At 41.0% G+C, this 136,093-nt stretch overlaps 1 protein-coding gene across 2 annotated transcripts; it reads left to right on the forward strand.

Annotated features, from left to right (window-relative positions):
* The first annotated feature begins 40,959 nt into the window (after positions 1-40,959).
* ERCC6 (ERCC excision repair 6, chromatin remodeling factor) lies at positions 40,960-121,601 on the forward strand. Of its 2 annotated transcripts, XM_025397858.1 has the most exons (21): positions 40,960-41,141; positions 46,927-47,362; positions 48,937-49,057; positions 51,292-51,400; positions 54,976-55,723; positions 74,014-74,142; positions 79,335-79,493; positions 86,795-86,930; positions 96,519-96,689; positions 97,167-97,343; positions 101,855-101,971; positions 104,010-104,105; positions 106,076-106,291; positions 106,732-106,842; positions 107,285-107,404; positions 107,836-107,930; positions 109,160-109,305; positions 109,389-110,096; positions 118,700-118,904; positions 119,802-119,880; positions 121,030-121,601. In XM_025397858.1, exons 2-21 carry the CDS (start codon positions 46,941-46,943, stop codon positions 121,447-121,449), a joined length of 4,485 nt encoding a protein of 1,494 aa, XP_025253643.1. In that variant the 5' UTR covers positions 40,960-41,141; positions 46,927-46,940; the 3' UTR covers positions 121,450-121,601. The 2 variants fall into 2 exon arrangements, with proteins under 2 accessions (XP_025253643.1, XP_025253644.1); XM_025397859.1 differs by lacking the exons at positions 74,014-74,142; positions 79,335-79,493; positions 86,795-86,930; ... (11 more) ...; positions 119,802-119,880; positions 121,030-121,601 and adding an exon at positions 62,647-64,653.
* Positions 121,602-136,093: the final 14,492 nt, after the last annotated feature.

The following is a 136,093-nucleotide window of genomic DNA, read 5'->3' on the forward strand; positions in this document are numbered from 1 at the left end:
TTTTCTAATTCTCAATTTTGTTTTATCTGTTGGCCTATTATCTCTTTATTTCACTATTTTAGTGCTTGCTTTATAATTTACAATGTATATTTTTAACTTATCTCCATCTATTGTCAAGTGATATTAAACCTTTCCACATATAGCACTGATTTTCAGCTGGGAACAGAGGAATGTTGATGATATGCAGAGTCTAGGGGCCTTTAGTGGGTAGAAGCCAGGGATCCTGCTAAAATCTTACAATGCGCAGGATAGTTTTTCACAGTGGAAAATTATCTGGCCCAACATGCCAATGGTGCTGTGTTTCAGAAACTCTGACATATAGTCTAAGAATCTTCTATGGTACTCTCTCCCTCTGGCCTTTATGCTGTTGCCACATTTTACACAATACATTGCCATTATTTTGTTTAAACAATTTATATTTTAAAGCAAATTAAATAATAAAAAAGTCTTATACATTTACCCATGTAGTCACTATTTCTGGTGCTCTTCAGTTCTTTGTGTAGATCCAGATTTCTCTTCGGTATAATTTTACTTCTGCTTGAAGAATTTCCATTACTGTTTCTTGTAGTTTGTGTCTACTCATGATGAATTCTTTCAGCTTTCATATGTTGGAAAAGTCTTTATTTCATTTTTCTTTTGGAAAGATTTGGGGGGGCGTTTAGAAATCAAAATTATTATTATTTTTTCTATCAGTGCTTAAAGATATCTCCACTGTGTTTCTGCTTGCACTGTTTCCAAAGAGAAAACTACAGTTGTCCTTATCTTTGTCCTCTGTACATACCATGTCTTTTTCTTCTGGTTGCTTTTAAGATCTTCTCTTTATCACTGTTTTTTGTTGTTGTTGTTGTTGTTGCTGAGATGGAGTCTCGCTCTGTCACTCAGGCTGGAGTGCGGTGGCGCAATCATGGCTCACTGCAATCGATTCAATTACAAAATGCCTTGGTGTAGTTTTCTTCATGTTTCTTAAGCTTGGGGTTTGGCGAGCTTCATGAATCTGTGCGTTCATAGTTTTCGTCAACTTTGGAATTTTTTCAGCCATTATTTCTCAAATATTTTCTGCCTGACCCTGCCCTTTCAGAGACTCCAGTTACACATTTATTAGGATGCTTCAAGTTGCCCTAAAACTCACTGATACTCTTTTTATTTTTAAAATTTATTTTTCTCTTCATTTTTGGTAGTTTCAATTGCAATGTTTTTAAGTTCAATAATCTTTTCTTCTGCAGTGCCTATTCTGCCATTAATCCCACCCATTAATCCCATGAAAGTAGTTTTCATCTCAGGAATCTGACTTCGGTCTTTTTAAAAAATAACTTCCTTATTCTAATTATGGGTCATGTTTTCCTGCCTCTGTGAATGCCTGGTAATCCTTTCTTTTCTTTTCTTTTTTGGATGTCAAAAAAAGAGAGAGTTTGCCTTACTGGATGCTGAATATTTTCCATTCCTATAAATCTTCTAGAGCTTTGTTCTGGAATGCAGTTAATTTCTTCAGAGACAGCTTGATCTTTTAAGTCTTGATTTATGATTTGTTTGGTGGGTGTGGATCAGTGCCTAGTCTCTGATCTTTTTGCACTACTGATTATTTTGCACTAATTTTGCACTACTCAGGCAAGACATTCCTGAGTCTCCTACTGCGAAATTATGAGGTTTTCCAGTCAGCCTGGTAGGAAAAGGCACTATTGCTGTCTTTGTGTGAGCGGGGCATATTGCTCCTTCTAATCATTTTGGAGAGTTCCTTCCCCATAGCTGGGTAATTTCCTTACACACACATGCCCATCAGTACTCTGCTAAATGCTCTAAACCTCTCTCTTTACTCTCTTCAGTGCTCTCTTCTTTGGCTCCCGGTCCTCTGAACTCTAGCTTAGTTGTTTCAGGCTCTCAGCTCCATGTTCTCAAGCCAGTTTTCCAGTTCTATTTGGCACCACCCCCCACCCCGCCCCACCCCTGGCAGGCTAGAAACTCTCTCAAGGTGCTGAGCTGAGGAACCTAGTGCTCATCTCATTTTCCCGCCTCTCAGGAATTCCCGTCCTTCATTGCCTGATGTCCAAAGTGTTGAAGTCCATGGTTTCATATATTTTGACTGGATCTTTTATGGTTCCAAGGGGGAGAGTAAATATGTTCCTTGTTACTTCATTTCAAAATCTGGTTTTGACTACTATGCACCTACTAGGATGGCAAATCTTCAGAACATGGCAACACCAAATGCTGGTGAGGAGGTGGATCAACAGGAACTCTCATTCATTGCTGGTGGGGGTGCAACATGGAACAAGCACTTTGTTTTTCTTTTTTTTTTTCTTTTTGAGAAGGAGTCTTGCTTTGTCTGCCAGGCTGGAGTGTAGTGGCACGATCTCGGCTCACTGCAACCTCTACCACCCGGGTTCAAGCAATTCTCCTGCCTCAGCCTCCTGAGTAGCTGGGATCACTGGCTTGTGCCACCATGCCAGGATAATTTTTGTATTTTCAGTACAGACAGGATTTCACCGTGTTGGCCAGGCTGGTCTAGAACTGACCTCAAGTTATCCGCCCGCCTCGGCCTCCCCAAGTGCTGGGATTACAGGCGTAAACCACCATTCCCAGCCAGAACAGGCACTTTGGAAGGCAGTTTGTTTGTAATATAGTTTGGATATATGTCCTACCTACCCTAATCTCATGTTGAATTGTAACCCCCAGTGTTGGAGGTGGGGCCTGCTGGGAGGTATTTGGACCATGAGGGTGAATCCCTTTTGGCTCGGTGGTGTCCTCGTGATAGTAAGTGAGCACTCATGAGATCTGGTTGTTTAAAAGTATGTGGCACCTCCCCCACCTGCTCTCGCTCTTACCCCTGCTCTGGCTATGTGAAGCGCCTGCTCCAGCTTTGCTTTCGACCATGAGTAAAAGCTACCTGAGGCCTCCCCAGAAACTGAGAAAATGCTAGTGCCAGTAGATGGTGCTTCCTGTATAACCTGCAGAACTGTGAGTCAATTAAAACCTCTTTTCTTTATAAATTACCCAACCTCAGGCATTTCTTTACAGCAATACAAGAATGGTTTAATACAGGTGGTTTCCTTTTTGAAAAAAAAAAATTGATTTCAGGCTGCTCTCAAACTCCTGACCTCGAGCCTTCCCCTCACCTAAGCCTCCCCGAATGCTGGGGTTACAGGCATGAGTCACTGTGCCAGGCCCAGCTTGGTGGTGTCTCACAAAGCTAAACATACCAGACAACCCAGTAACTGTGCTCCTCAGTATTCTATTCACCCAGAGGAGTTGAAAAAGCATTACCACACGGATGTTCATAGCAGTTTTATTTATAATTCTCAACAATTGGAAGCAATCAAGATGTCCTTCAGTAGGTGGATGGATTAACTGTGGTACATCCAGAAAACGGAATATTATTTAGCAGTAAGAAGAAATGAGCTATCAAGTCACGAAAAGACATAGAGAAACCTCAAATGCATATTACTAAGAGAAAGAAGCCACTCTGAAAAGGCTACATACCGTATGATTCCAGTCATATGATGCTCAGAAAAAGGCAAAACTGTGGAGACAGTAAAAAGATTGGTGGTTGCTAGGGGTTGGTGGCAGGGAAGGATGAACAGGCAGAGTGCAGAGGATTTTCAGGGTAGTGATATGACTCTGTGTCACTGTGTGACACTGTAGTGATGGGTACATGCCATTATACACTTACAAAAACCCACAGAATATGTAACACCAAGAGTGAACCCTGATGTAAACTGTGGACTTTGGGTGACAATGATGTGTCACTGCCATTCATCAATTACAACAAATGGCGGGGGGGAATGTTGACAAGGGAGAGGCTGTACATGTGTGGGGGAAAGGGTTATATGGGAATCTCTGTACCTCTCTCTCTGTCTCTCTCTCTCTCTCTGTCACACACACACACACACACACACACCATGCAGAGTCAAGCACCAGAGAAGTTCATCATTGTCATGCAGCTCTGTTTAATTGTGGCTTGTTCAAGACGTGGAGAAGCATAGAGATGTTTAGAAATGACTGGGTTGTTTTACCTTTTGAAACAATGATTTCATACTGCCTGCTGCTTTATAAATAACCCCAAAGTTACTCAGTCCTTTCTGCTGAACCACTACTTTATAAGATAATCTCTTTTATCAACCAATTTGTAGCCAGGACTAACTAGGTGATGTTGGGGTCTGATGTCCTCATGAGGTTGGGACGATCCTCTGCTCTTCCTCTGGCAATTGGTTTTCTGCATCCTTAGGGAAAATTCTGGCCCTCAGGCATGATGTTTGTAAACTCTTTGTTCTTTTTCTTCATTTTCTTCTCCCATTTGATCCTTCTGGGTCCACTTCATTAGAAGTTTCTTGGTATTCAATGGCCACTGCAATTCCAATTAGATTTCATGAGAGAGATGATGCCATATTGCTCTTTCTTTTGTTGAAAGTCACCGGCAGTTTGAGCATGGTCACTCATACCTGCAATCCCAGTGCTTTCAGAGGCCGAGGCGGGAGCATTGCTTGAGGCCTCAAGTTCTAGACCAGCTTGGGCAACACAGTGAGACTCCATCTCTACAAAAAATTGAAATAAAATTAGCCAAGTATGGTGGTGTGTGCCTGTAGACACAGCTACTTGGGAGGCTGAGACAGGATGATCACTTGAACCCAGGAGCCCAAGGCTGCAGTGAGAGGTGATAGTGCTTACTGCACTCCAGCCTGGGTGACAGAGAAAGATGCTGTCTCTAAAAAAAGAAAGAAAGGAAAAAAAAAGTCGCCAGCAATTTGGAACAGAAAGGCCCACAGTGGAACATAGCTTCATGAGAACAGTTGGCCCTGGAGGCTCACTGTTTTATTTGTTTGTTTGTTTTGTTTTGTTTTTTTGAGACGGAGTCTTGCTCTGTCACTCAGACTGGAATGCAGTGGCATAATTTCGGCTCACTGCAACCTCTGCCTCCTGGGTTCAAGCGATTCTTGTGCCTCAGCCTCCCAAGTAGCTGGGATTACAGGCACACACCACCATGACTGGCTAAGTTTTGTATTTTTAGTAAAATTTAATACAAAAATTTTTTTTTTGTATTTTGTATTAAATTTTGTATTTTTGTATTTTGTATTTTTAGTAGCAGGGTTTTGCCATGTTGGCCAGGCTGGTCTTGAACTCCTGACCTCAGGTGATCCTCCTGCCTTGGCCTCCCAAAATGCTGGGATTATAGGTGTGAGCCACCACACCCTGCCATGACCTTTGAATAATAATAATGGTGGTGCACATGGCGTGCCCCATCATGCCCCATAGGAGCTCTCACTTTGTTTAGTTTTTGAAGTGGTCCTAGGCAGTGTGTGGCATAAACACATCAAACCACTCACTGCTTCTTGACATATCTCCTTTCTTGGTTTTCGTGCATTCTCTCGTTCCCAGTTTTCCTCCTACCCCAGTGGCCTGTTCTTTCTCAATCTCCTTTGGTGGTTGCTTGTGCTTGTCCTCTCCATGGTAGAGGTACCAGAGCTTGGCCTGTCTTCTCCCTTTACATGTTGCCTCAAGGTACTCTCATCTGGTCTCGTGATTCACGTGCCATCCACATACAGTCACGTGCCACATGATGATGTCTTGGTCCATGAGGGGCTACACAGATGATGGTGGTCCCATAAGATTATAATGGAGCTGAAAAATTCCTGTTGCCTACTGACATCATAGCTGTCATAACTTCATAGCACAACGTATTGCTTGCATGTTTATGGTGATGCTGGTGTAAACAAACCTGCTGTGCTGCCAGTCATATAAAAGTATTGAAAAGGGCCAGATGCAGTGGCTCATGCCTGTAATGCCAATGTTTTGGGAGGCTGAGGTGGGAGGATTGCTTAAGGCTGGGAGTTCGAGACCAGCCTGGGCAACATAGTGAGACCCCATTTTTATAAAAGGAAAAAAAATTAGCCAGGCATGGTGGTACTTGCTTATAATCCCAGCTACTCAGGAGGCTGATGTGGGAGGATTGCTTGAACTCAGGAATTGGAGAGTGCAGTGAGCTGTGATTATACCATTGCATTCCCCAGCAAGACCCCATCTCAAAAAAAAAAAAAAGAAGGATTACAGAATTATGTACAGTACCTAATACTTGATAATGATAATAAACAACTGTGTTACTGGTTTATGTATTTATTATACTATAATCATTATTTTAGAGTGTACTCCTTCTTCTTTAAAAAACAAAAACCAAAACAGTTCAATGTAAAATGGCCTCAGCAGGGCCTTCCAGAGGTACTCTAGAAGAAGGCCTTGTCATCATAGGAGACGACAGCTCCAGGCATGTTATTGACTCAGAAGACTGTCTGGTAGGACATGATGTGGAGGTGGAAGACAGAGATATTGATGATTCTGACCCCGCGTAGGCTTGGGCTGCTGTTTGTGTTTGTTTCTTCACTTTTAACAAAACATTTAAAAAATAAAAAAAAAAATTAAAAATAGATAAATGCTCATAGAATAAAAATATAAAGAAAGAAAATATTTTTGTACAGGTATACAAAGTGGTTTGGTTTTTTGTTGTTGTTGTTGTTTTGTTTTGTTTTTTTTGAGACAGGGTCTTGCTCTGTTGCCCACGCTGGTACTATCAGGGCTCACAGCAGCCTCAACCTCCCAGGCTCAAGCCATCCCAAGTAGCTGGGACTATATGCATTTGCCACCATGCCCAGCTAATTGTGTATATTTTGTAGAGACCGAGTTTCACTGTGTTGGTCAGGGTGATCTCAAACTCCTGGGCTCAAGCCATCCACTTTAACCTCCCAAAGTGCTGGGATTACAAGCAAGATCAAATACAAAGGCCACCGCGCCTGGCTGTGTTTGTGTTTTAAGCTAAGTGTTATTACAAAAGTCAAAGTTTCTTAAAAATTAAAAATTTACAAAGCAAAAAAGTGACATAAACTAAGGTTAATTTATTATTGAAGCAAAAAAAATGTTAAGGAAATCCAGTCTAGTTTAAGTGTACAGTGTTTATAAAGTTTACGGTATACAATAATGTCTAGGCCTTCACATTCACTCACTACTCACTAACCCATCCAGACCAACTTCCAGTCTTGCAAGCTCCATTCACCGTAAGTGTCTTATACAGGTGTGCCATTTTGTATCTTTTTACTGTATTTTTACTGTATCTTTTCATGTTTAGATACACAGATACCATGTGCTACAGTTGCTTACAGTATTAAGTACAGTAACATGCTACAGGGGTTTACAGTATAGGTTTTCTTATGGAAAATCATCCAGTGGTTTTGTAGTAAGACTAGAATGCAGTTTAAACAGGGGCCTTGCAGGCCCTGGCCCTGTGCAATCCAGCCTAACTCACACCTCAGCCTCCAATTGGCCTCAGATCGTTCCCACCCGCTCTGTCCATTCACCCTCTTCTAGTCCTTGAACCCAAGTCCCTCTGACCTCTGCTTCTCGCTCCTCGCACCTCACTCTAGGTCTTCCCACTCTGGCTTCCTCTTAGTGACAGGCCTCACCTCAAAGACCCCTCCTCAGAGCCGCCTTCCCTGGCCACTCTAACCAAGTCCCCCTCATCTGACCAGCCACAGTCCCTCTGTCACAGAACTTTCCTCTTTTGCTCAAGGCATTTGTCACTCTCTGATTATATTGCATTTATTTATTTGCTTACTCATTTATCATTTTTCTTTCTCTACTAAAATGTATATGTGCCAAGAAAACAGAGATTGCATCTTTGTTCTTTGCTGCTATATCCTCAGTGGCTAGAACAGTGCAGGCCCATGGTAGGCACAGTGAATGCTCATTGAATGAATGAAGGATGTGGAAACAAGGCTCAGCTAGATTAACTGGCTCATTGGGATGCACAGGACTCTGGGACTGAGCCAGCAAGGCAGAAGAATAGGGTCTGGAGGCAGGGAACCTAAGGCCAATTCATGCTGACTTCCTAGAACTAAATAAAAAGGAAAACCACAACTTTCCACGCCTAAGTAACAAAAGGACTAGAGGCTACTCCCTTTGCCACCCGCCCCCCCACCACCCTGCTCTTTTTCTGCGTGGGAAATGGACAATTGAAAGTATGTCTGATCGGTTGCTCTCTGCAGGACTCACTGCAGTCTCAACCTCCCAGGCTCGAGCCATCCCGAGTAGCTGGGACTATAGGCATTTGCTTTCTTCAACTGATCAGACATTTGCATAGGAGTGTAACTTTGTAACTTCATTTCAGCCTCTGATTGGTTGCTTTTCACAGCCAATTATACTGATTGCAGGCCACTATTTCATTTACATAGGGTGTACACCAAGTAACCAATGGAAAACCTCTAGAGGGTATTTAAATCCCAGAAAATTCTGTAAAGGTGCTCTTGACTCCCTGTGCTCAGGACCACTCCCGCCCTGTGGAGTGTACTTTCATTTTCAATAAACTCTGCTTTTGTTCCTTCATTCTTTCCTTGCTTTGTGCATTTTGTCCAATTCTTTGTTCAAAACACCAAGAACCTGGGCACCCTCCACCGGTAACACCAGGGCACCCGTCCAAGTGTGTTGCCAGATGGGATGCTGCCACTGAGTCCTGTGGAATAAGCCAGGCAGCCAGCTGCATGAGGCTGGTGTGTTCTGGGTGCAGGCTGCGGGCCAGCAGTGGTGCCAAGTGGTATGGTCACTGCAGGGAGGACGCTACTCCCATGGAATTTGGCTGTGCACAGCGGAGGGGCCCGGATGTATTTTCAGGAGGCTCTAACCACGGAGGAACTGTTTAAGGCTCTTGGGGCCTTCTGTAGCCCATCTGGATGGAGTCAGTCAATCAGGGGAAGGTGGGTTTCAGCATCCCAAATGTTTGAAGAAAGTTTTCAAAACTGGGAAGTTCCAGGGGAGTGTATGGTCAGGCAGCCACGATTTGCTTGTAACCATCTGATTCCCCAGGATTAGAGATTTGCATTTTGATGGCTAGGATGGCAGAAACCTAGGTCTCTTCAGGGACATGAAGAGATGTTCAGGTTCAAGGGAAGTAAAAGAGGTGTGTAAGCAGATTTGGGTAGATGGCAGAGAAGCAGAGCTGATTCCAGGTGGGGGCTGGCTCGCAAGACCTGATAACAGATGGGGGCAGAGAACTGGCAGCATGGGTGGATGGAAAGCCACTCCAACATGCTTCTGAGGGCCCAGAAACTTCTAAAGGTCTCACCCCATGGAGGTTCTGCTAAGAGTCAACACCTGAGCACAGAATCTCAGCTTCACATAGCGTCTGCTGCATGACTTGGAACCTCAGCTTGTCCATCTGAAAAGTGGGAATAATATGAAGAATGCAGAACTACCAAGGCAGAAGATGGAAACGTGATGTGCAAGGATGCAGAGGAGGCTCTGGACTGAGCAGGCCCTGAACATACCAGTGCTAGACCTGCATCTAAAGGTGGAGCAGCCTGGTGTGTGTAGGATGCTCTGCACCCCTCCTGCTCCTGGCCTCCTAGAAGCTGGAGCTGTGTTCCAGAAAAACCCCGAGGGATGGTTTGTTCAGATGGAAACACGGTCCCCCTGGGGGATTCTTTGGGATAGAAAGAAGGAGGTTTCCTGAAGGGTGAAGGTGCATGAGCTCTATACTTTCATTTTTCTCTACCTCAGCACTCCATCCCGTCTCCTCACACATCAAGTCAATAAAACCCAGAACGCAGTCATTTTTCTATCATTTCCTCTCTGCTGAGCCCAATGTGCTCAAGAGCCACCCCCAGCTGTGCACCAGGACAGGACTATTTTGCTTTTGCTGAGAGTACAGAGATCTGACAGGCCACAACCTTGTATTTTTCAAGTTTTATGATGTCAAAGATGACTCATTAGGTGGACGCTAGCTTTACTGATTAATCTTACTTATGCACATGTCTCGTTTCTCCCTGAAGGTTTGCTGGGAGCATTTATTTTTGCTGCACTAGGAACAAACTCACTGGCAGGTCCCTGGAGCATTGCATATTACGGACTCCATCTCTTTGGCCTTCCACATTAATTTCCTTGAAATGACACCAAGGGGCCAATATCTTGCACACACACCTTTGCTTTGATGAAATGTTTGCTTTCATTTCTAATCATTTGTGTAAAAAGCCCTGGTTTGGGTTTGTTTAGACCTTTTGGGTAGGGAATTCATCTCCTCCAAACCACTTCCAAATTGCTTCCACTGTGGAAACTCGCTGAGCCCGGCATTTTCTCTGCTGGACCGAAGGCCTCAGATTTCTTTATCAATCAGAAAACAACACAGACCACACTGGCTGCGATTCCCAACCCTCATCCCCAATAAAGATTTAACATTTTTTGATTAGAGCCACGATCCCAAGGTGTTAAATGTTTGAGAAGGTTTTGCATTCTTTTCTTGAATATTGTTCTGTTCTCCTGGGATTTTTCCTGGGATACTTGCTGATTTCTGCACCCTGGCTCCTGCTTTCTACCTGCACCCCTCTGTGTTGACCCCTAGGCTAGAACAGTCAACCACAAATAAAATATCACATTTCTCAAGTGGATAATGTGAAACTGTGACTTTTGGAAAAAAACATTACCATTGGACGCCATGACAGTTATTCTGGTGAGCAAGACAGGCCAAGCCGATAGCAGGGAAATAACCAGGGGGTGAAGGGACATGTAAGGAGAAGCAACATCAGCCACAGTGAGGGAGCATGCTGAGGATGAGCAGCAGAGGCTGAGAGGTGCTTCCCCAGGAAGGCGGAGTTATTAGACATGTGCCACCTGGTCTGGATCCTAGAGGCCACGTCTCCGTGGGCACCAAAGCCCCAAGGAGCTGGAGAGACAGCCTCCTTCCTGACTCACCCCGAGGATTCTGGTTCCAGTGATCTGAAGTGGGCCTGGGAATCTGTGTTTAACAGCAACAACAACAATAATAAGAGCCAACACTTGACAACAGCTATGTTCCAGCCATTGTCCTAAGAGTTTCTTATACAGCAACTTATTTAGTCCTTACAACAACTCCATGGGGTAAGGTGCTGGTGGTAGGCTGAATTCTGAGATAATCACCAGTGACTCTCGCCCTTGTGTGATCACCTGCTTTTGAATATGGGCAGAATTTCTAAACATAATCTCACTCTCGTGAATATGTTAAATTATATGGCAAAGGGTGTTGTAGATGTTATTAAGATCCTGAAGAGGCCGGGCGCGGTGGCTCAAGCCTGTAATCCCAGCACTTTGGGAGGCCGAGACGGGCGGATCACGAGGTCAGGAGATCGAGACCATCCTGGCTGACACAGTGAAACCCCGTCTCTACTAAAAAATACAAAAAAACTAGCCGGGCGAGGTGGCGGGCGCCTGTAGTCCCAGCTACTCGGGAGGCTGAGGCAGGAGAATGGCATGAACCCGGGAGGCGGAGCTTGGAGTGAGCCAAGATCACGCCACTGCACTCCAGCCTGGGCGGCAGAGCGAGACTCTGTCTCAAAAAAAAAAAAAAGATCCTGAAGAAATTGACCTAAGGAGAGGGAGATGATTTGGCGCAGGCCGGACCTAATCAGGTGGGTCCTTAAAAGGGACTGGGCTCTTCTTGATGAAAGAGATTTGAAGTATGAGAAGGATTTGACATGAGCGAGATTCTACATTACTGGCTTTAAAGATGGGGAGAAGGGGATGTGGCAAGGAACAAAAGTGACCTCTAGGACTTAGAGTATCTCCCAGCTGACAGCCAGCAAAGAAAGGGGACCTCCATCCCACAGCTGCAAGGAACTGAGTTCTGCCACCACCACATGACCTTAGAAAGGGGCCCTGGGCTCAGATGAGGATGCAGTACTGGCCAATGCCTTGATTTTAACTTTGTGAGACCCTGAGCAGAAAGCCCAGTCATGCTGTGCCTGGACTTCTGACTTACAAAGCCGTGAACTGATAAATGGTGATGTTAAGTGGCTAAATTTGTGACACTTTGTTGTGCAGCAATGGAAACCTAAGACAGATTTTGGTACTATAGAGTGGGGCACTGCTGAAGCCACCTTTGCAAAAATTATGACAGTGAGCGAAATCTTACATAGCCTACTCCATCTTGCTTCTAACCTTACAAACTATCTTTGCTCATTCCTGGGCATAAATCAAACTAACTATGGGAGGCATTTAGTGAAAAAGATGATAACAGTTCTTTCCAGAAACTAACAGTTCTTTCCAGAAATGAACCCCCTCCTTGCTCAGGGACCAAAACTGTCTTTGTAGGATTATGACTTAGGAGTCATATAGCCAGAGGATTTGTAAAGTCTCCAATTGCTCCTGTAGATAACATCAATATTATCAAAACCTAAGGTTGATCTTTGAGGTATTTTTCAGATTTTTGCATTCTGGTGACTCCACCTGGACTTGTGACTCATACCATGGAACGAATTCAACCTCTTCTGTGATGTGCCCAGCCCCCAATCCAGGAGCTGTGTCAGTGCAATAAGACAGGTTTGACCCCCGCCCATGATTTCATCCCTGACCCAACCAATCATCGTTTCCCATTCCCCAGCTCCCTTCCTGCCAAACTATCCTAGAGAAGCCCTGGCCTCTGAGCTTTGTGGGAGGCTGATTTGAGTAATAACTCCCGTCTTCTGCTTGGTTAGCCCTGTGTTTATTAAACTCTTCCTCTGTTGCAATACTTCTGTCTCAGTGAATCAGCTCTATATGTGCAGTGGGCAAGAAGAACCTGTCAGGCAATTACTCTGACAATGTGGGAGTGATTCTGGAACTCAGAGTGGGCAGAGGCTGAAGAGAATTTGAGGAGAATTTTGAAGATCGTGATGGAGAAAACTTAAGTCACTTTGAAGAAACCTAGTAGAAATCTGGTCTTTAAGGATGCTGCCAGTGAGAGCCACAAGAAAGTGAGGAACACTTTACTGGAAATTGGAAGGAAAGGAATCCTAGTTATGGAGTGGAAGAAAGCTTAGCAGAGTTGTCTACTCCAGTTCTTTGGAAAGTGGAACTTGTAAGTGATAAACTTGGATATTTAGCTGAGGAGATGTCCATGGAAACTGTTGAAATGCAGTCTAGTTCTTTCTTGCTGCTTATAGTAAAATGCCAGAAAAGAGAGAGAAATTGAGGGAAGAAGAGTGAAACAAAAAACTTTGTTCTTGATGATTTGGGAAGTTCTCACTTTATCCAGTTGGCAAAAATGCTAAAGAGAAAAGATTGCTTGTGAAAAATCTGGCATAGAGAAAAAGCCAAGGGTGTGACTGCACAAACTTTTGCTAAAACCTCAGAGAGACCAAAAGGTCAGAATATTTAGTCATGCAAGGGGGTTTTTCAAGTTGAGGTTAAGGGTGTGCCTTACAGATCTTCTGGGCCAAACTGGAGGGCTTCTAGGCTTGAGGGTGTTGTCTTTAGTCATCTCAGCAGAAGACAAGAACAGAGACGGGATTATCTTCAAACAATGTGTGGGTGTGGGTTTTGTCTAATGGAAGGAACCCTAATGTAATACACAAGACCATGAAATTCTTAAGAAAATTATTTTGGCAGAAACTCTACCAGCTTGGACTAAAAGAGTCCTGAAAGACAGAGAGTGCAAAATGAAAGATGCCTGCTGAACCCCTGAGACTCTCCTGGCAGGAAACAGGGTGAGAAAACTGCAGCTGATCCTTGAACAATGTTGGATTAAATTGTGTGGGTCCACTTACACCTAGATTTTTTTCAATAAAAGTTACATTGAGTGTACCTGCCTCTCCTGCTCCCCCTTCTACCTCCTCCACTTCTTCCACTTCTGCCACCTCCGAGACAAGACCAACCCTTCCTCTTTCTCCTCCACTTCCCCCTACTTAATCAATGTGAAGACAGTGAGGATGGAGACCTTTATAATGATCCACTTCTGCTTAGTGAATAGTAAATGTATTTTCTCTTTCTTATGCTTTTCTTAATAATATTTTCTTTTCTATAGCTTACTTTATTGTAAGAATATAGTATATAATACATATAACATACAAAACAGTTGTGTTAATCAACTGTTTACATGACCAGTAAGCCTTCCAGCCAATAAGCTACTAGTTGTTAAGTTTGGAAGGAGCCAAAATTATCCATGGATTTTCGGATTTTCAACTGGGTAAGAGGCCTGTGCCCCATCCCCAAAATTGCTCAGGGGTCAACTGCTCTCAGCTGTGCTACCTTTCACAACAAAGGATGAATGATGAAGACCGAATCAAGAGCCCAGAGGGTCAAACCGACAGCAAATAAGTTTTGGCCAACGGCCACTCCCAATGGGAGATAACATGAAGGAAAGAGCCAGCTCAGGGTCTTTTTAAAAAAATTTATTTTAAGTTCAGGGGTACATTTGCAGGTTTGTTATATAGGTAAACTTGTGTCACAGGGATTTGTTGTGCAATTATTCATCACCCAGGTATTAAGCTTAGTACCCATTAGTTATTTTTCCTTATCCTCTCCCTCCTCCCACCCTCCACCTTCTAATAGACTCCAGTGTCTGTTGTTCCCCTCTATGTGTCCATGTGTTCTCATCATCTAGTTCCCACTTGTAAGTGAGAACATGTGGTATTTGGTTTTCTGTTCTTGTGTTAGTTTGCTAAGGATAATGGCCTCCAGCTTCATCCATGTTTCTGCAAAGGACATGATCTGGTTGCTTTTAATGGCTGCATAGTATTCCATGGTGTATATGTACCACATTGTCTTTATCCAGTCTATCACTGATGGGCATTTAGGTTGATTCAGTGTCTTTGCTCTTGTCAATATTGCTGCAATGAACATGTGTGTGCATGTGCCTTTATAATAGAATGATTTATATTCCTTTGGGTATATACCCAGTAATGGGTCAAATGGTATTTCTGTTTTCAGGTCTTTGAGGAGTTGCCACACTCTTCTGCAATGGTTGAAGTAATATACACTCCCACCAACTGTACGTAAGTGTTCCTTTTTCTCCTCAACCTCACCAGCATCTGTTATTTTTTGCCTTTTTAATAATAGCCATTCTGACTCACGTGATATTGTCTCTCATTGTGGTTTTGATTTGAGTTTCTTTAATGATAAGTGATGTTGAGCTTTTTTCATATGTTTGTTGGCCGCATGTATGTCTTCTTTTGAAAAGTGTCTGTTTGTATCCTTTGCCCACTTTTTAATAGGATTGCTTGAGGTTTTTTTTTTTTTTTTTTGTAAATTTGTTTAAGTTCCTTATAGATGTGGATATTAGACCTTCGCCAGACGCATAGTTTACCAAAATTTTCTCCTATCCTGTAGGTTGTCTGTTCACTCTGTTGATAGTTTCTTTTGCTGTATAGAAGCTCTTAAGTTTAATTAGATCCCATTTGTTAATTTTTGCTTTTTGTTGCAATTGCTTTTGGTGTCTTTGTTATAAAATCTTTGCCCATTTCTATGTCCTAAATGGTACTGCCTAGATTGCCTTTGAGGGTTTTTATAGTTTTGGGTTTAACATTTAAGTGTTCAATCATCTTGAGTTGATTTTTATATATGGTGTAAAGAAGGGGTCCGGTTTCAATCTTCTTCATATGGCTAGCCAGTTATCCCAGTACCATTTATTGAATATGGAATCCTTTTCCCATTGTTTGTTTTTGTCAGCTTTGTCAAAGATCAGATGGTTGTAGGTGTGCAGCCTTATTTCTGGGTTCTCTATTCTGTTCCATTGGCCTATGTATCTGTTTTTGTACCAGTAACATGCTGTTTTGGTTACTGTATCCCTGTAGTATAGTTTGAAGTCGGGTAATATGATGGCTCCAGCTTTATTCCTTTTGTTTAGAATTGCCTTGGATATTTGGGGTCTTTAGGTGTTCCATATGAATTTTAAAATAGTTTTTTCTAGTTCTGTGAAGAATATCAATGGTAGTTTAATAGGAATAGCATTGAATCTATAAATTGCTTTCAGCAGTATGACCTTTTTTACCATATTGATTCTTCCTATTCATTAGCATGGAATGTTTTTCCATTTGTTTGTGTCATCTCTGATTTCTTTGAGCAGCGTTTTGTAGTTCTCCCTGTAGAGGTCTTTCACCTCCCTGGTTAGCTGTATTCCTAGGTTTTTTTTCTTTGTGTGTTTGTGTGTGTGTGTGTGTATGTGTGTGTGTGTGGTGGTTGTCAATGGGATTGCATTTCTGGTGTGGCTCTGGGCTTGACTGTTGTTGTCGTGTAGGAATGTTAGTGATTTTTGTACATTAATTTTGTAACCTGAGACTTGCTGAAGTTGTTTTATCAGCTTAAAAAGCTTTTGGGCCAAGACTATGGGGTTTTCTAGATGTAGAATCATGTTGTCTGGAAGCAGGGATAGCTTGGATTCATCTCTTTCGGTTAGGATGCCCTTTATTTTTTTCTCTTACCCGACTGCCCCAGCCAGGACTTCCAATACTATGTTGAATAGGAGACTAGAGAGAGAGCATCCTCGTTTTGTACTGGTTTTCAAGGGGAAGGCTTCCAGCTTTTGCCCATTCAGTATGATGTTGGCTGTTGGTTTGTCATAAATGGCTCATTATTTTGAGGTATGTTCCTTCAGTGAGGCCAGGGTCTTTACTCTCTGGGCAGGTTTGCCTCATGTTGCATCTCCTATCAGGAAGTCCTCTCCATGAGGCTCTTCTTCCTAGCTGCAGCCCCACTGTGACTTCTCTGTCATTCAGTGACCCTTGGCCACGCCCTCTCCTACAAGGTCTGCATCTCAGCCTGAGGGACCTCTTCTCTGGCAACCTCATCTCAGCCCTAGGGGTGGTGGCTGCTCTTTCTAGCTGCCATTCTGATGTTATTTCAAGTTCTCTTGACTTTTTACCAGAGAATCCTTCATCATGCTCATCCTCTGATATATTAATAATTTTTTTATGTTGAATTTTTTCCCGATAAAATTACTGTCTGGTTTTGTTCTTCTGACTGGGTTCTCACTGGTACAGAATGGATATCAGGAGTTATCCCAGGAGAGAGGCCACACAGGCAGAAATCAGCATTGCTTTGGTCAGACCCTTGGGCTTAAGTGCAGTTCTGAGCTCCTTGCCAATGGGCAGTGGAATGTTAGAAACTCATGGCATGTGGCGGTGCCACATTGAATCAAGCTGTGACCCATGGCTGATTGTGATGAAGAACCAGCAGCAAGAGTCCTGGAAACCCAAGTGCCACTGCACTGAACTGCGGTGGCAGTCATGATGACTATGAGGACTGCGATGTGAGGCGGATTTTCTTTTTAAGCACACGTGGGCACTTACAAACAGGAAATGGGAAGTACAGTTCTGTTCACTCTCAGCTTGAGTCACAGTCTGAAAACTGGAGAGCCCTAAAAAAATATCTTATTTTTTGTAACTGGACTGATAATGCTGAAAATAAAACACCAACTTAATTTTTTGCCGAATTGCACTTGAAATTTAGAACGTTGATTGGTAAAGAATGGGATTCTGAAACTTGGAACGGGAGCTTCTGGTTGAATCCAGAAGAAACTGACAATCTTAGATCTCCAAGTCACTCTGATATTCCTTTACCCATGGAAGAAGCCTGCCCCCGGTGTCTGAGAATAATAGCCTTTCTTTTCTTTGAGAATCTTGTGATAAGCTCACCTGAGGCAGATGCTTTAAAAGGGGATGCCCTTTATCCTCAAGACCCACTCAAACCATATGCACATAGACCCATAACTAGTGTCAAATCTCAGCATGCTCCAGAGAACAGGTATACACAGTGACACAAAAAGACATAGCTTACACACAGAAAGAATGATAAGGTTTTGTTAATGTATATTGTCAGAAGCCTAGGGTACATGTGTGGAAGTACATTCTAAGGGTATTAGACCAAGGCGGGTGGAATCTAACACTAGATCAGCCCTGATTGTGAATATGGACGCACTTATTGGAGATTATGGATTTAAGGTGTTTGCTCATGCAGCTGAAGGTGATTCTAATGGCTTACCTGGTTGGTTGACTAAAACTTGGACAAAATAGTGGCCTATATTTGATGAGGTTGAGGTACTAGAGCTTCCCTGGTATGATTTGATAAATGGACTCCAAAGGCTATGGAGATAGGAGTGTTGGGCTGGATTTATCATGCACAAATGTGCATCTACCCTCAACCTATGTTCCAGGAGGAGGCCCAGAAGACACTCCCTTGGCTAAGGCATTGAGAAACGCATTAGTGAGCAAAGCATCTGCACCCTTGGTCAACTCTGCAGTAGCTTTCTTCTGCAGGGCAGATATGACTGCAGGGGATGTTGCATTGAGATGGGCTCTGGTTTCAATAGGGTTGAAATCCCAGAGGATCACAGGCCAAGAGGCAGCACCTAACTGCCAAAGGCACATTCACTGTAAAGGGCAGCAGGGCTGTGCAGGCAGTCAGAATGCCTTGACCCACAGAGATATTTGGCAGTGGTCAATTGATATGGCATTCCCAGGAATCAAATAGATGGACAGCTTACTACATTGTTTGATCTGTATAACAGGAAGAACTTTAGGTCTGGTAGCCAAAAGTCTGACTTGAGTCACAGCCTCTCACCCCATTTCTAGACCTAAGGCAATGTATGTACTTAGCATGTTCCTTGAATAAAGAAGACCCTTGAGGAAGGACCCTACATCACTATTGCAAATTTCCACTGTAAATCTTACTTCAAGCCTTCTCCAAAGCGACCTGTGGCTCTTCATTAGAGTGACTGCATTTGGGAGAAGAGAACTCCCAGACCTTTCCAAGATTATGACACTGGCTGTGAGTTGATACTGATTATTGAGGACCCAAAATACCACAGTGGCTCACCAGTCAGAGTGGGGGTTTATGGTGTCAGGTGGTGTAATCTTAGCCCAGGTCTGACTCACAGTGGGCCCTGTGGTCTACAGACCAACTCTGTAGTTATTTCCTCAGTTCATGTTTTGGTTTGGTTTGTTCTTGAGACAGGGTCTTGCTCTGTTACTCAGGCTGGAGTGTAGTGGTGGGATTGATCACAGCTCACTGCAGCCTTGACCTCCCTGGGCTCAAGTGATCCTTCCATCTCAGCCTCCTGAGTGGCTGGGACCATAGGCATGTGCCACTCTGCCCAGCTAAAGTTTTGTATTTTTTTGTAGAGATGGGGTTTCACTATGTTGCCCAGGCTGGTCTCAAACTCCTGGGCTGAAGCAGGTTCAGCCTCCCAAAATGCTGGGATTACAGGCACGAGCCACTACATACAGCCCTCAGTTCTTGAATGTATAATGGTAATAGACACACTTGGTAACTATGTGGCCTCTCTGATCTATGAGATGAAGATAATTATGATTGGAATGCCTAAGAACTAACTTCTAGTAAACCAAAAGCCATATTATATCCCTGGGAGAATTGCAGAGATTGATGTCACTATAAAAGACTTAAGAAGAGTAGGGGTAATGACAGGTGTCACATCCCTATGTAATACATCAGTGCCGCCTGTGTAAAAGTCAGAAGAATCTGGAGAATGACTGTGGATTGCTGTAAACTTAAATGATGACTCCAATTTCAGCTGCTGTCCCAAATGTATAGCTTTATCAGAAAAAAAGTAAAGTGTTCCTGGTACGTGGTATGCAGCTGTTGACCTAGCTGATACCTTTTTCTTCATACTTACTTATGAGGACCACCAGCAAATCAGTTTGCTTTTCACCTGTCAGGCTCAACTATGCTCCTTCACACTCTTGCCTCAGAGCTAGTCAATTCTGCTGCTGTCTGCCACATTACAGTCCACAGAGGTCTGGATAATCTTGACATCTGATGAAATATCACAGTAGCCCACTGCATTGATAACATTGTGCTGAGATCTGAGGAGCAGGAAGTAGCAAGTTCTTTTGATGCCTTAGTTACATATATGCAAGTTAGAGGGTGGGAGATAAAACCATTCAGGGTACCAATTCAGCATCAGGCAAGGCTCAATCAGGAGAGAGAAATCACATAATAATTAGAATGCAGGGAGTTTAACGTAAATAATTACTAACTATAACAGAGGAATGGAGAGACTGGGTAGTAAAAACTAAAGAGAATGCTAAAGAACACAGTGGTAACAGATACAAGGAACAGCCTCTACTTCTGGGGCTGACATAGAATGCTTGAGATAACAGTTCCTTAAAGCTGGGAGATCATGAATGATTGCAGGGGGAGCTTCTTTCTGAGGACCTGGCCTCTCTTTCAGTCAAAGGGTTTCAGGTCCCAAAAGTGTCTCAGTGCCGAAAACTGGGCAAAAGTTTATGTTAGAGCTTAACGTTTGTGTCTACTACCCGCAAAGCCATATGTTGAAACCCTAACCGCAAATGTGATGATATTTGGAAATGGGATCTTTGGAAGGTAATTAACATTAGATGGGGTCATGAGGGTGGAGCTATCATGATGAAATTACTGCCCTTATAATAAGAAATAAGAAATACCATAGAGCTTTCTTACTTTCTCCCCGACTCATGCAAAAAGAAGGGTTCATGTGAACACATGGTGAGAGGTGGCAGCCTGCAAGCCAAGATAAGAGACCTCAGAATGAAACCCACCTTGCTAGCACCATGATCTTGGACTTCCAAGCCTCCAGAACTGTGAGAAATACATTTCTGTTGTTTAATCTACCTGGTCTACAGTATTCCGTCATAGCAGACCACACTGACTAAAACAAATTTTGACTTTTATTGAAGTGGCTATCCTCAGCCTTCTGCCCATCATCCTAGCTTTCTTTTGATTGTATAGTTGAGCAATGCCTTCACTGACTGGCTTTTTCTCTTGTTCTTAGGACTTCAGTATTCTATTGCCTCATGTCCATATCTTTCAGCAAGTCAGGCCACCTGTCCACACTATCAGCTTCTGTTGGTATATAGTGGCTAGGTCTTAAATTTCTTTTTCTTCCTGCATACCACGTACCAGGAACACTTTACTTTTTTTCTGATAAAGCTATACATTTGGGTCAACTCAGCACTCATAGCCAGGATATATGTTGTGCTTTCACCCTAGTTCTTGGTCTGGTGATTAGGAGAGAGGGTAGGGAGAGATTCTGAGGAGGTCTATGTTCTTTAGTAAGGCAGATACCTCCCCCTACTTTTAAGCAGAGGAGAGTTCTAGACTTTAAGAAGGAGGAATGGGCCACTTCTGAAGACCCAGAGAGTTCAGGGGGACATGGAGTTTCAAGTTCTTAAATGCATCAACCCAGATGTCCCTGTCCCTCAAAGTCTTACTTACTCTTTCCCATCTCAGTCTTTGATCTTGGAACTGCAGACTTGCTGGGGGTGAGAATTCAACTTCCTTAGCATTCTACTACTTTTAGAGTGAATCAACTCCCAGGCCTGATCTCAGCTTTTTTCTGTAAAAGATGAAAATCTCTTTATGTTGCCAAGAAGGCTCTCTGACTTTCACACTATGCCTTTAATTGATAATCAATCACTCTGAGGTCTTTCTTTGATGTATCAATGGTACTCAGTAAGGGTCAACCACTTTGGCTTAATAATTACTTCATGGTGCCAGAATCATTGTGCCTGCATTATCCCTTCACTGCTGTTCACGGCCCATTTCATGCTGTTCAAGTTCATGGCACGTGTGTTAATAGTTGCCCTGCTTCTACATGCTCAGGACTCTCGACTCCACCTGTCCCGGTTATGGGATCCTCAGTGTCAACCGGTGGGTGATGCAACTCTGAAATCCCATTTTACAGTCTACTTCCTTGAACTACTCCTGGCCTTATTTCTCTTAGGTCATGTTTCCTGGGAAGCAGACTCTCAGGCAGAGGAAGTTCATTGGGAAGTGCTTTTGGTAACACTACAGTGTGGAAGGGAGGTAAACTGGACCAGGCAGAGGGAGAAAGTTCCATTGGAATGCAGTTACAAGAAAGGCAGAGGCAGGGCCTGGGAAATCCTGCAGGTCATCTTGTGTGAAAAGAAAATAAAAAGTTCAGGACCCCAAACTCACTATGTCAAAGGGAAAAGTTAGGCTTGGGAACTGAGTCATGCAAAACTGCCTCCCATTTCCTAAATGGGTAGCTGCAAAGATAGAAGCCACACACCTCCCCAGGGGCCTCCTCACAGTTCGCTTACAAGGAAATTCCTGTGGGCCCAAGATCTTTACCCTAAAACCAACTTCTGTTGAATTTCACTCGGACAATTTAATCAACAGCCTATCTTCACAGGTATAGGACAGACAGAACTTGTGCTCATCCCTCTGCCCACCTGAGACAAATGCATATTTTACTGCATCTTTTACTCTATATTTCCTTTATTTTATGTAAAAAATGCAGATTCACTGAGCACAAGACCAGTGCATAGTTGACTGTTCCTCTACTCCCTCTTTTCACATGTGCAATGTGGATTCTATGAAGGCTGATCAAAGCCTGGCAAGAATGTAATCATTTGCCTCTTTCATCTACCCTCTCCTTTTTCTCTTTCCTCTTTCCTCTACTGCCTGCTCATTTCTCTATTGAAGCCTCCAAACCATCTTTGTAAAAAACATGGATCGCAGATGTTCCTGTGATTTTTGTTCTTTTTCCCAGGCACATCCTCGACCTTGGTAAAATAAACTTCTGAATTGATTGAGACTGACTTCAGTCATTTTCTTTGATTTACATGAGGAATCCTGCCTACCATGCTACCTCTCTGTTCAGGTCAGGCCTGGACCCCTACCTTCATGGCCCCCAAGCCCAGACATAACAGCAGGTGGGAGAGTCAGGAAACCCTGGTAAGGAACACTCTTGGGCTTCCTTGAGAGGGTGCAGGGGCACAGAACGGGGGATAGGGGCAGGCAGCCAGCTGGGTGGAGGATTTAGACCTGTGCCCATGTGCCCAGACTGACAAGCTACTCCAGGGGCCCTGACATGGCTTCTCGATGCCTCCTAGGACTTGAACCAGAAGTGAGGGGTTGATGGGGACTGGGAACAGGAGCAGTAGTGGAAGAATACATTCTCCAAAATCCTCTCAGCAGTTTTCCCGGCCATATGTGGACATGAACAGGGGTCCTCTCAAACTCATCTGCCCAGTGCACCCATTTCTGTAACAAATATCTCTTAATACTTCCTAAACACGCATACACACACACACACACACAGTTTTTCCAAAGTCAGTATAATGCCTTCACTGAATAAAACGAAAGTGATTTATAATAAAAGAATATTGGCCAGGTGCGGTGGCTCACACCTGTAATCCTAGCACTTTGGGAGGCCGAGGCCGGTAGATCATGAGGTCAGGTGTTCAAGAACCAGCCTGACCAACATGGTGAAACCCCATCTCTACTACAAATACAAAAATGAACTGGGTGTGGTGGTGGGCGCCTGTAATCCCAGCTACTCAGCAGGCTGAGGCAGGAGAACTGCTTGAACCCAGGAGGCAGAGGTTGCAGTGAGCTGAGATCATGCCACTGCACTCCAGCCTGGGCCACAGAGCAAGCCTCCGTCTCAAAAAAAAAAAAAAAAAAAAAAAAAATTCATTTCAACATGTAAATGTTCGGGTAGGCCTGGCCTTAAAGACAAAGTTAATAGTAAGATGTTTGTACCTGTGTGTAGGGTCAACATGAGTGCGGCCATGTCTGGTATAACACATTGCGTCAGTCTCGGATGCAGACTGTCACAGTATGCCATACTAGAGACGTGAACACTAAGAGGGGTGTTTCCATCTGGGATGTGGTTTTAAAAGTGCTGCCAGTCCCAGTTTACCTCATTCCACACAGTAGTTGCATTTCTAGAAAAATGCCTTGCATAGAAAACTGTGCAAAAAGCACTTTATGTTACATGGAGTTCAGGTTTAGGCCCAAATAATCATACAAACATCTCTCTCTTGCATGAATGTCTGGGAAAGCATTTGAAAGTCCTGTGGGATATAAGACAACTCTTTCTGCATCTTGCACATGGAGAAAGTTAGAATTTCTCACCCCATCCACTAAATGACTATGGTGCTGTCTCATCCATATGTCCACTGTTCCCCTTCACAAGGACCATGACATTAAGGGGTACCCAGAGAATGGGCATCCTGTGTGTGGCCCTCTCCTCACTTTTTCTGGAAGGCCTAGAAAACAGAAACAGTTCCTGCAGAATTTATTAAAAAGATACACCCAAATGGAGATTCCACCAACTTGCAAATTGCTACAGGTGGAGGAGCTTTCTACGGCCTCCTTTCTGCTGTCCTCACACTTCTGCTAAAGCACATCACTTGCTGGTGACATGTTCATTATTTACTCATCTCAGGCTCAAGAGCAAAGCAGCCAGGCTGGTCTCCACTCACTCATTCATTTTAATTAAACCCTCTAATTTTATTTATGCTGCCACAAACTGATTAACAATTTGCCAGCAGAGAGCAGGAAGTCTTAAAAAGCACCTTGAAGAATCTGTGGATCTCAAAACACAAACCTCACAGAAATGAGGTGGACTGTGGGTGGGGGCTCCTGCAGGCTGGAGTAGGCAAGTTGTTGAAACTTCACCACTTCCTACAACCTTGGAACAGCTTCTGGGTCTGAGATCTGGGGTCACCAGGAGCTGATGGATGGAGAGATTATCTCTTTGTCTGACATCCCTGAAGCTGTGGGAGAAGGGATGGGGCTGGCATGGCATCCTGTGTCCCTGGAGGACTGAGATTGTGGGTAGGGGCAGCAGAGATCTCAATTTCCCCAATCAGTGGGAGAAATGGACATTGATCCAGCCAATTACAAAACAGTTTGGTTGAGTATTGAGGCAGAGTTGAGCCTTGGGTGTTGGGAAAGATTAGAAAAGGGCTGGAATTTGAGTTAAATCATGGAGGACTCCTAGAATATCACCAGACTGACTAGCTGGAGAGGATATGAGCAAAGACTCAGACATTCATCCTTCCATTCTCCAAAGGCCGGGCATGTCACTAGTTCCAAATATTAGGGAGAGAAAAAGGAATGAGAGACTGTAACAGGCTGAATTGGGGAATTTTAATCCAGTAATGTGCAAAGGTGATTTCCTCCCCTCCATGCCCCCACAATAACCACTACTATCAATTTTGCCTTTTCAGATTCTTTTTCTGATCCTGAAAGTGGGACGGAAAGAAAACTTGGTCTCTTGCCCAATAAGTTTGGCTAGTATTCTGATACATGGTTAAAACCTTTGACCCCTTTCAGTCAAATACTTAGTTTACTTGGATGTGATGATCCTCCGCCCTGGTCTTCAGCAGTGAGCTGCTGGCAGAGGAGATCATGTGGCTTGCTCTTCCACAAGTCTCTCTCTCCTCCTTCTCCTCTGTTCCCTGCCCCAGCCATACAGAATTCAGGGATGCATGAGGAGAGTCTCATGTAGGGAGCACTGGCTGGTAGAGGAAGCTGCCATTGCTGACTCATTCCTGTATCTCCTCTGGATGCTGGTGATCTGTGCGGTCTTTAAAGTCTTGAGCATCTGCTTGCTCCCTGGTGATTGTGCAGTAACCCGCTGGCTGCCCCAGTGCTTTTGTGCACTTGGACATCAGAACTCCAGCCTTTGGACTCCAGGACTTATGGCAGTGGCCTCCTGAGTTTTCAGGCCTTTGGACTCAGACTGAGAGTTAAACCATTGGCTTCCCAGGTTCTCAGGCTTTAGGATTTAGATCTATCCCAGGGTCTTCAGCTTGCAGATGGTCTGTTGCGTGACTTCTTAGCCTCCATAATCACATGAACCCATTCCCCTAGTAAATCCCTTCTCATACATCTCTATCTCTATCCCTAGCTCTGTCTCTATCATGTCTATCACTATGTCTATCTCTATGTCTCTATCTCTATTTCTATCTCTATCTCAGCTATCTCTATCTCTATCCCTGCCCATATCCCTCCCCTTATCCCTAACTTTATTTCTATCTATCTCTACCTATCTCTATCATCTCTGTCTCTATCTCATCTCTATCTATCTCTATCTCCATCTTTCTCTCTCTATCTCTATCCTATTGGTTCCATCTTTCTAGAGAACCCTGACTAATACAGATTATATGATTACATTTTCTTTCTGCAGATTTTATCTGGAATTAGATATCCTGAAAACATGTCCATGCCCTCAGGTTATTCTTTACTGTTGCTACATTCTTATTTATGTTCACACTTGCAGCCAGATTCCTCTGATATGAATAATAGATCAGCAATAACTTTTCCTCTTGTGTTCAGAATCATTACCATTTCCTTCAAAATCTCTTTCATGTATAACTGCACATATTAATCACAATGCTGGTTATTAATGATAAAATTACATTGAAACAGTGGAGCTGCTGAAATTAAGGCACTCTGAGATCAGCCCATGTCTTCTTCTAAAGTTTGAGCAGAGCTTTGCTCATCTATCTTTTAGGTCAGCTTTGAAGAGTAAGACGATTGTTGGAGATTATCAAAATGACTCTAAAAGATTACCAAAAAAACAATGCCCAAATTAAGCAGGGAGGATCTTGACAAAAAGTCAGGGCAGAGACAAAGTTGGACAGAATATATGAAATAATGAGAAAAAGAGTAAAAAAGGCACAGAACACCATGGTAGATGTGGGACTAAAAAGTTAATGAACTGTTCCTCATTCCTACCTTTCACCCTCCCACTATACGCATGCACACACACACACACACACACACGATTCAATGGAATCATGTATATATTTTTTACTAATGAAAAACTGTATTTACTTAGAAGCATTCAGAATGTCAACAAAACTGAAACCACCTTTGCAAAATTATGACAGTAAGAGAAATCTGATATAGCTGACTCCATCTTGCTTCTAAGATATCATTGTTCATTCCTAGGTGTAAGACAAGCTAACTTTGGGAGGAATTTAGTTTATGGTTTAGCTGATAAGAGCCCTTCCCAAAACTAAACTGTCTTTGTAAAACTAACAAAAGGCCACAAGATTAGTACTGTGAGAGTGGCCTGAATCTTGCTAAGATGTAGGCATAGTTAAACAATTACCGCCATTGTTCTGGAGGTCACAAGATTTGTAACTTCCTCAATTACTCCTGTAAATAACATCACTATTTTAGAATCTAAGATTGGCTTTTTGAGATGTCTTTTCAGACTTTTGCATTTCTCATGACCAGATGGCTCCATCCAGACCTGCCACTCAAGACAACTAGTCCTGCCGCCCCCGCCAGAAGCAGACTCAGCACATGAGGACCATTTTCCCACATCCGTATGATTACATTCCCAACCAATCAGCAGGACCTAGTCTCTAGTCCCCCACCTGCCAAACTATCTTTAAAAAACTCTAGCCTCCAAATTTTGAGGGAGGTTGATTTGAGTAATAATAAAACTCTGGTCTCCTGTTTAGCTGGGTCTACATGTATTAAACTCTTTCTCTATTGCAATTCCCCTGTCTTGTTAAACCGGCTTCGTCTGGACAGCAGGCAAGAAGAACCCATTGGCAGTTATAAATTAGCAGCAACTTCTCCTTCTTTTTTCTTTTTTTGCTATTACAGAGTGTTATTCAGTTAACAAACAATTATTTCATACAAGCCACATTAGAGTAAACTGAAGATGAAGAAACCATCATTCCTATATGTAACTGATTTGTGCTGTGCACCAACAAGAACCTGCTTTAAATTTTCATGCCAATTTACAACCTCCATACTGTACCAGGCAAGGTTAGAGTCTATTGAAAATACCATCAAGGCTCTCTAAAGACAAATTTGGTAGTGTGTCGGCTATACAAACAAAAGGCACTGTATAGTTTAAATACAAATCTTATGCATTTCAATTGTTTTCCTTAAAATAAGTGAGTTGTATACAGAGGGGTTAAATGCTTTATAGACAAGAAAAAAAACCGGGCTAGAACCAATTTATTCATCATCATCATTTTCATCTTCTATATTCCTCCTCCTCTTCATCTCCTTCTATTTTCTTACTTTCTTCAGCCTTGATGACTCCCTTTTTGACAGGCTTTCCTTTAGCTTGGTATGCAGTAATTTCCTTTTTGTATTTTTCCTTCAGCTTCTCAGCCTTCTTTTCCTAAGGCTGCTTGTTATCTGCAGCAGTATCATTATTTCTGAGAAAAGAAAAATAGCTTAGAGCATTCTGAGCTATGTGAAGTATGCAAAATTTATTCATTCCACAGAGACATAAGTATGGGACTTCAGTCATGTCCTCTACACCCATGCCCGAGGGCAATTGTTTAGAGACACCTTGTTCCTGACTATATGCCTCACCCGTTATCTTCCTGTTCCTGGAATTTGAATTATCTTCATGTTCCTACACACAGAACAATATCTAGACAATCAATAGCTTATGTCATTTTAATGCAAATTCTTGGTAAACAACTTAAGAAGCTCCTCTCCTTTTCCCTTAAAAACCTACTTTTAACAGAATGTATATCCAAGGCAACTTGAATCTGTGCTCCCAGGTTGCAGTCCTCAAGGCTGGCCCAAATAAACTCTCTACTTATATTAATTTTGCCTCAGCCACTTCCTTTCAAGCCAACTCCACTTCTCTCCAAGCTTCTTTGCAACATCCCCAAAGGATAGTCCAGGTGTTTTCCTTTGACTCTGGGGTGATGGAATAGAATAAGAAAAATTCCTGAGGATTCCTCTTGTGCACACTGAAATTCCTGAAGTTGTTATTTGTTTCTCCTTTAGGAGGAAGATAGGTTTTCATTTCTCTCTTTTTTCTTTCTTTCTTTCTTTTTTTTTTTTTTTTGAGATGGAGTCTCACTCTGTCACCCAGGCTGGAGTGCAGTGGTGTGATCTCGGCTCACTGCAACCTCTGCCCTCTGAGTTCAAGTGATTCTCCTGCCTCAGCCTCCAAAGTAGCTGGGATTACAGGCGCCTGCCACTGCGCCTGGCTAATTTTTTGTATTTTTAGTAGAGACGGAGTTTCACCATCTTGGCCAGGCTGGTCTTGAACTCCTGAACTCGTGATCCACCCGCCTTGGCCTCCCAACATGCTGGCATTACAGGCGTAAGCCACCGCGCGTAGCCTTCATTTCTCTTTTATAATAGGCCTTGTCTGCTTTTTGCATGTCTTCAGATTTTTCCTTTCCCTTTTAGCAGATATGGACTTCTGCATCTCTGATCACTTCTTAGTAAACTCCGAGAATCTGACTGGAGCATCTGGGTGCTTCTTCTGCTCCTCCAGGCAAGCTTGCACAAAGAATGCATATGATAACAAATTTGCTGCTCAACTTCTTAGGGTCTCCTTTGTCCATGTTTAGTTATTTTTCCTCCCAGTGCCCATCTGGCTCTCACTTGTCCTGGCTTAGTCTCTATGGAGCTCCATGTATTGCAATCAAAACTGCCTCTGCAAAAATCGTAACTGAGACAATTACTACGAGAAAGAGATCTGACCTAACTGATTCCATCTTGCTTCTGACATCCAAGAGGTCCTTGTTCATTCCTGAGTGTAGGCTAAACTAATTTTGGGAGAAACTTAGTTTATGGTTTAGCTTTGAAACAAAGATGATAATAGCCCTTTCCCAAAACAAACCCCCTTCCTGCCTGCGGACTAGAGTGCCTTTGCAGGACTAACAAATTAGCTGCAAGATTAGAAATTATGGTTTAGGAGACATCCAGCTAGAGGCTGCAAGATTCTAAACCTCCCCAAATTGCTCCTGGGGATAACATCACTATTGTAAAACCTGAGATCAGTTCTTGAGATATTTTGCTGTACTCAATGAATAAGCTGGAACCACCCAGATTGATAAACTGGCTAATCTGGTTTTGTGGCCCACACTCAGGAACTGACTCAGCACAAGAGGACAGCTTCAACTCACTGTGATTTCATCTCTGACCTGCCCAATCAGAACTCATGACTCATTGGGCCCCTACCCACCAAATTATCCTTAAAAACTCCCATCCCCAGCCAGGCACAGTGGCTCATGCCTATAATCCCAGCACTTTGGGAGGACCAGGTGGGCAGATCACTGGAGCCCAGGAGTTCAAGACCAGCCTGGCCAATGTGGTGGAACCCTGTCTCTCCTAAAGATACAAAAATTAGCTGGGCTTGGTGGTGCTCACCTGTAATCCCAGCTACTTAGGAGGCTGAGGCACCAGAATTGCTTGAACCTGGGAGACGGAGGTTGCAGTGAACTGAAATCACAACACCGCACTCCAGCCTGGGCAACAGAGAGAGACTGTGTCTCAAAAAAACAAACAAAACAAAGGAAAACAAAACAAAACTCTGATCTCCAAATTCTTAGGGAGACTGATTTGAGTAATAATAAAATTCCAGTCTCCTGCACAGCCAGCTCTGCGTGAATTACCCTTTCTCTATTGCAGCTCCTCTGTCTTTATAAATTGGCTCTTTATAATAGGCAGCAGGCAAGATGAATCCGTTGGGTGGTTATGTCAGAGGTGTTTAAACCAGAGCAACTCCATCTTGTATAGGGTCTGGGTAAAATAAGGCTAAGACCTACTGGGCTGCATTCCTAGGAGGTTAGGCATTTGTAATTACAGGATGAAACAGGAGGTCGGCATGAGACACAGGTCACAAAGACCTTGGTGATAAAAGGATGCAGTAAAGAAGCCAGCCAAAACCCACCGAAACCAAAATGGCAGTGAAGTGACCTCTGGTCATCCTCATTGCTCATTATATACTAATTATAATGCATTAGCATGCTAAGAGACACTCCCACAAGCACTATGACAGTTTATAAATGCCATGGCAACATCAGGAAGTTACCCTATATAGTCTAAAAAGGGGAGGAACCCTCAGTTCTGAGAACTGCCCACCCCTTTCCCAGAAAACTCATGAATAATCCACTCCTTTTTAAGCATATCATCAAGAAATAACCATAAAAATGGGAAACCCCTGGGGCTGCACTGCTTATGGAGTAACTGTTCTTTATTCCTTTACTTTTTTAATAAACTTGCTTATACTTTACTCTATGGATTTGCCTCAAATTTTTTATTGCACAAGATCCAGGAACCCTCTCTTGAGGTCTGGATTGACATCCCTTTCTGGCAACATCTTCCTGGTGAACCGCAAAGGGACTACACTGAGGAGACCCTGACCCAAAGGAAATAGACTGCAGCACCAATTGGCTAACTTTGGGTACATGGTGGGGTACATTTTACTCAGGTAAAGGATGAGATTGGGTTAAAGGCCTCTTTTAAGAAAAGGCAAGGATGCTTGACTGAACTTGGGTTTGAAGCTCAACTTAGGAAGGTTAGAGTCCTTCCTAAGATTTAGGGGGTTAGAGTCCCCTGTCAGTAAAGTCCTTCTTGGTTAAAAATGGATTTGGTACTGCAGGATATTAACTATTATTCTCTCTGGATTAATATGTCTTGCACTCTTTGCTGATGGCTGTGGGTGACAGAATTAAGCATGTACAGGACCATGGGACATAGGGAGCTTTTTCTTCCCCAAAGGGGGACAACTGAGAGCTGATGGGCATGCTGGAAAAGATCCGCTTCTGACTGACAGGCGGCCATCTGAACTTCTGGTTCAGTGTCACTGCAATGGGTGGGTCTTTCTCTGTGGATCTTTCTCCATGAGTTCTTAGCCTTCCCTACTCTACTGCAGGCAATGCTTTTCTCCCTTCCCTTTCCTCTCTTTCTGTGCAAACTGGTTGTAGGAATGGTAAAAAGGATCACCATCTCTTGCATTATCTCTTGCAATTTTACTTAATGAGAAAAAGGATTTCTGAGGCTAGTCTTAAGCTGTAGTGAATCTGATGTATTTTGTGCTATAAATTTGTCTTTCTGTATCATTCTGTCATAAAGAAGAGTACCTTAGGAGAGAACATGGGCTTAGGATCCCATGAAACCACTGTTCAAGACACTCCAGCAAACTGGTCAGTAACAAGCTTTGCTGCAGGTCCCCGAAACAATGAAACTGGATGAGGTTTCCCTCTTATCTTGTTCTACATTCTTGGGAGCTTGATCTTGTAACCGTGGGGAAGTAGTTTCTCTTTTTCCACCATCCAGAGAATAGGAATTTTGGAATTCACGTCATAGCCCTAAAAATTGTCTTGAGCAGTTAAAAGTTTTTGCAAGCTAAAAACTGGCTGCTTCCAGGCTCCTTCTGGGAAGAGTAATGGAAACTGCCCAGTGTTGTAGCTTAGTGGCTAAGGCTTTGTCTTTTCACAATGGGGGCCTGGGTTCAGGGTTCAATTCTTGGCCCAGGGAATGAGTACTTTTTGGTTCCTATCTATGTGAATGTTGCCATTTGTTGATTCTCTGCCCCTCCATGAACAACTTCTGACTTTCTTCTTGAATATTCCTTTCTCTGAGCTACATTTGGAGATTTTAGATTTTGTAAAAACTGCTAACCATCTCTTTGAAAAAAACCTGTTGACTTGTGGTTAAGTTATAACCTTAGTTAAGGCTTACTGGTTTTGCCTGTGAGGTTACTGTTGGTAAAATTCAAAAGCCAGAAATATTGGCCATTTGGCCTGGGTGAGATCAGTAACAAGAAATTTAAAAGGACATTTTAAAAAGAGTGCTATGGTTAAACGTTAGCTTAATTAAAAGTAGATAGCCAAGCTCTACATATATTTAAAAAGGCTTTTGTTTCGTCTCTTCTTGGAATATGTTTTTCTGGAAAAAAAGCTTTTTTTTTCTTCTCAGTTTTACTCCATTTTGTCTTCTTGCCACTCTTGATGCACACATGAGAGGACCTAAGAATTTCTAGCAGCATGGGACTCCTTGGGAAAAACAGAGGAGGTGCCACAGACCTCATTGTGGGAAAAATCTCTGTTTTCCTCATAAAACCCCAGGAATTGAAAGTGGATAGATCCCTCTCAAAATCTAAGACTCTGTTCTCTTTTGCATTGCATTATCTGATGTTTTTGACTGTTGGGGGTATGAGAAATTTACACTATGAGAGAAATTTAGTGTACAATAACTAGGGAGGAAATGTACTTTTAGGGATGGCTAATGACAGTTATGGGGGGGATACTCAACTCTTTGCACGTTTGGATCAGAGAAGCATGCTCTTGGCCCCCTGGAAGGTATGGAAATATCCCCACTCACCACTCAGAGATAAGACTCCCATGGGAAATGGGCTGATTTCCTCTTTTTGGGATCCAGGATCTGGTATAAAAATGGGACCCTCAATTTTGGGGAATCTGTTTCGCTTTCCAGCTGTGCCTGCTTATTAGGCCCTAGAAATTGCATACTTTAAAGAGAAACTTAAAAGCTGGCAAATGAAAAATCTTACAACTACTAGATCTGTCTGTCTATTTAAATGTGTTGTATGTGTGATGTGTATAATGAAAGAGCTTTGATTAATTGGCTTAAAAATAATAAGAACTTAAATCAATCAAGCCATCAAGCAATCTTTATTTCCCAAAGATTATTTGATTACTTGGTTTAATCTTTGGGAAATAAAGACAGTTTTACAGATTATTGGTAAAATTAAGACATTTCATCTAAATTACACTAGTTGCTGAATGCTTTAAGGTCAACTGCTTCTTTTACTTTTAAAAATTGTTCTAGTACCTGCTTTGGAGCCATTAGATTCTAAGTAAGGCCTGAGGGCATGTAGAATTAGCCATGCCTCCTGGTTATGCTAGAAAGAGTCAGACCTTATCTACACTTTTGTCTGGTGTCTTAAGCTCCAAAGCTGGTACAAAATTAGAATCACTTACTTACCAGGTTTTTCACCAAAAGTAAAAGTTGCTAAGAGTTAATATTGTAACACGTAATTAAGACGACCAGAAATATACCAGCCATGGTGGCTTATGCCTGTAATCCCAGCACTTTGAGAAGCTGAGGTGGAAAGATCACTTGAGCTCATGAGTTCCAGATTAGCCTGGGCAACATGGCTAAACCCTGTCTTTATAAAAAGTACAAAAAGTACTGGGCACGGTGGTGATGTCTGTAGCCCCAGCTACTCAGGATGCTGAGGTGGGAGCACAGCTTGAACCCAGGAGGTGGAGGTTGCATTGAGCTGAAATTGTGTCGCTGCACTCCAGCCTGGGTAATAGAACCAGACCTTGCCTCAAAAAGAAAAAAAAAAAAAAAAAAAAGGACTACTAGGGAAATAGTTTTACAAGCAAGGTAGGTAAGGAAAGTGAAATGTATTTTTGGTAAAATATTATAAGAAGGCATGGGAATGTGGACTTTTTCTTTTGGCCTAGTTCACAGGGTTAAAGGATTGGTTTAAGTTAGATAGGATAAAGTTGAAGGTTTGAGCAAGTGGTGGAAGGTTTGTGAAAAATGCATATTGTAAAAGAAATTCTGTGATGAACATATTGGCTAAAGTTGAAGGGGTATTATTCAGTTTTTTCATAAATTGAACATTGGAATAAAAACACAACAGGTTTATCTTAGAGCACTTATCTACTCTTTAACAAAAATTTGTAAAGGGTTATAAAAGATTATGAGAATCTTACCTTATGGTCAGACATTAAAATTGGATAGATTCGTCTTTAAGGTTTTATTAAGAATTTGGTTTAACATCAATAATGCACTAATCCCATGGTGAAATTTGGCTTATTTGGTATAAAAATCATACAGAAAGCACTGTCAAATATGAAATGGTGTTTGGCTTTCTTTGGGCTGTATTTTTATAAATATTTATTTGTATCTGTTCCGAAATTATGAGAAGCTCCTATAATTTTTTTCTTTTTCTTTCTTTCTTTTTTTTTTTTTTTGACAGTCTTGCTCTGTCACCCAAGCTGGAGTATAGTGGCGTAATTTCGGCTCACTGCAACCTCCACTTCCTGGGTTCATGCCATTCTCCTGCCTCAGCTTCCCAAGTAGCTGGAACTACAGGCACCCACCACCATGCCTGGCTAATTTGTTTTTTTTTGGTTTTTTTTTGTATTTTTAGTAGAGATGGGGGTTTCATTGTGTTAGCCAGGATGGTCTTGATCTCCTGACTTTGTGATCTGCCTGCCTCGGCCTCCCAAAGTGTTGGGATTACAGGTGTGAGCCACTGCGCCCAGCCGAGAAACTCCTATAATTCTTATATGACTTAGTGTATATTGTTAATAATTATAATTATGAAAAGTCTTTGTATGCACCGAAGTAACCAAAATTCCTGGTCAATTGTGACTTTAATAGTGGCTGTCCTAAGACTTTTTGTCATCCACAGATAAGTGTTATCTTGTATTGATTCTCTTCAAAAGGTGATTTATAATCAACTACAGGACTTTGACAGGTGCTCTTAAATGCAGGTTTCTGATAACTTAGGAGATTGTGACATTAGAATAGAGGAAAAAACATTCAGGACTCTCATGGAGAGCTGAAATATTCATGACTATCAAGCAGAACAGGAGTCAACTGCATGGAGTAAACTAATAGAAGCCTAAAGTAATCTTTTTGCCTTTTTTTCTCAAAGTGTTGCTGATCCTTTGTTTTGTTTTTCACAGTCAAGAAAACTTTTATTTACAACTTGTAGCAGCTGAGTACACCTATAAACAAAATTTGAAGCATATTTCTCTCTACCCGATTTCTCCAGAATTTGGAAACTATTTGTGAGTATTCTTATGGCAATATGGTTATTTGCATAAGTGCAATAAGAATCTGTTTTCTTTTACAACAGGACACAATTGGAGGAACTGGTTATTTTACCAAGCCTTTGACTGGAATGGCATGCTTTCAAATATAAACAAACTGCTTTAAGGAGTCAAACTTGACTTACAGAGACAATAAAAACCCCTTGGGAAAACTGGCCTCATACCTTATCTACATAGTCCTTATACAGGGTTCTTGGCCTGTGATAAGTAAAGAATGCAACTTTCTCATAGGCCCAGGAACCCCAATGTCTTGGGACCTCAGGAGGAGAGGAATTTACCTAACTTATAGGTATTTGATGGCAGCAACCCATGGCTGGGCTCAGTTTTTAAAAAAGGCTTATTTAAAATTCCTTATAGAAGAAATATCCATCAAATCCAATTACAAACACACACATACACACACACACACACACACACACACACACAAACCCTATGTGAAAAATAATTATTCTTGCTGCACTCTTTACAAAGAATCAGGCCAAGTATAAAACTAAATTTATTTAGTCAGAAGCAAATCAGTCTTACCATGATTTGTGTTTAATAAAAGTGGGAACCTGAAGAGAGAAAAAAGTTATGTTCCAACTATGGTACACCTGTTATTAGATTCTAGTCTCATCAGTTATTTTTAAGTTTTTTTTTTTTTTCCTTGCAATTTAGACTAACCCTACTTATTCCTGCCAACTAACCAGTGATCTCTGGCTGCTGCTCAGAAAAAAATAACAGAAATGGGTAATGTAAAAATCTGGATCAATATTCTAATTCCGATCATGTATTGGAACATATAGCATGTACAGCAACTTCATATCAGCTTGACCAGTTCCAACCATTGCCAAGTTCATGGAAAGCCTTCTAATTTAGTTTACTTGGGATAGTTTTACTTATTTTGCTTTACCATTGTGGAATATATTGCTGTTGTACTCTGTGTGGGAGTGCAGGATAAGCTTACTCAATGTTTTATTAAATTGAATACTTTTTAATCTTCCGGATATCACCTTTTGCCCTCAAGAGTTATGAATGGCCCTCACCATAGTGATGACTTCTGACTGTGCTCCTCTCTACCCTGAATACAAGAGACCACAATAGTTAGGTAGGAATAGCATAGCCGTGATTCAGCCTGAAGAAGTTACAGCAGATGGATCGTCATCCCTCTACTACCCTTTGGATTAGGGGTTCCCTTGTAAAAGGGAAGGGAGAAATATGTCAGAGGCATTTGAACCAGAGCAACTCCATCTTGAATTGGGGCTGGGTGAAATAAGGCTGAGACCTACTGAGCTGTATTCCCAAGAGGGCAGGCATTCTAAGTCACAGGATGAGATAGGAGGTTGGCACAAAATACAGGTGACAAAGACCTTGCTGATTAAACAGTTTGCAGTAAAGAAGTTGGCCAAAACCCACCAAAACCAAGATGGCAATGAAAGTGAATCTGGTCATCTTCACCGTTCCTTATATGCTAATTATAATGCATTAGCATGCTAAGAGACATTCCTATCAGCACATGACAGTTTACAAATGCCATGGCAATGTCAGGAAGTTACCCTATGTGGTTTAAAAAACGGGAAGAACCCTCAGTTCTGGGAATTATCCACCTCTTTCCTAGAAAACTCATGAATAATCTACCCCTTGTTTAGCATATAATCAAGAAATAACTATAAGTATTCTCAGTCAAGCAGCCCAAGTTGCTGTTCTGCCTATGGAGTAGCCATTCTTTATTCCTTTACTCTCCTAATAAACTTGCTTTCACTTTACTGTATGGACTTGCCCGGAATTCTTTCTTGCTCAAGGGTTAAGAACTGTCTCTTGGCATCTGGATCAGGAACCCCTTCTGGTAACAGTTCACAATGGATGCTTTTTATACATTCATTGCTTTTAAGATTGCATGTTCATTTATTCAACATACATTTAACATGTTTTTCTAGCGGTTGCCAACACAATTCTAAATAATATGCTTTTACTTCTTTTTTGATGTATAATTTTTACAAAGTATTTATTGTACTTCCGGTACATCTAATTTTTTTTCATGAGTTTTTCCCCATTTATGAGGATCAGAGAACCAAACTGGTTTTGTTGCACTGCCATTATCCAGAAGTTTTGAAAAGTGAGAGTCAACTCAAACCTCTGTTCTGTAGGGTCGGTGGTTCCTTACACTGAACACTAAATGTGAATAAAGGCACAAGGATGAATATGGTCATAGTTAAACAAGTTAACATTAGTAAAGCACTCAAGACAATGAAACCACCTTTGCAAAAATTATATCAGTTAGAAAATTATGACAGTGAAAGAGGTCTGAGCTAACACCTCACCCCAAACCCCCATCTTGCCTTTCCCTTAATTATTTCTAAGCTACTGGGGCCAGCTAAGTTTGAGAAACATTTAGGCTGTAGTTTACATGATAACAGACCTTGTCTGAAACTCAACTGTTTTTGTAAAGCTAATGGGAAGCCATCAGGCTGTGGGGGAGGAGAGGAGCCTGAGTCCTGCTTAAGTCGCAGATATGAACGATTGTCAGTCGTTATTCTGGAGGTTATAAGATGCTCAACTTTCCCAATTACTCCTGCAAATAACACCACTGATATGGTTTGGCTGTGTCCCCACCCAAATCTCATTCTGAATTGTGGTTTCCATAATCCCTATGTGTTGTGGGAGGAACCTGGTGGGAGGTAACTGAATCGTGGGGGTGATTACCTCCATGCTGTTCTAATAGTGAGTGAGTTCTCACGATATCTGATGGTTTTATAAGGGGCTTTCCCCTCCTTCACTCTACACATCTCTTTGCTGCCACCATGTGAAGTAGGACATGTTTGCTTCCCCTGCCACCATGATTGTAAGTTTCCTGAGGCCTCCCCAGCCATGCTTAACTGTGAGTCAATTAAAACTCTTTCCTTTATAAATCACCCAGTCTTGGGTATGTCTTTATTAGTAGCATGAGAGTGGACTAATACAACCACTATTTGTAGCTTTTTGAGATATCTTTCCAGGTTTTTTGCATGTCTGACAACCATAGCTCCACCTGGACTGCCAACCCCACTCCCACAGCCCCACCCAGAAGTGATTCAGCCTGCAGGAGGACAGCTTTGACTCCCCCTATGATTTCATCTCAGCCTCAACCAATCAGCAGCAAGCAACTGTTACCTGGCCACCCCCACCCCTTCCTCCAAGCTGCATTTGAAAAACTCCCAGCCTATGAGCTTCAGACTTTGGATCAGACGATCTGAGTATGCCCTTCATCTCCCACTTGGCATGGTGGGCCTTGTGTCTATTAAGCTCCTTTTCTACCACAATGCTATGGTCTTTCTTTATGCAGTGGGCAGCAAAAACCCCTTGGGTGGGGTGTTTAAAATAATGCCTAGCTTAGAGTAAGGGCTAGAAAATGGTAGGGAAAATGGATTAAAATCCAAATCAATAACTACTATAATGACATTAGAAATATTGGTTTGGGAGTACACAGGAGATGCAAGAGCCAGTTGCTGTCAGAAGGTAGGGGAAAGCTTCAGAAAAGATAAACTTTTTCTGAGTTTGGAATGGGTAAGAGAATTCTAAGCAGAAGGACCTGCTTGTAAGATCATGTAAGATCACAGAAGTGACAGAATAACAAGTAGGGGTATGTGGGAAAAGATTAATAATTGCCCCTCCTTCAAAGTTCCAGTTTATAGTTTGTCCATTTCTGTGGTATAAATACTCCTACCATGGCTGATTTCAAGCTATTAATGTGAAGTCAACAAAGCAGAGTTGGTGCTACGGGCTAAACTGGGTGCCCCCCAAATTCATATGTTGAATCCCTAACCTTCAATGTGACTATTTGGAGACAGGGTCTTCAGGCAGTAACTCCGGTTAAATGAGATCATAAGGGTGAGTCCCTAATCCAATAGGGCTGATACTTTAGAAGAAAGGGAAGAGAGAGAGCCCTCTCTCTCCCCCATGTAAGGACACAGTGAGAAGGTAACCATCTGCAAGCCATGAGGAGAGCTTTCCCTAAATGAGCTGAATCTGCCTGCATTTGATCTTGGACTTCCCAGTCTCTAGAACTATGAGAAATAAATGCCTGTTGTTTAAGCTGCCCAGTCTATGGCATTTGTTATGGCAGCCTGAGAGAAGACAGCTGGAAAGAGGTGAACAGTATGCTTACTAGGCCATAGGAGCCAATTGCAGCACATCCTTCCTGGGAGAAGAGTAAGTCGTTCCCTAAATCCTGAGCATAGGCACCCAGGGAGTGACGGACACAAATGATGCAGAAAAATTAGATGGGGCAGGAGAATAAAAGGGGTTGGACGACTTGCTAAATAACTTGGGACCTCGTTTAACTAAATTCCTCATTTAAGACCCTATCTTCAAATACAGCCACATTCTGAGGTCCTGGGGGGTGGGGGGTGGGGGGTTAGGACTTCAGCATGAGTTTTGGGGAGGGGACACAATTCGGCCCTTAATAGCTCCAGTTGTATCACCCTGAGTTGTTTTCCTGAACCTTGCCCACGTCTTTGTAAATAATAACTCTCAACTTCCCCTATTGAGTGGATCATCTTTTTCCTGTCCAAATTCTGATATAGGAAGGGTCTCCAAAATAGTACACTGCAAAGGGAACCTCAGTCTCAAAAGTTGGGAACCACTATATATCTGCTTTTACTTTCAAGCATTGAAACTAATGTCAATCAACTGCCCTTCTATTCTTAATATTTTATCCAAGAAATCACCAAATTCTTTCTTCTTTAAAAAAAACAAGTTACAGGCTGGGTGTGTTGGCTCACGCCTGTAATCCCAGCACTGTGGGAGGCCGAGGTGGGTGGAGTTTGAGGACAGCTTGGTTAACATGGCGAAGCCCTGTCTCTACTAAAAATACAAAAATTAGCTGGGCATGGTGGCGGGCGCGTGTAGTCTCAGCTACTCAAGAGGCTGAGGCAGGAGAATCACTTGAACCTGGGAGGCAGAGGTTGCAGTGAGCCAAGATCGCGCCATTGTACTCCATCCTGGGCGACAAGAGCAAAACTCCGTCTCAAAAACAAAAACAAAAAACAAACAAAAAAACCCACTACCACCAACAAAAACAAGTTACATTGTGGGTTGGGGCCGCTTTCCGACCCCACTTCCCTATTGTCCGACTTCAGGCTTCCAAGTGAGGACGGCACTTCCCAGGTAGTGACCCGCAGTCACTGCGCTCCCAGAGGACATCCTGCCTCGGGGCCCTGGAACGTCCACCTTCTCCTAGCGCCGATCCTGAGCTGAGAAGCTCTGTCTGGTACAGCCACCATGCATCGTGGGCTGCTTCTTTCCCCAGGCGAAGCTCAACTTCTTCCCTTTGTTCTGAACCTCTGTGTGGACATCTTTTTTCAAACGCTCCACGGTAAAATCCTTGCCTACCTCGAAACCCTGCCTACCTCTGAGATCTGAGGACGGATACTAAACGCTGGATGTAATGCAATGTACACATGTAAGCAGGCTCTGTAGGCACTCACTGCGCCCAGGCGCGCGCGTGGCGGAGGGGGAAGAGAGAAGCAGACCGCTTTCTATCCTTCCCGTGTTAAGCTGTGCCAGATGACAGGAGAGGTCACAGCCTGGGGCTAACTCCCCTGCCCAAGCGGACTTTCTCCGCAGGGTCCAAGGTTAATTATGAGGATTTACATTCGCATGGCACACCCGCATCCCCCTCTACGTGGAAATATGTCTTAACTTTCATAACTGCCTTACTAGCAGGGTATTTTTCGCTAGGGGCGAAGCGTCCTCCGCAAGCCGCCCAGCTGACATGCAGCAGAGACAGCGTTCTGGCCCTGCTCGCACGCAAGGACAAAGGCGCGGCTGAGCGCGTCCCTCCAAACCACGTGGTCTTGCCCGTGCTTAAAAACAAGCGCTGAGCCAGGCGCATGCGCCGCGAGCCACCTCGCGCCAGCAGGAGTCGGAGTCCCTGTTGGGGGCGGTGTCTACGGTTGAGCTGAGGGCGCAGCGCCACGGCCCGTCTAGCCGGGTTCCCGGGCGGCTGGCGGCGGCAGCAGCGCCAGTGGCAGCGGCAGAGTCTTCGTTTCCGTGTGGGCGGCCACGCAGCCCTGGGTGAGTGTTCGGGGGGCCCGGCCCAATGTCGGGCAGTGGATGTCGGGGCCCGGCTCAGGCTCCTCGGGCGGCCGCGGCCCCGCACCTTGGCCTCGCGGTGGTGATTGAGCCTGTCAGCTAGGGCTGTTTGTAGCGGTCTTAGGGCCAGGCGCCCGCTTCCGGCCGCCTAGCCTGAGACCGGAAGTAGCGCCGCGGAGCTTTCACCTGAGGCGGCCCGAGTCCCTGGCTGACCAGAAACTCAGCTACTTCTCCGACTTTGTGTAAGGCCCCTGCGCGCTGGGTCAGCTGGGTCCTTTTTGATCTCGATTAAAATGCTGGAGCTGTTATTTTAAAGAGAGTCGGGCTAGAGGTACGTCCGAGGTTTTGGGCGTTGATAGAGTCAAGTTAGTAGAGTGTGGGCGGATGGGGCAGGCCGCCTGTAAATGCTGCTGTTACGTGACTTCCACGCAGCGTCTTCACTGCTGTCATCCTGTGACAGGCTGCCCTTGCTTTTCTCCTCCACTTTTCCCATCATATTCTTGTTGCTCTGTCTCCTCCAATCCGTTATCCGCACAGTTGTGCAAGTGGTCTCTGGCATAAAGTAGGTCATGCCATCATCACCCTACTTAACAATTTTCAGAGTCATTCCATTGCACTGGGAGTGGAATCCATGCTCGTGTTTTCCCAGGCCTTGTGTGATCTGGCCCTTGCCTGTCCCCTCTCAGAACTGTGCCTGTGTCCGACCAACTCTCCAAACCAGACCCAGCTCTCCCCTGGCTGCGGGAGCCCCAGTGCTGGGGGAAGGACGATGAAGATACTAGCGTCCCAGATGATTAAGCCTTAGAAGATACTCTGCAAGACTTAGGCCATGAATGGAGCCCTTCTTGGCTCTTCTTAACTCAAAGTCAAAAATAAAGTAAAAAATTCGGTGTTCTAGCCTTCTTCCTTTTTCACAAATGCATCAGCTCTTTCTAGTGATAAAAGTTACACACGTTGTTGGGAGGCCGAGGTAGGTGGATCACCTGAGGTCAGGAGTTCGAGACCAGCCTGACCAACATGGTGAAACCCTGTGTTTACTAAATACAAAAAATTAGCCAGGCGTGGTGGCACATGCCTGTAATCCCAGCTCTCGGGAGGCTGAGGCAGGAGAATCGTTTGAACCCGGGAGGCAGAGGTTGCAGTGAGCCTGGTGGAGCCTGGCAGAGGTTGCCCTCCAGCCTGGGCAACAGGAGCGAAATTCTGTCTCAAAAAAAAAAAAAAAAAAAAAATTATACTCGTTGTTTCCTTGCAAGACGTTCACTTTACTTTCGATCTGACTGAGTCCTCAGATGTCACTTTATCAGAGAGGCCTCCTCCCACATCTACCTCCATAATTTCAGTTTGGTTTCTCTCATTTTGTCAGAAAGCCTTGTACTTTCCTAACAGCAGTCACCACAATTATACTTGTATGTGTCTCAAAAGTTGGGAACCACTGTGTATCTGCTTTTATTTTCAAGCGTTGAAACTAGTATCAGTCAACTGCCCTTCTATTTTTAATATTGTGTCCAAGAAATCGCTATTGTGTACGTGTGTGTATATATATATATATGGATTTTAAATATCTGTTTTTTTCATGAGATTCTAAGCTCTATGAGGACAGGAATTAGTTAACCTAGTACATTGCCTGGTGTAATTGACTGTCAGTAACTATTTGTTAAATGTATGATTTATTTCACTTCTGAAATTCTTTAACGTGATAAGAGCCTTCTGGTTTCCAACTCTCACTCCCAGAAGACTTGGTTTTCTGGCCATTGCCAGACACTAAATGGCTTCTTGACATCTTTCTCCCATTTCCAGGCCCCTTCTGTTTTTGTTTTTGTTTTTTTTTTTAAACCTACTCAGCTTGGACCCTGAAGTCAGTTACTTCAGCCACTCTTCTCAGCATCTTCAACCCCATGACCCTTTTGCTGTACCATTTCTGCTCTGAAAATCCTCAATAGTGACATTTCCCCCAGGACTGCTAATTGCTGAAGGAGGAGATTGTACAGCCCTGGAGATTGTTAGCAGTCCATGGCTCTGCGGGGCTGGGGGCGGGGATCCTCAGGTAGGTCCTCCACAGCAATCATCAGTGTTTGTTCCCTGTCAACTCCCTGTTCTCTTGTACAGGACATTTATTCCAGACTCAGTCTTCAGCCCCTGTGCCAACTTTGTCTCCTGACCCAGGAACTGCCCAACTTGCTACTTTGTGGGATATTTTGTCTATGATCCACTTCAGCTTCCCTCCTCTCCACCTGCAAATTTAGATCCATCAGGATTCCTCCTTCTGCCAGAGTCCGAGAAAGATGTGTTGTGCCTCCTGTTCCTTTCTGCTCAGGACCTTCCACTTTTGCTGTCTCTTTTGGTACACCTTTCTGTGTGAGTTATCTCCTCTGTCTCCCTCCAGTCATTACATGCTCTAGTTTTTCTTGCCCTAGTTCTTTCCCCACCCCCAACAAATCCATTATTTATCACTCTAGCTGTCTCCTTGCCACAGGCAAGCTCCTTAAAGGACAGGCCACTCCCTTGTGGCCTCCATTTTCTCATCTGCTCCTTTCACACCAACTACATTTCAACCACTACAGTCTGGTTTTTGACCCCATCCTCCACTGAAACTTTTTTTTTGGAGACAGTTTTGCTCTTGTTGCCCAGGCTGTAGTGCAATGGTGCGCTCTCAGCTCACTGCAACCTCTGCCTCCCGGGTTCAAGGGATTCTCGTGCCTCAGCCTCCTGAGTAGCAGGGATTACAGGCATGCACCACCACGCCCGGCTAAGTTTTGTATTTTTAGTAGAGGTGGGGCTTCACCGTGTTGGGTCAGGCTGGTCATGAACTCCTGACCTCAGGTGATCCACCCACCTCGGCCTCCCAAAGTGCTGGGATTACAGGTGTGAGCCGCTGAGCCTGGCCTGAAACTTCTTTTACCAGGGTAAATGGTGACCTCTTAGTATCCAAATTCACTCAGCCCTTTCCAATTCACTGGACTCTCTTCCTCCTTTTTTATTATTAGAAGTTTTCCCCAAACTTTATTATTTTTAACCTTGTCTTTGCACTACAATACTAGTACTTTTTGATATTATTTATTTTACAAAAATAAAAAAAGGTTACTTAATATTTTTGGTTGAATTGGCATTCTTTTTCTCTTAAAAAGAAATCCTCATGTGTGTACCAATAAGAAAAATGAAAACAGAATTGTTAACTGCCAGCTAGTACAGAGACTCTGAGCTGGAATCCTGTTCCCTCTGTTGGAAAGTGAGGTGAGCTGAGCCTTCCTCTTGAAAATAATCAGCAGGCCCCAAAAGGAGGAACTTTCTCACTGTGTTGTTCACTTTTTAACCTTTCTGATGTTAGCCTCCTCGGACCCTCCAAAATGACCTTCGGTACCTGTCAGAGCCTTAAGAACCCTGAAACTGCTCACTCTGCTGATGTGTCCACGTATCACCCAGACTTTCCCTTGAGCTCAGCTGTGCATTTCTGACTGCATGCTGCACATGGTACTGATTACATGTAAGCTGCTTGCCAGTCCTGCTTCCCATCTGCTTCCTCTTTGAGAGTCTCATTTTTGTGACTGAATTTATGACTCATTTGTCCAGACCAAACTTTTTATTAGACTTAGCTCTGAACCTCACTTCCTTTCAGCAGATATTGAGCACCTCCTATTTATCAGACCATGCACGGTGCATGTGTTCAAATCTCAGTTCCTCCGTGATATTTCTTGGGCTCCAGACACCATATATAGGTCCCTCAATGCTCATGTGACCTCTTGTCCGTGTCCTGGGCTAGCTGACCTGCCCTGCTCTGTTGTTACTGACATGCTGCTTCTCCAGTGGATAGCCACTCGGGTGTAGATGGTGCTAAAATCTTTGTATGCCAGTGCTTTATTGCTGGGCTTATTTTATTTAATAAGGAATGAGTGGGACCCATTGGGGGAACTTGTCATTTAACAGAAAAGTGACAGTGCTCAAAGAAGTCTTAGTATATTCACAGATAAACAAAAAGCAAGACTGGTTTTTGGTTATTGTGTTGCTTTTTAATATATTTATTAGGTGTGATAGTTGTATGGGTAATATAGTGAATATATTCTCCTTAAAGCAGCAGGTCCTGAGTATGTGGAGTACAATGTGAAAGTTCCCCCTTATTTTTCCCTGTGCTTTCTCTTCCCCCCTCCTGACTTGCAGGCTTAGTTTGTATCCTGCCAGATCATTCTGTGTGCAGGATACATACTTCTTTCAACATAAGTGCATTCATACCATGAATTTTTTCACTTAACATGGCTTTTGTATCAGTACTACAGAATATACTTAGTAGCTACATTAAACTATTAAAAATGTGCTCCAGTAAACATCCTTGCATCTGTGTTTGACTAGTTCTCTGGAATAATTCTCTGGAATAAATATCTAGAATTGCTTGACAAAGGTCATGTGCGTTTAAAATTTTAATAGCTATTGCTAAGTTGTCCCCCCAAAGGGCTTTACTAATTTATATTCTCAGCAGCTGCGTGTGAGGGGGAGGGGATCATTCTCCTTGTCTGTATTGGATGTATCAGGCTTTACATTCTTGCCAGCCTGATGGGTGAGAAATTATACTATGTATTAAAATGGAGTTATTTTTGAGGTTTTTTTGTTTTTTTTTTTTTGAGATTGAGTCTCACTCTTGCCTATGCTGGAATGCAGTGGCTAGATCTCAGCTCACTGCAACTTCCGCCTCCTGGGTTTAAGTGATTCTCCTGCTTCAGCGTCCCAAGTAGCTGGGATTACAGGTGCCCGCCACCATGCCCAGCCAATTATTGTATTTTTAGTAGAGATGGGGTTTCACCATATTGGCCAGGCTGGTCTCAAACTCCTGACCTCAAGTGATCTGCCCGCCTCAGCCTCCCAAAGTGTTGGGATCATAGATGTGACCCACTGTGCCCAGCCTATTTTCGAGAATATTTTAATTAATCTTTTAAAAAAACTTCTGATTTATTTTACATAGTCTTGCTCTTTTGCCCAGGCTAGAGTGCAGTTGTGCAATCATGGCTCACTGCAGCCTCCGTCTGCCAGGCTCAAGTGATCCTCCTGCCTCAGCCCCTTGAGTAGCTGGGACTATAGGTGCACACCACCAGGCCTGGCTAATTTTTTAAATTTTTAGTAGAGACAAGGCCTCATTATCTTTCCCAGGCTGATCTCGAAGTCCTGAGCTTGCTGTTTCCCTGGCTGGTCTCTGTCCTCCTGCTTTGGCTTCCCAAAGTGCTGGGATTATAGGAGTGAGCCATGTGCCTTGCCTAATTAATCTGCTGAGCTTCTGATTTGTTCAGAGCTCCTACTTACTGGATAGGTGTTCAGCCTAGGAGTTTCTAGTCTCAGATTCACACAGAAGCTCTTTCCTAACATCACTGTTTCCTATGCATTACAGTTGATCTTGCCACTATAATATAAATCATTTGTGTCATAATGAAATGAAGATGCTAACTTGGAAAACAGCAGCCAAATGACTTCAACTGTTTTGAAGAATATTCCATGGCCATCACCCCAGGATTTTGGTGGCCAGCTTTCTTAGCTGGCTGCCTAAATGTTCTTTGTTGATGACACTGCTTTTCTATTTCTGGTTAATTTTTTTTATGTATTATCAGAACTCAAGAAGATATATTGTTTGTCCCTTTTTAGTGAATTAATACTTGGACACTTGAATTTATATAGTTGGAAGATTATTACTTGATCTTTTTAGAAATTGGTCTGCTTTAATTATAAAATATTTAAGAACTACAATGAATCCTACATAACGAAAAGGCTTATAAATTTTTTTTCCTTTTAGATAGTCTGTAGAGAATGCCAAATGAGGGAATCCCCCACTCAAGTCAAACTCAGCAGCAAGACTATTTACAGAGTCAACCTGTCAGTAATAATGAAGAAATGGCAATCAAGCAAGAAAGTGGTGGTGATGGGGAGGTGGAAGAATACCTGCCCTTTAGTTCCGTGGGTGACGGACTGTCCACCTCTGCCGAGGGGTGCGCATCAGCAGCTCCGAGGAGAGGGCCAGCCCTGCTGCATATCAACCGACATCAGATCCAGGCGGTGGAGCCTAGCGCCCAGGCCCTTGAGCTGCAGGGTTTGGGTGTGGACGTCTATGACCAGGATGTGCTGGAACAGGGTGTGCTTCGGCAGGTGGACAATGCCATCCATGAGGCCAGCCGTACCTCCCAGCTCGCTGACGTAGAGAAGGAGTATCGGTCGGTCCTGGATGACCTCACGTGAGTGCAGCCCGTCTTCTTCCTTTAAAAGTTGTGGTTAAACATGACGGGGATATTCAGGTAATGGAGAGCTCTAGTATTCCAGAAGTTTAGGAGATGTGTAGAGTCTTTTATTTGGAGAACAGAGTCAGTAAGGGCAATCCTCAGCCTCATCTTTGAGCCCTAGCCCTTCCCCTCAGGTGTGGCATTGTACATGGTAGTTAGAGTCTCCGTCCAGCTCATGAAAGCCAGTTGCATGCATAATGTCCAGAAGAGAAGGGCTGTTCACCAGCATGTACACAAAGTGATCTCAGGAGAAGTGCACCTAAAATTCGGGTGTTTCCTATTCGAGATGCCAGGAATACATTCCGCCACCTTCACATTTTTCTCTGTGCAGTAGTTTCTTTCTAGCTTGCTGTCCCCAAACTTAGTGTTCAGTCCTTGGGCAATTTTTCAGATTTGCATTCTAGAAATAGGGGAAACTGTAGACCTGAGCCAGGGTAGGAGGTGAGGACAGGAGAGGGGAAGTGGGAGGTGTTGAGCTCACTTATCATTGCTGCTTGGCCCCCTGTTGGGCAGTGTTCTGGGCAGTGTCAGGTAAGCAAGAAAGAAGGCAAGGGCTGAACTGGATGGAGGATGGAGCAGTGTCGCAGAGGATAGCTGGGGAGGGTGGAGTGTGGAGCTGTCATAAATGTGGCTGTTGGTACTGCAAAGACATGTTTTCTGCTAACCATTCCCTGGTGTGTTCTTTTGGTCTCCTCAGGAGCAGGTGCACATTCATGGTTATAGTCTGAGTGTTGAGGACCTCAACTCTTTATAATGATACTTTTACATTTGATCTTGGAAATGTGTCCTCTTTCTACAGAGGTGACAGAGGAAAGTTGTGGGGTCTCCATGCAGAGTGATGCTAGATGGCTGGTGGCATGTGGTATCTCAGCCAGTAATATGCATTGTTTATCCTGTAATCCACAGAGGATGCAAACAGCAAATTACACAAGCATCAAGAAGATTGAATTTGTGTTTTGAAAATTGGAAGCTACAATTCTATGGTGTCTATTTTAGGAGTAATTTATTTTAAATTGATTTGTTTTCTTTGCACCACAAAGTTTAATGCTATAGTAAGTGAATCTTCCGTTTATGTAGAAGAAAAATATTGTCGCAGATATGTGATTTATATAAGAAAATGTTTAAGCATTTTTAGGATGCTTCCAAACTTTGGCTTCCGCAACAGGGTTAAAAAGCCCATGTATGCATTTTTTCATGTAAAAGAACAACTTATTGCACATTATTCTAGCATAGTGTCTTGAATAAAGTAGGCACTTAAATAATGCTTGTAGAATGAATGAAGCAGCTTACAAATGGGAATGAGCTGATCTAAATCCGCTAGATAAAAGAAAACACTAGCAGTCATCTTAAACCTCTAATGATCCTACAAGTTTTATTTGTGGCAAATAAGGGTATGTATTCTGGTTTAGTTTCTTTTATCTTTTAGTTAATAAGAAGTAAAAGGGATGTGTTTTTAGCATTTTTCTCTTTATATTATGCTATAAAAATGTTATCAGAGTGGAAAATAGACAATTTATCTTATTTTTCAGGTCATGTACGACATCACTAAGGCAAATCAATAAAATTATTGAACAGCTTAGCCCTCAAGCTGCCACCAGCAGAGACATCAACAGGAAACTAGATTCTGTAAAACGACAGAAGTATAATAAGGTGATTCAGAATAACATATTCAGTATTGCATTTTTGAAAAAGTCATCATTTAGGCCCACTTAATTTAGGAAGTATTTTAAAAAGCACTTATAAGATGTGAAGCAAATACTTATAATTACAGTAGAGAAATTTTGGGTTTCTTTTTTATGTTTAATCTTTCTGCTGTTTCCCTTTGACATCCCATTCTATTGCATTTAAAAAAACACAGATACATATACACACACATCCATCCATACACACATCCATACATACACAGTTGCTCCTTGATTTACGGCAGGGTTACATCCCGACAAACTCATCGTAAATTGGAAATATTGTTAGTCAAAAATGCATTTAATACACTGAAAAACCTATCTTAAAGTCAAAATATTGTAAGTCAAACCGTAGTTAAGTCCAGAGCCTCCTCAGTTTATAATGGGGTTATGCCCTGATAAACCCATCACAAAGTTGAAAAATTGCAAGTCAGAACTTGGTAAGTTGGAGACCATCTGTGTATTTGAGAAAAGTTCCTTTTTGGTGTTGCTTGCCTCACTTGGGTGCACTTCCCTAGTCTTCCTGCATCACCATTTCTTTGGCCCGGCTTAGGGTCACACTGACCTCAGTGTCCTGGTCTTGTGTGAATTCTTTTCTACTTCAGCCTTGCTTCCTCTGATTGTCTCCACTCTGTTTCCTGGCAGTGCAGCCGTTGACCCTCACACACCTTTGCTCACTGTTGCGAGAGCCTGGCCCTTCTTCCCACCTTGGGTGGTACAGTCAGCATCCAGCCACACTGGAGCTGTACTTAGCTTTGGAAAACTTAAGGGTAGGGAATATTTGTTACTTCGGATATTATTTTTATGAAGTTTGAAACTTTTTTTAAGGATTTATGTACAGCTTTGTGAGGTTTGAAACATTTTTTAGGATTTATGTACCCCTTTGTGAAAATATATTGCAATAGATGGGAATGACTAGTTGTAACCTTTTCAGTTCTGCCATCCCAGATGACTAACAGATGTCCTTGTGCTTACAGTTGATTCGCTGCAGTGAGTAGAGTCCTTGCATCTTTTCTTTAAACTCTCCAGGGGCAGGGCTGTGCATAGACTCAGTTCACGTGGCCCTCCTTTTATTATACTTTCCACTCACCAGTCTGTTATCTGCACCACCCCATCTTCTCTCACTTGCTTCCAGAATACAAGCCCAAAGGTCAAAGCTAGCAGTTGCCCAAGGCAGGTGGCTCCTCCCAAATCAGAGAGGGGATATCTGGTCTCTCGTGGGAGCATGTGAAATTGATGTGCACAGATATCTTCTTGGGCTTCTGGTGGGCTGGGATTTCAAGGGTATAGAGCATCAAACTTGAGACCACTTCAGGTCCTAGTCTAACTTAATTATGCATTCTTGTCTTTAACAGCTCTTTGATGGTTAGGTAGACTATTCAGAGGGAAAGTGCTTTAAACAGGATGTTGCTGAGAGAAAGACTGAGAAAAAACAAATTGCAAGTCATTGCAATGTGGCATTTATGTTCAGGATTTCCCCTAGTCCCATACTCATATTTGAAGTTGAAACTTCTTAACTTTGGGAAGATGAACCAGGTACCACAGGCCCAGTTCATTGGGCCTTCCCAGTGAAGCCCAAGGGCACATATCTGAGTTCTAGTGATGTGGAAGGAAACAAGACAGAGGAGTCTGGAGTGGCCAGGGTGAAGAGGCATGGCAAAATATATTTTTTTCTTAAGGCTTTTTGATTAGATAGAATACTAAAAGGACAGTCATAAATATGGTAGGTTATCAAAGGGGACTAACTTTTTCAACTGAACATTTGCGTTTTTATTTCTTATCTTATGGCCTATTGACTTCCATAGCCCATTGGCTCCGAAGATCGGAAACACAGAGTAGTTTAGGGTTTTGCCCAGTGTGTAAGGGGGAAACCAAGTAGAACAAGTCCACCTTTCAGGTCAGTGTCCATGTATTTAAGGGCTCGGGCACATAGAAGGCTGTCTGCCGCCCTTAGGAGAGCATGGTGGTGCAGGCATGCCTATCTGCTGGGAATATTCATGGCCCCTTTACTCCTAGAAAAGTGGTAGTTGCTCACATGGGGCTCTCTAGTAATAGTAATGTATGGAATTTTTATATAATGTAATGTATATTTTATTTTTATTTTACTTTGGATTAAAGTTTAAAATTTCATAATGCTATCTTTTGTATTTAACAATAAATCACTTCATTGCTATTTTCTGTCTTCGATATTTACCATTCAAGGAACAACAGCTAAAAAAGATCACTGCGAAACAAAAGCATCTCCAGGCCATCCTTGGAGGAGCAGAGGTGAAAATTGAACTAGATCACGCCAGTCTAGAGGAAGATGCAGGTGAGAATGCTGGGAGCAGTTTCTCTGTGTTCTTGAATTGATGCCTGATGCCTGTAGTCAGTGGAGGGTGTCTCTTTAGTCTTTGCCTGGGTTTTGAGAAAAATCCATTTCTTTGCTTTAGTGTCAAAACAGATTTAGGAAAATTTTATTCTTTACACTTGCAGAACCAAATCCTTCTCAAAGAGAATTAAAGTAAACTTTTTACTCAGTTCATTGGAGGCTGCTGATACACATTTATTATTACATTTAATACATTGGAAATCTTAAACATTCTTAGATTGTTAATTTGATAAAGACAACTAGCATCGTGATTAAATTACATGTTGGAAGCCCAACATCATCAATCGCCATTTGTAGAATGGCTCTCACATGTCTTTAAGGAGCGTATTTGGCAGGCTTTCCAAGCGTCAGTTTAAGAAAAGACATCTTCATTCAGGTTATACTGTGGCCAGTATTTCATTTACATTACTGTCTTGGATAGTTGTCTTTTGGAAAACCTTTTGGGAAAATTCATAAGCTCTGAAACTAAATTATCTTTGCAGTCATTGTGTGTGTGCGTGTGTGTACAAATTGTTGGTGGCTGCTTAGGCATTGACTATTTGAAATACAGATTAAAGCTGCTTAACATTAAATTCTCTAAGCAACTATTTTCTACTAGCTTTACAAGTTTATTCAGTAAGATGAGAATTGTTATGAAGAATTAATTGAGGCAATAGAAAAATGTAAATACATATATATATTTTTGAGACAAAGTTTTGCTCTGGTTGCCCAAGTTGGAGTGCAGTGGCACCATCTCAGCTCACTGCAACCTCTCCCTCCTGGGTTCAAGTGATTCTCCTGCCTCAGCCTCCCAAGTAGCTGGGATTTCAGGTGCGCACCACCACGCCTGGCTAATTTTTTGTATTTTTAGTAGAAACAGGGTTTCACCACGTTAACCAGGCTGGTCTCGAACTCCTGATGTCAGGTGATCTGCCCACCTTGGCCTCCCAAAGTGCTGGGATTACAGGTGTGAGCCACTGCACCCAGCCCAAAAATACGTGGTTTTAAAGTTCAGTCTCTCAGAATTCATTAGGCCTATGACCAGTGCTTTTAACTGCTTGGTACTGTGTTTCTCATTGGTAACAGATGTTTGTACCTGTCTGGCTGTCTCAGATCTGCTGTTGTCTTTCACCTCCTACTGTAACTTTGGTAGTAGGGTTAATAGCTACCTCTCAGGGTTAACAGCTACTACTTTGGTAGTAGGGTTAATAGCTACATTGTCTAGAGTTATTAGCTACCTCCTCAAATCCAAGAGCCCCTTTTTATCCTTGTTCCACTTTGCCTGTCTACAGCAGCTGACACTTCTATTCCTTCTGGGATCCCTACTTCTCTACTGGTTTTCTTTTTGGCCCTCTGACTACTTCTGCATAGTTATTTCTGGCATTATCTTAAATGTTGATGTTTCTCAGGATTTCTCTGAGCCCTCTTCTTGTTCTACTGCCTCTCCCTGGTCATCTATTCCCCATGGCTTTTGCAGCCACCTAGGTTCTACTAGTACCTTATACAGATCTGTAGACATCTGGCTTTGCTCTTTTTTTGAGCTCCTGGTTCCATCTCTCCGTCTGGACAGCAGCCAACACTTGAGACTTGAGGCAAAATACTCAGTGTAAAGGAAAAGATTTGTTAAATGAACTGTATATAAAACCAAGAACTTCTGTTCATCAGAAGATAACATTAAGAGAGTGTAAAGGCAAGATACTGAGCTGGAGAAGATAATTTGCAATACATGTGTGAATCAAAGGACTCAAATCTAGGATGTATAAAGAACTAGCAGTCGTTTAAAAAAAATAGACAAAGAAAAATGGGAAAAAGACTGGAACACTTTCTATACAAAAAAGACTGTCCAAAAGATAAATTCATGAAAGGCATCTATTTTGTTAGTCATCAGGGAAATGTAAATTATAGCCATAATGTGGTACCACTACACATCTACCAAAATAGCTAACATGGAATGGCAAGAATATGCACCAGCTGGAACTTTCTGACGCAGTTGATGGGACTTTGGAAGGTAATACTTTGGAAAACTGACAGTGTCTACTAAAGCTTAGTATACTCAGATAATTATATACACACATACATGTACATGTGTATATATATGTATATATGTATATATACACACACATATACATATATACTTATATATATACGTACATACGTATATACACGTGTGTGTATATACACGTGTGTGTGTGTATATATATATATGTTACCGAAAGATGTACATCAGAATATTCATAACATTATTTCTAGTAGCCAAAACCTGGAAGCCACTCAAATGTGCATTAACAGTGACAGTTAACAAACTACAGCTTCATTCAACAGTAAGGATGCAGCTCAAAAGCATAATGTTGCACGAAAGAAGGTGGACACAGGACAGACATTTCTACTTATGTAGCATTCAGAGACAGGCACAACTTGTCTGTACATTAGGAGTCCAGGTCCATCATTATCTTGAGGGGTATAGAGGCTGGGAGGTAGCCTGAAGGGCTCATCTGGTGGTGCTAGTAATTTCTGTTATATGATATGGGTGCTAGTTTATGAGTACGTATTTTCTGAATATTCACTGAGTTCTACACTTAATGATTTGTGCACTTTCAGATGTGTGTTTTGTTTCAGTGCAAGTTTAATGAAAAACTGGGTATCATTGGCCTGCAAGAGTCATAGATTTTAGAATATGGATTCCTTCCTGTTAAGCCTTATGTCTTTTGGTGTTTTGATTATGTGGTAATTTTGCCAGAAATGAATTTCAATTAATGAAAGAGGGATACTTTCTGGGTGACTTTACGCTTATGGTGTAACTTCCAATTTTAGTTCATGTCTTCACGTCAGTTAACTTCACATATCTAACACAGTGCTGCTCTCCAATAGACCTTTTTGCAGTGATGAAAATGTTCTCTGTGTTGCCCATTATAGTAGCTATTAGTCATGTGTAGCTCTTGAGCACTTGAAAAAGGGCAAGTGCAGCTGTGGAACTGAGTTTTTAACTTAATGTAATTTAAATTTAAATAGCTACAGGTGACTGGTAACTGCCATGCTGGGCAGCGTAGAGCTGACATTTATGTTTTTCCTATTTAGATATGTGGTGATCCCTGAGATGCCTGTTTTCGGTTTTACTGTCTCTTTAATTTAAGTCCATCTGAATGCTGGTTTTAGCAATGATGTGAGAACTTCAGAGCTTGCTTCCTCATGGACTATTCCTTGGCTGATAAGGAAACACAGCTAAATATGACTATTTATAACTATTTATAGAGTAATCAGCCTATTTTTGGATGGCAGAGAGTATATTTATAGTGAAATATTGTGGAGAAAAGTTACTGAGAAGTCATCTTTTTGAACAGGAATATATTAAATATAGTGTGATGCTATAATAAATTTTATTCTGTCCTTCGTATGTAACATGCTTTAGTACATGGATGATTCTTTTTTTTATATGAGTTACTTGTAGCTGCCTGATATTTCTTGAAAGAGTGAGCATTTCTTTTGTACCCTTGAAAAGTTTCATGCTAGTGCAAAACGCGTTGCCATTGTTCTTTCAGAGCCGGGGCCATCCAGTCTTGGCAGCATGCTCATGCCTGTCCAGGAGACTGCCTGGGAAGAGCTCATTCGCACTGGCCAGATGACACCTTTTGGTACCCAGATCCCTCAGAAACAGGAGAAAAAGCCCAGAAAAATCATGCTCAATGAAGCATCAGGCTTCGAAAAGTATTTGGCAGATCAAGCAAAACTGTCTTTTGAAAGGAAGAAGCAAGCTACTTGTAATAAAAGACCAGCTAGAAAAGCTCCAGCCTCAGTCACGCCTCCGGCCCCAACACAAAGTAAAAACAAACCAAACAAGAAAGCCAAAGTTCTGTCCAAAAAAGAGGAGCGTTTGAAAAAGCACATCAAGAAACTCCAGAAGAGGGCTTTGCAGTTCCAGGGGAAAGTGGGATTGCCAAAGGCAAGGAGACCCTGGGAGTCAGACATGAGGCCAGAGGCAGAGGGAGACTCTGAGGGTGAAGAGTCTGAGTATTTCCCCACAGAGGAGGAGGAGGAGGAGGAAGATGACGAGGTGGAGGGGGTGGAGGCAGACCTGTCTGGAGACGGTACTGACTATGAGCTGAAGCCTCTGCCCAAGGGCCGGAAACGGCAGAAGAAAGTCCCAGTGCAGGAGATTGATGATGACTTTTTCCCAAGTTCTGGGGAAGAAGCTGAAGCTTCTCCTATAGGAGAAGGAGGAGGAGGAGGTCGGAAAGTAGGAAGATACCGAGATGATGGAGATGAAGATTATTATAAGCAGCGGTTAAGGTTGGTCTGTGGGGATTATAAATATATTGTACTGTTTGCTTTATCTTAGGTGACAGGTTTATTAATATGTAAACATTCTAGATCCAGCTTAATATATTAGACCTCCGATTATGCAGAGGTTGGATTTCTGCAGCCTTAACCTGCTAGAAGCAGTGGGGCCCCTGAGTCCTTAATGGTGTTGGCCCCAAATGCATGTACTTCTAGGTCTTTATTTGGATTTGGAGGCAAGTCGAAGATGAAAAACTTAAGGGAAGCCTGGGGCAAGAGGCATACAGAGGGCTGAGTGTGAGCTGTGTCGCCTTGATATCTACAGTCATCCTAGAATAAGTATCAGGAAAAAGAAAAGGGTGAATTATGTCATGCATACTGGATAGGGGTTTCTGTTTTCCCTTTTGAAGCAGGAAAGTAATTTTAGAGAACTTTTCTTCAAAAACAAGCTGAAACAAGCTTTGGCATAGAAAGAATAAGCTTGTTTTTGTAAATCCTTCATTTGTCTTGAGAAGATGGTCATCTGCATAATTATAAACTACCATCGTGCAAAAAGTATACTTTGTATGCACAGCATACCTTTCTTTTCACTGTTGTTTTTTATGTTAGAGACTGACTTTGGCTTTTAGCTCCATGACATTGTCTCTGTATAAAGCAAGCACCATAAAAGGGAAGGTGAACATGTGAAACACGAAGTCTGAATTGCATATTGCCACACGTTTTCTGTGAGCCAGGAAAAATAATCGGCATTGCAGGCCTCCCCATGGTGGCCCACTGAGCACTGTGCTACTGCTGCACATTTCAAGTCTCCTTGACTTAGAGCTCACTTAGCTGTAAGGAATTCAAAGGGAACAAGGAACTTTATTACTTTTAAAATACTTGATAGTGGGATGGCTTTTTCCCAATCCTCAACAGTTTTTTCTTATTTCTCAAGGTGAAGAGACCTAGTTTGTTATATTTATTGGCCTATGTGAGTGAAGGTTGACCTGGTGTTTTTTCTTGTTACTTAGAACTGCTCATTAACCCCTGTCCAGACACTACAGACACCATAATCTTTCCAAAATAGATGCGTCAGAATTCTTTTAAACAGTAATTTGAGGACCTGTGACTTAAATCCTGTTCTTTAGAGTTGTGGCACTCACATTCTAGTAGCACCTTCTGTAATAATGCACAGATGAGGGGTGGCATATATTCGTCATCCCTCAGTGCAGCTTTCGTTTCTGTGCATGTTTATTACCTGTAAAGTTGTTTGAGGAATGTTGCCCAGTACTCTTGAACAGTGAGCAGTGTCAGGCTTTTTCTTAACTACTGCAAGGAATTAATAAAAGTGTTAATCTCAACATATTGATTATAAATGGAGCAATATATATTTTTCCAATTAAATTGGGTCAATATTAAATATGTTTAAAATATATCAGTATTTTGATCAAGAGCAATTTATTTTGACTGAATTTTAAATGTGGGTTTAGTTTAATTTTATGGCAGTAAGTTTTTCTTAATAATGTTAAGATTGTAAAACAATGTATTATTTCCAGAGCCAATATTTTGCTAAAGCTACAGTAAAATCTCAAATGAATTTCAGAAATATCAATAACTCTTAATTGCCACCAAAATACGTTAGCTCTTAACATTTTATAGCTACAGTTATTAAGGCTGTTAAACTGCAGATATCCACATTGAAATATTTGTATTACGTCTCCTTTGGTGCTATCTGGATTGGGGGATGTTAAAGGAAAATAAAATGCTCAGGATTGAGAAGCATATTAGAACTGCCAGTCTCTCTATATTTTGTTACTCATTGCTGATCTTTGTAGACTGATTGAAATGGTAATGCTATTCCCTTGAGAAACAAAAAGACCTTTAGGGTTGCTTGTCTTAGCAATGGTTTGATGATGGATGATTACAATAAGTCATACAGTTTACAACATAGAAAATTAGTTTTTTTGGGGGCGTTAGAATTTAGAAATAGTTCTCAGGGTAGGCACCCTTAGCTGAACTTAACACCTTTTACTGAGGGTATAGCCTGTTAATTATAATGCTCTTTTCAACTCTAGGAAGTGAGAGTGGGTAACTTCTGGATATCTCATCCTCTTTATTCTCTCAGCGTGAGAGCCATTGGCCTTTCACTGGCACTAGGTTCACCCTAACTAGGTACCTTTGTTTTAGCTGGTACTAGGAATTTCCCGTCAAGCCCTTTCCATAGCTTCTTTATGGAACTGGGCAGTCGCACCTTGGATCCTGCTTTCCTTCATTTGGCTCAGACTCTCAGCTCAGTCTTTGAAGTTTTAACCATTTTTCAAACCGTGTATTCCCCCTTCCCACGTATTTCTCCTGCCTCCTCCTCTGCACTGAACTGTATCTCGAGGCCAGCTCCTCAGTGGGTTCCCTGGTTTTCATACCATTTCATATCATACAGGATGGATGAGCCATTGCTTAGAAGTAAATGTTCTGTCGGTTCTATGGTCAATGATATACAGGTCTTATAAAACATACATTATTTTTTCATTTTAATTTTGTGCTACCACAGTTTCCATTTGCTATTGGCTGTTGATTGTGAGGTCTACTGCTTTCTTAAAATATACTACTGCTTTGCACATTGTGGGCCTGGGAGCTCCAGGTGCCAAATAAAGATTTAATAGGACTAACACACCTTCAGTGTTTGAGTGATGTGGGTTCCTGGTGAGCATCTACATGCTACTTACCTAGTCCAGGCTGTGCAGCCAAGACAGCCCTGGGTGGCCCAGAAGACCAAACATTTCGTATGAACCTTTCCCCTTCAGGGTGATAAAGATCAGGGCGCTTGTCCCCAGTCCTTGTTACCTCTGTGTTGTTGATTCACTTCCCAGTTGACATATTCGAGGTCAGCCCACATAGGTTTATCTTTGCTTTCATGTCAGGAATGCATGTCTGCATCCTTGGACTGGCTTCAAGGGTTTCTGGCAAAAAATTTGCAGTCCGTTGATGGACTTGGGCACAAATAGGACCTAACCAAGTGTGAAGGGAATAATGAATTCAGATTGAGATATTTGGGAGAGACTGTGGAGGAAGTTCATCCAGTGTAGGGCCTCGTCTTGTTGGGTAGCTCAGATATATTAATATGGCCCTTATCCCAATTAACAGCATTACACATTTGCCCCTAAGCTCCAGGTACATCATTGAGAAGGGAAGGAATTTGCTTTGCTTTGGAGGCACATTATTTCCTCAGGGTTCTCATTTGGATTGCCTTGGAGGTTGGTGTGATGCCACAATATGCAGAGAAGCTGAGGACAGGGAGGGCAGGTGGGCTTCACTCTCCAGCCAGCTCTGATTTCTGGGTAGTGGTAGTCTATTCAGGGGGCTCCGAGGCCCTTTTTGGGTGGGCTGGGAAAGAGTCTGCAGTTCCTTAGTGATGTCTATCATATGCACAGTGGGGAACTAGCAACATTCATGCTAGGTAGTTGCCAACCTTGCCATAGGAAACAAATGTCACTGACTCCTGCCTCTTTGTCCAGCAGTGGTCAGCGCTGCTTGGTCAGGCTGTGGGCATAGATGGGTTGCATCCTGAGTGAGAAGATGCACTTCCAGATATGTTTTTGTCTGTTCTTGCTGCCAGGACCAGGGTTAGCTTTTATCATTTGACTTAAACTCATTCCCCCAAGCTCTTACTCTGTTTTCATCTGCCAGCGGTTATTATTTAAGTTGTTGCCCTCACAGACTACTTCCTTGGCAACAAGCACAGACAACAGCAAAGCTTCCCCACCCACAGACTGAATATGCAGTGTCACTGGGAGCCCCCAACACTGGAGATGCTGACTCAGGAAGTCTAGCATGGGGTCACCGGGCAGGACTTTTAAAATATGTTCCCAGGTGGCTCTGATCACTATCAGGTTTGGGAGCTAGGGATGGAAATAAGTCAATCTTACATATTTCTTCTTTTTGGGGCTGCAGCTTTTGGCTAATGCAGTTTGTATATCAGTTTCTCAAAAATCTTCTTTTATGTGCCCTGCACAGTTGTATGTACACAGGGGAGGGCCTGGCAGGGAGCCTTAGCTAAATGCTGTATGTCATAGATCATCTAGTTCTTGTGGGGTGTGTGTGTCAGAATCACATGGGGAACACTTTCAGTGGGTAGGGGCCTAAGCTCAACCTGGGGAGTCTGAGGCGGCAGGTGCGGGGCAGGAGGAGCTGGGCATTGCACTTGTGCTTTGGCTGAGCTCCTGCTGACTCTGGGGGGAGCTTGGTGACATTCTTCATGGTCCACAGGCCCTTGTTCAGAAATAACTGTATTCTCATTTAGGAGAGCTTTGAGGCAGTTGGAAAGCATTGTTGGTAAGGATGTTGAGGCTTGAGAATATAATGCTTTTTTCTCTACTTTGGGCCACACTCAGCAAATAATTGCCTCTGGGATAAATCCCCAACCTGTGCCCACCCCGATCAGGGAAACACAGTGGGGAGTTCAGAAATGAACTCTTCAGTAGGCGGTGCCTGAGTCTCCTCAGATGACCTGGTGCATTGGGCTAAGCTGCTCAACACACAGCCTGAAGTGGATTTGAGTTGGTTCCTCTGAATGGTTTGAAGGCTCCCTCGCCACCTTTCAGCACTTTTGATGAGTCCCTGTTTTTTATTGTAAAAGTATGATAATATTAAGATGAAAAAATGACCTCTATTTTTTATGTTTTTATTTTCTACATGTCATTCCAGTCTTTGGTTCTGTGAATACACATCTTTACATGGTTATACTCATGGCCCCTCCAGTTAATTGGCTTGCCCACAATCTTACTGTGAAGTGGAGCTGAGATTTTAAGTTGGCTGGGCCCTCTACATACTTGTGTTTCCTTCCCTTTGGGGGATTGAGTAGAAGGTGCAATATTTAGGTATGACCACAGGGTGGTGCCAAGAATCAACACATAGCTGCCCCCACCTCCGTTGGACTGGAAACCAAACCAAAAACCTAAGCCTGTGGTCTGGGAATTGGATGAGGATATAGGGAGATGGCTCAGGAGTATGGAAGACCTGGCAAGTATGGTGTGGATGGGGATCGAATTTACTTCATGATCTGGTGTAACCTGAATCTGTAGTCTTGATGTCTGTTGGTATAATTGGTTTTTAATACATTTTTGATCCTAAAGGTTTTTCTTGTGCCCTATTTTTTACCTTTTTTATATGAGTAACTTTGAGATGTAAAGGGCTGATAAAGATTCTATTCATTGTGTAAGTCTTACAGCATGTCTTCTAATAGTCTGTGAGACGTAATCTCCTGTGGAGATAATACTCTTCATTGTCCTTCCCCTGAGCACTGGGCCTCTGTGGCCAGGGCCCCATTGGATCCTGGCTTGGGAGGGTTGGGTTGTGCACATCCACTGTTCTGAGGAGGTAGCTCTCAGCATTTCAGATGCTGAGGGGTCAAGCCAAGTAGGATGACTGTTATGAAGAGAGTCTTGTGGATTTGGAACGTTGAGGCCTTGAGGGCCTGAGCACGGGTGGCATTAAGTGGGGGTGGGGGCAGGGGTAGGGGTGGTGCACAAGAACAATGATGGCTGACATGTTTGAATGTGTACCTCTTAGTGGTTCCTGTGGTTCTTCTTGTTATATAGGTTAATTTGTTTAATCCTTACAGCTACCCAGGAGATAGGACTTTGAGCCCAGAGAGATGAAGTCATTTGCTCAAGGTAGCAGTCAGTGGAAGGGCTTGGAGAAGGAGAAGGGGTCTGAAGGTGGTTTGGGACACATGAGAGTGATCTCACAGCTTGCTTTGCTGCAGCAGACTCGGACAAGCATTGCTTCAGTGCCTGGTTTCTCCCTTCACTTGATGGGGGCCAACTCCACCCCATTGTCCCATTCCTATCTTGAAATGCTTCTGAAGGCAGTGCCCTGAGAACCACCACCCTCCCAGCCTGTTTCCATTTTATCGTCTTCCGGGAACCTCTTCCTTCTGTCTAGCACCTGTTTGCACTGGGATTGTCCTGTCTGTCCTTAATTTGGATCCTGGTTTGTACCCGATGAGGATTTAGCAATTTTAGGCTGTGCTTCAGCAAAGGCCAGCTGACAATATGGAGGTTGATTTGAACGTGCCTTTTTTTTTTTAAAACTCAAAGAGAAAAAACTCTCCCAAAATCTGAATTTAGTAAAAGTTTGAGATTTTACCCAGAAACCTAAATATAATGATTTTAAGAATGTTCTTAACTTCTCTGAGAGTTCATTTTTCTCAAGAAATAAGCCTGGCCGGGCACAATGGCTCATACCAGTAAACCCATGACTTTTGGAGGCCAAGGCAGGAGGATTGCTTGAGCTCAAGAGTTCGAGACCAGCCTGGGCAACATGGTGAAACCCCACCTCTACAAAAAGTAGAAAAAGTTACCTGGGTGTGGTGGTGTGCGCCTGTAGTCCCAGCTACCCGTGAGACTGAGGCGGGTGGATCACTTGAGCCTGGGAGGAAAAAAAAAAAGAAAGAACGATGCCCATGTTTTTTTTTTTTTAGGAATCTATAAGTTGAAAGAAAAAGTTACACTCTTAAAACCTATTTATGCCTAGTGTTCCATTATTGGAACGCTAAGCATGTGGGAGTTATTTATACCCTACTGCTCAATGTCATTGCCAAGGTCTGATTTTTCACACGTCTGCCTCCTGAGGGTGCATGTTATCACGTGGTGCACAGAGTTAGTTACTGCTACAGATACTGGCATGCTGGGAGCTTGTCAAAAGTGATGTGAGTTTTCAGAAACATTTTTGAGGAAGTATCCAAAGACAGGTACATATAACTTTATTGCACTACATTCTATACTAGTAATTTTAAAAGAGTAACTTCTCTATTAGTTATGCTATTGTGCAGTAAAAAGAAAATACAGAAAGTATTATTGTTGCATTAGTTATGGGTTTGACATTTTTCATGTTCCATTTTTGGAACACTAGGCAAAACCACTACCACTAGGACTAATAATACCTTTTTTCCGTTTTAGTCCCAAGATGCCTCGAACACTAAGTTTACATGAAATAACTGACCTTTTAGAGACAGATGACAGCATAGAAGCAAGTGCTATAGTGATACAACCACCTGAAAATGCTACAGCACCTGTTTCTGATGAGGAATCAGGAGATGAAGAAGGTGGAACAATAAAAAATCTGCCAGGTTCTTTGTTGCACACAGCTGCGTATCTTATTCAAGATGGCTCTGATACTGAGTCTGACTCAGATGATCCCTCATACGCACCTAAAGATGACTCTCCTGACGAAGTTCCATCTACGTCTACTGTGCAGCAACCTCCACCATCAAGGAGGAGGAAAATGACAAAAATTGTTTGCAAATGGAAAAAAGCCGACCTAACTGTACAACCCGTAGCAGGTAGAGTTACAGCATCACCAAACCATTTCTTCACCGAAATGAGAACTCCCACAGAAATTCTTGAACTTTTTCTTGATGACGAGGTCATTGAACTCATTGTCAAGTACTCCAACTTATATGCTGACAGTAAAGGTGTACATCTTGGCTTGACTAGCTCTGAATTCAAATGTTTTCTGGGAATTATTTTTCTGAGTGGTTATGTTTCAGTTCCTAGAAGGCGTATGTTTTGGGAACAAAGAACGGATGTGCATAATGTACTGGTTAGTGCTGCCATGAGACGTGACCGATTTGAAACTATATTTTCTAATTTGCATGTTGCTGACAATGCAGATTTGGATCCAGTGGACAAATTTTCCAAATTGCGACCTCTCATAAGCAAACTCAATGAGAGATGCATGAAATTTGTTCCAAATGAAACATATTTCAGCTTTGATGAATTCATGGTTCCTTATTTTGGTCGTCATGGGTGCAAACAGTTTATTCGGGGAAAGCCCATTCGGTTTGGCTATAAGTTTTGGTGTGGTGCCACCTGTCTGGGCTACATTTGCTGGTTTCAGCCGTATCAGGGTAAAAACCCAAATACTAAACATGAGGAGTATGGTGTTGGTGCGTCACTTGTCCTTCAGTTTAGTGAGGCACTTACAGAGGCACACCCTGGACAATACCATTTTGTATTCAATAACTTTTTCACCAGTATTGCACTTCTTGATAAGCTCAGTTCAATGGGACATCAGGCAACAGGTACAGTGAGAAAGGATCACATTGACAAAGTTCCATTGGAATCAGATGTAGCTTTAAAGAAAAAAGAAAGAGGCACATTTGATTATCGAATTGATGGCAAAGGCAATATTGTCTGCAGATGGAATGATAACAGTGTTGTCACTGTTGCCTCATCTGGTGCTGGTATCCATCCCCTGTGTCTTGTCAGTCGTTATTCCCAGAAATTGAAAAAGAAGATCCAAGTTCAGCAGCCAAACATGATCAAAGTGTATAACCAATTCATGGGAGGCGTAGACAGAGCTGATGAAAACATTGATAAGTATCGGGCCTCAATCCGTGGAAAGAAATGGTATTCAAGCCCTCTTTTGTTCTGTTTCGAATTGGTCTTACAAAATGCTTGGCAATTGCATAAAACATATGATGAGAAACCAGTGGATTTTCTGGAGTTTCGTCGACGTGTGGTATGCCATTATCTGGAGACCCATGGTCATCCTCCAGAACCTGGCCAAAAAGGAAGACCTCAGAAGCGTAACATTGACTCCCGTTATGATGGCATAAATCATGTGATAGTCAAACAGGGAAAGCAAACGCGGTGCGCTGAATGTCATAAGAACACCACTTTTCGATGTGAAAAATGTGATGTTGCCTTACATGTGAAGTGTTCCGTTGAATATCACACTGAATAGCAGGTGTCACCACCTCCTGAGACAAGAAACATAATTTTATACATTATATACAGTGGTTTTGCCTAGTGTTCCAATTTTGGAACGTCACATAACAATGGAACATAATAAATTTTTTTTATCTTCAGATTTTTGTTCCTTGAATTTTTCTAGGTAACATATATGAATTTAAGCAAAAATTCAAAAAATTGTAACCTTAGACATAAATGGGTTAAAGATGTTTTCTTAGAGAGCATATTGGCTTCTTTTAAATAACAAAGCTGAGACACAAATGAAGACTAATTTTGCTTCCTGCTCTACATACCTTTCATTTTTGGCTCTGGGCATAATTGTCTGCATCAGTCTTAATTTACTCCATGAGATCTGCACTCCTAACTGAGGGTATTTCATTTGCTCAGATGTGCCAATTAAGTTTACCCAGATAGACCATAAAAAGGCAGATAAGAAAAGTAAAACACCAAGTATCTCAATTTAGCAAATTAGACTAATCTGTAAGGGATTCTTAGCTGTCTGAAATAGAAAGCCTATCATACTACAGAATGCAAACTATATTAAATACCCAGCTTGGTGCCTGAATATATTTTTAAAAATCAAATTGTACTCATTGTGCCTCTGTTGTTGAATTTCTTAAATGGATATTGCAATAAATAGAGAATGATCCTGAGGTTGAAATGTCACTCTATTAAGAATGATTTAACTGTGTGATACACAGCTTTTTCCTTACAGACAGTGCAGATTTAAACTGCTCTGTGTACAGTGACCCTTGCAACATAAAAATATTACAGTAGAGCAATAAGGTCTGTTTTGAAATTTGAGCACCACGGTAGGTGACTTCCTTGAAGTTTTGGAGACGGCATGTTTGTTTTATTAATATGATCTTGGGCTACTAATATTTGACAATTCCCATTAATGTGTATTCTGTCCTTTTTGTGTGTTGGTATGGGCAGTTGTGTACATTGATTTGTTTAGTATAAAATGTATATTACATGATTGTTCAGCCTAGATTATGTATAGTTCGAAGAACTGCTACACTGATTTTACTGTTACTTGGAAAAGTTTGCAGGGGTGTAGTGAAAAGTGAGTTTTGACTTACCTTGCACAGTATTAAGGTGGAGAAGGAATCTTGTTATTGTACAAAAATGAAGGCAGTCTTTTCCTTCTTTAAACCTTAGTCCTGATGTTTTTTAAAGACAACATACGGTTTGAAGTTTTAGAATTTGGTTTGTTCTTGTGCAATTGCTTTTGTTCTGTGGCAGTTAAAGAGGACCCTTCTGCTGGCACTGTGAGAAAAGCAGTGGTAGTAGGGAGTTTGGAAAATACTTTTTGAAGACAGTATTATGTAACAGATAGAAATATAGACTCTAGAACCTGATTATCTGGGTTTGAATCTTTTCCTTAACTCATTGGTAATCTTGGACAGCTTCCTTTCTTTCTCCCTGTCTGCTTTGACTGTTAAAAAAAAAAAAAGAAAAAAGAGAGAATAACAATAACAATAGTATTGATATGGTTTGGCTTTCTGTCCCCACCCAAATCTCATCTTGAATTGTAATGCATGTGTCAAGGGAGGAACCTGATGGGAAGTGACTGGATAATGGGGGCAGTTTCCCCCATGCTGTTCTCACGACAGTTAGTTTTCATGAGAGCTTATGGTTTTAAAAGTGGAAGTTTTTCCTGTGCTTGCACTCACTTCCTCCTGCCACCTTGTGAAGAAGGTGCCCTTCACCTTCCACCATGATTGTACGTTTCCTGAGGCCTCCCTAGCCATGCCGAATTGTGAGTCAATTAAACCTCTTTCCCTTATAAATTACCCAGTCTCGGGTATTTCTTTATAGCAGTGTGAAAATGGACTCATACATACAGTATCTTCCTTATTAAGTTATAAAGATTAAATGAATTAATAAATGTGAAATACTTAAAATAGTGCCCAGTGCCCAGTATCACTGTCAGTCATAATTACTATTTGTTTTCTGACCCAATTAAAAAATATGTATGTATGGGTATATATGTAATCTCAAAACAAAACTTGTCCAGAGCTAGCTGACTTTCCTTAAGGAGGCAGTAAATAGCATACGGGTTAGACACCACGGGCCATGGAGTGAGTGCCAGAGCCTTGCCGAGTAGCTCTGAGGTCTTGTGTGTCCACTCACAAGATGGGGTAAGATGGGGATCACAGCAGTACCTTCTTCATGGGTGATGATATGTGTAAGATACTTGGCATACATCAGGCACTCAGTAGATATTAGCTATTCTTGTTACACGCCCACTAGCTAAAAGTTATGACAGAGATTCCACCAAGGCAGTAAGATGCTTGAAATGAGGGTCTGTGAGAACCATGAAGGAGGGTGTATAAATATTGATATGAAAATGTGATCTTTCACAAGTAAAGGCAGTTTAACAATTGATACCACAGGTTGACATCCCTGGTCTGAAAATCCAAAATCTGAAAATGTTTTAGCAACCTGATGCCACAAGTGGAAAATTCCGTATTTGACCTCATATGTTGGGTCTCAGTCAAAACACAGTCAAAACTTTGTTTCATGCAGAAAATATTGTATAACATTACCTTCAGTCTGTGTGTATAAGTTATGAAACATAATGAATATGAAACATAAATGAATTCATGTTTAGTCTTGGGTCCCATCCCAACATATCTCATTGTGTATACACACAAATATTCCAAAATCCAAAACACTTCTTGTCCCAAGCATTTTGGATAAGGACTGTTCAACCTGTCATAAGCATAGCAAAATCGTTAGCTGTTACAAATTTTGTTTTATTGATGTTATGCTTTTGGTACCTTTTATACATTTTTAAAAATAAGCTTAAGGCCCACTTAATGATAAAATGTCTATAAAAATATAAGTACGGTATCAATATTGGGAAGAAATATAATTATTTCTCCTTTGAACACACTAGGGGGCACCAGACATCTGTCTAGGGGACAAACCGAGCAACATGCCCCTTGGTTCTAAGTGTAGGTAGGTCAAGATTGCGGTGTGGTTTCTCACAGTTGTATTCTGAGGTAGATGTACCAGATCCTTCTCTTGTACCTCTTCTGTGTCTTCTCTTTTGGCTTGATTTCCAGCCTCCTTGCTGTCCCGGATGATAGGATGTCCTGACTGGAATGTCCTGCCGATCTTGACTGACCAGTATGGAGTGAACTGGCATGACAGTCTTCTGTGCTTGGGGGTTGAACTGAGCTCCTGCTGGCCTAAGATTGCAATAGGTGTTTTGACATTTGCTATTTTTTATTCCCGTTTAACCTGCAATTAATTAAAATTTCTCAATCTTTTTGTGTAATCTGCCAACTGTTATAGCATCTGAAATTTATGTAGTTTCTTTTTTTTTTTTTTTTTTTTGAGACGGAGTCTCGCTGTGCTCCCAGGCTGGAGTGCAGTGGCGTGATCTCGGCTCACTGCAAGCTCCGCCTCCCGGGTTCACGCCATTCTCCCACCTCAGCCTCCCAAGTAACTGAGACTACAGGCACCCGCCACCACACCCGGCTAGTTTTTTGTATTTTTAGTAGAGACGGGGTTTCACCATGTTAGCCAGGATAGTCTCGATCTCCTGACCTCGTGATCCACCCGCCTCGGCCTCCCAAAGTGCTGGGATTACAGGCTTGAGCCACCGCGCCCGGCCTATGTAGTTTCAAAAGTATAATGTACATACATTATTTCATTTAGTCCTCATAAAAAGTCATTATTTGGCTCATTTTGTGGTGGAGGAGGCAGATTCAATAATGTTACATTATGTTTTCTAAAGTTCAGGCCTCCCCTTACTAGTTAAAGGCCTGTAATGCACCTCTTTTGCCTACATTGTTTTCACTTATCTGTGGTTATCTTAAATCTGTGTCTGTTGCTGGGTTCTCCTCTAGTGGCCACCACTGGAGCCTGACAGGGGCTTTAGGAGTTAGAAAATGCCTTGATGGGTCGGGAATGTTGGCTAACACCTGTAATCCTAGCACTTTGGAAGGCAAGGCAGGCAGATCACTTGAGGTCAGTTTGAGACCAGCTTGGCCGACATGGCAAAACCCCATCTACACCAAAAAATACAAAAATCAGCCGGACATGGTGGTGCACGCCTGTAGTCCTAGCTACTCTGGAGGCTGAGGCACAAGGATTGCTTGAATCTGGAAAGTGGGAGTTGCAGTGAGCTGAGATCACGCCAGTGCCCTCCGGCTGAGGTGACAGAGTGAGACTTTGTCTCAAAAAAAAAAGAAAAAGAAAAAAATAAGATGAACAACATACTTACTTTGTTTTATTTGGGTGCAGCTGTGACTTTTACATGTATATATTAAAGAAACAAATGAAAGTAGGAACATCAAAAACACTGTTTCCTTCCTAGTAATGTAAAGACAGTTTAAGGCTAGACTTTTTTCCCGTCATAAGAATTCTTTCATAAGAAGATACTTCTTTTGCCCAGCCTTTCCCTCCTGGTCCTGGGGAAGCTTGGGACCAAACTCAGGGCTCCTGGTTCTTCCTGTCAGCCGGCATGCAGAAACCGGGCTCCTTACTGTCACCTGCTGGTGATGAACCCAAAAAATGGAGCTCAGACTTAAATCACACAATTTTTATTTTATTTATTTACCTTTTTATTGTTCAAAATAATGAGCTTTCCTTCTCCTTATCTCTTTTTTGTTATAAGATTCTAAATAAAGAACTTATCTGATGTTACAGCCACCCTCATTGTGGGTCATTTTTTTGTAACGAACCTTAACCATTTTTATCCAGTGGACAGAGCTAGGAGCAGTGCTTTAAAGTCATACGGGTAGAAGGAGTAGGAAATGCAGCAAGAGGTAGGCTCTAAATGAGATAGAACAGAAAGTTTCCAGAACCTATTTCTGGATGACCCCCTTTTGACCATTTTCAAGCCATGCTTCTCTGTCTGTATCTTCCGTTTCCCTAACCCAATTATGAACTTCATTCATTCATTCAGCACTTACTGTCTGCCATGAGGAGGCATTATACCAGTCTCTAGTGCTATAAAAATGGCTAGGACAGTGTCTGTCCCCAGGTGGCTTCCAGTCCAGTGGAGGACACTGGTATGGATTTCACAGTATGCTATATTTGATGGGCACTGTAGTAGAGTTCCCAGGTGTGTCCAAGATGTCACGGGATTGGGAGGGCCCTTAGAAGAGAGGACGCCTAAATCTGGCTGGTCATGGGAGGTTTCTGTGAGTGGAGGTGCTGCGTGAGTGAGGGTATGAAAGGTCTGCTGACTGTGTGGATATGTGTGTTAGGGGAAGGATTTGGGGACAGTACAGGAATGCAGGTGCACAGAGATGAGGAGGCTGCATACATGGTATGGCACAGTGGTAGCTAGCTGTGTCTTTCCACTTACTTATTTTGAACATCCTCGGAGTGCTGAAAATTCTTCTAAAATATATTAAATGACAGCAACTAGCTTTCAGGGTTCCATTGACAAGGCACCCTAATAGGTTACAACTGGAGGAAGCATTGTTCCTAGTGTCGTTCAACTGGTTGTGCTGGGTCTGAGTTGCTTCTGACAGATGATTATTGCAGTCTCAGCCCCAGGCCCCACAGCCTGGGCCAGATTCTCATTCCTGCATGAATGTAGGGAAACCAGGGAGTGTTTTCTCTGTCTGCATCTGACTGGAATTTTAGGTTTATGTTTGTTCCCAGCTTCTCTTGTAATTGGCTGCCAGTGGAGTTGACAGCAGGCTGAATCTGGCAGTTCTGTGAGGAGCCAGAAACACAGCCAGTGAACACCATGCCCACCACTTCGTTTTATGTGGCTGCAGCTGTGACTATTACGTGTGTGGATTTTTTAAAATGAGAGAATAGAGAACATGAAAAAGTTATTTGTTTTCTAAAAGGGTAAATATTGGACTATTTACTGCTCCCTTCTGCTTTTTCTCAGTTAACTGGTCTACTTATTGAAATAACAGAATTTAGACATTTTGAGGTCATTTCTAATTTTTAAGATTTCAGCTTACTTGGCCCAGATCTTAATTCTTACGCACTGCCTACCAATTTTAAGTCAATCTGTGTCTATTTTTGTTACTATCACGTAAAAGACTGCCATACCTAATGGCGGTTTACTATTTACAAATTTGTGACAGAATTTTTAAATTGAGATATTCCAACAGGTACCATCTGAAGACTAGGTGTCTTTACTCCTGTGGTGAACACATTATTCGTAATAATTTACTGAGCATCCATTTGATGAGCTATCACAGTTTCTGTTCAGGTATACATGTTCAGATAGTTCTGTTAAACAGTCAGGGTACATTGCAATATGCACATTGTATTGGGCCACATATGTAACCTGTTTCTTCTTTCAGTGAACATAATAATAGTATCTGCTGCAGGGTTGTCGTGAGGATTTCAGAAAATGTATGTGGTTATATATAATACTATATCAGTTTATTAAGCACTTCCTAATCTAGGTTCTGTGCTAAGGTGCTTTGTATGTGACACCTTATTTAATCCTTCCCAGAACCCAGTGAAGTAGGTGCTGCCGTTCTCCCCATCTCACAGTGGAGGAAAGTTAGATGCGGACGAAGTTAAGTTACTTGCTGAGGGTTCATGAGCTAGTAAATGGCACCAGGATTTGACTACAGCCAGTATGAGCTCAGACTTTTGTGCCTGTGCCTGCGCTTCTGCGTATGTCAAACCCAGTGTGTTCGTAAACAGAATCCTTTACATCTGCTGGCCAGACAGACTGCTCAGCCTGCCAGACTACAGGACAGGCTGGTTAGACATGTTAAAGAGAGCACCTTAAAGTCTCTTGGCAGCATCTGGGATGGGGAAGACATGTTTCTGTGTATGTGTGGATGAACTTGGTTCTCCCCCTTTCCCTAGTGTGCTATGGTGTACTTGTCGGCCCCACCTTCAGCTGTGCTGCTTCAGTGGACCCTTATCAGATGGTCAGGTCTATTTTGGAGATAAGTCACATGAGGAAGTATTGCTTATGTAACAGAAGAATCTCTTCGCCTCTCTGTATACGTATGGTTTTATAACCGTGGTATTTTCTGTCTTTAATATGTGTATAATTCTACTGGGGCGATTTGTCTTCACAATGATACAAATACTTGTAGGCAATAATGATTTTCCCCACCACTTTTAGTCATCCTTTAGCCAAACTGAATAAATGTTTGGCCCTTTTCATCTTTCTTTATGAAGCGGAAGGCACTAGAATACAATCATTTCTGTAGTGGCTTATGTGGTTTCCTAGGTGCTGAGTTCTGTGGTGACAAGATGCCTATATATTTTAGGAGGGAGGGAGGAGGAGGAAGCTGAATCTTTTCGATGCAGAGTGATGTGGTGGGAAATTTAACAGCCACAAAGATCGACTGGCTAAGTCTAAGGAAATGGTCGTCATATATCAATGAAGTTTAAAAAGTGATACCCTGTATGTAAAATATTTAATGACCTTATTGTGCCAGACTTCTAAAGGCAATATATTCTGGTGTTTTTATTTCTCCTTCCGTAAAATTATCTTGGAGAAATTGCAAAGTGAAGTATGTTTAAGTGGCTGTGATTCTTCCAGCGTTTATGTTATCCACAAGTTTACTAAATACAAATATCCTTTGTTATGCAGAAGTTTGGCTCTGAGTTCATAGTTTTGATACTGAGGACTCTCTCATTATGTAAACTGCTTGATTGCTGAATTACAGAGTGAGAAACAAGAATTCAGATATGTGTATCAGGAAAGTATATCTGTTTAGTTTCTAAGTTTTGATAGTAAGGGATACCTATATGCCAGGGCTTCTTGGCTTTGACATTATTGACATTTGAGACTTGATAACTTTTTACTGGGGGGTTTGGGGGCTGTCCTGTGTGCTGTAGGATGTTTAGCAGCATACCTGGACTCACATGGAAGATGCCAGTAGTAGTATATCCTCCTGACTCCTTCCACAGTTGTAACAACCAAGAATATCTCTAGGCATTGTCAGATTACCCCAGGGTGGGGTTGAAGGGACAGAATTGCTCCCTGTCAAGAACGGTTGTTGTACACCATTGCATTTAACTAAATTTGTAAATAACATGAATCCCAGAAGACTCATAGCCACCTAGAGATACTTCATTTTGTCCATTGCACGGTGATAATTTTTAAGGAAGAAAAATACCAGTGGAGAAGAAGAGATTGCCTTTAGAAGTTAAGCACAAAAAGGACATTACATTTTTCTATAAAAAGAGTATCACTTATTAAACTATTGTCAGATGATAGCTATTTCCTTGACTTAGCCATATACTGCCTCTTCCATTTGCTGTTCTTCTCTGGAAATGACCAACAGTGCTTCATTGATCTTATTTATAGGTCCTTTACTACCGTGCAGTGCAATTTCAGATCACCAGTTCTTATTGATCACAAGTAAATTTTAGCTAGCCCTTCCTTTTGTTACCTTGAAGAGTTGAAATTTTCAACAAGGCAAGAGTTTATCAGAGGATGTGCTTTAAGGCCCACCAGCAGCTACTCAGATACTAGCATTGGGCTCTGTGCTGGTTTTGTAATGGACAACACACCATACCTCTGACCAGGCAGCATGTGTAGCATTACCCTTTCATTTTCTCTTGCCTTGCCTCAGACATTCTCTCTTACTCTTGCATAGTCAGTGGCAGATAAATGCTGTATATGTGTTGCCGCTCTTACTTCCTGTGAGTTTTTTTTTTAATTGTAGTTTGAAAGCATTTCTCTGTATTATTGTTTTATTCCATTTCCACCATTTTTTGAAATTCAGAGCATCAGTTGCACCATGCCAAATGAAAAAAGTCATCTTTTTATTTTGAAAGTGAATAGAATTTGAGGCTTTTTTCCCCCACTCATGACAACTAGGGTCCTTTATAGTTATATAAATGCAAAATTAGTCTCGTTAAATGGGTGCACCTTCTCCACAACCTTGGTGTGTTGCTAAGACTTTCAGATATTTAGATGAAATATATTTCCTTCTGAAATATAAGTGTTTGCCTTATTTTATATCTGAAAGTATATTACTAAATTTGTAACTTAGATTTTATTCAGTGAACACATTTTTTTGAGTGGTAGCACTATCAGTGCTTATATATTGCTGATGCCTCTTCCCCCAGTTAAGTAATCAGTAATGTGAACTTGATTCAGTGATTTTTGACCCAAAATTTGCTTTATGTTTAAGGTACTTTGTTGTTTTATGCTGTGATTATCATATCTTTAGCACAGAAACAGTAATTATAAATAAAATCTATTTTTTGTTATATAGTATTGCTGTTGTGAAGACACTCAATTATATTGAAATTTTTACTGAATCTTTTCTAGAACTAATTTCATGTATTACGAACTAGCAGAGAAATTTTCCCTTAGGGTATGCCAGAAGAGGAGAAAGTAGTTTTGATAATGAAATGAGACCTTAAAGAAATATTTCTAGAGCAGCTGTAATAATTTACAGAAGAAATGAGTTGAGATGGCCGGAGAAGAGAATTGTTTTTCCTCTTTGAATGTCCGTGTTTTGGGTAATAATGGCAGCATTAACCTAAGAGACCATTTTAATTTGCCTGTTTTTTCTTGTACATTATCAGGAGCTATCTTTTTAAATCTATCTTGTGATCAAAATAATGGAAATACGATTTTTATTTTTATGGTAGGAGATGGAATAAACTGAGACTGCAGGACAAAGAGAAACGTCTGAAGCTGGAGGACGATTCTGAGGAAAGCGATGCTGAATTTGACGAAGGTTTTAAAGTGCCAGGTTTTCTGTTCAAAAAGCTTTTTAAGTATGTACCATGTGTTCTTTCCTTTCTATTTGCTGTCAAGCCATTATGTACAAATTAACATTTTAGGAATTACATAGTAGTTACCTGTGGGCCCTGAAGGTACTTGCAGCAATTTATTGCAAAAACATATACTGTCAAATGAAATTATAGCCACGTGCTGTTCATTAAAATTGGATGATAATAAATTGACTAAAGTGTACATTGGGTATGTTTGTAAACTGATGAATCTATATGGACCTGTCTCAGCAGACTAAAAGCAACACATTTAAAAGCCATCTATGTTGAATAATTTTTTTGTTCTTAGTAATTTTAAGGTGCCAAACTCCTAATTTCTTAAATCAGATTAATAGGAAGAGTTGCATATTAAAATCAATATTGGGAAGGATTTTTTTTCTTATATGTGGGAATAAAAAACTTTTGAGGTGTTTTGAGTGTCTTATATTGTACCTGAGAGTATAATATTTTTGAGCTGACCAAATGCGCATCTAAATATTTTATGTAGGATGTCATTCTAATGTCAAAAGAGAAGATATGGGCAACACCTTGACGACTAAATTGCTATCTGAAGCCAGGTTTCATGTGTAAGTGGCCAAGCAGTGGAGATGACCGGATGCTGCCTGATAGATGCGTGCATGTCATCTCTAAGGGCTGGCCGGTCTCCCGTGATGAATGTAAATACTGAGGAACATTTTCAGTCTCATCACTCCTGGGATTTACTTAACAAGATACTTTAGGAAGGCTTCTTAGATGCATGTAGGAAGTTAAACCATTACATAGCTTCTTTCTGTCTCTTTTGTATGATCAATTTGTAGTTGGGAGCAGGATGCAAAGTTCTTTCTTTGAGATGATTAAGTTTAGTCTCCTTTATAGATTCAGTTGTCAGCCATGCCCTAAACTTGTGGAAGAAGTTTACTTAAAAACAGCATGCTCTTTATATTTTCTCTCAAAGAGCTTATATTATAGTTTTAATTTTTCTCTCCATGGGGGAGTGGAGAGCGAAGAGTGGTTATTTTATCCCACTAAACATTATAGAAAGCCAAACTCTGAAGATGTGAAGTGGCTTGTGATTGCTTTAACTGGACAGAGGAACAGCCATGCAAAAGTTGAAATCCGAATCTGTAGTAATATTTGCAGAGAGGTGGTTGCTTTGTTTATTGCTTCTCCCAAATGAAAATTAACTATGGAAAGGTAAATAAAGGCCACATTTATTGGCAACTATTTTTGTTTTCTCTAAAGTGATTGTTTATTAAGAAACAAGCCAAATACCATCAGTGTTGTACTAGCAAAAGGAACACCCAAATTGTAGATTAAATTGATTTAAAAAAGACAGGATGCTTCTGTGTATGTGTAGTAAGTGATTTGGCAAATATCCTCAAGGATCAAGTTAAGTCTGCATTTTTGTATAAATGTCAGATTTTCTAGCAAAGATATTTCACAATTAATAGAACTAAACTTTGCTTACTAAAAGTATTTAGGATTCAGTGTATTGACAAAACTCTATAGTAGTTAATATAAATAATACTTGTTTTTTAAAAATTAGTCTTAATTGCACATTCCTGGAAAGTAATGTGTTTTTTAATCTCTGCAAAAACAGGATTTTAAATATTTTATAAATGTCATAAAACTTCTGTTCATTTTCTTTTGCTGTATGAAAAAAATTAACAGGATTGATAGTCTCCATTTTTCTTTTATGATTACATTTTAGCGGGACCAATTTAATTTTAAACTGTAGATGTATTTTTTACTGTATTTACTGCATTCTATGGAATTGAATTAACAGGGTATAGAGTTGCACACAAGGGAGTCAGAAGGTACAATTAGCCGTTTAAGTACTATTTTCTGCAAGATAATGTTTAACACTTAAATTTCTGTTTTGAAAGTTTGCCCAGCAAGTACATTTGTCTATCTAATTTAGCAGTCAAATGACAAACTTCAATCTTTTGAGCTTACCTTCAGCCACACTAGTAAATGCAATCTTGGGTTAGTGTGGCAATGCCAATGCACACAAATTGTCTGTGGTCACATAGTGATGCCTCAGTCTCAAGGGATAGCAGAGTACATTTTTTATGTTGTATAGTTACAAAAATCTTTAACTGTCCCTAAAAAGTAATTTTTATATGCTTTTCAAAAATTTTGAAAACTAGATTCTATAGTATGTTTTTATTTAAACTATGTAATTGGTTTACACTGTTTATTATTAGGAAGGTAAAGCAGTAAAACCAAAGTTAGTTAGTGGCACCGCTGAAACCTGAGTCAGGCTGCTTACTCCTCATCTAGCAATACCAGCTATGTATACCATCTACCAGCTGTGTGGCTAGTGCTTTCAATCTGCAAGTGAATTTCCTTTAAATACCATCTGAGGGCCTTCATGTGTTGTGTGGAAAGAAAGAGCCACTCTTTGCTGTCTTTGTAACTATCCCTAGTTGTTAGGGATCCTACTCGAGATATGACTTACATGCTGCCTAGTAAGATATTTTTTTTAATGTCATTTTCTTAGTGCTGTTCATCTTCTTGTAAACACATTCACATGCTGTTTGGAAACCCTCAAAGATTAGATTTGTAGATGAGGAAACATCCAGCACATTGTATGCTGCCTCTCCTGGGCCACACAGAATCTAGTTGTCTTAACCCCCTCTCAGGTTCCTGCTGAGAGATCCCCTCTCAGGGATCCTATGCTATTTACCATTCCTTTAATAATTTCTCAATTGCTCCTCTCCATACTCTCCCCACTTTAATTAAGTTGATGAGCCCCAAGCAAAAAGAGTTGTTGGACCCATGTAGGATGGAGGCAGTGTGGTGTAGGAATAATACACTAGAATAATCACTGGGAGATTTTGTTCCCTGACTGGAGGAGCTGGTCCCATGGTTGTTCTGTATCTCAGCAAAAAGAGGTCAATTGACTAGAATTTAGTGATTCTGGAAACTAATTGCACATCAGTTTTTTTGGAGAGCTTTTTGCAGTATGTCTTTTTCAAAAGTTGAGATTATTCTAGTGTAGCCAGTTCATGAACCAACTTTTGTTCTAAATCAGGGTTTCTCGACCTTGACACAATTGACGTCTAGGGCTAAATAATTTGTTGCTGTGGGGACTGTCCTGTGCAGTATCAGATATTGAACAGCTTCTTTGGCCTCTACTATTGCACTTCTCCAGTTGTAACAAAAATGTCTTTAGACATTGCCAAATGTCCCATAGGGAGAAAAATTACCCCTGGCTGACAACTATTGGTCTAGATCATTTCTAGAATCACTTTGGAAACATACAGTTCTGGATTTCAGCTCTGGCTTGCTCATTTTTTTCTAGCAATGTGACCTTTGGCAAGTTACTTAACCATTCTGAGCTTTTGTTTCCTAGTGATAAAGTGTGCTGATAATCTCCTTTGTGCAGGTTGATTGTGAGGCTGTGTCCAAACCACCTGGCCTGTGCCTCCTCAGCAGCCTGCTCCTTAAGTGGTAGCCATTATTCTCTGATTATATACCACATATTTTTGGAATTTGTCCTTCTTCCCAAATTGAACCATCTTATATCTGTACTAGACTTCATCGTGTTTTGATTTTTAGTCCTTTTCTCCAAGGTGCATATCCAGTGTGTGTATTATAATTAGCAGACTTAATAAGCAGCAAAATTCTCATTCAGAGTTTTCATTATGTAATAGGTAATAATGGAACAGCTAGAGTCAAACTTCTAGAATTGCTTTGCAAAATACTGGGAGAAAGTTAATTATGATATATTTACTGAGAGGAGATTAAATAAAATCAGTTAAATGAGCTGAAGTCCAAAATGAGATTTTAGGTAGACATACCAGGTACCAGATAGTAAATATTTGGGCAGCAAAACAACAAAACCATCTTATTTTAAGATGGGTAGCCCATTAGCCTTGATATTTTCTTTGAAAAAAAAAAATCCTTTATCTTGCATCATTTATTTATTTATTTATTAGAGATGGGATCTCACTCTGTTGCCCAGTTTGGAATCCAGTGGTGCAATCATGGTTCACTGCAGTCTCATCCTCCATGGCTCAAGCGGTCCTCTCACCTTAGCCTCCTAAGTAGCTGGGACCACAGGCATGTGCCACCACTCCAGGCTAATTTTTTTTTTTTTTCTGGTAGAGATGAGATCTCACTATGTTGCCCAGGCTAGTCTTGAACTCCTGGGCTTAAGTGATCCTCCTGCCTCGGCTTCCCAAAGTGTTGGGATTTACAGGCATGAGCCACCTCATCTAACCCATCATCTTTTAATCCAAGTGGTATTTGCTTTAGATTTTGTAACTTGGGATATAATCTTCATACCATTCCCTGTTGTTAAGTATTTCTTCCACTCTCAGAAAATTTTTTTGTATTTTTCCTTTTTTAACTTTATTTTTAGGTTTTAGATTAAACATATCATTGATGGAGAAAGAAAAATATTAACTTCTACTTTTTGCGGGGCGGAGGGTGGTTTAAATTATTTCTCTTTGGCCCATATTCCTTATTTAAAATCTTAATAGCTATGATCTTTTTATACCTATGGTAAGCTCCCTGAATCAATTTCTGCTTTGAAATATTAAAAAGACCTTTTGTATTGTTGAGTCTTTAAACTGTTCTTTTTTGCATCTGCTAGTAATATGACAGAATCATCTGTTATGTCCTAATTTTGAGAGCAGCCCTATTTATTCAGACTTGTTTATGACCTTAAAATTTAGTTTTTTCTATTAAAAGATAATATGATTACCAAATGACTTTTCAACAGTATAAGCTGTAGGTTGTGATGTTCTCTGTCCTGCTTTTTTGATGCTATTCAGATTGAAAAAATAAACATTAGTGCCTCTGTTTTGTAGAAAAATTAATGGAACTTTATGAAAAATGTTTGGGATTTTTTTCCCCCAGAAAGTGAGTAAAAAATAGTAAGTTTATGCTTGTTTAGCAAGCTATTTCTAATGTTGAAAAGAAAGGAAATAGTCTCTAATTACCCCATCTATCAGTTTAATTAGAAATGTGTTAACATTTTGTAAAGAAAAATTTGTGATTTTATGCCTAGATGATCAAAAATGTATGACCTTATAAATATAATACTCATGTAAAACACACATCCCGCATGTTTCTCTGACTGGTACTAGAACCTAGCCAAATGATTAATTCATGAGTACTTTCTGTTATGATCTGTATTATCCACCATTTGCCATTTTCTCTTTTCTTGTTGGTGTTTGTTGTTGTAGGTACCAACAGACAGGTGTTAGGTGGCTGTGGGAATTGCACTGCCAGCAGGCAGGAGGAATTCTGGGAGACGAAATGGGATTGGGCAAGACCATCCAGATAATTGCCTTCTTGGCAGGTCTGAGCTACAGCAAGATCAGGACTCGTGGTTCAAATTACAGGCAAGTGCTCCTCTGCAGACTGTCAGTCTGTGGAGCTCAATTAATATTTCATCAGATGTATTGCTGTGGAGGAGGGTCTTGTGAATTATTGATGATATTTCAATTACAATATTCCTTTAATTCTTTTAGTGGGGGACATCAAAGGAAAAATTTTACGAGACAATGGAGCTGTAGGGCAGGAGAAATTAAACATGTAACACTTTTAATGAATTCCAGGCATTGATGCTTCATTTTGCAGATGAGCCCCACTAGATATTTTGGGTCAATACGATGTCTAAGGTTAGCTTCTACAAATGGATTGTTTACAAACTCAATTATGTTAATATCAATAGTTTACACAATATGGAATTTTAAATTAGACATAATACCTTTAGTTCCATTTATTAAATTTTGCATTAAAATAGTTGTTCTGGCAGGAGACCAGGTGAGCATTACAGTAAGTACAAAGTCTATTCATGGGGAGAGCTGGAGCTTTGAAGAAGCCATTCTCCCTAATTTCCTTTATAATGAGTGTGCGTGATAGCATTTCTAGATAGCTTGCTCTCTCTTTTGTTTTTGAATGAAGTTACTTGTCTGATCCTTGTGCTTTCTGCCTTTCCCAATCTATGAACTTTATGTAATAAATTCTAAGGCCAAAACCTAAGTGACTACCTAAAATGGTAGAAAACTATGTTTAGATGTTAATCTTTCTTCTCTTTAGAAATTTAAATAAACTATTAAGGCTTTTGTATTCCAGAAGAATAAGCATTTAATTTATTTGGTGTGGTAGGACTGAAATACTTTATTTTGAAAGAAAGTACTATGAGCACTTCCATATTTAAACTGTAAATTGACTTTATAGAAATTGGTATTGGTAAAAATATTGGTAGGTAAATTATGTAGGATATTCCATCATATTGAACCCAGATAAGTCCAAGCTCCTTGTGTTTCAGGGCTTATGTAAAGAGTAAGAGCAAGGTATTTGCTAGAGGGGTGTGCCCTGGAAACCTCAGACACTCACTACATATGATTTGGAGATAGTCTTTACAGTAGTGTCAGTGTGCCTGAAGTCAGCAAGTGCCCAAAGTTCTTCCTACACTCCAGCTCATCAGCAGCAAAATGCTTAGTAGAGAGCCAAATATGAACCATAAACTGAGTCAAGATCTTGTTTCTTTAGTCTCTAGAGTTTAGTGTTTTCTTTTTGTTTCTTACTCTTTTTGTTAAGTTAGCAGATCAATACTTCTGTGAGGAGTGTTTGGAGTTTTAGAATATTTCAGAACCCCAGTTGCATTTATATAGATGTAGGAAGGGGAAGAAAACACTCGGAGATTTTTAAATGCTAGACGTTTTGTTGTTGTTGTTACAAGGAAGTTATGTTGAAGCAGGGGATTTTTTTTCAAATATGAGAATTCTATTACATTTTGCTTGGAAGCATGTGAAAACATTCCAGATCTAAGGAAAAGTTGAAGTTGAAAGTGGGCATTTAGTGTTGTCTTATCTATGACTTTGTTTTTTAAATATGCTTTTTCTGTTTCAAATAATATGCTTTTTCTGTTTCAAATAAGCTCTTTGGTTGGCTTGTTTTCTGCAACTCTATTGGGTGTTTTTGGTAACTAGACTACCCCAAACTCCTCCAAATGGTTTCTAGGACTCTTTCTTTCCTTAAAATGGTTTCTGGGATTTTCGTATTTCCCGTTTCTTTTCTTTGCTTCCCTTCCTATTATCATCAAACTTACGTGGAGTCTAATGCTCGGGTCCTGGGAAACCTAAAGTCATCCCTGCAGTGTAGTTTTGATCTAAAAATTAAAACATGCTCTCTTGGGTGGTGACAATCCTACTAAGAATGAAGTCAAGGCTAATGATGAACAACAGCTGTAATCAATTAGCTATCAATGCTTATATCCTCTTCTCTATAATGAAATAATGTGGCATATTGGACTACATCCCAGATTGTCTTTATTAAGATGGTATTGGTGGAAGTGGCTTGCGAGAATGTGGTGCTGCATCACAAACACCTGGGCTCCTCATGAGTGGAAATTTACAGAGGAGTGTGGTCCCCTCCGTTCATATGTACCAGGGCAGACTGGACCACATCTTCCTAACAACTTTATAACACATCCTCCTCTGGAACCAGATGAATTTGGGACTTCTCTATATTTATGTCTTACAGAAAAATAGCTCTTAAGGTCAAATGAAGTTCTGTGTGAGCTGTTATGGCCTCATTGGCTATGTATATTTCCTGTGAACTCTTACAAACTGTAGAGGGGCCCTAATTTGAGATGATTTTAGTGTTGTAATGTTAAAGACCATGAACATTGAAGTGGAAATAGTGTCTCTGTGATACCAAGAAACTTTATGGTAAAAGAAGTTTGATTTGTTGTTTTTTAAAAATGTGTTTTGTATGTGTGTTTCTAGAAGACAGAGAAGCATATTACATATGGTTAATAAACATCTATACTGGTTCCTGTGTTCCCCGTTCATAATAGATACGCCACCTTCTTTTCACTTTGCCATTCATATTATAATGATAGGCCCCTCAATCTTACAATGAAAAGGAAATAATTTGACTTTTCAAACTTCAGTTAATTTTTTAAAGTCTTGGATATCATTTTGTTAATTTATAATGTTACTAAATTTAATAAACTTTCAAGGATAAATATTTTACTTTGTTGTTCCTGGTAAGTTCTGGGTATGACTAGCAGATTTCCATCTTGCAGGTTGATATATTTGACCATGGAGCTATTGGCTTGCCCTAAATTTATTAGGTAATCAATGGTAATCAAAGATTAAAGGAATTGTAGTCTGTTTGGTAATTGATGCTAATCACTGTAGTACACTTAGCCATTACTCAAGTTCATCTCACTGGAATTAGGGGTTAGGAAAGGGTGGTTCAGTTGACGACGTGATTGTTAATGGAGTTGATTGTCCTGCTGTGGTCCAGCAACAATCTAGGTCTGCTTCTAGATCTCAACTCAGCATGAAAATCTCCAAATTTTTCTACTAGAGGGAAAATGGTGGAAATTAAAGGGCATCATGATAATGCCAGATAGATGTTCAGCCAGAAGAATATACTAGCCTTAAATAACAAAATGTGAGTCATCAATGTAGCAGTTTGCAGAAGGCATATTATAAAAGAGAAAAAAATACTGTATAACCTGAAAAAACATATACATGTATTTATGCTTATTAGAATGTGAGTTTGTTGTAAAAATATTTTAGACAGCTTTTGATTGGTTGTTTCCTAATCCCTGCTAAGTGCATATTGATGATAACTCTTTTATTCCCCTTGGAGGACAGAAAGAAGCTGGTGCATTTAATCCTTTTAGAAAGGCTTGCTGCCACGGAAGGGGCCAGGGCAGAGTCCCACTCTCCTCAGGGAGCTCGAGGGGTGCCTAGAGAGGCCCTGTCTTGGTGAGGAGCATAGCTTAGAAACTCTGTAGGAAGAGTGTTGGAGTCTCCTGTAGCCTCTGGCTTCTTGTAGTCTGACCCTTTCCACCCAGTTGAAGGGCAGGGACAGTGGTGACTGTAGCTGGAGGCAGGGAGAGTTTCAAAGTAGACAGGTATTTTGTCACGTTGGAGTATAAGGGTAGGCCTCATTTAAGTTAGGGCTTGACCAAAGTTTCATTATTTGTCTATAGAACTACAGATTATTTTTCAGTTGTATAGTAGATGATTTTTAATATTTCAAGCACTGTATGATTTACTCTTTAGTTATTTGTAAAAGTTGTATTTTGTTTGTTTGTTTGTTTTGAGACAGAGTCTTGCTCTTGTCGCCCAGGCTGGAGTGCAGTGGCGCAGTCTCAGCTCACTGCAACCTCCGCCTCCCGGGTTCAAACGATTCTCATGCTTCAGCGCCCCAGCAGCTGGGATTACAGACACTCGCCACCACACCCGGCTAATTTTTGTAGTTTAGGTAAAGACGGGATTTCACCATGTTGGCCAGGCTGGTCTCGAACTCCTGACTTCAGGTGATCCACCCGCCTTGGCCTCCCAAAGTGATGGGATTACAGGCATGAGCCCCTGCACTCGGCCAAAAATTGTTTTAAGTTCAGAAATCATTTATTTCTGAGCTCTAGTAAGGAAACAAAAATCACTTATGATTCCCCAACTCTGAAATAATCTCTTTTAGCATGTTGATATATTTTCTTCCAATCTTAAAAAATGTTTTAATTTAATAAAGCCAGTATTCTTTAATTGCTTGCCATTAGGTAGGCATTGAGATCATTTGAAGAAGAGATTATCTCTCCTCTCACAGAGTTTAGGGAGGATCTCATACAGTTACAGTAAAGGTGATTTGTGTTACGACAGGGTTAATGTGGAGTGCACTAAGGAAGAGTCCTTAACTTGTTTACGGAGAAAGGGACAGGGAAGGCTTTGTTGAGGAAGCTAGAGATCTGAAAGTTGAGTAGAAGGTAGCTGGAGGGGTAAGAGGGTAACCAGGACTAGGTGAAGGTCGATTGAAAGAAGGGAAGACGGTTCAGGCTGGTGGGCTCCTGGCCACAGGAGCAAGTGTTAGGATAGTGGCAGTGAGAGGTAAGGCAGGAGAGCCAAGCAGAGGTCAGTCTTTGTCGCCTCGTAGGCCAAATCCAGGTGTTTAATCTCTGTCCCAAGAGCAGTGGGCAGCCATTAGAGGCTTTGAAGTGAGGGGATGAGGAATTCAAATTTTACTGTTTGAAATAATCATCCTTGAAGATGCAGTAAGCCAGATGAGAGAGGAGAGTGGCTGGAACTGGCATAGTAACAGTGTAGGTGGAGAGATACTGTGACTGAAAGGATTCAGGAGGTAAAAATGATGTGAACTCAGTGTAGGTTGCTCATGGTGGAGAGCAAGCAGGTCTGCTCAAGGATGAGGCCTAGGTTTCTGATTTGGGCACCTGGACAGTGGGAGACAGTTCTGTCCATTGGTTTGGAAGCATGGGGATGGGAGACAGCCAGGTAAGGGAGGATGGTGTGTGGTGCTATGGGGATATCGGCAGTGAGATATCTAGTGTGTGGTGGTTTGGAGTTCAGAAGAGTGAACTCCAAATCTAGGCTGGAGACCTAGATTTGGCATTACCAGCATCTAGTATTGAAATTGTGGGAATTAGTGAGATAGAATGGGGATAGTGTGTACAGTGGAGTAATGTATGTGCATTTGGCTTCACACAGTCAACATCTTTGTGGGGCAGGAAAGGGAGTGGAGGGGAGGGATGACTGTGTGCAGAGTGCAGTGACTCTGTTCCAGGTGTGTGAAAGGCAGGCGTGTGGCCCTGTGATGCCCTCAGTCAGTCCCAGTTTTTAGTTGCCTCTTGTAACATGAGCTGAGTGTTGTTGAAGAGGTTGCCATGGTTAGTTTTGACTTCTGCTTAATTTTCATCTTATGCACTGACTGGCACCCAACCTCCAGCAAGACTGAAGATAAATTGGCTACATTAATGGGAGCGTTGCTTGTGGAGATATAAGCTCAAGAGCTTAGCTAAAGGGATTGGTCTCAAACAAGAAAAGGGACACTTGTCCCATTGTCCCAGAAGGGCAGGAGGAGTGCAGATGCGGACAGGGAATACAGTGTAGGATGTATCGGGATATTTGACTGCACCTAAGTGAAACCTGGCCTCAAATTGGGTTAAACATTCACAAATATATGGTACACCTAGAAACCTACAGAGGGGGAGGCTGTGGACACAGCGTGATCAGCAGTTCAGTGATGTCTTCAGGGACCCAAATACTTTAATTTTTGCCTAAGGCCAGGTCTCCTTGTAATCATTAGATCTCCTTTCCACTGTAACCCAGCAACCATTGGTCTGTAGATGTAGCTAGAAAGACCAGGAGAGAAAAGTCTCTCCCAACCTAGAATGTAATTCTTCTTTACAAAGTTGGTCAGTCTTGCCAGGCCAGCTTCAGGACTAGTGAGAGTTTCAGGGGGGTACCATGCACTGACAGGTTATAGATGAGTCAAGATTCCTGCTCCCGAGCCAAGCAGTGGTCAGAGTCCCATAAACTGTGTCTGCGGGAAGGAAGAAGGAGGCGCACCTGCAGAAATCTGATTCTTCAGGAGAAAGAGAGAGGGGAATGGATGTTGAGACAATGGCCACAACCAGTTTCTCCACCTATACCTATGTCTAAGGAAATTGGGATGATTCCATAAATAATTTTTAAAAATTATGATGAACATTTTTCTAGTTTATTAACTTCTTCAAAATGATTTTAATAGTTATATGATATTCCATCTTATTTAACAGAATCTTACAGTATTTTCTGTATGGTCCTGTTTTAAGCACTTTACAGATGTTAACTGATTTAATCTTCTTAATAACCCTATAAGATCAATACTGTTATTATTCCCATTTGAAAATGAAAAACTGAGGTTTCCAGAGGTTAAATAGTGTGCCCGAGATCATACAATGTGTGCAGAGCTGGGATTCAGATCCAGGCAGTGCCCCTAACCCCTGGCCCATGCTTTTTAAAGAAATGGGATAGTTCATTCAGCTTCCCTCTTCTCTATGGACATAGGTAGCGCCCACTTTTTCTGCAGTAAAAAGAATGCTCCAGTGTGTATCCCATTGTGTAAATGTTTGTATTGGGATTGCTGGGTCAATGCATGAGTGCCTGTAAGGCTCTTGATTTTGCTGCCCAGCCACCTGCCCACACAGCAGTGCTAGCTTATACTCGGTTGGTGTGGGCTTCCCAGGAGAGAACACCCACTACGGTGCTCCTCCATGGTGCTGTTGTGGTGTGGAGGAGCAGCAGGGTGGTGTAGTGAGGACAGGCTGCAGTAAGTGAAGACTGGCTGCTAGGCAGCCCTCTGTCCCCTGGTAGCCGTGTCACCTGTGCCATGCCAGCCTTCTGAGCCCGCATCAGTGGAGCATTTCTGGCCTGCTTGCTTCCTAGGGCAGCGAGATTGAAATTCTGTGGGTTGAAAACTCTTGTTAGACTATAAAGCTTCAGACAAATTTAAGATCCTGTTATGTTCAGTTAGGTTAAGAAACACTTCACTAATGTATAAAAACTTCACTAATCTGTAGTAGAAGGGAAAAGAAGAGTATTTTTGTTAAATAATATTTGTTTTTCTTTTATGTTACTATAGATGTTATATCTCTTAATATATTATTTAGTGTTTTCTCTTAACACCTACATCCACTAATTAATCAATGGGATTATAGAGATTTTACTTACTGGGTTTTAACCTCAGTAACTTTTTCTTAAAGAAAATACCAATAAATATCCATAGTTAGCATTTTTTTTTGAACTAAGTTTTTTGTTTGTTGTTTTGGGGGATCTTTTGAGCAGTTGATGACTGTATATGCTCTTTCATGGTTGTTTTCTTCTTGGACGTTTGGATGCAGGTTTGAGGGGTTGGGTCCAACTGTAATTGTCTGTCCAACAACAGTGATGCATCAGTGGGTGAAGGAATTTCACACGTGGTGGCCTCCATTCAGAGTGGCAATTCTACATGAAACCGGTTCCTATACCCACAAAAAGGTAACATAATATTTCAATACCTTTTTGTTTTGTTTTAATGCCCTCCATTTTACATATTTGGTTTTTCTCTGATCCATGTGTTTCTCAAATGTATATTCCTGTTTTTTTCCTGTGCATTTATTTTATTATTGACTTACTTTAGAGCTCTGTGTTTTCAGAACAGTTATGAATATAGGTCTTATTGTTCCAACAGTCTGTGGTGGTGTTGTGACATGTCTGTTGTCCAGTGAAATATGAATCGTCTCAGACAGGGCACAAGCCTGGTTGCGCAGGTGGCTGTGTCCAGTAAGGAGAGACTTTGGGCATTAGCGGCTTTAAACAGTTTTAGGAAAGTGGATACCGAAGTAGAATAACAACTCTTAATTGGTAAATGCATTTGTTAATATGCATTTAAAATCTGTTTTTGATGAGTGAAAGAAGAAACCTTCCATTTTGAGAATTTCCCAAGTGTTGTTGCTTTTTAGTTGTGTTTTGTTCCCCGAATCCTTGATCGTCATATATTGACAGTTGTATTTCTTCACTTATAGTTTGGTAACATCACAGTATCGAAAAGGAGCTTTATCTGTGCACCTGTGGGTAGCATAGATACGTTGTGTTCTTCCTTTTTTCTTCTCATCTCTCCAACCATCCAGACTGTGAGCTCTGTTGAGTAGGGACTGTGTCTGATTCATTTTTGTATCCCAGGTGACCCATAAGCATTTGCTGAATAAATAATAATCACACAGTTTCACTGTGAATTTGCAGGTTACATTATTGAGGAGAAGCAGCAGTCTCTTAGGAGCTAGTTCTTTCTTTCCTGAGTCTTCTGAGCTCTTGAGTGAGTTCTCAGGGCCCAGGAAAGCAGTGCCGGCTGCAAGGGCTATGGGGTGTTTGCCTCACGGAGTCAGATGCACGGGGACCATGAAACTCCAGGATTCCTGTTGTGTTTGTGTTCATGGAAAAGCAAGCTTTTGATAGAAGTGACTCAAAAAAATCTATGGTTTGGTAGCACAAGTAAGGCGAGATGGAATTTTGCTTACACTGTTATTGTTAAAACCAACTGACTTTGCCCAGAATTTTAAGTGATAAGTGGAAAATAAACTGGATAAGATAATTAATAAATTAGGGTAAATGCTGTGAGTTATAAAAAGAAGTGATTTTTAGCAATATGAAGATAATAACAGTTTAGATTGTTGTCTAGTCAAACCTTAAATGGTTTGTCAAACCTTAAACTATCCTGTCACTATCCTTGTAAAGCATTTGTGGTTCCTTTTTCTTTTCTGTTATCTGTTAACATCTCTTAGTGTTTTGTACTGCAAAATCCTGTAGCAGGACTCATTAGCTGATGTTTGTCTTATAAAGGCAATTTAAAAAAATGTTCTTCCTTTCATTTTCTTTTGGAGTAGTAAAGTGTGCGTATTGGACACCTTTACCTGGATCATAGCTTGCCTCCAGTTCCTTTGTCACCGTAGTTTGAAGAACTGCCTTCATGTAAACCACATACATGGACTCATTATGGAAATAGAATTGACAGTGAACTTGGTGAAATTTGCCTCTTTAACTTTGGAGGGCAAACTTTTAAGAAGAGATATTTCACTTTTGGTTGCAGTGGTTTTACCTTCTGAGGTTGTTTTACCTTCATAGACGCATGCATACATATGGTGGTTAATAATTTTTTCAGTGTTTTACAGTTTACCAAGGACTTTAACTTGAAGATTCTTAATTAACTTTTGAGGAAAAACAGGATTACAGTTTTCTTGTGTTTTTATTCAAACTCTTAACTCTCTTCCTACTGTTCCTTTTCCATTATAAATTATCTTAGATCACTAAAGATGTAAACTGTTAGGCAAAAGATCAAAAAGATGTACTTTTATATGTATCAAACTATATTCTTGCTTAGAAGCGCTATGTTTATTACTTTTTATTAATGTTAATATTGGCTTATTATTTGTGGTGATGACACATTGAAAATGTATTAATAGTTTCTTTCCATAGGCCTTGATATTGACATTTCTAAGATCATAATTTTGGTTTCTGGATTCAACTACTGAAGGGGTATTTGCTTCCTCTGCACCTTCAATCTTCTCTGTATGTGCAGATCTTTGTCACCACACATGCATACCTGCTGGCTTACATGTGTGTTAAATTACAATAGAGTCTGTGTTTCTTATTCATATTTCAAAAGTTCTGTTTATGGTGATTCGTCCTCTAACTCAGCATCTTAATGCCTGACTTCCTTATCAGCTGTGATTGCTTTTTGCAGTGGGTGAACTTTCTGTGCCCACCAGCTGTCCTGTCTAAATTTAATAATGGTACTCTGACATTGGGACATTCAATGCTGGACAGAACAGGGAAGGGAAGAGAATTTCTGTTTAGAAATATTTAAAAGAATAATAATGCCAGAATTGTTTTATCATTCAAGTAGATTATCTTTATTTTCCAAATGCTTTGTTGTAGCTGGTACGACATAAATTTTGAAAAGTGGCCATGCATGGTGGCTCACACCTGTAATCCCAGCACTCTGGGAGGCTGAGGTGGGTGGATCACGAGCTCAGGGGTTTGAGACCAGCCTGGTCAACGTGGTGAAACCCCATCTCTACTAAAAATACAAAAATTAGCTGGGTGTGGTGGCATGCGCCTGTAGTCCCAGCTACTCGGGAGGCTGAGGCAGGAGAATCTCTTGGACCCAGGAGGCGGAGATTGCAGTGAGCCTAGACTGTGCCATTGCACTCCAGCCTGGGTGACAGAGCGAGACTCTGTCTCAAAAAAAAAAAAAAAAAAAAAAAAAAATTAACAATTTTTTATTTGGAAAAATATCAAATGGTCAATTTCTCAATTGAGCACATCTACCATTCTTCTTCCCCAGATTGCCCTTTAGCTTCCCACCTCTCTCACCCTTTGATGCTATGTTATCTTTGTTAATAGTCTTTGATTGGCAGCATAATTTAGAATTGTCAAATGCACACCCAGCAGCCATGCAAAAAAATATACAGCTGATAGTTTCAACCAAATGATGAAATCTGATAAAGAAATTTTTAGGCTTCTGAATCTCTTTTAATGGTCACTTGAAATCTCATTTAATAAAAGTTCAAGATTTCCTTTTTCTCATTATATTTTGTGATCTTTTTTTCTAGTATAGAGCAACTTTCATGTGAGTTGATTAATATTTATTTGTTAAAACAACCAGAAACACTGCATTTCAGGTGTTTGATGTTGCTAGGGCTCAAAAAAAAAAAAAAAAAGGATGTTTTTAACTAACCTTAAAAAGCCAACTGTTTTCTTGGGGAAAGAAAATATAATAAATGAAGAGATATAAAGAAGGCAGTCTTGTGATACCTATCCCATAATTCACAGTAGGTGGTGACATCTTTAGCACTGTCTTGTAAAGTTTATTTAATGATTAAGGATCCTTTTTTCAATTTATTGCAAGATATATAATGAGAAATTGCTTATGTTCTGAAACAGTTGTCTCTCTCCTACCTTTTTTTGCTATGTAAGCTCTAGTAGTTCTGTAACATCTTAGGTAATTTAAAGAGTTTTGTTTCATTTTAATCAATTCATGACATGTAGATGCATAAGAGTGGGAGAAGCAACAAGAGCATGCAGTTTTAAGTGCATTGGTTTTGTGCTTATAAGACCAGGGTTTGAATCTTGGATCTCCTGTTTTATAACTTTGCAAGCTTGGGCGAGTCACTTGCCTTTCTGAGCCTGATTTGATCACCTGTAAAACGGTTAGTTTTGGTAAACTTGTGAGGACTTTTTGGGTTAATATGTATGTATGAAGAGCTTATTGTGGTCCCTAATAGTAACATTTACTCAGGTAATTCTTGCTGTTGTTAGAAACAAAGAATATTTAGGCCTCTTCACCTCAGAGGTTGGGAAAAGAAAAGATGCTGAATGAGGCATTGCTGATTGACTCAATATGTAGTCTAGAGAGAAGGTACACATGTACTTTATCAAAAATGTTCGTGGTCATTCAACATCACTTAGACCTTTTATTCTCGTGTTCAGATACATTTGGCCCCAAATGGAAACAGTGAAGTGCAAGGTGTGGTTAAACAAGCAAATAATGGCCCAGCGCGGTGGCTCATGCCTGTAATTCCAGCACTTTGGGAGGCCGAGGCGGGCGGATCACGAGGTCAGAAGATCGAGACCATCCTGGCCACATGGTGAAACCCCGTCTCTACTAAAAATAGAAAAAAATAGCCGGGCATGGTGGCAGGCACCTGTAGTCCCAGCTACTTGGGAGGCTGAGGCAGGAAAATGGCGTGAACCTGGGAGGCGGAGCTTGCAGTGAGCCGAGATCACGCCACTACACTCCAGCCTGGGCGACTCCGTCTCAAAAAAAAAAAAAAAGAAAAGCAAATAACACAAAAACTTGGCCATCTGATGAAACTCCCGTCAACATGACGTTCTTTAAAAGGGCCTGTTTTCTGAAACTAGAGCAAAAAGACATGGCTTTTTAAAAAGCTAGACGGGAGTAAAAAACTTAAAAAAAAAAAAAAAAGCCACATTATTCCTCAAGCATCTGAAATATTTCAGACACATTCTAAGTGCACGAATTATAGTAGAATGCAAAGTGGTATCATTCCTATTAACTTTAGAGTCAGTGTATACACCTGATAGAAGACATGATAGATGCTGGGCTTGTTCTGCGAGGTATGTTGTAAAATTGTATTGCTGGAGCCCCTTTTTTTTTTCCTTATTGTCAGCACAAATCCTTGTTTATTAAAGATTTAGCTTGAAGGAAATTTTAATTAATTACAGGTGCAGTAAATCCTGCCTAGGAAGCGGCTGTACTGTGTTTCCCGTGAATGGCCTTCATGTGCCTGTGCTTCACTCCTCTCCCCGCCGCCTGACAGTGTGATTTATGGCTGTTGTTTTCCACCAGTCCACTGTTTGCCCTCTAGGAGGGATTGGTCTCTTGAGCCTGCATAATAACAGCAGCACTTTCACAGACATCTTTTAATGACAACAGCACTGCATTCAGTAAGTCAGGCTAATTGCAGATGTACCCTATTAATTGCAAAAACTAGGAGAGGTTACATATTTTACAAGCTTTTAATTTGAAACCGCCCGAGATGATTTGTCTTAAGTGTTTGGATAGAGACGTCCATAATATTCAACAATTCACCGTTATTGAAACTCCAGTCTAGGCAGCTATAGAATTCTGTGATTGAATCAGGTGATAATAAATGATCTTAGATGGGGTTTTACCCAGTGGCTAAGTGGAGATTATATTTTCGGTTGGGACATTTTGAACAATTTCTTGTTCTTTTTACATAAGCATCTTTTAAATTCTTGTTAATCATTAATACATCTTCCTGAACACAGTCGAAGTTTTGTATTTCTATAGCTAACATTTCTATACCTATAAAAGTATTTAGAATTTTCCAAATAAACTTCAATCCTTAAACAAGCATAAGAAACTAAACATCATTCCAGTGGTATACATTTGAGAAGCTTGGTGTCTCCTTTGATAACTATGGGAAAGCTCCAGCTACACTAGGTGATGTCCAGAATTCATTTTGGCTTTGGCTTCTAAAGGTCGTAGGTCTGACCAGGTGAGGTGCTGGAGGTGGACGGTTTTTCTCTGGGCAGACTGCCTTCTTCACTGGCACCAGCAGCTGAGTGGGGCTGGTGCGAGGGAGTCCTGAAGAACCCGTATGTGTGTTTTTAAGGCCGTTGTGCACTCCAAGGTGTTTATTGCTGTATTCTTGTGAGGTCAGAAGTTAGGAAATGGTTCTTTCAGGTGTGGCCTTCAATATGGTATTGTGCAGGTGTTGAATTCTGTGAATGGGAAGATGGAAGAGGAGTAGTCATAATAGTAATAAAAATATGGCACACACCTGTCAAATTATTAATAGGTCCAGGCATTGTGGTTATTCTCTGCAGCAATTGTATTAACTCTTTGAATGTTACATGAATTACAACATATGAGAAGACAATGTCCCTTCTTTATTTTGTTCCTTAAGATTTTCTTAGCCTTTCTTGTTGTACCCTTTTATACTCTGTTGAATTAAAACACATTTTAATCCTAGTTCTTTAAGAAGATACAAAATTACCATTTTTTGAAGATGTTGAATTTTATAAAATTTATATGAGATGATTGTGATTACATGAATTATGTTAGGCTTCCTGATAGCTATTCTTGTATTCCTGTGATAAGCCTTATTAGGTTAATATATTACTAGGTTTTATCTGTAAAGTGGTGGATCTCTAGTTTAGAGGCGTGTATGCACACATGTAAGTGTACTGTGTCAGTTTCGAAAACAGGGTTTGCTAGCCTTGTAACAATGATTTGGAATCCATTCTTTTTCTGTATTTTGGAACAATTTCAGTAATAGGATCTATTCCTACTTTACTCATAAAACCCCTTTGGGTCTGGTAGACTTTTGGTAAGAAGAGTGTAACATCTTTTTCACATTGTTCAGTATTGGTTCGTTCTGTTGGTCTGATTTTTCTTGGGCCCATTTTGGCAATGAACTTTTTAGCTATCATATCTGTCAAAATGTTCAGATTTTGTGGCATGTATATTGTTCAACACTTTCGTATTCTCTACATCTGTAATTGTGTTCCTTTAACATTTCTGATGCTGTACATCTCAGTCTGTTCTTTTGACTTACTTTTCAGAGGTTGGTTTGGTTTAGTCTTTCCAAAGGGTTATTATTTGCTTCATCAATTCTACCAGTTTTTTTAGTACCCACTAATTTTTATCCTACTAATTTTCTTATTTTCCTTTTTTAGCAGGCTAAGTTGACTGCTCATTTTGATTTCATCTTTTCTTAATAGAGTGTTTGTAAAGATTGAATATTCTTTGTATAGTCTAAAGTGCTGCTGATCACAGTTAAAAGGAGCTCTGATGGTGATACTCAAATCCTTTGCATCCTCTTTTTAAATGTTTTATTTTCTTTGATCTGACTCTCTCTCAGGCTGTGGTCCGCTCTCTGGGTAGGCTGTGGGTGTGTCAGTTTGACAGCTCTAAGGGCTCTGCTTTTGTGTTTATTGCTGCGCTTTTTGGTAGGTAAAGGTTCATGGCTTTTTTTTCTTGTTGTGGCATCTCCATTAAAATATAAAATATCCCTCTTTCTATTTACTCCTTTTTGTTTCATATTTATATTGCTAATCCTGCCCTTTTTTGGTTTGCATTTCTTTGATATATCTTTGGTAATTCCCATATTACAACTTTCAGTACCAGTCTGATTTGGGTCTCTTTTAAACAGAAGGCTAAGTTTTTGCCTTACCCAGTGGAATGTCTCACTGTTAATAACCCACTGTCATGTGGTGGGTTACCAGGTTTAGTCTGAAACCTGATATCTTGTTTTCTGTTTTCTGTTGTCCTGATTTTTGCTATTTTCTATTATTTTCCCTTGTAATGGTTTGAGAGTTCTACATTCTATTTATTTTCTAGTATTTATGTGGAAGTAGCAACTGTTACTCAGTAATCAGCTTAAAGTTTTGACAAATGTATTTTAACATATTTTTCTGACATGGTTAAGAATTAAACTCTATCAATTTCCTGTGTCCCATTCTACCGTTGGACAGGGTGGAATTTTTAGTCCGCTTTTATTTTCCCTTAATCTCACTGCAGCTTTTATGAAACTAAATAGGAATTACAGTAACACTTAAAAATATATACCTTTTAATATTTTAGATCATTTCTTAACAGTTTCATTCATATTTAAGTGTTTAATATTTAGGCTTTATTGTTATGCTTTAATGATTTATTTTAAGAAATGGTATGTATATTACATATAATCTTCTTTTTAAATTTTTTCTTTTATATTTTAGTAGGAGGTAGTGTAGCCTAATATCAGTAGTACTAGCTTTGGATTTGACTACCTTTCTCCATTTGAATTCTGACTCCACCACTTAGCAGCTGCATGACCTGGTACATTAGTTACCATCTCCAACCCCAGTTCCCTCATCTGTAAAATGGAGTTAGTGATGGCCCCTCTGTCCTTCCTTGGGAAGCTGCTGTGAGCATGGGCTGTGGTGAGGATGCGAGGCGGGAGCATTGCTGTCTTTCTTCAGGTCACGGCGTCTGTGCATGCCTGCCTTTTGTCCATGACTGCGCCACTCCACTGTCTGGGTACAGTGCACGGTAGCTAGCCAATCTGTTGGTGACTGATCTTCCAAGTCCTTCCTATCTGAAGCTGGAATTTGTTTATTTTCTTCATCAAGCATGACTGCTAGTTTGGATTGATGTAGAATCTATGGTCACCACTTTTCCTTCTTAGAATTATGTAAAGATTTTCCTCTTTGCCTTCGGACATTTTTAGTGCTGCAGAAAAGATGTCTGATGCAGGCAGTCCTTTTCCTCTGTAGGGAATATTTTCTTTTTCTGTTTCATTCTGACTAGAATGTATGACACTTTCTTCTTATTTTTAAAAGTATTTTTCTCTTTTGAGTCAGGATCTCGTGCCATCGCCCAGCCTGGAATGCAGTAGTGAGATCATAGCTCACTGTAGCTTCAAACTCCTGAGCTCAAGGGATCTTCTTGCCTGAGCCTGCGGAGTAGCTGGCACTGCAGCTGTATACCACCATGCACTGCTAATTTTTTTATTTTTTGTAGAGACAGGTCTTGCTTTGTTGTTCAGGCTAGTCTTGAACTCCTGGCCTCAAGAGATCCTCCTCCCTCAGCTTCCCAAAGTGCTGAGATTATAGGCATAAGCCACTTTGCCTGGCTGTTTTTATTTATTTTTGGAATTCAGACATCTAGTAAGCTACGTCTACAGATATGTCTTTTTTTTAGTGTCTCTGCCTGACACTCTGGGAGATGTTTTGTTCTGTAGATTCAAATCTCGGCTCCATTTATGGAGATTGTTTTCTATCATTTTCTTTTTTTTTTTTTTTTTTTGAGACAGAGTCTGACTGTCACCCAGGCTGAAGTGCAGTGGTGCCATCACCGCTCAGTGCAGCCTTGACCTCCTGGGCTCAAGGGATCCTCCCACCTCAGCCTCCTGAGTAGATGGGACTACAGGTGCTTGGCACCACATCCAGCTAACTTTTAAAAGTTTTTAGTAGAGATAGGCTTTCACCATGTTGCCTAGGCTGGTCTCGAACTCCTGGGCTCAAGCAATCCACCCACCTCAGCCTCCCAAAGTGCTGGGATTACAGGTGTAAGCCACTGTACTGGCTTTTTTTCTATCATTTTAAAATCATTGCTTTTATATCCTTTCCACTCAGTCCTGGAATTCCTGTTATACATTGTTAGAGATCCTAGATTTGTCTGCCGTGTGTCTTTGGATTTTCTCTTATTTTCTTGCTTTTGTTTTAAATTAATATATTTTCCATTCACATTGTTGTTTTAACAAGGATGGACACAAAGGATGTTTTGAAAAAATAAAAATAAAAATTTAATATATGTATATATTTATATAAATATGTATTATAACTTTGTCATCTTTTTGAGAGTCTCCTTCCCCCAATAATGACTGTTTACTACTTGCCAGGTTAACAAATACACTTCCAGTGCTGATAATGTCTATGATTGTGCATGTTATGTTTGTATTTATGCATTTTTATAAAGTGCTTTAGATTGTGTCATGATTGAAAGGGTGTCACTTCTTATTTAAAACTGACTTTACCATTTTATTATGGTCTTAGGAGAAACTAATTCGAGATGTTGCTCATTGTCATGGAATTTTGATCACATCTTACTCCTACATTCGACTGATGCAGGATGACATTAGCAGGTATGACTGGCATTATGTGATCTTGGACGAAGGACACAAAATTCGAAATCCAAATGCTGCTGTCACCCTTGCTTGCAAACAGGTATGACCTCTTATAACAAGGGAGATTTCCAGGTGGAGAAGAATATTTAATTCAGAATAAACGATCTGCTTTTAGTAACACATTTATTAATCTTTTCTTGTGCCAACTGCACAAGGAATTTAAAATGTGCATTTTCGTTAATGCAAAGAACTCCTTATTTTTGCCCTTGATCATGTCTTTAATTCTGATTGTTCACGTTATTTAGTGTCTCTTGTAGGGCCCAGTTGTTAGAATGTAACCAAACCCAACTCTATAGTATTCAGCTTCAACAATAACAAAAAATTCTTTGTAATTTTTTCATCTAAATGTAATTAAGGATTTTTAATTGCATAAAATGTGTATGTTTTAGAGAGTACCAAAATGATGCAAGAATAATGAGTAAATGTGTAAATAATATTGCAGAGGAGCGTTTTGGGGTAGGAATGGTGATTGCTAAAAGGTAAATTTAATAAAAAGGTGTTTCCTTTCCTCAAATAGTTTCGCACCCCTCATCGGATCATCCTGTCTGGCTCACCAATGCAAAATAACCTCCGAGAGCTGTGGTCACTCTTTGACTTCATCTTCCCGGGAAAGTTAGGCACGTTGCCTGTGTTTATGGAGCAGTTCTCCGTCCCCATCACCATGGGGGGATATTCAAATGCTTCCCCAGTACAGGTAATATATTAGGATGATAATACTTTTGGCAGTTTAGTATTTAAAATGCTCCTATTAAATACTATAATTTGTAGCCAAGTCATTCAGAATGTGAGAAAGATGGCCAGGCTTATAAATTGGTATCTGATAAAAAAAATCACAAAATTATTTTTGCTTGATCGTATTTTTTTACTTAAAACATCATGAAAAATATTCACAGAGAGGAAAGCCCTAGAATAAAATATCTCTTTGTTTAATGGAAATTAAACAGTTTTGGCATTGTTCCTGGGATGTTTTAGTCAGACAACAAATTTTAAAAAGATGTCACATGTGGTCAGAAGAGCAGTTAGAAATTATGAAACAAGGACAAATCATTTGGAACAGCATGTAATTTAGTTCTGCAAATTGGGGTAGTGCATCTTATAAAGTAGTGGAGAAACTTAGAAACACCAGGAGGATCGGACTGTTCAGGGATGATTTAATGAGACATGGCCCTTAACCTGATTCTGGGAATGTAGGCCATGGAGAGTGAGGGCATCCTTGATTAGGGCAACAGTGTGAATGCAGCCACCTTATGTGGCTGGGGGCAGTGAAGAGACCCACTTGACTGGATCGGAGATGCTTGTGGGGGCATACCTAGAAAGCTGTGGATGCCAGAACTGAAGGGCCTTGAAAGGGAAGCAGTGGCACTCAGGGAGGACTGGGCTACTGAAAGTGTCTGAGCAGGACTCTGGAAGATGCTGGTTCTCAGGGGTTCGTCATGCTACAGGGTAGTCACAGGAGGGAGGCTGGCACTGAGTGACCTGCAGGAACCACTGGGGTGAGGGCCATGAGGACCTGTACCTGATCTTGGGTGGTGGTCTGAGAAAGATGGTGGGGCAGGAGACTCAGGTGGCATTTTTAGGCAGAACAAACAAGGTTTGGAGGCTGATAGGATCGAGGAGATGGAGTAGGGGCTAAGCTTGCTGTGAATGACTGACTGACTCCTGAGGTTTCAGGCCCGGGCACCTGATGGAATGGGGTGGTCACAAGCAGAAATGCCAGGAGGTAAAGTTAGCCACAGGGCAGTTTGTGGCTTGTAGGGCAGGCTACAGCCTGGATGGGAGGCAGGGTTTCTCGGCAGCCCTTCTTGGGTTGGCCTGTGCCTACCAGGTCATGGCTGAGCCAGGGATGAGACTTTCCACCAAAAGAGAAGCTCTTGTATTTTGGAATATTTAATTAGAAAAAGAATTTTAGACCTTTAAGATTAAAAGATTGTCAGAAACAATTTTAACATCTTTTACATTTTGAGATTGAATTATTTTCAGCTAACTTTTGTAAGGACTCTCTTCTTTCTCTCAATCTCCCGTTATACCATTCTATTTTTTTTTTTAAATTCATTTTGAAATAATTTCAAACTTAACAAAAAGTTGTAAGAATTTTAAAAGAACAAACAAACAAGAAAACCCTCTTAACACTTCACCCAGATTCACTGATTGTTAGCATTTTGCAAACATTTTGCCACACTGGCTTTACTATTCCTCCCCTCCCTCTCCCGCACCTCTTTCCATGTAGATTCACAGCTGAAGTTACTGTTTTCTAACCATCTGAGGGCAGGTTGCAGATCTGATGCCCGTTTCTCCAAATCCTTCAGTGTGTATTTCCAAGAACAAGGATAGCCTCTTACATAGCCAGTGTTAGCAACAAAATCAGAAGGAAGTTTAACATTGATAGGAGTCTGTTATCTAGTCTATAATCACTCATATTTTTTGTCAGTTGTTCCAGTAGTTTCTGTGTCTCTAGTCTCCTTTAATCTGGGACCGTTTGTTTTGCCCTTCATTATCTTGACATTTTTAAAGACTATAGGCCTGTTAGTTTGTAGAATGTACCTCAGTTTGGGTTTGCCTTACATTTTTTCATGATTGGATTCAGGTTATACATTTTGACCAGGAATATCACAGAAATGATGTGTCTTCCTCAGTGCGTGGTATCTGGAGGAACATGCTGTCTGTCTGTCCCACTATGGGTGATGTTAACTCTGATTACTTTAAGTTGGTGTTGGCCAGATCTAAACTCTGTGAAGTTACCACTTCTCCTTTGACATTAATAAGTCATTTATAGAAAAATGATTTGAGAACATGTCATTATGATCTATTTTTTCCTTGAAGTTCTTGTTTCAGGAATCTGTGTACTTGTCTTTCTGCCCTTCCTAGCGGGTGAGATCTTTGAAAGCAGAGCATTGGTTGTATTTGCTCCTTTTTGTTTAAGACCATGTTGCCGGGCACGGTGGCTCAAGCCTGTAATCCCAGCACTTTGGGAGGCCGAGATGGGCGGATCACGAGGTCAGGAGATCGAGACCATCCTGGCTAACACGGTGAAACCCCGTCTCTACTAAAAAGATACAAAAAACTAGCCAGGGGAGGTGGCGGGCGCCTGTAGTCCCAGCTACTCGGGAGGCTGAGGCAGGAGAATGGTGTGAACCCGGGAGGCGGAGCTTGCAGTGAGCTGAGATCCGGCCACTGCACTCCAGCCTGGCGACAGAGCGAGACTCTGTCTCAAAAAAAAAAAAAAAAAAAAAAAAAAAAGACCTTGTTGCCATGCATTATTGAATTCTAAGAAGATAGTCTGTGTGCCGATATTTATTCTGTCATGCTGGTGCTAAAATGATGGCAGGAGCTGGAAACCAGAACCTTCCCATGAAGGTATTTCCAGTCCAGTAGGGGTGGGCACAGGGGAAAATGGCAAATAAACCTGGTCCCAGTACAGGACAGTGACAACTGTGATCAGGGGAGATGCCCAGTGTCAGAGCTTATGGAGCTCAGAAAGGCTTCCTGGAGAAGGGATGACTAAGCTGGAGCCTGAAAGGTGAGGAAGGTGAGGGGGAGCATGTCAGCAGCCCAAATACAGACTGCTGCTGGGGTTGGTGTGCTCAGCTGGGGCAGGGCATGTGAGAACTGAGAAGAGCCTGCAGAGATGCCTAGTTGACCCTCTTCATTCCACACACAAGGTTTTTGATTCCCAGCGTTCTGGTGACTCGCCTAAGGCCACTGTGCTCAGGAAGAGGCAGAACTCTTCCTTGTCAGAGTAGGAAGTAGCGTGGGCATGCTAGGTGTCCGTTTTCCACAGCACTGGGATGTGAGCATTGGTAGAGAAATCTAGCTGGATCCCACCTTGTATTTTTATGAACAGAGAAACAGACTGGGAGCCAGTTGGGAGTGAAACAGAAGATCATCTCCGTGGGGTGGCATGCAGGAAAGAGCAGGAGCCACAGCCCGGCCGCTCCCCAGCCTAGCCCTGGTGTAGTTAACCAGCACCTCCAACCATCATGCTCATTCTTCTGCGGAAGGGGGTGTGGGCGGAGGGAGGATGTGGGGGCAGTTTTCTTTATAGACTGTACATTCATGCTTCCTTGGTGGGACTGTGTTTTTAAATTCTGAAATTTCATCATCTCTGCATCAGAAATAGTAATAGGTACCTCATCATCATCTTCAAGGTGATTTTTATCAATGTCTGAATGGTATATTTAAGGGGTTATATATAAATAAAAGTCATTGATTAGTTGAGCTTTTGTATGTATTATTCCAAGTAAAGCCTATTTTAATATTTATGCACATGCGTTCACACAACAGATACACACACATACATATATGTGCATGAGTGAGGTATTTTTAGCATTCTTTAAAAATATTTTTTAACAAGTTTTAACTTTTTTTCTGTGCGGTCAAGCTCTTTTTTATTATCATTCATTTTACAACTGACTTTCTTAAATTGAAACTTTGGTTGGAATTTTTTTCATGAAATAGTAATTTACTAAGTTGTTAAGCCTATTTAGTTTTTTTTTGAAGTAGCAATAATTTATTGACTGCTTTGCCTGTAAGTGAATTGCAGAGGGAGTGGTTTTCTGGGCTGTGGGGCTTTGTTTTTTGCGTATATTTAGTACTCATCTCATGTGGCCGTGCTCCATTACAGAACCATATGCTGCATTTTAGGGCAGAGTGACCTTTCGTTTCTAGGATCAGAGGGCTCTTGTTGAACTTACTCTTGTAAGTCTCCAGTGGGCACTAATCTCTGCTTATTGGCTGGCTGCTCCATCACTGCAGCTTTTCCCTAGAGTTAGCTTTTGATCTTCAGCTTTACAGAGTGCCTTTGTAGCTTTTGGAGAATACAAGATCATAAACAGAGATTTGTACAAATGCAGTTTTTCCCCTAGGGGTGGTGGTCAAGAACCCAATAAGTCTCTACTTTAGGGTTTAACTGTACAGTAATAATTAAAAGAAAGTGTACAAGAGAAATAAGGCACAAAATTATCAGTTTTGTTGTACATTGTGGTTAATGAGATAATTTTTTTAACTGATAATATTATGAAAGCTACCACCCCTTGGAGTATATGGAACTTATGCTAGCTTTTTCAAACCATTTTGCAATCATTTCCCACTGACTTTGTACAGCTGTTGGTCATTCTTTTATTTTTTTTAAGGAATGGAATCTATTGAGAGGTAAGAACAAATACATTCCTTAAACATGTATGGTATTGTTCTCTGCTCTTTTTAAAGGTCAAAACTGCTTACAAGTGTGCATGTGTATTACGAGATACCATAAATCCATATCTACTACGGAGAATGAAGTCAGATGTCAAGATGAGCCTTTCTTTGCCAGATAAAAATGAACAGGTCTGTAAATCCAGGAGTTAACAAAGCATTCCTAAAGCATAAGTGTGCCTTTCTCTTCACTCTGATTCTCCTCTGTGGGTGAGTCTGGTGAGGTATGATCCTGGAACTGTGGTCAGGCTAGGCCTGCTGTGGCGTCTGCCCTCAGTGGATTCTTCTCTAGTCCACAGGCTTTGACCTCCCTCTTATTGACACATGGGTTCCTACAATTGCTCTTTTAAACATCTCCATTCTCCTTAAGCCCCTAATTCATTCATGCTACAAATTATATTAGGTGCCAACCATGTGCCTGTCATGATCCTAGGCTCTGAGATATAGCAGTGAACAAAGCAAGTTTTGTTCTTGTGGGAACCCACATTTATTCTTGAGGGAGAGTGTCACAGAAACTCTAGAAGATGTCAGGTAGCAGCAGTAAGTGTGGAGACAAATGAAGCAGGGTTGAAGGATAAGCTGGGAATGCTGAGGGCAAGGATTTGGGGAAGTGGGCCATTTATAAGGGATGGTCAGAGAAGACTTTTGATGAACTGACACTTGAGCAGAGGCCTAAAGAAGGCGAAGGAGCAAGTCATATAGGTTTTGAAGGCAGAGCATTGCAGATGGTGGGCTGTGGCAGTGCTTTGGGGCCTCCATGGACAGCAGGGAGGGCAGTGTGGTCAGGGCTGAGAGCAAGGAGGAGGGTAGAAGAGGAGGAGCTAGCTGGGAAGACTGGGGAGGCTGGCGAAGACAGGTGCATGAGCAGAAGTGAAGGCCTGGGCGTCGAAAGGTGAGTAGGGTGACCTGGTAAGGACCCAGTGTGTTTGGCCACTAGGAAGTCATGAGTGATGCCTCAGTGACATCAACAGAGGTGCATGTGAGGCTTGCTCTGTGTGTAGGCTTCAGGAGTGAGTGGAGGTAAGGAAGTGGAGGTGGGGATTGTACCTTATTTTCCCAGGGAAGCCCCCATCTTCCACTTGGAGGCTAACAGGTGAGGCACACTATACTGAGGAGAATGAGTGGGTCTTCAGATGCAGTGCAGAGGTTGAAGCGTTGCCTTCCATCCCGTTCAGGAACCTCTTTCTCTGGGAATAAAGGAAGATGAGGTGGATGCAGAAGTAGAGACATGTTAGGGAGTGAAAACCAGGGAATCATGCCTGATCCTGGTAGGTTCAGGTTTGATTTTCATTTTGTTTTTATTTGTCTGATTGTTTTTAAGTAGAAGTTGAGACAGAGGTGTGGGTGGCTTAGGTGGTGAGGAGCATGGGCACAGTTGCTCTGGGCTTATGGAAGGCTCTGGGTGGGCATGCGTAGAGGACCCCCTGGAGCAGGGCAGGCCATGGCAGGAAGCTGCCGGGTAGGAGCTTTTCTCCAGCAGCACCGGCACTGACCATAGGCCTACAGAAGACTGATGGTTGAGTTGACCTGTATTTGGAAGTTTACAGGGAAGATGCAGGGAGTTGAAAGCAGTCCAGGTAGGTGACAGAGGGGTAGCTAAATGAGCATCCATGGGAATGTAACTGGTGGTAGTGGACTTCACGAAGGAGGGAGGGTTGAGAGGTGAAGGGTCACAGAGCACGATGGCATGGAGTGGTTGGTGCAGTGAGCTGGGAGGATAGGGATTGCCTTCCAAGGTGAGTCTGGTAACTCATGGGCCTGCACTTAGAGCTCCAGGAAAGGGAGAGCTCCAGGTGAGGTTGTGATCTCTGGTCAGGTCTGCGAGTAGAGCATGGCATGGGTCATGGGAGGTGGGATGGTATGAGCACTTGGAGGCTAACATGGAGGACGGTCTGTGCACCTGGGCCCTGAACTTGTTCGTGAGCAGGAAGCCAGTCTTTGGGGACTGTGGGGTGGGCGCTGGAGGTAGATGAGTGACAGAGATGGAGGGGCTGGTGAGGAGGGTATGGTGAGAAGTATTATCACCCTTTGTTGTTTTCATATTAATTATAGGGCTATCATTAAAATCGCATGCATTGTGCTCTTTTGATCGGGAAGTTTTGTTGATATTTTAATTATTTCTGTTATTTTTTTTTTGAAATTATAGTTTCCTTGTTTTTCCCCTCCATAGGTCTTATTTTGCCGTCTTACAGATGAGCAGCATAAAGTCTACCAAAATTTCGTTGATTCCAAAGAAGTTTACAGGATTCTCAATGGAGAGATGCAGGTCAGCTAAAAAATAGAAGCTGGAGAAATGAATTGTGGACCAAGGGAAGCGAGGGAGGAAAAGAAACTAGGATCTATAGTATGCCAGGCTTTTCACATACTGTCATCTCACTTCACTTGCATGCAGTCCTGCATGGTAGATGTGCAGTCAGCCTATGGCCTGGAGCCGTAAGGTGCAGAGGAGTTAGGTAACTGGTGGAAGGTGGAAGGTTGCAGAGCTGTGCACTGTGGATCTGAACCCAGACGCAAATGCAGCTGCGAGCTGTGCAGTTACTGTTACTTCCGATGGTCTTACTTGGTAGGTGGGCAAGTGTCAGGTACATAACTGGGTTTTCCCAGATATTATGACCAAAATTATATATCTTGTGGAGAGGATCGTGAGGATTCATAACTTTTATCAGCTTCCTAAAGGAGCCCTATTCCCCAATAAATGTTTATGAACCATTGCCATATTAGGAACCAGATATAAATCTAGTTCAAATGTCCCTGGCTCTAATACTCATTGTCCCCGGGGTAGGACAGTAGTTTATTTATGGTGATTCTGTTCCTTTCAATTCTGAGAAAGCTCTCTTTCTACTAGTGTCCAGAATTCAGAAGTTCCTAGCTAGTGTTTTCTCCAAAAGACTCTATTAATGTGAGTGTGATTAGGTCATTTCATTTCTTTTAACCATCTCTCACAATTTCTTATTTCATTTCTTATTGGTAGCTACAGGAGGTTTTTTCAGTCATTCACATCTGTTCGTCTCCATGAATCTCCCCTTAACTTCTTCAGGTCTCTCCAAGTTAGAAGGTCTAGATCACACTATCCAGGAGAGAGAATGCAAACTACAGTTGGAATTGTAAATTTTCTAGTAGTCACATTAAAAAGGAAAAAGAGAAACAGGTGAAGTTAATTTTGATCATATATTTTATTTGACCTAATGTATCTAAAATACATTTTAATATGTAATCAAAAATTAAAAATGATTAGCAAGATATTTTACTCCTGTTTTTGTCTTCGAAATTGGGTGTGTATTTTACAAATGCAGCACATCACAATTTGAACTAGCCACCCTTCATGTACTCGGGAGCCACGTGTGACTAGTGACTACTGCATTGGACAGTGCAGATTGAAAGGAAGAAAAATGAGTCACGGATGACTCTGGGGAGGTTTGCCAGTGTTCCTGACTTATTCAGATCATTTATTGTTAATCTGTTTAACTGCTGTTTACTAGTGATAGCTACCCTACCCTTTGATTATTGGCTTAATGGTGATTTCTCCTTTTTTGCTCAAGCTTTTATACCAGTGAGTTTGATTTGAGTCATCCTCTCAAGGGTGGAAGAGCCCCATTATTGAAGTTTTGTTAATGTCCTTTTGTGGGGATGGGCCAGGGGCACTCACCCCTCATCTTCTGTGCCCTTCTGCATGGACCATACTTCATATGTTTCCGATTCGTGCATTTTTCATGCAGTTTTTTTTTTTCCGGATATTATAATAGTCTAAAGGTAAATGGATCCTCAACCTCTGACTCATATTAAACTGCAGAACTTTTAGTGAGGTACTTAGGAGTGTAATATTTAAATGCATTTGATAAGTCACATGACTGATGTCTTCAAGTTTAGGTTGATAGGACATTTCTGATCTATATTTAAAAGGCAAGTTCCTTTTTTATATTAAGTTTATAATGCTGTGAACAGCATGCCTTTTTTCTAGTGAGGGAAAATGAATTGTCAGCAATTGTATATGACCCCTGTAGACGTGTTCAGTCCAGTAGAATTTTTTTGTTTCCGAGAACTTGTTCTATCAGGGAAACAAGATGAGTGAAAGTTAATTTCTCCCAGCTCCTGATAATGCTGTGATTAGAGAAGAAACTAAGAAACTGGTGGAGACCTGTTTTTTAGTCTGTGTTATAGGTTGAATAGCCTCCTTGCCTAGGGAATCTTACTTTACATGGGGTCATCTGAGTGTACATATGGTCTTTTTTATCATAGATTTTCTCCGGACTCATAGCCCTAAGGAAAATTTGCAACCACCCTGATCTCTTTTCTGGAGGTCCCAAGAATCTCAAAGGTCTTCCTGATGATGAACTAGAAGAAGATCAGTTTGGGTACTGGAAACGTTCTGGGAAAATGATTGTTGTTGAATCTTTGTTGAAAATATGGCACAAGCAGGGTCAGCGAGTATTGCTGTTTTCTCAGTCAAGGCAGGTGAGTGCACAGACTTCAGACAGGAAACAGGCTGGTTCTTTATGACAGCCATCAACTCACAAAATGGGATTCAGTCTAGAGTAATGATTCTGAAGCAAGTCTACCACTGATGCTGAGGTGGCAGTCTGCTGATTTCTTTGGGAGTTTAGATCTTTCTCTAGAGTTGGTATCTAAAAGTTGACTTTTTAAAAAAGCTCACCATGTGATTTTGGTCTGCAAGTGAGTTTAGGCCTGAGCTTTGGCTGTTTACAAAAGTAAGAATTAACCATACGGATATACCAAAACTACTATTTTAACAGTTCTGTTTATCTGTCCTAAAGCAAGAAACTCCTTTTAACATAGGCCTGTTGGGGAAAGGTGTGATCATTTACACAAATAGAGAAGCACTCACTGGGAACGTGTATTTGCTTTGCAAATTCTTATCCTCCACCTCCAAACAGATGCTGGACATACTTGAAGTATTCCTTAGAGCCCAAAAGTATACTTATCTCAAGATGGATGGTACCACTACAATAGCTTCAAGACAGCCACTGATTACAAGATACAATGAGGTAACATGTGAATGTAACAGGAAAGTTGAGCGGTGCTGCTGTACATGGAGGGAAAGGACTAAGCGTATCCACACCCTTACCCACCGAAGCAGCGTTGACATCTGGGCTTGGGAGGGGGCCTAAGGGAAGACTTGTTGCTTTTAACTCTGTGCACTTCTAGATATTTGGGGGTGGGGGTGGGCACGTGTGTGTTCAAACAAAGAATGTGTTTTCCACAGAATGTGTTTTCCTCCTAAAAACCCAATTTTTCAATATTTCTATTAAATATTAAAAGTAAAAGGTGTGAAATGAGATTTTGATTCACCAGAGGTCTCTAGGACATTACCATTCCTTGTATTGGGAACAGCCCAGTAGTTCCATGTGTATAGTATGTGGAGGCAGAGGCTGAGAGCTATAACTGGTCTTAAGTGTGTGTGCTCAGTGTTGTGTGTCTTACCTCTAGGACACATCCATATTTGTGTTTCTTCTGACCACGCGGGTGGGCGGTTTAGGTGTCAACCTGACAGGGGCAAACAGAGTTGTCATCTATGACCCCGACTGGAACCCAAGCACAGACACACAGGTTTGTTTTTTATTTTTTTAAGAAAAGAATATGTTAGTAGAAATATAGTTTCATGGTTAGTGCTTGTGACTGTTCTTTGATGTTCTGGTTGACTTCAGAGTACATTTCACATTTTGGTTGTCTACTGTTCTTCAATGTGGAAGAAGACACCCTTCAGAGCCACGTGGACAGGAACCATCTTCAACAGTTTATCCATAGCATTCTTTCCTAGAGTTGGGGCAAAAAGAACATAGGCATAGTTACAAACATTTTTTTCAAGTACAGATGTCAACTGGCTCTTCATCTTCCTGAGTAGGCCTTAGGTGTACTTGACGTCATGAGTCAAAATTCTGACTCTGGGAGTGAAAGGTTGTGACCGGCTAGCTTTGTTTCTTATAGTCAGTGCTTGTCATTGGGAAAGATTCTTGTTGAGAGGTCTCTCTCTGCCACAGGCCCGGGAGCGAGCATGGAGAATAGGCCAGAAGAAGCAGGTGACTGTGTACAGGCTCCTCACTGCGGGCACCATTGAAGAAAAGATCTACCACCGGTCAGTGCACACGACGGCCGCTCTTGGAGTCTTGAGCAGGGAATTTTTCCAAAGTGTTGTTTTTAAAAGTCTTAACATCTTAGAATAATAGTTGCTATAAGTTAAGGTTTTGGTTTTTGTTTTGTACTTTTTCTTTCCCTTTAAAATATGCTTAGATGGCTTACTGTGAGTTGTCAGAAAATGTCTTTGAACCTGATAATTTTTGTACCTTATTCTACCTCAAGAATCACGTACGTGTAAACTTCGTATTGTTATTTGAAAGGAATATTTCTGCCTACTATGGTGTGTTGCCTTCAGAAAAATTTTAAAAAGTGACAAGGTTAAATGTTACCATATTGGTATTTACACATACTATGCAGGTGGGATCAGTGTGGGTGTTCTGGCGGTCTTTGACTCTGATGCCCGTTACAAAGAAGTTGACAGGATGCCTGTTTCTTCCTCTGTCTTTCTGTAATGACTAGGGGATTTTAGACAGTGGTAACTTCAACAGTAGAATCAAGACATTGCCAGCTTCTCCCACTCCCCCACCACAGACTCTCCTTGAGCCATAGCCCAGCTTTTATAGGAAGTTCTATGCCCTTCATCACATGCTGGGAGCATTACATCTTCCTCAAGGGACTGTTGTGTGAGGGTGGAGGACGAGTTGGATCCTGTGAGAATAGAGCTTCCTCTTACAGATTTATGCTTTAGCCAGGAGAATAAATGACAGAGAGGGACAGTGTGGCTGGTGGAGGTGCCTGTTCCAGAGTGGCAGTGGCAGTGGCATGGGGCTTCAGCAGAGTGTGGACCTGCAGGTGGGAGCAGGGAGAGAGAGGTCAGAGTGGAGATGCTGCAAAGCCCAGGTAAGAGAGTTTGCTGAGCCCTATGATAGGAAGGTTCTAGGCAGGGCAGGACCCTTGGTATTCAAGTCAGGGAGGCTAAGAGAGGCTATGAGCCACATGATGGCATGTGAAAAGGTGTTTCTTGAAATGGATTAGATCTTAGAGGTTGAAAAAGCTCATTTGGTGTAAATAATAAGGTATTATTTCTAATTTAAATTCTGCAAGATGTGGGAGATTAACTGATGTATTATATATTTTCTGAATTGTAATTTTCCAAGGCTGAAAATTTGGGGGATTATTTAGCCATTCATGCAGCAGCTATCATATCTCTCTTATATTGCTTTATAACTTGAATTTTTAGGTAGAGCTACACATTGTTTTATACCAGCTTATCTTTTATTTTTTTAGACAAATCTTCAAGCAGTTTTTGACAAATAGAGTGCTAAAAGACCCAAAACAAAGGCGTTTTTTCAAATCCAATGATCTCTATGAGCTATTTACTCTGACTAGCCCTGATGCATCCCAGAGCACTGAAACAAGTGCGATTTTTGCAGGTATTACATAAAATCATTTAATTTAGAGTAATCAATTGCACAAGATGATACAATATAGTATTAGCGGTGTTTTTCCTCTACAGGAACTGGATCAGATGTTCAGACACCCAAATGCCATCTAAAAAGAAAGATTCAACCAGCCTTTGGAGCAGACCATGATGTTCCAAAACGCAAAAAGTTCCCTGCTTCTAACATATCAATAAATGATGCCACATCATCTGAAGAGAAATATGAGGCTAAAGGAGCTGAAGTAAATGTAGTACCTTCTAATCAAAGTGATCCTTTGAAAGATGACCCTCACATGAGTAGTAATATAGCTAGCAATGATAGGCTTGGAGAAGAGACAAATGCAGTATCTGGACCGGAAGAGTCGTCAGTGATTAGTGGAAATGGGGAATGTTCAAATTCTTCAGGAACAGGCAAAAGTTCTAGGCCATCTGGTGATGAAAGCATTGATGAAAAGTTGGGTCTTTCTTACAAAAGAGAAAGACCCAGCCAGGCTCAAACAGAATCTTTTTGGGAGAATAAACAAATGGAAAATAATTTTTATAAGCACAAGTCAAAAACAAAACATCATAGTGTGGCAGAAGAAGAGACCCTAGAGAAACATCTGAGACCAAAGCAAAAGCCTAAGAACCCTAAGCATTGCAGAGACGCCAAGTTTGAAGGAACTCGAATTCCACACCTGGTGAAGAAAAGGCGTTACCAGAAGCAAGATAGTGAAAACAAGAGTGAGGCCAAGGAACAGAGCAATGATGATTATGTTTTGGAAAAGCTTTTCAAAAAATCAGGTAATCCATTTGATACATTTGCCACAGGGATGCTAGGACCAGAAAATGAGTAGGCTGTTTCTAGCAGTAGCAGTCTTTAACTGATGGTGCATAGAGGGCTCTCAGCCAGAAGCGTTTTTCTTCAAAAATTTAGATTTGAAATATATTGACATTTTAAAAATTGTATTTACGCCTCTTTTCTGAAGACCTAGAAGAATTTGAAACTTTGGAAAACGGTAGTACTTACGGCCACTTATGGGAAGTGTGCAATTCCTAAATAGATGTGTACTACCTGAACATTAGTAGGCAGTTACTTTACATGCTATGTGCTACATTAATCTGATTTTCCAACCATAGGAGATTAAAGTAACATTATAAGGGAAAGAGACAGGCTTGTGGCTAGAGACAGACATTCTAGAAGTACGAAAGCTGATAACTTATGTCAAGGGAGAAAAGTTAGGAGATGTAGACTCAACAATTGCTCAAGACCATGGAGTATAGATAGCCCTGCTTAGTGATCCCTTAGCAGTCACTGTGTTCACAATGTCATGACCTTGAGTTACCAAAGATTGCTGCTTATGGCATTCAGTTTAAGAAGGCAGGGTTATGTGTAGCATTTCAGAAAGACTTTTATTTAGCATGGTTAATTTTTTTGTTAATTTCATATTTTGAAGTAATTTCAAACTTAAAGAAATCAGTTTGAATAATATGAAGAACTCTCCTATATCCTTTACCTAAGTTATTAACATTTTTCAGCTTTTGCTTTATCATTCACACACACACCCATCTATGCATACATTGTTTTTTTTGGCAGGAATACCACAGAGGTGATACTGTATCTTACTCAATGCATCTGTCAGGAGACACATGGTGGTTTGACCTAGTACAAGTTAATTTTCAAGATTAAGGTGGAGTCTGCCAGGTTTCTCAATGCTAACGTTAATATTTTTCCCTTTGTAATTAATTTGTACTTTCAAGGAATATGCTTTGAGACTGTGTAAATACCCTGTTTCTCATCCAACTTTTATCCACTAGTTTTAATATCCATTGATGATTCTTTCCTCAGTCAGTTATTACTACAGTGATGGCCAAGTGGTGATTAACATTCTACTATAAGGAAGGTTTTCCTTCTCCCTTATTTATTTATTAATTTATTTTTAGATCAGTATGGACTAATGGATTCTTTTTTTCCATAACTGTAATCCATTAGTAGGGGTATTATGATGCTCATATTGTCTTAGATTTGCCTCGTGGGTGGGAGCTCCTTCAGGCAGGCTCCTTTGTCCCTCTGGTATGTCCCCCCCATTCTTTGAGCACCTCCTTTCTTCTTGGTATACTAATATATGCTGAGCTCAATTGGTATTCTGTGCCAGCCCTGGAATCAGCCATTTCTTCAAGGAGCCCTGGAGAATGGTATTTAGGAACTAGGATCTGGGTTCTCAGAGTGTTCATTGCTGCTAGTATGTCATTGCTTTTGTAGCCAACAGTATCAGGAAATAGATGTATGTATGTGTGTGTATGTGTTTGTTGTGTACATACATATACATACATGCATATATATGCACAACAAATTGCACAGATACACCTATCTCTATGTCTATAAAAACCATGAGTTTGGCTTCCAGCAAAGACAGAATAACATTTATCCTTCCATGTGAAACAATGAAAACAATGACAAAACGTACGAAGCAATGGTTTTCAGGCACCAAAGGGCAGTGATCTCTTGAGAGATGGGAAACAAATGAACTGAACTCTCCAGCCCTGCCCTACTGCCTTGAGAGAATTTTCATGCTGTGACAGAAAGAGGAAGAAACCAGATGGGAGTCCAAGGCAGACCCTCTGTTGAAAAAACAGAGCTGAGCATCAGGGGAGGCCAGGGTGGCTGGCATTCACATAACAGAGATGATAGAGGAGACAGCTCTGCACAGGGAGAGAACCCCACAGGTCTGCAGCATCTCCTTTGGCACTCAGCTGAATACTGACCAGTACATTGTGCAAGAAAACTACTTAAGGTCAGTGAAAAGGCCTTTCCTCTTTAACTTTTTGAATTAGAGGAGAGATGTCTGGTGCTCTCCCATGGCCAGGGATAGTGCCTGTTCCCACCAGCTAAGACTGGAAAAATATTTCATGGGGCATTGGGTATAGGACAGAGTAGGGGGTCTTGCCTCTGTAGTAGGGAATGATCAGCCTTGGAGTGAGCACTGCTTCAGCTCCACCTGAGAGTTTACAGGAATATACAAATACCCAACATCCAACAAGATGAAATTCACAATGTCTGGAACCCAATCAAAAATTACTGACTGGGTGTGGTGGCTCAGTCTGTAATCCCAGTGCTTTGAGAGGCTAAGGTGTGTTGATTGCTTGAGCTTAAGAGTTTGAGACAGGTCTGGGCAACATGGTCAGATCCCATCTCTACAAAAAGTAAAAAAAAATTAGCCGGGTGTGGTAGCACACACCTGCAGTCCTAGCTACCTGGGAGGCTGAGGTGGAGGGATTGCTTGAGCCTGGAAGGTTGAGGCTGTGGTGAGCTGTGATCATGCCACTGCGCTCCAGCCTGGGCAGCAGAGTGAGACCCCATGTCAAAAAATAAATAAATAAAATGTATAACCCAGTTTTTAAAATGGACAAATAATTTGAACAGACTTCACCAAGAAAGATATGTAGATGGCAAATAAATATATGAAACTTGTTAATATTATTAATTATTAGGGAAATGCCAATTAGTACCATAATGAGACACCACTACACACCCTCTAGAATGGCTAACATGAAAGAAGACTGACCATACTAAGTGTTGGTAAAGATGTGAAGCAGTTGGGTCTCTCATACACGCCTGGTGGGAATGTAAAGTGGCACAATCACTTTGGAAAACAGTTTGGCAGTTTCTTAAAAATTAGGCATGCACCTTCCTTACGATATAGCCTTTTCAGTCCTGGATGTGTATTTGCCCAAGAGAACTGGAAAATATGTCCATACAAAGGCTTGTACGTGAATATTCATAGCAGCTTTATTAGTAATAGCCAAAATGTAGAAATCAAATGTCCATCAACAAGTAAATAGTTAAATTAACCATGGCATATCCGTATGATCAAATATTAATCAACAGACCAGGCTTGGTGGCTCACACCTATAATCCTAGCACTTCGGGAGGCTGAGGTGGGTGAATCACCTGAGGTCAGGAGTTCGAGTCCAACCTGGACAACATGGTGAAACCCTGTCTCTACAAAAATACAAAAATTAGGCATGATGGTAGGTGTCTGGAATCCCAGCTACTTGGGAGGCTGAGCGGGAGAATCGCTTGAACCTGGGAGGTGGAGGTTGCAGTGAGCCGAGATCACACCATTGCACTCCCGCCTGGGCAACAGAGTGAGACTCCATCTCAAAATATATATATATACACACACACACACACACTATTCAACAATAAAAGGAAATAGAGTATTGATACATGCTACAGCATGGATGACTTTCAGACTAGTAAGATTAGTACATACTCTGATGCCATTTGCATAAAATTCTAGAAAACAGTCATGACAGAAAGTGGCTTGGTTGTCTGGGGATGGGGTATTTGAGGGTGGGATTACAAAGGGACGTGAGTTTTACAGGTGATGGCTATGTTCATTGTCTTGATTGTAGTGATAGTTTCATGGTATGTACATAATGTCACAACTTACCAATTCTGTACTTTAGCAGTTACTGCATATCAGTTACACTCTAACAAGCTCCAAAAAGCAAAATAAAATGAGGGGATACTGTTGTCTCCAATTTCATTTCAGCGCCCTAGGGCCCTTTCCATGTTTGTAGTTTCCCTCTTCAAGACCTTCATTCACAACGTACTGAGTTACTCCTCAATCCTAGGATACGTGGTCGTTTTTTAGAATTTCTAACCTGAACTACGGCAAAAACAGTTATACTAACTAGAATTCAATATTTGTTTTTATTTATACTAACTAGAGTTCAGTATTTGTTTTTATTTATTTTTGTCTTTAAGTTTTTGGTCAAAACACTTCTTGAGTCAAAAAAAACTTGGTTCTTTTTTCTCTTCTTTGTATTTTCAGTGTGTGCTATCAATTTAAAATATAGTTAGGTTAATTTATTTGTTTGTATTCCACTTTAGGGTTTCCTCCCATCCTTGTTGACTCTATGTTATCTTCTGAGTAGCAACACATTAACATAGTAACAAAAGACAAAATATGCAAAAAGAAATACCAGAGTTGTGTCATCCCCCACCCTGTCCCCACCCCTTCCTTCCCTTTCCAGTCTCATGAGTTTCTGGCATTTCCTTCACGTGTTTCTGTATTAGTCTGTTTTCACACTGCTGATAAGACATACCCAAGACTGAGCAATTTACAAAAGAAAGAGGTTTAATTGACTTACAATTCCACACGCTGGGGAGGCTTTACAATCATGCAAGGAGGAGCAAGTCACATCTTTCGGGGATGGCAGCAGGCAAAGAGCTTGTGCAGAGAAATTCCGGTTTTTAAAACCATCAGATCTCATGAGACTCATTCACTAGTACAAGAACAGCACAGGAAAGACCCGACCCCATAATTCAGTCACCTTCCATCAGATTCCTCCCATGACGTGGGAATTGTGGGAGTTACAATTCAAGATAAGATTTGGCTGGGACATAGCCAAACCTTATCGTTCCACCTCTGACCTCTCCCAAATCTCGTATCTTCACATTTTAAAACCAATCATGCCTTCCCAACAGTCCCCCAGAGTCTCAGCTCATTTCAGCATTAACTAAAATGTCCACAGTCCAAAGTCTCATCCAAGACAAGGCAAGTCTTTTCTGCCTATGAGCCTGTAAAATCAAAAGCAAGTTAGTTACTTCCTGGATGCAATAGGGGTACAGGCATTGGGTAAGTACAGCCATTCCAAATGGGAGAACTTGACCAAAACAAAGGGGCTACATGCCCCACACAAGTCAAATCCAGCAGGGCAGTCAAATCTTAAAGCTCCAAAATATCTCCTTTGACTCCATGTCTCACATCCAGGTTACGCTGATGCAAGAGGTGGGTTCCCATGGTCTTGGGCAGCTCCGCCCCTTTGGCTTTGCAGGGTATAGCCTCCCTCCTGGCTGCTTTCATGGGTGGCATTGAGTGTCTGCAGCCTTTCCAGGTGCATGGTACAAGCTGTCAGTGGATCTACCGTTCTGGGGTCTGGAGGACCGTGGCCCTCTTCTCAGAGTTCCACTAGGTGGTGCCCCAGTAGGGACTCTGTGTGGGGGCTCCAACCCCACATTTTCCTTCTGCACGGCCCTAGCAGAGATTCTCCATGAGAACCCTACCCCTGAGCAGACTTCTGCCTGGGCATCTAGGTGTTTCCATACATCTTTTGAAATCTAGGTGGAGGTTCCCACATCTCAGTTACTGACTTCTGTGCACCCTCAGGCTCGACACCTTGTGGAAGCTGCCAAGGCTTGGGGCTTGCACCATCTGAAGCCATGGCCTGAGCTCTGTGTTGGCCCCTTTCAGCCACAGCTGGAGTGGCTGGGACGCAGGACACCAAGTCCCCAGGCTGCACACAGCATGAACCGTGGGCCAGGCCCATGAAACTACTTTTTCTTCCTGGGCCTTTGGGCCTGTGATAGGAGGCGCTGCCATGAAGGTCTCTGACATGCCCTGCAGACATTTTCCCCATTGTCTTGGGGATTAACATTTGGCTCCTCGTTACTTATGCAAATTTCTGCAGCCAGCTTGAATTTCTCTTGAGAAAATGGGATTTTCTTTCCTATCACATTGTCAGGCTGCAAATTATCCAGACTTTTATGCACTGCTTCCCTTATAAAACTGAATGCCTTTAACAACACCCATGTCGCCTCTTGAATGCTTTGCTGCTTAGAAATTTCTTCCACCAGATACCCTAAATCATCTCTCTCAAGTTCAAAGTTCCACAAATCTCTACAGCAGGGGCAAAATGCCACCAGTCTCTTTGCTAAAACATAACAAGAGTCACCTTTGTTCCACTTCCCAACAAGTTCCTCATCTCCATCTGAGACCACTTCAGTCTAGAGCTTACTGTTCATATCACTATCAACATTTTTGTCAAAGCCATTCAACAAGTTTCTAGGAAGTTCCAAACCTCCTCACGTTTTCCTATCTTTTTCTGAGCCCTCCAAAGTGTTCCCATCTCTACCTGTTACCCAGTTCCAAAGTTGCTTCCACATTTTGGGGTATCTTTTCAGCAGCGCACCTCCCCACTGGTACAGATGGACTGTATTAGTGCATTTTCACCCTGCTGATAAAGGCATACCCAAGACTGGGCAATTTACAAAAGAGGTTTGATCAACTTACAGTTCCATGTGGGTGTGGAGGCCTCACAATCATGTCAGAAGGCAAGGAGGAGCAAGTCACATCTTACATGGATGGCAGCAGGCAAAGAGCTTGTGCAGGGAAACTCCCATTTTTAAAACCATGAGATCTCGTGAGACTCATTCACTCGTGAGAACAGTGTAGGAAAGACTCATCTTTATAATTCATCACCTCCCACTGGGTTCCTCCCTTGTCATGTGGGAATTGTGGGAGTTACAATTCAAGAAGAGATTTGGGTGGGGACACAGCTGAACTGTATCAGTTTCTTTTTGTGGAAATAAGCAGGCACATGTATAATTTCATATTCCCTTATTCTTTTACACAAAAGGTTGTACATTATGTTATCTTCTGTTTCTTTTTTTAAAAAACTTCATATATCCTGACAGCCACTCCTGTATTAGTTAACAGAGAGCTATTCCTCCTTTAGCAATTTTTTTTGCTAGAGTGCTCTGCTATGTTGACCCAAAACCCGAAATCTAAAATGCTGAAAAATCAAAACCTTTTGTGCACTGACATGATGCCAGATGTGGAAAATTCCACACCTGACTTCATGTGATGGGTCACAGTCAAAACACAGTTAACACTTTGTTTCTTGCACAAAATTGATAAACGTATTATATTAAAATTACCTTCAGGCTATGTGTGTAAGGTGTATGTTAAAAATACACACATTTTGTGTTTAGACTTGGGGCCCATCCCCAAGATGTCTCATTTTGTATATGCAATTATTCCAAATTCCAAAAAAGTGAAAATTTGAAACACTTCTGGTCCCAGGAATTTTGATTAAGAGATATTAAACCTGTACCGCAGTTTATCCACATATGAGGATTTAGATTGTTTATAGCTTCTTTCAGCCACAATGCTGCACTAAATAATCCTGTGCTTGTACAAGAGAGATTGCTAGATCAAAAGGTGAACACATATGTAAGTTGTTTTGTTTGTTTGAATAATGCCCAACTCCCTTTTGTAAGGTTTAGATCAATTTGAATTGTCACCAGCAATTGTTCCCCAGAGCCTTGTCAAGAGTGTGGTGTTATACTTTTAATTTTTCCCAGTCTGATAGGTGAGCAAAGATATATTAAGTTTCAATTTGCAGTTATTTTCTTTGAGTGAAATTGAACTTTTTATAGGACCATTTATATTTAAAAAATTTTTCTTTATGTGAATTTGTCTGTTCATATCTTTTGTCCATTTTCTAAATCAGATTTTTGGTCCCTTTTTCCCCTTGGTTTTAAAGAGTTCTTTATATATTAGGGATGTTAACTTTTCATTTTTCATATATGTTACAAGTATTTCCTCGTTGGTTGTCTTTTATTACTTATGATAATTTTTTTCCTATGAAACAGGTTTTTTTTTAAAAAAAAAAAAACACTTGTCAGTCTTTTATTAATTGGAATTGTAGTTCTAAGCCTTTTCTACACATAGATCATATGATAATTCACCATGTTTTCTTGTACTACTTGTATGGTTTTGCTTTTTACATTCAGATTTCTGATCCATTTAGAGTATGAGGTGTGGATTTTATCTTGGTTCAAAGATAAAATGCCCCAACATTTGTGCCCCAACGTTTGTAGCATCATTTATTTCAAATATGGTTTTCTCAGTGATTAGAGATGCCTTTATCATGTAATACATTTCCAAATGTAGTTCGATCTATTTCTAGTTTCTGGTCAATCTCCTGTTGTGTCTCTTCCTTCCTCAGCACCAAACTGTTGTAATTGGAGCATGTTTTATTGTCCAGTAGGGTGTCACTTTGCCTTTTCAGTGTTTTCTGATCTATTCATGAAGGTTTATTTTTCTATATGAACTTTAATATCAGTTTGTCTAACTTCATAAGAAAGCTTGATATTTTTGTTGAGATTGCATTAAACATATAAATTAACTCAGGGAAAATGGTTATTGAGTCATTCTTCTCAAATGCAAGGGATATCTTTCTGTTTGTTTAAGTCTGATGGTCTCTCTTCCCAGGAGTGTTTTCATGTCTTCTCCATACAAGCTTTACACATTGCTTGGGTTTATTCCTAAGTGTTTTGTCTTTTCTGTTACTGTAAGTAGAATTTTCCTGCCATTTTATCTTCAGCTGGCTATTGTTTGTAAATAGGAACGTTACAGGTTTCTGTATGTGAATTTTATTTTTTTATGTTGCCTGAATTATTTTACTATTTTGTATCATTGATTCTCTAGGGTTTTCTAAGTGTACTATGACTTTGTTTTTTGTCTACCACAATATTGTACTTATACAGAGGAGAAAAGTGTCTTTCTTGCGTACAAAGTGAAATATCACTTTGCTGTTTCTTTTCTTGCTAGTTGGCGTGCACAGTGTCATGAAGCACGATGCCATCATGGATGGAGCCAGCCCAGATTATGTACTGGTGGAAGCAGAAGCCAACCGAGTGGCTCAGGATGCCTTGAAAGCACTGAGGCTCTCTCGTCAGCGGTGTCTGGGAGCAGTGTCTGGTGTTCCCACCTGGACTGGCCACAGGGGGATTTCTGGTGCACCAGCAGGAACAAAGTAAGAGATTGCTGCATGCCATACTTGCAAGGAGGCCAAACAACTAAGCCTAGAAATAAAATCAGAGCAGGTGTGGAGGCTTATGTTGTTATTTCTCTTCAGGAATAAATCCCTCATGGAAAGATTATAGCAGCGAAATCTGGGTGACTTGAAGAAATACTGTTACAACTTTGCCTTCCTACTTGCTTTCATCCCCTGTTTTCCAAAGTGGCTTCAGGAGAAGTGATTGGTTTTATTTGAGAGATGGTGTTGTTAAAAATAGTAAGAGATCCAGGATAATGATTAAACTTGAATGAGATAATTAGCCAATTTACAACACACATTAATTACTTTGTTATTCAGTATGCTCTTTTAGAATGATTTTCCTACCTGGAATTGAGAATGGTTCCCATCATCCTTTGAACAAGAAACTGAGTGGTTCTCATTCTGAGATGCAGCAGTTCCTTTTTTTTTTTTTTTGGAGACGGAGTCTCGCCCTGTCACCCGGGCTGGAGTGCGGTGGTGTGATCTCAGCCCACTGCAGCCTCCGCCTCCCGAATAGTTGGGATTACAGGCTCCCGCCACCATGCCATGCTAATTTTTGTATTTTTAGTAAAGATGGGATTTCACCATGTTGGCCAGGCTAGTCTCGAGCTCCTGACCTCAAGTGATCTGCCCGCCTCGGCGTCCTAAAGTGTTGGGATTACAGGCATGAGCCTCTGCACCCGGCCAGCAGTTACTTTCTAGGAGGGTGGTGTGGAAGAGTCGAGGGGGATAGACCAGAAATGGCGTGGCTGTGAAAGAATAACCATGCAGATGGAAATGTTTCCAGGAAGAAGTTCATTGTTGAAAGAGTATTTTGATCTCTGAGTCTCAAAAGCAAACATTTAATCTACTGTGATTATTTTCCTTCTTTAGGAGTAGATTTGGTAAGAAAAGGAATTCTAACTTCTCTGTGCAGCATTCTTCATCGACATCTCCAACAGAGAAGTGCCAGGTAATATAGATAACCTTTTTGCTTTCCAGGGTGAGATTTGCTTGATTGAATGCCATGAAAATTTCACCTGATTTTGGGTGTGAAGAAAATGGTTATCTCTGGTGTAATGACACCTGATATTTGTGTTGCATGCTCTGATTTACGATGCACATTCACTTGAATCTAAAAGGACCTGCTGATTTCCTAAAGACAAAGTCTTTAACCCAAGATCCGTAGCAGCATTTCTGTTTTGCCATTAGAAGGTTGACACAGGGATGGGTGTGTCGCTGCTAGGACAGCCTGCCTTGTCTAGAGGGGAAGTGCCAGCTCCAGAGACCACAACCCTCTGAAATAAAGGTCCAGAAAACTGCCTTGAATGTTGGTGTCTGTAACTCACTAGCTGCTAGAGCAGAGTGCCTGTCTTTCTCTGTTCAAGAATGCCCTGCTTGCCTTGAGTGCTACAGTGGTTAAAACTAGTCCAGACTCCACCATTCAGTGGAAGTCTTTGTGGTCTTTCTGATTAAGGATTATGTTAAAACTCCCAGATTCAGACTCCAATTTTAAGTTAATATGAACGTGTTTAGGAATATGAGTACCTTTTTGACTTCTCATGTTCTGTGCTTTTAGCAGTAGGGATTTGAGACCCTTTCAGAGTTAGATTTGTGTTTTTTTAAGGAAACTTGCATTAGATGTAAGGTAGGAAAGAGTAAGAAGATTTAAAAGTGAGGAAAAAGAAGTATAGCTATGATACTGTTCCTTATCCACAGTGTACAGGTCAGGGTCCATTTGAGAGGAAGAATAGGAAAAGCCCACAGGCACTGAAAGTGGTCCTGGGCCTCCTAGAGACAGATTTTCCTGAAACCTTGCCTGGAAACCTCCACTCTGCCTTCCCTTCCACCACCATGCAGAGTGGTGACTAAGGGAATGGCTTGGTTGCCCCCCTTTTATTTTATTTTATTTTTTTTAGGAAATGGTCTCTTAACAGTGGGAGGATTTAGATACCGGACCCTCCTCCTTTCCCTTTTCATTAGGTGGAGTCTCAGTCTTACCCCGTCAACCTCACCACCCTGGCACACGTGTTGTCTGGTGACCCCTCACAGCTTTTGGGGAAGAAAGTGGGGGCATAAACTAGAGATTAAATATATCAATATAGTGGTCTTCTTTTTCCAGGATGGCATCATGAAAAAGGAGGGAAAAGATAATGTCCCTGAGCATTTTAGTGGAAGAGCAGAAGATGCAGACTCTTCGTCCGGGGCCCTTGCTTCCTCCTCACTCTTGGCTAAAATGAGAGCTAGAAACCACCTGATTCTGCCAGAGCGTTTAGAAAGTGAAAGCGGGCACCTGCAGGAAGCTTCTGCCCTGCTTCCCACCACAGAACATGATGACCTTCTGGTGGAGATGAGAAACTTCATCGCTTTCCAGGCCCACACTGATGGCCAGGCCAGCACTAGGGAGATACTACAGGAGTTTGAATCCAAGTTATCTGCATCGCAGTCTTGTGTCTTCCGAGAACTATTGAGAAATCTGTGCACTTTTCATAGAACTTCTGGTGGTGAAGGAATTTGGAAACTCAAGCCAGAATACTGCTAAACAACACTGCTTCCTAAACTTTCAAGTCACTTTTTCTAATGGGCATTTCTGATTATTAATTTATTATTAATAATCATGTTTGTCAACGGAAGTTAGCTGCACTTGATGTTTGTTTGCATGACATCTACCTCAGAATTAAAACTTTAAGAAGACGAAACTCTTCTCTGAAAGTTAAAAAGTTTTAATAATGCTAGCTAAAGGAGAAAATACTTGGATTGATTTTTTCTTTTTGGCACTCTGAATTATGTTAAAAAATCAGGGACCTAACGGTTACTCCTTGGAGCACATTTGTTCCTTTACCCAAAAGATGCTGTCAGGGAGCACAGTTAGAAGTTTGCAGAACAGAAATCTCAATAATTTTTTTTATTGGTGCTAAAAACAGGTTTTATATTCAGTCAAACCTGTTCAGTAAGTTCATCAATATCTGATAACAGCATTATTTTGATGCATAACCTTTAAACATTTAAATTTACTGTTTGCCACCCACAAAGGTCAGGTTTGTTATTTGTTGTTTGATAATTATATTAATTTTCTTGAAAAGATCCTCTTTTCAAGGTACTGGCAAATTGGTGGGTATTTTTATTAGTAAAGCATGAAACAGTTTGTTAATAAATGATAAGACATGTATTTGTGGAAAGTTGTAGGGTATTCCGTTTACCCTGGCTTTCCTTTAAGCAGAGGGCATCTTTTTCCCTTCTACAGTCACAAAAGGGCATCTTTTTCCCTCCTACAGTCACAAAATGTGCTATTAAAAAAAAAAATCCAATTAAAGCCAAAAGTAGGTACATGAAAACCACACATGTGCATGCACACAAACATCACTGCAGCCCACAGCAGACCCAGCTGTTACTACTATGAAGTGACACCACTCCAGACCTCTCTTATCTGCAGGCTGGCAGGCTGTCTTCTCTCCAGTTGCCTTTGTCTTCCGCCTGCCTTTGCATTCCCTGTGACGGGCTTTCCTGTTTCTGTGGTTTGGATTCCAGCCAAGGCTGTTTGTATCTCGCTACTGTTTATGTGTTTATGGTTCTGTGATGGTGTTGCTTTGATCCTCAGTTTATTTTCTTTTTTTTTTTTTTGAGATGGAGTCTCGCTCTGTCGCCCAGGCTGGAGTGCAGTGGCGTGATCTCTGCTCACTGCAAGCTCCGCCTCCCGGGTTCACGTCATTCTCCTGCCTCAGCCTCCCGAGTACCTGGGACTACAGGTGCCCGCCACCACGCCCAGCTAATTTTTTGTATTTTTAGTAGAGACGGGGTTTCACTGTGTTAGCCAAGATGGTCTCGATCTCCTGACCTCGTGATCCGCCCGCCTCGGCCTCCCAAAGTGCTGGGATTATAGGCGTGAGCCACTGCGCCTAGCCCAGTTTATTTTCTTACCTGTGTTTTTCTTGTTTCCTTCTCAGGATGATTTTATCATCTCATCTTTGAAGTGTTGTTTTCTGAAATTCATTGTATTCCTTGAATTTCTTCTGTAGCTATCTCAGTGCAGTTTGTTTCTTGGATTTGTGTTCTCTGGTCTGCTGTTTTCCTCTCTCATTTTCTGTAGTATACCTGCCCTCCTACCGTGCTGTTTCTTTACATCTCGCTCATGCTTAACATGGATAGCTGTGTCCAGATCTTCTGTCTGCTTGTCCCTGTGACTCAGACAGGAGGGTCCTGGGCAGGGGGAGCCTTGCCGGACTGCATGAAAGGACATGAGTTTTGCTTTCTCTGCTCTAATATTTTGCTTAAGCCAAGAATCTTTTTCTTAGAGATGTTCTTTATGATTCCTGCCAGGATTTTCTAGTTTTTTTGGATTATAGCTTGTTCATTTCTTTGGTTTTTAGTTTGGTTTATATATAATGAGGGAAAATGATGATTACATTATTCTTGTCACTTTGCCATCATTGTTGAGAAGTCATAGAAGGAATTTTTAAACAGGCCAATAAGTCTTAAACTTGAATACTTGGTTTAGAAGGAAGTCAAAACTCCTTCCTTTTTGACTAAGTGGTTTGTTTCTGGGGAGCTCTTAATTTCTATTTTTATAATCATTAGCCTATAAGGAAATTGTGTCTTCCTTGTTCTCAGGGTGATCTACTGACCTTGTTCACTCATATGAAGCATTTGGGCATCACATTTATAGTGTCTGAAACATAAACTGTATTGAGCTAGACAAGGTATAGCCTTCTCTTCAAGTAACAAATACTGTCAAAAGCTATAATGCAGTAGGAGCAAGGTGGTCCTTGTTCCAGTTCTTGTCTCAGTTTTTCTGATGTACCATGATCTTGGGAAGGTGGTGTCTCAGTGAGGAGATCTGTACACATTGTCATCATGCCTCCTGGATGGAGGGACTTGGAGAACATTGCAGTAAGTAGAATGGTTTTAACAATGCAGAGTTGTTTATTCATTTAGATAAAAATCTAATTTTTGGAACTTTAAAAGCTTTGTACAGTGTAGATTTAATGTATTTAACATGCTTTATCAGCACAAATAAAGGATTTTAAAATTTTGTCAAAAAATTAAATATGTTAATACCATCACCATTAAAAATGTTCAAGCAATAGTCTGCCTCCCCACCCCCACACCATCGTGCACCTGTTCCACAGCTAAGTACAGTCCTATGTTTGGTGTGTCTTCTCCATGCATTTAGAGAATCACATGACACAGACTGCTGCTATAATGTCATTTTCTCATTCTTCCTTTACTAATAAAATTTCTGAGTTTTACCTGGACGTCTGGCTGCTCAGCTTAAGACTACTACACAGCCTCCTTTAAAGTTAATTGTGGCCATATGACTAAGTTTTAAACTTCCAAATTGGCCCTTTAAATAAAGAAGCAGGGTATGTACTCTCCTGGACATTCCCCTTTCTTGCTGGCTGGGAGGCCAATGGGAGCTTCAGTAGTGACCTGGCATCTCAAGAGATGGAAGTCATGTATTGAGGAAGGAGAAGTTGGCCTGCCAGTCTTGAACTGTTCTCCTTTGACTTGCTATTTAAGAGTGAAATAAAATACTGACTTGCTTAAACTACTGTCTTTTGAAGTCTATTACAGCAACCAGTTTGCTTTAAATATGTAATTTATATTAATGGGGTGATACCATCCTTATTTTGCAACTAACTTTTCATTTAATATTATGTGCAAGACATTTCTATTCCTGTAAGTATAGCTCTGCCTGCATAGAATTGTTGGTTTAATTATGTAGATTTTAAATGTCAGTTGGTGTAGCAAAATTACTTGCTTCAATTCACCCTCCATAAAAGGACCCATTTCTCCAAACCCTTGCCAAAAGTAAGTGGTATCAATATCGGTAGGTTGTTTTGTTTTGTTTTAACCAATCTCATGATTGAAAGTACCTTTTTTTCACTTGAATTTCCCTGATTACTTATAAAATCAAACATTTGCGTGTTATTGGCCATTTGTAGATCTCTACCATACTTTGCCTATTTGTGTTATATTTGCCTAGTTTTCCTGTGGGTTGTTTATCTTTTAGGATTGTTCCCCTAAACAAAAACAAAAAGGCAATTATTCCAATGATCAACAAATATTCTTTTCTCCACCAGTTTAAAATGTCAGCTTTCAACTCATCACATGCTAAGTTGTCTATTTCTGACCCGTGGATCCAGGTGTTGGTTCTACCAACCACACTCCTCACGCTGTCATTTGGCGCTTTGCGTTGTGTTTTGCCATTCATGGGCAAGTTGCTTTTCCTTTCTCCCCCTCTTCAGTGTCTTATTCTTGGGTGTTTTCTGTTCCAGCTGAATCAAGAATTAGTTTATTAAATTCCAGTAAAATTGTGGTGTTCTTTTGACTAGGGTTGCGTTTGTTTCCACATTAATTTAAGAATAAAAGACTTCTTTATAATTAATATTATGTTTCTGATTAGTATTATGATAGGCCTCATTTTATTAAAGTCTTTTATATTCTTGGATGAAATTTTAATAACTTTCATCACAAATCTCTTGCACATTTCATAATAGGCTTATTCCTAGGTGTTTTACAGATTTTTAGTTTTGGTTGTGAGTCTTTTAACTTTTATATAAAAATATGGAGAATTAGCATATTCTCATATCTACCTTGTGATGTTTATCATATGGAAGTTTTAAAATACAGTAAATTCAGTCTTTCCATTTTTTTTGTTTCTTTAAGAACCATTCCCTAGCTAAGGTCATGAATACATTCTCATAAATTATTAATCCCATACGGATGACTAGTTTCCCTACCACCTTTAACAAATAGTTTATTATTTTCCTCCTGATGTATAATGCCACCTTTACCAATTTATATATAATTATGGAAATGTTTCTTGGCTCTGCATTCTGTTAAATTGGTCCATTTATCTAACTTTGCTAGTAACCCACCGTTTTTATCATTGTGGTGTCATAATTAGTTATCACACATGGTAGAATGATTGTCCTCAAAGTCTTTTCTGGTATATATTGATATAACTGTATAGCTTTTCTTAGTGTAGTAAAGTACACAGTTAAATTTTCTAACATTGAGATATCCTTTAGACTTTCACTTCCAGAATGGCAATGTGAAGGGCCCTCTGGACCCCCTGTCCTAGGGATTAGCTTTAACTGGTGAAAATTGGAACAAAAAATAAACACCTTCCTCTTATACAGAGAGACACAAACACTTAATGTACTGAAAATTATCCTAAAAGCATGTAGAATAAAGTAACACTTATTCAAGGAAATCCAAATCTTGGTAAGAACAGTGAGTCAGACTCTTCAGCCACAACACACTCCCCCCTCCCTCCCATTTCAGTGGGTGCAGCCAAGAAAACAGAGCTCCGTCTCCCTCAGCTCCCTGTCCAGAGGTATGGTACCTCACAGGGAGGGGCAAGATGCCAGCATTTCTTATCCCCTGCAGCTCCAGGTGGCAAGAGCTAAATTCATGAAGTTAAAAACTATGACAAGGAAAAAATGCACGAAAGGGGTTCAATAGTAGATTTGAACTGGCAGAAGAAATTGTCAGCCAACTGGCAGATAGAGTAAGAGAGATATGCTTTCCAAAGAACAGAGAATGAAAATGAAAAATGAGCAAAACCCCAGAGAAATGTAAAGCACCATCATATGCACCATTGAAGACCATTAAGTGTGCATGTAATGGGATTACAAGAAGGACAGAAGAAAAAGAAAATATTTAAAGATATAATGACTGAAAACTCTCCAAATTGATTGAAAAACATCTAGGAAGCTTAGTGAACTCCCAGCATGATAAATGCAGAGGGATTCACAGACACATCATAGTAAAAAATGCTGGAAACAAAGATGAGAAAACCTTGAAAGTAGTGAGTGAAAAAAAGATACATCACTTAGGGAACAAAATTAATACTTGACTTCTCAGAAGAAATAATGGAGGCCAGAGGGCAGGTATAACAGTCAGAGTGCTCGAAGGAAAAGAAGTGTCAACCAAGAATCCTATATCCAGCAAATGTATTATTCAAAAATGAAAGTGAAATAAAGACTTTTCCAGATAAACAAAAACAGAAAAATTGTTGTTAACGAACCTGCCTAATAAGTATTAAAGGAAGTTCTTTAGGCTGAAAGCAAATGAAGAGCACCAGTAAAAGCAATTATATAATTATAAAAGTCACATAAATGCATATTTTTCTCCTCTCAACTGATTCAAAATGCAGCTGTATCAAATAATATGTATGTAATGTATTGGTCTATAACATTCAGAAATGTCATATATATAACATTTGTCAAAACAGCACAAAAGAGGTGGCTGGGAGCAAAGCTGTAATAGACTAATGAAATGGCAGATGGTAAAATAATAATTATAACAATGTGTTGGATTTGTAACATTAATGGATACAGTATGTATACCTAAAATATCACAAAAAGGGGGAAAGGGAATATAGCTATATAGGAGGAAAGCTTCTATATATTATTGGACTTAAGCTTGTGTAATTCTACTAGATTCTGATAAGATGTATATGGTAAATGCTAGAGCAACCACTAAGAAAATAACTCCAGAAATATAGTTGAAAAATTATTAATAAAATTAAAATACTACCTTAGAAAATACTCACTTGATGCAAAAGGCAATAGTAAAAGAGAATGAAAAGAACACAATAGATAATAGAAAACAAAGTAATGTGTATTCAACTTATCAATAATAAATGTTAATTTAATCAGGCAGAGACTGTCAGATTGGATTAAAAATGCATTCCAACTCTGTGTTATCTATGGGAGACACACTTTAGGTTCAAAGACATAGATAGATTAAAAGTAAAAGGATAGAAAGAGAAATAGTCCAAACAATTGCCACAAAAGAGCTGGACTGGCTGTACTAGTGTCAGAAAAAGTAGATCTTAAGACAAAAATGCTCCTAGAGATAGAGACATTTTATAATGATAAAAAGGTTAACTCATCAAAAAAAAAATATATAACAGTTGTAAACATATATATGAACTTAATAACAGTATCAAAACACAGAAAGCAAAAACTGACAGAAATGAAAAAAGAAAATGGCCATAATAGTAACTGGAGACTCCAATAACCTATTTTCAATAATGGACAGAACTAGACAGAAGGTTAATGAAATAGAAGACTTGACCAACACTATAAACCAACTAGGCCCTAACAAACATCTATAGAACACTTTACCCAAGCACTACAGCATATACATTCTCAAATGCTCATGGAACATTCTTCAGGATAGGCCTTATGCTAGACCATGAAACTTCAATACGTTTAAAAGGATAGAAATAATACAAAGAGCATTTTGTGGTCATAATCACAGGATTAAATTAGAAATAAAAAATGGGAACATTTGAAGAACTCACAATTAGGAAATTGAACAACACACTATTAAATAACCAATACACTAAAGAAGAAAACAAGAAGGTAATCAGAAAGCACTTTGAGACTAATGAAAATTAAGACACAAGTGAACTGTACAGATGCAGCTAAAAAAGTGCTTAGAGGGAAATTCATAGGTGTAAATGCCTGTATTAAGAAGGAAGAAATAAAGCAGTAACCTTCCTTCCACCTTGAGTCATTGAAGAAAGAAAAACTAAACCTAAAGCAAGCAGAAGGAAGGAAATAATAGAGTAGAAATTAATGAAACAATAGAAAAACAATAGAGAAAATATTACTAGAAACTGGTTATTTGAAAAGATCAATAAATATGACAAATATTTCACTAGATTGACCAATAAAAAGGCAATACTCAAATTACTAGGATATAATATGAAATAATAGACACTACTACCAACCTTACAGAAATGGGCAATCTGAATAGACCTATCACTAGTGAGCAGATTAAACCAGCAATCAGAAAATTGCCCATGAAGAATAGCCCAGGCACAGACAGTTTTACCCCTGCGTTCTACCAAACAATCAAAGAAATGCTAATAGCAATTATTCTCAAACTCTTTCAAGAAATAGGAGGGAATACTTCCCAGTATTGCCCTGATAACAAAACCACTCAAAGATATCACAGGAAAACTGCAGACCAATATGTCTTATGAAATACATGCAAAAATCCTCAACTAAATGCTACAAACCAAATCCAGCAACATATAAAAAGAATTATACACCATCACCAAGTAGGATTTATCCCAGGGATATAAGATTGGCTTAACATGTGAAAATCAATGTAATACGTATGTCAATATAATTTTAAAAAGTCATCTCTACTGATGAAAAAAAAAGGTGCATTTGAATAAATCCAACACCCTTTCATGATAAAAATGGTTGAAAAACAAGGAATGGAAGGAAACTACCTTAACCTGATAAAGAGCATCTATGAAAAATCTACAGCTGTCTTTATACTTAATGGTGAAAAACAATGCTTTCCCACTAAGATTAGAAATAGGACAAGGATGCCCATTATCACACTTCTATTTAACATTGTACTGGAGGTTCTAGCCATTACAATTATACAAGAAGAAAAAAAGTGTGGAAAGGAAGAAGAAAAACTTTGTTCGCAAATAACATGATCTTGTATGTAGAAAATTCTAGGGAATCTGCTAAAAAAAAACTATTGAAGCTAATAAATGAGTTCAACAAGATGGGAGGATACAACATCAGTATTTAAAAATCAATTGTATTTCTACACACTTGCAGTGAATAATCAAAAATGAAATTAAGAATATTCATAATAGCATAAAAAAGAATAAGGTGCTTAACATATTTAACAAAAAGTACAAAACTTATACTCTGAAAACTACAAAACATTGCAGAAAGCAATTAAAGAAGACATAAATAAGTGGAAAAACATCCCATGTTTGTGGATCAGAAGAGTATAATGCTGTTGAGATGACAGTATTCCTCAAACTTATCTACAGATTCAGCATAATCTCTGTCAGAATCTCTGCTGATTTCTTTGCAGAAATTGACAAGCTGATGCTAAGAGTTATATGAAATTGCAAGGAACCCAGAATAGCCAAAGAAATCCTGAAAAAGAATAAAGTAGAAAAACTCACATTTCCTCATTTTGAATTACAAAACAACAGTAATTACAAAGTGTGTTACTGGCACAAGCATAGACATAGATCATTGTATTTTTTAAAAAATGGTGATTCCAGAAATAAATGCAAACATCTGTAGTCAACTGATTTTCAGCAAAGGTGCCAAGTCCATCCAGTGGGGAAAGAACAGTCTTTTCAACAAATGGTGCTGGGACAAGTGGATAGTCATGTGCAAAAGAATAAAGCTGAACGCTTACCTTACATTATATTTAAAAAGTTGGCTGGGTATGATGGCTCATGTCTGGAGTCTTAGCACTTTGGGAGGCAAAGGGGCAGATTGCTTGAGTTCAGGAGTTTCAGACCAGCCTGGGCAACATGGCAAAGTCATGTCTCTACAGAAAAAAAAAATTAGCTGGTCATGGTCATGTGCGTCTGTAGTCCCAGCTACTCAGGAGGCTATGGTGAGAGGATCACTTGAGCCCAGGAGGTCGAGGTTGTAGTGAGCCATGAGCATGCCACTGTACTCCAGCCTGGGTGACAGAGCAAGACCCTATCTCAAAAAAAAAAAAAGATGAAAGAGGCGAGGCGTGGTGGCTCACGCCTGTAATCCCAGCACTTTGGGAGGCCGAGGTGGGTAGATCACAAAGTCAGGAGTTTGAGACCAGCCTGACCAATATGGTGAAACCCCATCTCTACTAAAAATACAAAAATTAGCTGGGCATGATGGCATGCGCCTGTAGTCCCAGCTACTTGGGAGGCTGAGGCAGAAGAATCACTTGACCCAGAAGAATCACTTGAACCCAGGAGCCGAGATTGTGCCACTGCACTCCAGCCTGGGTGACAGACTCTGTCTAAAAAAAAAAAAAAAAAGATGAAAGACCTAACTGTCAAAGCAAAATCTACAAAACTCTTAGAAGAAAATGGGTAAATCTTCATGAACTTGGGCTTGGCAAAGCGTTCTTAGATATGACATTAAAAACACAAGCAGCAAAAGAAAAAAGAGAATTTGGACTTCATTGACATTTAAAGCTTCTGTGCTTTGAAGGATACCATCAAGAAAGGGAAAAGACAACCTACAGAATTGGAGAAAATGTTTGTGAATCGTGCTAATAAAGACTCAGAAATAACTTTAAAAATGGACAGAGGATCTGATTAGACATTTTCCCAAATAAATAAAAATGGCCAAGAAGCACATGAAAAGATGCTCAACATCATTAGTCATCAGGGAAATGCAAAGCAAAACCACAATGAGATACCACTTCACACCCACTAAGTTGGCTAAAATAATAAAAAAGTAACAAGTGTTGAGATTGTAGAGAAGTTGGAAGCCACGGATACTGCTGGTGAGAATGTAAAATGGTGCAGCCACTTTAGAAAACAGTTGCAATTTCTCAAATGATTAAACACAGAGCTAGCCTATGACCTAGAAATTCTTCTCCTAGGTATATAACCAAGTGAAGACATACATCCACACAGAAACTTGTATATGAATGTCTCTAGCAGCATTGTTCATAATAGTAAAAAAATGGAAACAGCTCAAATATACATCAATAGGTGAATGGATTTTAAAATGCAGTATATCTATACAATGGAATATTATTCAGCCCCAAAAAGCAGTGAAGCACTGATACATGCTACAACACTAACGAACCTCTAAAATTTTCTGCTAAGTGAAAAAGCCATAAAAGACCACATGCTATGATCCCATCCATATAAAAGTCCAGAATAGGGAAATCTATAGAAATAGGAAGTAGGGCGGAGCAAGATGGCCGAATAGGAACAGCTCCAGTCTCCAACTCCCAGCGCGAGCGACACAGAAGACCGGTGATTTCTGCATTTTCAACTGAGGTACTGGGTTCATCTCACTGGGGAGTGCCGGACGATCGGTGCTGGTCAGCTGCTGCAGCCCGACCAGCGAGAGCTGAAGCAGGGCGAGGCATCGCCTCACCTGGGAAGCGCAAGGGGGAAGGGAATCCCTTTTCCTAGCCAGGGGAACTGAGACACACAACACCTGGAAAATCGGGTAACTCCCACCCCAATATTGCGCTTTAAGCAAACAGGGACACCAGGAGATCATATCCCACACCTGGCCGGGAGGGTCCCACGCCCACGGAGCCTCCCTCATTGCTAGCACAGCAGTCTGTGATCTACCGGCAAGGCAGCAGCGAGGCTGGGGGAGGGGCGCCCGCCATTGCTGAGGCTTAAGTAGGTAAACAAAGCTGCTGGGAAGCTCCAACTGGGTGGAGCTCACAGCAGCTCAAGGAAACCTGCCTGTCTCTGTAGACTCCACCTCTGGGGACAGGGCACAACTACACAACAACAACAACAACAACAAAAAAGCAGCAGAAAGCTCTGCAGACGCAAACGACTCTGTCTGACAGCTTTGAAGAGAGCAGTGGATCTCCCAACACGGAGGTTGAGATCTGAGAAGGGACAGACTGCCTGCTCAAGTGGGTCCCTGACCCCTGAGTAGCCTAACTGGGAGACATCCCCCACTAGGGGCAGTCTGACACCCCACACCTCACAGGGTGGAGTACACCCCTGAGAGGAAGCTTCCAAAGCAAGAATCAGACAGGTACACTCGCTGTTCAGAAATATTCTATCTTCTGCAGCCTCTGCTGCTGATACCCAGGCAAACAGGGTCTGGAGTGGACCTCAAGCAATCTCCAACAGACCTACAGCTGAGGGTCCTGACTGTGAGAAGGAAAACTATCAAACAGGAAGGACACCTACACCAAAACCCCATCAGTACATCACCATCATCAAAGACCAGAGGCAGATAAAACCTCAAAGATGGGGAAAAAGCAGGGCAGAAAAGCTGGAAATTCAAAAAATAAGAGCACATCTCCCCCGGCAAAGGAGCGCAGCTCATCGCCAGCAATGGATCAAAGCTGGACGGAGAATGACTTTGACGAGATGAGAGAAGAAGGCTTCAGTCCATCAAATTTCTCAGAGCTAAAGGAGGAATTACGTACCCAGCGCAAAGAAACTAAAAATCTTGAAAAAAAAGTGGAAGAATTGACGGCTAGAGTAATTAATGCAGAGAAGGTCATAAACGAAATGAAAGAGATGAAAACCATGACACGAGAAATACGTGACAAATGCACAAGCTTCAGTAACCGACTCGATCAACTGGAAGAAAGAGTATCAGCGATTGAGGATCAAATGAATGAAATGAAGCGAGAAGAGAAACCAAAAGAAAAAAGAAGAAAAAGAAATGAACAAAGCCTGCAAGAAGTATGGGATTATGTAAAAAGACCAAATCTACGTCTGATTGGGGTGCCTGAAAGTGAGGGGGAAAATGGAACCAAGTTGGAAAACACTCTTCAGGATATCATCCAGGAGAACTTCCCCAACCTAGTAGGGCAGGCCAACATTCAAATCCAGGAAATACAGAGAACGCCACAAAGATACTCCTCGAGAAGAGCAACACCAAGACACATAATTGCCAGATTCACCAAAGTTGAAATGAAGGAAAAAATCTTAAGGGCAGCCAGAGAGAAAGGTCGGGTTACCCACAAAGGGAAGCCCATCAGACTCACAGCAGATCTCTCGGCAGAAACTCTACAAGCCAGAAGAGAGTGGGGGCCAATATTCAACATTCTTAAAGAAAAGAATTTTCAACCCAGAATTTCATATCCAGCCAAACTAAGTTTCATAAGTGAAGGAGAAATAAAATCCTTTACAGATAAGCAAATGCTTAGAGATTTTGTCACCACTAGGCCTGCCTTACAAGAGACCCTGAAGGAAGCACTCAACATGGAAAGGAACAACCGGTACCAGCCATTGCAAAAACATGCCAAAATGTAAAGACCATCGAGGCTAGGAAGAAACTGCATCAACTAACGAGCAAAATAACCAGTTAATATCATAATGGCAGGATCAAGTTCACACATAACAATCTTAACCTTAAATGTAAATGGACTAAATGCTCCAATTAAGAGACACAGACTGGCAAACTGGATAAAGAGTCAAGACCCATCAGTCTGCTGTATTCAGGAGACCCATCTCACACGCAGAGACATACATAGGCTCAAAATAAAGGGATGGAGGAAGATTTACCAAGCAAATGGAGAACAAAAAAAAGCGGGGGTTGCAATCCTAGTCTCTGATAAAACAGACTTTAAACCATCAAAGATCAAAAGAGACAAAGAAGGCCATTACATAATGGTAAAGGGATCAATTCAACAGGAAGAGCTAACTATCCTAAATATATATGCACCCAATACAGGAGCACCCAGATTCATAAAGCAAGTCCTTAGAGACTTACAAAGAGACTTAGACTCCCATACAATAATAATGGGAGACTTCAACACTCCACTGTCAACATTAGACAGATCAACAAGACAGAAAGTTAACAAGGATATCCAGGAATTGAACTCATCTCTGCAGCAAGCAGACCTAATAGACATCTATAGAACTCTCCACCCCAAATCAACAGAATATACATTCTTCTCAGCACCACATCGTACTTACTCCAAAATTGACCATATAATTGGAAGTAAAGCACTCCTCAGCAAATGTACAAGAACAGAAATTATAACAAACTGTCTCTCAGACCACAGTGCAATCAAACTGGAACTCAGGACTAAGAAACTCAATCAAAACCGCTCAACTACATGGAAACTGAACAACCTGCTCTTGAATGACTACTGGGTACATCACGAAATGAAGGCAGAAATAAAGATGTTCTTTGAAACCAATGAGAACAAAGATACAACATACCAGAATCTCTGGGACACATTTAAAGCAGTGTGTAGAGGGAAATTTATAGCACTAAATGCCCACAAGAGAAAGCAGGAAAGATCAAAAATTGACACTCTAACATCGCAATTAAAAGAACTAGAGAAGCAAGAGCAAACACATTCGAAAGCTAGCAGAAGGCAAGAAATAACTAAGATCAGAGCAGAACTGAAGGAGATAGAGACACAAAAAACCCTCCAAAAAATCAATGAATCCAGGAGTTGGTTTTTTGAAAAGATCAACAAAATTGACAGACCACTAGCAAGACTAATAAAGAAGAAAAGAGAGAAGAATCAAATCGACGCAATTAAAAATGATAAAGGGGATATCACCACCGACCCCACAGAAATACAAACTACCATCAGAGAATACTATAAACACCTCTACGCAAATAAACTGGAAAACCTAGAAGAAATGGATAATTTCCTGGACACCTACACTCTTCCAAGACTAAACCAGGAAGAAGTTGAATCCCTGAATAGACCAATAGTAGGCTCTGAAATTGAGGCAATAATTAATAGCCTACCAACCAAAAAAAGTCCAGGACCAGATGGATTCACAGCTGAATTCTACCAGAGGTATAAGGAGGAGTTGGTACCATTCCTTCTGAAACTATTCCAATCAATAGAAAAAGAGGGAATCCTCCCTAACTCATTTTATGAGGCCAACATCATCCTGATACCAAAGCCTGGCAGAGACACAACAAAAAAAGAGAATTTTAGACCAATATCCCTGATGAACATCGATGCAAAAATCCTCAATAAAATACTGGCAAACCGGATTCAACAACACATCAAAAAGCTTATCCACCATGATCAAGTGGGCTTCATCCCTGGGATGCAAGGCTGGTTCAACATTCGCAAATCAATAAACATAATCCAGCATATAAACAGAACCAAAGACAAGAACCACATGATTATCTCAATAGATGCAGAAAAGGCTTTTGACAAAATTCAACAGCCCTTCATGCTAAAAACGCTCAATAAATTCGGTATTGATGGAACATACCTCAAAATAATAAGAGCTATTTATGACAAACCCACAGCCAATATCATACTGAATGGGCAAAAACTGGAAAAATTCCCTTTGAAAACTGGCACAAGACAGGGATGCCCTCTCTCACCACTCCTATTCAACATAGTGTTGGAAGTTCTGGCTAGGGCAATTAGGCAAGAGAAAGAAATCAGGGGTATTCAGTTAGGAAAAGAAGAAGTCAAATTGTCCCTCTTTGCAGATGACATGATTGTATATTTAGAAAACCCCATTATCTCAGCCCAAAATCTCCTTAAGCTGATAAGCAACTTCAGCAAAGTCTCAGGATACAAAATTAATGTGCAAAAATCACAAGCATTCTTATACACCAATAACAGACAAACACAGAGCCAAATCATGAATGAACTTCCATTCACAATTGCTTCAAAGAGAATAAAATACCTAGGAATCCAACTTACAAGGGATGTAAAGGACCTCTTCAAGGAGAACTACAAACCACTGCTCA

This window comes from Theropithecus gelada, chromosome 9, assembly GCF_003255815.1.
Source record: "Theropithecus gelada isolate Dixy chromosome 9, Tgel_1.0, whole genome shotgun sequence".
Lineage (NCBI taxonomy): Eukaryota > Metazoa > Chordata > Mammalia > Primates > Cercopithecidae > Theropithecus > Theropithecus gelada.

What these genes read in the sequence shown, in the direction of transcription:
- ERCC6 (XM_025397858.1), top strand. Translation starts at nt 46,941, where the DNA reads ATGCCAAATGAGGGAATCCCCCACTCAAGTCAAACTCAGCAGCAAGAC. An exon ending in ACTCGTGGTTCAAATTACAG is followed by an intron (nt 79,494 to 86,794) that starts GCAAGTGCTCCT and finishes GTTTGGATGCAG; the next exon opens with GTTTGAGGGGTTGGGTCCAA. An exon ending in AACAAGTGCGATTTTTGCAG is followed by an intron (nt 109,306 to 109,388) that starts GTATTACATAAA and finishes TTTCCTCTACAG; the next exon opens with GAACTGGATCAGATGTTCAG.